Source organism: Rhineura floridana, chromosome 11 (assembly GCF_030035675.1).
Source record: "Rhineura floridana isolate rRhiFlo1 chromosome 11, rRhiFlo1.hap2, whole genome shotgun sequence".
In the NCBI taxonomy this organism is placed as follows: Eukaryota; Metazoa; Chordata; class Lepidosauria; order Squamata; family Rhineuridae; genus Rhineura; species Rhineura floridana.
The window spans coordinates 29,732,149-29,876,327 of NC_084490.1; the positions used below are offsets into that span (position 1 = coordinate 29,732,149).

The window sequence follows — 144,179 nt, forward strand, 5'->3', positions numbered from 1 at the left end:
CTAGGGGTTACGTACCCTGCCACCTGTGCAGCCATGCATAGCTGCATAGTCCCAAGGAGCCCAGTTGCCCCCCAGCTGGCAGTTGCGGACAAGGAAGGGGCTGGCTTGTGCAGCTGTGGCAACCTGAGCAGGCCCTCAACAGCTGGGGAGGACTAGCCTCAGAGGGAGGCAATGGTAAACCCCCTCTGAATACCGCTTACCATGAACACCCTATTCATAGGGTCGCCATAAATCGGGATTGACTTGAAAGCAGTCCATTTTCAGTGTATGCAGCAATGGGCTGCTTCTAAGAATGGTGATGATGATGTTAACCTTTTTATAGTTTACCCTTCACCATATGGTCCCAGGGTAGAAATGTATCATATAAAAATAATGAAATAAAGAACATTATAAAATTTCACCATCATGACACAGAACAGCCGATAAAAATGATCTGAGTAGTTCAGAACCCCTCCCCAAAACCAGGGTAAAAAGGTGCATATTCAATTACTGATGAAAAATTAAGTATGTTGGTGCTCAGTGCACCAAAAAGCCACCACACGAAAGAGCCACCCATGTGCCACTGCCCCTCCAACCACTGTAGGTGGCAATACCAGCAAGGCCTTTCCTGCAGACCTTAACTCACAAGTAATTTGATATGGAAAGATATATCATTTTAGATAGTTGCTGCCAAGTCATATATGGCCATATGTCAGCTTCAGCAGCTTGAATTAGGCTTAGATGTGGATTGGCAACCAGTGCCATCCATTAACACTGGTGTTATATAAGTTTGACCAGCAGTGTCTATCAGCACTCTAGCCAATAAATTCTGCAGTAGTTGCAGCTTCTGGACCATCTTCAAAGGCAACCCCTTGTACAGTCCATTGCAGTAGTCCAGCCTAGAGGTTATCAGAGCATGGGTCACTGTAGCAAGGCTTTCCCTATCCAAGAAAGGCCATAGATGGCAAATCAGCCATAGCTGGGAATAGGCTATGATATGTGAAACCTTTCAGAGGAATACCAAGGTGAACTTGATTCAGGCTCATTCTTCCATTGATGACATATTCACTTCTTCATACTTGCAGTGGCAACTAGTGCACATTATAACTGGTGGGGCTGCTAGGAGGTCATGAGGACATGACTAATGAGTGGTCATGGGTGTGGCGAAGTTGTTCTGGTTTTCTCCCCATCCTACTCCCTTGCAAAGCTACTGTGGACACTTAAGATTGCAATTTTACAAGCATACAGAAAAGTGCCTTACTTGGTTCAGAAGGGGTCCCTGCTATCATAATTTCTGGTGTGGTTTCATGCCAAGTAAGGTGTAAATTACTCAAAAGTAAGCTCCGCTGAATTCCTCTCCTCCACCTTATCAGAAAAGATGATTCCTCTCCTCCAGTTTATTCACTGCTACATTTTTTTTCAGGCTATGGAACAGCTGTCTTAAAGGGGTTGTTACTGTTGCCAAATTTGGGATAAACTTTGCTAGGTATGTCACCATTCCTAGAAATCTTTGAAGATCAGCTTTGTTACTTGGGCTGGGCATTTCAGTGATGGCCTCTATTTTAGATGAATCAGGTTTTAGTCCTTCTTCGGTCAAGATGTGTCCTAGATATTTTATTTCAGTCATGGCAAATTTGAATTTCACTTTGTTCAGTTTCAGATTCCTCTCTCGGCACCTGTCCAGAACTCTCTTCAGTCTCTCATCATGTTCCTGTTTGGTCTTCCCCCAAACCAGGATATCATCTATGTAACATGTGACCCCATCAATACCCTCAAATGTCTGTTGGATCATCCTCTGATAGACCTCAGGAGCTGAAGAGATACCAAATGGCATTCTTGCAAATCGGTACCTGCCAAAAGGTGTATTAAATGTGCATAGCCTGGAACTGTTGTCATCTAGCTGAATTTGCCAGAATCCACTACTGGCATCAAGAACCGTAAACAATTCTGCTTCTGCTAGCTTACTGGTAATTTCTTACAAGGCAATTGAAAATGTTCTCTTTAAATTGCTCTGTTCATATCTCTTGGATCTAAACATATTCTTATCTGGTCCCAGCCAGGCTTGTCTACAACCACAATTGAATTCACCCACTCTGTAGGTTCTTTTACCTTAATTATGACTTACAATTGCTCCATATGAGTCAGTTCCTTTTGGACTTTATCCCTTAGTGCCACTGGAACCTTCTGAGGTGCATGAATTACAGGTGAAACCTGTGGGTTAATTTTGATGGTGTATTTCTCTGGTAAGCAACCTAAGCCTTCAAATACATCTTTGTATTCAACTGCAACATCCCATTGATCTACTGGAGCTCTTTTCATTAAATTAACTCTTTGCACCAAATTTAAATTAGTCACAGCCTGGAGACCGAGTACAGCTTGTGCATCAAAGTCTACTATGTGAAATTCCAACTCAGCTCTTTGATCTTTATATTTGCAATCCAGGTTACATTTACCAGACACATGTAGTCTTTCTCCAGAGTAGGTTATTAATCTGGCATTTGAATGCTGAAGTGGTTCAGCTTGCAAGGCTTTGTATGTTTTTAAAGACATTGCATTAGCCTGTGCTCCTGTGTCAATCTTAAAGGTCACATACTTGTGATCATTTATGAGAAGATCCACACACCGTTCATCTTCCAGAGCTGTAGAATTCAATGTGCCAATGAAGAAATCATGAGCATTTTTAGTTGTATCTGCTACTGAGAACATTCATCTGTGTTGAAGTTTTCTATAGTTTTACACATTTTAGCAAAATGATTAAGTTTGCCACATCTTCTGCATTCCTTCCCATATGCAGGAGAAGCATTTATGTCATGATGACTGATACCACACTTGCAGCAGGCCTTTGCTGCTACTACAGGCCTCTGTGGCATTTCCTTTGCTTGGGGGCTGGTAGTAGTGCCAGGGCTCCATTTGCTCTGAGGCTGGCTTACTTTTGGCTTTTCAAAGGTACTTTTGCCCTGTAAGGCATCCATTTGTTTTTCTGTTGCCCCAAAATCTTTCATCGGTTTTGCAGTCACTTCTTCTGCCCTGCATATATTCACTGCACACTCAAGGGTTAAATCACTCTCTCTCAGTAACTTGGCTCTCAATCTGTCTTTCTGAATGCCACACACTATGCGATCCTTAATAAGAGAATCACATAGCTCCCCAAATTCACAGGTCTGAGCCAAAAGCTTCAAATCAGTCACATATTGGTCTATACTTTCTCCTTCATTCTGTTTTCTAGTGAAGAACCTGTGCCTTTCATAAGTAACATTTCTTCTGGGCACACAATATGCTTCAAATTTATTCATCAAAACTTGCATTTTCTTTGAGAACTCTCGGGTGGATGCCATCCGGGCCCGGTGATTTCTCAGTTTGTATATTGTCCATTAAGCTTAGAACTTCCTCTCTCGTTACCACTATTTGTCTCAGTTCCTCAGAATCCCTTCCTGCAAATGTTAGTTCAGGTTCAGGCATCTGCCCTATATCTTCCACTGTGAAGACAGATGCAAAGAATTCATTTAGCTTCTCTGCAATCTCCTTATCGTTCTTTAGTACACCTTTGACTCCCTTATCATCCAAGGGTCCAATCGCCTCCCTAGATGGTCTCCTACTTTGAATGTATTTATAGAATTTTTTGTTGTTGGCTTTTATGTTCTTAGCAATGTGCTCCTCAAATTCTTTTTTAGCATCCCTTATTGTCTTCTTGCATTTCTTTTGCCAGAGTTTGTGTTCTTTTTTATTTTCTTCATTCGGACAAGACTTCCATTTTTTGAAGGAAGACTTTTTGCCTCTAAGAGCTTCCTTGACTTTGCTCGTTAACCATGCTGGCATCTTCTTGGCCCTGGCGGTACCTTTTCTGATCTGCGGTATGCACTCCAGTTGAGCTTCTAATATAGTGTTTTTAAACAACTTCCAAGCATTTTCGAGTGATGTGACCCTCTGGACTTTGTTTTTCAGCTTTCTTTTTACCAATCCCCTCATTTTTGTGAAGTTTCCTCTTTTGAAGTCAAATGTGACCGTGTTGGATTTTCTTGGCAATTGGCCATTTACATGTATGTTTAATTTAATAGCACTGTGGTCACTGCTCCCAATCGGTTCAACAACACTTACATCTCGCACCAGGTCCCGGTCCCCACTGAGGATTAAGTCCAGGGTTGCCGTCCCTCTGGTCGGTTCCATGACCAACTGGTCTAGGGAATAGTCATTTAGAATATCTAGAAACTTTGCTTCTTTGTCATGACTGGAACACATATGCGGCCAGTCTATGTCTGGGTAGCTGAAGTCACCCATTACTACCATGTTTCCTAGTTTGGATGCTTCCTCAATTTCATATCTCATCTCAAGGTCTCCTTGAGCATTTTGATCAGGGGGACGATAGATCGTTCCCAGTATTAAGTCCCTCCTGGGGCATGGTATCACCACCCACAACGATTCTGTGGAGGAGTCTGCCTCTTTTGGGGTTTCGAGCTTGCTGGATTCAATGCCTTCTTTCACGTATAGAGCGACTCCGCCACCAATACGTCCTTCCCTGTCCTTCCGATATAGTTTATATCCAGGGATAACCGTATCCCACTGGTTTTCTCCATTCCACCAGGTCTCGGTTATGCTCACTATATCAATGCTCTTCTCTAAGACCAAGCACTCCAGTTCTCCCATCTCGGTTCGCGGGCTCCTAGCATTAGCGTACAGGCACTTGTAAGCAGTGTCTCTCTTCAAGTGTCTTTGGCACTTGTGGTTAGGCCTGTGGTAATTTTGGTCTTCTGAATTTATATCCTGTGCCCCTGCTCTCACAATGCCTACTTCTAGGCCTACCCCTTTTAAAATTTCATCATTTCTTTGGTTTTTATCCCAGGGGGGAAGTTTATTCCGAACCGGACCTTTCTCAGCTCCTGTCGGGTTTCCCCCCTCAGTCAGTTTAAAAGCTGCTCTGCCACCTTTTTAATTTTAAGTGCCAGCAGTCTGGTTCCATTCTGGTTCAAGTGGAGCCTGTCCCTTTTGTACAGGCCCGGCTTGTCCCAAAATGTTCCCCAGTGCCTAACAAATCCAAACCCTTCCACCCGACACCATCGTCTCATCCATGCATTGAGACTGCGAAGCTGGGCCTGTCTGGCTGATCCTGCGCGTGGAACTGGTAGCATTTCAGAGAAAGCCACCTTGGAGGTCCTGGCTTTCAGCATCCTACCTAGCAACCTAAATTTTGCTTCCAGGACCTCACGGCTGCATTTCCCCATGTCGTTGGTGCCAACGTGCACCACGACCACTGACTCCTTCCCAGCACTGTCTACCAAACTATCTAAACGATGGGCGATATCCGCAACCTTCGCATCAGGCAGGCAAAACACCTTGCGGTCTACACGCCCATCACACACCCCACTGTCTATGTTCCTAATGATCGAATCACCCACTACAAGGATCCCTCCACCCCCTGGAGATATATCCTCGGCACGAGAGGATAGCTGCTCATCCCCCAAGGAATGGGTCCCTTCTAAGGGATCATTTCCCTCTTCCTCAGCTGGATGCTCTCCTTCCCCAAGACCATCGTTCTCCATGATAGCAGGAGAGCTATCATCGTTGGAGTGGGACACAGCTATAACGTCCCTGAAGGCCTCCTCCACACACGTCTCTGCCTCTCTCAGCTTTTCCAGGTCCGCCACCTTGGCCTCAAGGAAATGAAGTCGTTCCCGGAGAGCCAGGAGCTCATTACACCGAGAGCACACCCACGACTTCTATCCAACCGGCAGATAGTCGTACATGCTGCAGGCGGTGCAAAACACTGGAAAGCCCCCACACCCCTGCTGGCTTCTTACCTGCATAATTTTTGTTTAAGGTTTATTATGTCAATGGGTTGGAGACTGCGGTTTAGTTGAGGTCAGGGAACAGACGGGCAGAGTGGGTGGCCCTGGCCTCCTTGCCCTGCTGCCGAACTCGCTCTGCTGCTTAACTCGCCTTGACGCTTCGTCAGCTGGGGCTCCCTCTAGCTCGTGGAGCAGCAAAGTTCTCATCAACCTGGCTATTAGCCATGCTGGCTGGGACTGATGGGTGATGCAGTCCAATAACATCTAAGGGCCATGGATTCTCCACACCTGTCCTACGGCTTCACCTGAAGGCCTAATTTTTTGAGATATTTTCTTATTCAGTGTCATACTAAGCCCAGGTGTTATTCCTGACATTAAGGAACATTTAAGAGATGACAACTAACATGTTTTCTGCTGCTGCTGTCTGTGAGCAGAATACTTTGGGGAGGTAATTATGAACCCTCTAATTATCTCAAATTATGTCAATCCTTTCTTGCCAAATACAGCATGGCATGAAAAAAAAAGTATATCATGCCATAAGCAACCAAATAAAGTTATCCTATAATAATCCTGTGTCTTTCAGGGCTTGGGATAACAGTCTATGGAGAAGTAGAGCTGCTGGGCATTTTAAAGGATATAAAGTATCACCATTGACCAACAGAGTCGGGAGACATTGAGACTGGGTTATTCTAAGTGGGCTAACATTGTATACTAATGGATGTGATTAGAACAGTGGATTTTGTTTCAGCAGAACAGTTACAATGTTGTTTTTGTTTCTGTGATATTGCATTTGACATTTCTTCCTCAAATTGAGAGCAAGGCATTCCCTATTACTTGCAGGATGAGAGATCCCCTCCAGATCCCACATGAGTATTATCAGCAAGGTGACCTCATCATTGGTGGTATCTCTTCTCAGTTCTTCTCCTTTTTTAACACTATAACCTTTGATCAACACCCCAGTGCAATGTTTGTTGAGGAGCCTGTGTAAGGAACTTCTTTACATATTTCCCATCAAATGTTATGGGACAAACTGTAATAATCCTATGGGTAGATTTAAAAAATGACATTTATTAACATCTAATTATTTCATTGGGCTGACGCTGAATGTGTTTAACATTGGCTATCACCATATTTTTCTTTTCTTACTTATTGATAAAGTTATTATAATTCCAAAGAGCAGATAAAAAATATGTTCAGAAAGAAGTCTCTTTGATATGAACAAGACATGCTTTCCAGACCCTTTGGGGATTGATAATAAAAATAGTGTATAAACATGCTTGCATAGGACTTGTTCCTTCTTCATTTTCATTTTTTCCTCTTCTTTTCAGATTTGTCCACTGCTCTGCCATACCACATTTCTCTATGATTTTCCTTATATCAGTAATATGGTTTTCATAATACCAGGCTTATTTTAGCTTAAGTTATTCTTTGCCTGCTGCACCCCATTCCTCTCCTTTTTGTCTTTTGATCCAGATACTGTAATCTCTCTCTCTCTCTCTCTCCTAATAGCATTGCTTAATGAAATAACATTATTAATATTATTACATTTTTATTCATCATTTTCTACAGAAAAAAGTCAGAAAGCAACTGACTGGAAGTTAAAAATATGAAGATACCTTAGAATATGGGTATTTTTTATAAGTCCTTCTTTCACCATCTCTTCCTATATTCCTAATTTTAAATACCTGCATGGTGATTTTATTGATAAAGAGCTATAGTGGCAGTCCACCAGAACATTATAACAAAGAATCATGTAGTACCTTAGTGTGTAACATATTTATTATTACATATTCCTTTGTGGACTATGGCAGCCTTTCCCAACCTTTGGGCCCCCAGATATTGCTGGACAACAGTTCCATAATTCCTAAACATTGGCAATGCTGGCTGGGGCTGATAGTAGTTATAGTCCAGAAACATGTGGGGACTCAAAGGATGGGAAAGGCTGGACTACAGTCTATGTCATCAGATGCAAATTTTGGGCAAAAACAGCAATATCTTCTGGCACCTAAAATATGAACAAATTTATTCTGGCAGAATTTTTTTTGGACTCCAGTTCACTTCTGATGCATGAAATATTATCCTGAATTGCAGTTATATGTACTGTATACATTGTGGTTTAAAAGAACATCAAGTAATTCATGAGGTCTACAATATTTCATAATATTGAAGTAATATAGCTTATGCTTTGATTACAGTGTAGTGACAAAAAACTATCAGCATGTCCTGGCCATGGTATTTGCAATGAAGGAAATCAATGAGAATCCCAGGATCTTACCAAATGTTTCATTGGGATTTCATATCTATGACAGCTACCTCAGTGAAAGGATGACTTATCAGACCACCCTGAACCTTCTGTTTAGCTTGAAAGTGATTGTCCCCAACTACAAGTGTGAGACACAGAAGAACCTAATAGCTGCCATTGGGGGACTTGACTCTGAAACCTCCCTTTACATGGCCACCATCTTAAGTATCTACAAAATTCCTCAGGTAGCATATGCATATGAGGCATATGACTTTCCCCCCAGAAATTGCACAAAAATACTTTAGGGAAAAGGGGGGTGTATCTGTTGTGGTCTATCCTACTGAGGAAGAAACAGAAACCACGAGTAGAGGGGGTGGGGATAGGGGGAACCCACAAATGTTTTCCCAACCCATACATTGTAAAATGCGAAGTCTGGTGTCATCATATCATGTTTTGTAAAAGCACTGATTAACATGGACAACCAGATCCAGATCCTAGAACAAATGAGAAAAAAGGGCTAAGAGAATTTTTAAAAAAATATTTATATGCCAGACCATCTCTGATAGCACACTTAATCTGGTTTCAATATTGTGTTTGCTTTTGTTTAGGTCTCTTATTACTTATTTGGTCCTCCAAGTGCTAAAACCCAGTTCCCTTTGATATACCGAATTGTCCCCAATGAACAGTATCAGTACCATGGAATTGTCCAACTACTAGCACATTTCCAATGGACATGGGTTGGGATTGTCACACTGAATGATGCTAAAGGAGAGAATTTTCTGCAGAACTTGATACCAATGCTCACAAAGAGTGGCATATGTACTGCATTCATTGACAGGATGACATTCCGTACAGATTTCACTGAATTAACTGATGAGTTCCAAAGGATAGGGGATGTGCTTTGCTTTATTCAAAACAGCAAAGTGAAAGCACTTATTGTATATGCAGAGACACGGCCCTCATTGGATTTGATATTGTTGCTGCATGAAGCAGAAACTGAAGACATGACAGAGACATCTCTAGGCAGATTGTGGATTATGACAGCTGAATGGGACTTCCCAGCAGTACAGTATCAAAGGACTTGGGACATAAAAGTCTTCCAGGGAGCTTTGTCCTTTGCAGTTCACTCCACTGAGGTGCAGGAATTCCAAAATTTCCTTCTGACTTTAAATCCTCACTCTCCAAGAGGGGACAATTTCATAAGAGACTTCTGGGAGCAAGCTTTTGACTGCTTGATTTCATATTCCAATGTGGATGAAGAGAGCAGTGGAATCTGCACTGGGAAGGAAAAGCTGGAGAGCCTTTCGGGACCATTTTTTGAAATGAGCATGACTCCCCAAAGCTATAGTATTTACAATGCTGTCTATGTCATAGCACATGCTTTAGATGCCATGTACTCATTGAATTCCAAGCATGGAACAGTGACAGCACTTCCAAACCCTCAACCATGGCAGGTACTATCTCATGAACCAAAGCATCTTGACAGTCATGAGTAGAAAATGTATTGTAGCATTATGTTCAGCTTTGTGACAACTGACCATATATACTGTATACTTGCAGATATAATGTCATGCCTATTTTTTCTTTTCTCAGAAATCCATGCATTCCCCTTCTTGTCAAGTAGCTGGAAAATCTCTATGCTTATCTTAATCTAGCAAGAGTTTTCCTCGTTCTGGCAACTGGGAGTGCTTACAGATTGTGAGATCCACACAACATCATTGGCATCAAAATGCCACCCTGTATCTTCCCTCCTCCACTGAATCTGGATTTACCCTTTCTGGGGAAAATCCAAAAAGTTAAAAAAACAAAAATATAAAACTTATGCCAGTAACCTGTTTGTTATATCTTAATGGCCCTTTTACAAATTAAGTCTCTTTGATTGCAGCTTCATTTTTTTCTTAAGGAGAATCTCCTTTAACAACAATGCTGGGGGCCAGGTGTCTTTGAATGAGAAAGGTGAATTAGAAAGTGGATTTGATATTATAAACTGGGTTACTTTCCCAAATAAATCTTTCTCAAGGGTGAAAGTGGGAAGAATGGAGCCATGGGCTTTATCAGGAGAGGAGTTTAGCATTTATGAGATCATCACATGGCACAGCGTGTTTAACGAGGTGGGTTTGGCTCTGGCATTGCACATATTGATTCAATCAGAAATTAACAATTCATTTAAAGTACATCAAAAAGTGAGCACAAAGCTTACCATTAGGTCAGTTAAAATATTCAGTGCCTTCACAACCCAAAGTAGCTTCCAAGCTAATGGCATAGGCCCATAGCAAGCTGCCCCTCACCTTTTACACCTCAACAGGCTAGAAAGGCCCTTCAGATTTCTTTTGGCAGCAGCTACCTTATGAAAGCTCCTGGGGCTGGAAAGTGGAGCAAGTCAAACTGAAAGAGCCATCCCCAGGTAGCAAACCGAGAGTTTCTCATGACGGTGGGTGGTGAGTGGGAGAGAGGAATAAACTGTCCCTCTCCACAGTCCCTAAGGCCTAAATATGCACACCCATTCTCTCTCATTTCTTAAATTGTGCATGAAGCAGTGCCCCACCAATTTCAGTCTGTCCTCAGCCAGCCCCACCTGCCTGCCTTCTTACTTGCACCCAGTCCAGGGGGTGGTACTGACTGCCAGCTTCCTCCTCCGTAGCCTCAGTGTTGCTTTTATAAGACATAGAAACTGCCTGATACTGAGTCAGATTGTTGTCCATCTAGCTCAGTGTTGTCTACATGCTGTTGTGGATTGAACCTGGAACCTCCCGTGACTCACCAAGGGAAGAGGGTGGGGACAAAACTAGAATTAGTTGGCTCTGCCTGTTGCTGGCTCTGGCTCCATCTACTACCCTACCAGCCTCCATGGGGTCAAGCCACCATGGCAACTGTCATATATTTTAAGCTATTCACTTTTTACAAGAAATGGATGGACATAGCATCATGTTAGGAACATAGGAAGCTGTTTTATCCCAAGTCAGGAACAAAGAGGGAGGAAAGCACCAAGTAGTAGTCGAAACAAAAGGAGACCAGTTCTGGTGCTATGTAGATGATTTATTATATGCTCTGTGTGTTTTGGAGAATATATCTCCTTCCTCAGGAGCTGTGGAGCTGTGTGTTTTCTTCACTCTGCAGAATTACCAGTCAGAACAATAAAACATATAAAAATCCTTTGCCAAAGCCCTCCCCAAACACAGTTATCAGGGCATATTCTCCAAAATGCTTTGAACATGTATCATCATCATCATCAATCTTTATTTACAGTCAACTGACCACAAATATAAAGCATAATACTGGGAGTTATAAAATAAGACTACATAGTAACACAGGGTACAACAGGCAACAAACTGGGTTATATAAACAACTCAAATTATTTGATTACCGTTGACAATCATACAGGGTCTAGTCCGGATGGCCAAGTTCAGGAATTTTGCCACTTGCTCAGTAATTGCCTTACCTGAACCCTCAAGTAAAACATCAAAAGGGACTCAAAAGAATGGCCTGGAAAAGACTGCATAAGGTATATTAGGTCTTTTCTGGCCCTTTCATAATAGCTACAATTAAACAGGATGTGTGAAATAGACTCTACTTCGTCATTATCACAGGGGCAGCACCTGTTGTTTCTTGGAGCTTTTTTATATCTGACATCCAAAAGTTTAGAAGGTAGAACATTAAACTGAGCCAAAGAGAAAGCCCTCCTATACTTGGGAATAAATAACCAGCTTAGGTAGGGCATCCTGTCTTTTCGAAAGAAACCTGATAGACCCAGTGACTGGGGAGAACAAGGACCCTGTGCGGTTGCAGAGAGCTCTTGATTATCGATATCCACTAGCCTCTGTTTGACAATCCCTTTGGCACTTGCAAAATCCATAGAGAGCAGATCAGAAGGAGAGAGGCCTACTGCGGTAACTTTTTTCATCACTGTCTTTGACCAAGATGACCCTGTGGAATCTCTCATTGCCTGGGATGTGAGGGAGCTGTGAGTAAGTACCAAACAGCAGCGAAGCCAGAAATGAATAGCATAAGTCCAGGCTAAGCATTTTAGGGAACTGAGGCCAGCCTCTAGATTAAGGGTGTCTCCAGAGACACACCCTGGGACACCAAAGATGGACCTGAGGAAAAAGGCCTGAATTCCTTCAAGTGAACCCTTAGAATATGGAAACCAAATTGGTGCCCCAAAAATAATCAGAGTTACTATGTTAGTTTTAAAGACACGGATGGCCGCTGGCAGAAATTTCCCACCCTTTCTAAGAAAAAAGCAGGTCAATGCACCCATGTTTTTCTCAGCTTTGGCCCTAACAAATTTTTCCTGGGTTCTCCAGCTTGCTGCTTCGTGGAACCAAATACCCAAGCATTTATAGGAATCAGCCTGTTCAATTCTATCATTTCCCATAGACCAAGAATACCTGACCTTTCTCTTAGAAAATACCAGTACTTTGGATTTAGAGTAATTAATTGTGAGAAGATCTTTTTCACAATACTCCACAAAGCCACTCAGTAGTCTCTTGAGGCCCAGCCGAGTTTGAGAAATTAAAACCGCATCATCCACATACAGCAGAATAGATACCTTTGTATGCCCGATCTTGGGTGGATGAGATTGTATCATCTCCAACACAGATGGAAGATCAGCCAAATATAGATTGAATAAAGTGGGAACAAGGACACACCCTTGTCTAACACCACTTGAGGAGATAATCTCTTTAGAAAAGTGACCTCGATTGCTACAGCATAGCTGAGCAGATGTGTTGTAATACAATGCGCGGATCAGGAACAGTAGCCTTTTCTCAATAGAGTGCTGTTCTAATTTGCGCTTTGAGCATGTAATAAATCATCTACGTAGGATCAGAGATTGTCTCCTTTTGTTTCAACTTATACCGACCATTGGTCCATCCATCTCAGCACTATCTGCACTGACTAGCAGTGGCTCTCTGGGATTTCAGGCAGGAGTCTTTCTCAACCCTACCTGGAGATGCTGGGGATTGAACCTGGGACCTTCTGCATGCAATCCCTGGCATTTCTACCACTGTGCTCTGCCATTGAGCTGTGATTCTTCCCTTACTTCTTATGTTCCACTGCCATTGTGAGCGGCTTTTGAATACCAGTTGCTGGGAATCACAAATGGAAAGAGTGCTGTTGCACTCAGGTCCTGCTTGCAGATTTCCGATGGTCATCTGGTTGGTACCTGTTGGAATAGAATTCTGGACTAGATGGGCCTTTGATCTGATCAAGCATTGCTCTTACATTCTTATACCCTAGAAAGTATGAAAGTATTCTTCATACAAAATGCTCCCTCTTTTCTGATGCCATTGGTTTCTATGTGAATCATCCCCTGGGAAGAACATTTAGTAAGCATTGACTAAGGCTTTCCTCCTTTGCATTTGTGAACAGACAGCACCTTCTTCATTGTGCAGTGACAAGTGCCAACCAGGTTTTGTTAGAAAAAGGAAGGAAGGAGAGCCGTTCTGTTGCTACAGTTGTCACCCATGTCCAGAAGGGAAGATTTCTAATGAAAAAGGTAGGTGTCTATCACACTGTCATATTACAATGAGCATTGTAATAATTACTTTATCTCTAGTGGCTCAGCTGTGTGGATTTAGAGGTGAAAGTTCACAATAGAGCATTATATAAGGATAAACCTTATATAAGGATGGAAATATTATGTGTCCAGAATCACACGTAAGAACTACTTGATTAGACACTGAAGCCATATTCATGCATTATGAATTCATGGAGGGGTGCAGAGTTATCCTTGCTTATAATCACTATAAATGTACCTTAACATCTGCCTAGGGCCTTTTGTAGTTGTGCATATGTGTGCAATCATATTAACAGGGCATAGGAGTGCCCCTTTAGTTAAGGCAAAAGAAAAATAAATGTTAAATCAGTATAAGCCTCTACATTCCAAAGCTTATGAAAATGACACCTGTTGAGCTAATAACTTGAAATAGTGAATACACAATCTACAAGACGAGGTCTGCAAACGTGCCAAATTTCAAACTGATCTGCTAAAAATTGCCATAGGTACAGCAGGTTATGAAGTGCTTAAAACTGATACACTAACCTTTTATTTTTACTCTGATTTGCATATATTTCTTTCCAATGTTGGTGAAAACTACTGATTTGCGTTATTCAGGCTTGTTCAGGAAGACATGCTTTCATTGGTGTGGTGATGTGATGAAGGTCTGAGTGGCAGTTCAAAAGTCATTAAGGGTTTCCAGCCCCTTTAAAGCCCATCACAGCAACTACTGAGGCTTGAAAGGGTGAGGCCAACTACACACCCTCTTGGTCCCTGTCCTTCATGGTTGGTAAAATCTAATAGGAAGGGATTGACTGGATGAGTACAGGGAGTGGTTAATGTCTCACTTCAGAAAGGTGTTATGCACACTGCCTTAAAAGAGGGTGGTGGTTCAGTCCTTCTTGAAGAGGCCTTCCCTTCATCCAGAGGTTTTAGAAAAATACTGCTCAGTCTCTAATATTCTCTTCTTGGGCAAGGCATTTGAGAGAGTGGTGGACAGCCAGCTCTAGGTCTGCCTAGAGGAAGCAGATTATCTAGATCCATTCCATTCTGATTTTAGGTCCAGTTTTGGCACTGAAAGAGACTTGGTCATTATTGGTAAAGAGATAGGGGAAATGAGACACTGTTGGTTCTCCTTGACTTCTCAGTTGTTTTCAACAGCATTGATGATGGTGTATTTCTAGAAATATACAGGAAGCTGGAAGCAATGTATTACAGTGGTTCTGCTTCTACCTTCAGAGTCAGGACCAGAATGTAGTACTAGGAGACTGTTACTCAGCTACATGACTTTTGGTGGGGTCTTGCCCGGTTCCATTCTGCCTCTTATGCTATTTAACTTCTAGATTAAAAATTTGGGAGCTATCTTTCAAAGATTTGGTGCACATAGGGCGGGGATACCCCACTACCACCACCAAGCATGGGTCAACTCACAGGAAGATTCCTTTAGCAAGATAGTTCACAAGGCAATATAGGAACAAGACATCTCTTCTGCTCCCAGGTACCCCATCCTCCCTATCAGGATTTGGTCCTGAAAAAAGCAAGGAAAAGTATGGGTGTAAGGAGGGCAAGTTGTAGGCATACACATTTTGTGATGTTACACAAAATCATTACTGAACATCACTGGATACTTCTCTTAAGACATATATCATCACTACCTTCCAAATTCCCAGCTTTGTGGAGCTTGAGTAAATGTGAGATAGCCTTATCTCTGGTCTTAAACCAGCAGGATGTATCTTTAATTATATGAGGCCATGAATCTTGCTTGTCCAGAATTCCAAAGAGGTCAGTCAGCCTTATATGCATTTATTTGTGAGACAGAGGTGTCATTTTTCTTTCCCCCCAGAAATGGACTATTGTATCAAATGCCCAGAAGATCAGTATACAAATGAAGACCAAAATGGATGCCTTCCCAAGACCTTAAACTTTCTAGCTTATGGTGAATCTTTGAGCATCATTTTCACTTTTATGGCATTTTCATTTTCTATGATATCAGCCTTGGTGCTAGGGATATTTATTAAATATCACAACACTCCTATTGTCAAAGCCAACAATCGTGACCTCACCTTTACTCTGCTCATTGCCCTCCTGCTCTGCTTCCTATGCTCCTTGTTATTCATCGGTCAGCCTCAGGCAATGACCTGCCTCCTACGGCAAATTGCTTTTGGCATCATCTTCTCTGTGGCTGTTTCTTCTGTGTTGGCAAAAACCATCACTGTGGTTTTGGCATTCATGACCACACAGCCAGGATCCAGGATAAAGAACTGGGTGGGGAAAAGACTAGCAGCTTCTATTGTTCTCTCATGTTCCCTTATTCAAGCTTTTATTTGTACAGTTTGGCTCTGTACTGCTCCTGCATTCCCAGATTTGGACATGAACTCATTGCCTGAAGAAATTGTGGTTGAATGTAACGAAGGATCTGTCCTTATGTTTTACTGTGTTCTGGGGTACAGGGGATTTCTGGCTGTAGTCAGCTTTGTTGTGGCTTTCTTTGCTAGGAGCTTGCCCAGCACTTTTAACGAAGCCAAGTTCATCACTTTCAGTATGTTGGTGTTTTGCAGCGTGTGGGTCTCTTTTGTCCCCACTTACCTGAGTACAAAGGGAAAATACATGGTGGCTGTGGAGATCTTCTCCATCTTGACCTCTAGTGCTGGTTTATTGGGTTGTATATTTTCTCCTAAATGTTATATAATTGTCCTCAGGCCTGAGCTAAACAGCAAGAAGCACCTAACACAGAGAAATATATGAGTCAAAAACCTGAATACTGCTCTTCATTGCTCTTGTCTTCAAGATATGTGTTGATTGTTGGAAATAAAATGCTGAAGGAGATGAGTCCATGTGGGAAACTTACTCACTTGGCTGATGCCTGCAGAATGCAGGTTTTGTCTCTATCACCCATTAGCTGGTGGGTTGTAAAGCTGAAACTTCAGGCACTTTAAATCACCCACAGGGATCTCTGCAAGCCCTGCTTGGTGCTGTGAAGTCCCAACTTCAGAATTTCAAAGCATTCAATCACCTGGTGCCATTGTGATATCAGGTGCCTGACAGGTAGGTGCCCTTGCCCACCTGTCAAATTTGGCTTACAAGGCTAGGATCTGATAAGGATCTGGCCCCCAGAGCTAAAAAGGCCCCCACTCATGCTATACAGAGTGGTCACAATAAAAAGCTCTAAACTGTGTTTGGTCAAATTTGGTTTTTGCCATCTATATTCCAGCAATCTCTCTCATTGCTTCATTGCCTCTAATTCCCATTAAACCCCATAAACCCCTATCAAAGACCTGACTGGGTTCTATTCAGTGGAAGAGGGAGGTGATCTCTGTAACCCTCAAATATATTTGAAAAGATACAGTGTTTCTAAGTGTTTCTTTGGATTGATGTAGAACAGAGGTAGGGAAATGGAACCAGCCAGAAGGCTGGATCCAGAAGTTGCCAGCCCTCTGTGGGGCATTTTGACAGGTGGGTGAAGCTGCTCACCTGTCAGTAACCTGACATCATATGATCTGAAGCCATGGAATGTTCAAGTGAATGTTCAAGCTGAGGCATCAAAGTAATATTATTCCTTTGCATCCCCAGGTCTTTCTTTGCAACCACAACAATCCTTTGCATTCCCAGCTTGAATTCAAGCCAGGAATGCATAGGAAGAAGCAGGAGTGCACTGTAAAGGAACTCCTAATTCTTTCTTTGCAACCAAAATTTGTCATGTTACATTATGGTTTATTTCTATTCTGTCTTTTGACCAAAAAGGCCCCCAAGGCACCTCACAAAGAATACACACAAATACAACAAGATGTAAGAAATGAATAATACAACTTAGAAAAATTTAAGACAACAAAATCTAAACATTTTAAAAAGCAATAACAACTAAAAGCCAAATACATTCATCTTCTTGGTAAAGGGCAGGCCTCAGAAAGAAAGAGCAGAGGTGAGGGGGAAAGGCAGGTGGAAAAGCTTGCCCCTCAATGGTCCCAGCACAGTCTCACTCCTGCAGTACAGTAGGGCCCCACTCATACGGCAAGTTAGGTTCCAGACCCCCGCCGAAAAACGAAAACCGCTGAAAAATGGATCAGCTGTAGCATGGGGTCTGGAACCTAACCCACTGATTGTGCCAGAGGAGGAGAAGATCAGCTGTAGAGTGCTACAGCTGATCTTCCCCTTCTGCAGTACGATCAAATTGAGAGCGGGAGGATCACGCCAGAAGAGGAGGAGATCAGCTGTAGCACTCTACAGCTGATCTCCCCCTCCTCCAGCGAGAAGCGGGCCCTTACTGTAGTACCTTTCAGTCAGCAGTTCTTCCTCATAAGGGTCCAGGCGGAGGAGTGTGGCAAGGCAGGTAGAAAATCTTTCCTCTTGTTGATTCCACCACTAAGGGGCATTTTAGAATAATTTATCTCATTTTAGAGCTTTAAATCCAACAGTGATTTTTAAAAAGGTAGACTATATATACATATACCAGAATACATGTGTTAGTGAATTATGCACATTATCTCATCTTATTTCATTTCTTTTTCCTTTCACATACAGTGGGGGTGAGGTGTACAGAAAAGGGAGGACAGCAACATGAAGACATAGTGAGCCATGTGGGGCACAGAAGGGAGTGAAAAAAATACACAGACAAATATGAGAAAAACAATATAGCTGGTGCTGGATTGGCATTTTCATTTACAAAAAAAAAAAAGTTAATCCCTCTTTTGAACTTGCCTCAGGTAACTCCCCTGCCCCTCTATAGGCTGAGTTTTAAGTTTTCCCCTGTTCCTTTACTCAACTTTCCCACCTTCTGTTCTCTTTCTTCCAAATGGTCGCACAAACAGCTGATGGCAACTACTGAAACAGCAAGCAAAGCTTTTCAAAAGGACTGTCCCTGGGTAGCAAACTGTTCATGCTCATGGTCATGTGGACAGACAAGTGAGTAAGACCTACACATGGACAGAACACAGCTTTTTCCAGGGAACACTTGCATGTAGACACCATGTGTAGACTCTTTCTCACAAGTAGCTGAACATAGGTATAGATGACTTGTAACCAGGGACAACATAATGTGTAAACACGCCAGGAATCACCTGTACTGTGTAGATTAAGCCACCAGTAGGAAACAATGGAATACCAATATTATTAGTAGTATTAGAAAGTTTTGAAATACAGATTATCTATGGATTGCACTGTGGGGGTTCTTCCACAGCAACATATATCATCAGTGACGCAATGACAGTGGTGACTAAGAAAGATGCTTGCAGTATAGGCCAATGCTGTCAAAGAGTGGCATCTGTACTGCATACATTGACAGGATGTATAGGCCAAAGTTGTGTTGCATCTACACAGAATCCTTCTCTCTAACATGAAAGGATGATATAATCCATGAATCAGAAGTTTGGATATACAAAATCCTCATAAAAATCCCTTGGAGAGAGTTCACACTACAAGAAGAAGTTCCTGACTACATATTTTACAAGCAGCCCAGTGTACAACACTGTACACAATTACAACTCTATGCATGGGAACAGAAGGAAGACATTAGTAGTACTGCCATTTCTATTCCAGACATGGCCAGCACCTCTGTGTCCGGGACAGGGAATCTGTGGCCATCCAGTTGTTACTGAACTACACCTCTCACAATCCCTGACCATTGCTTGTACTGGCAGGGGCTAATGGGAGTTGGAGTCCAATAGCATATGAAGGGTCATATGTTCCCTACCCCTGTTCTATGGTTTCATCCCAAGGCCTGTCTATTCTGGATGTATTTTCCTGCTCATGTTTCAATAAGGAAAGAGATTAGATGCCACCTAATAAACATGTTACTTCAGCTACTCTTCTGCCTTTAAGCAGAAGGCCTTGGGGATGCAGTTGTGCACCCTGTAATTATCTCAAATTATGGTGATCTACTTTCTTGCCAAAGACAACATGGATTTTCAGTGACTACTCTCATAATAAGCAACCAAAATGAAAATACATATAAAACCTATCTGTGCCTTTCAGAGCTCTGGGGGACAGACTGTGTACAAGCAGAGCAGCTGAGAGTTGAATGATCATCAGAGTCAGGAGACGTTGAGACTGAAATGTGTCAAATGGTCTGACATTGGATAATAATGGATTAGATTGGAACAGTGCGTTTTGCTCCAGTAGAAAAGGATTCATCGTTATGGTTGCAATGCTGTTTTTGTTGCTGTTGCTACTGATATTGCGGTTGGTGTTTCATCCCCTACATGAGTGCAGGACACACCCCATTACTTGCAGGATGAGTGATCCCCTCAAGATCCCACATGAGTATTATCAACCAGGTGACCTTATCATTGGTGGTATCTCTTCTCAGTTTTTGACATTTTCTGACACTATAGACTTCCATCAACATCCCAGTGCTGTGTTTATTGAAGACCCCCTGTAAGAACTTCTTGTCTCATAAAATGTTTGCAGTTTATAATAATCCCATAGATGAAGGATGAGGAAAAAGTTTCAGCCCAAACACCACACTCCCTTAGGAGACATCTTCTGGAGGGCACATGCCCATGGTGGGTGAGGCCAGAACCAACTAGGTACAGGGGCCTTGTCAGAACTAAAAGTGGGTGGATCAATGGGTGTAACTCTTGCCTTTGTAGAGTAGGCTACTTTCCAGTCACACAAAAGTCAAAAGATTTCTACACATGCACTTTCCACAGAATCTCTCCATGCTCACACAGGAAAACAAAAATATCATCCAAAGTTCAAGGACACATTCTAGCTTGGCAGATACAGAATAGGACTGGAGAGGGTGTGGCGAGGGGAGAGGGAGTGATTTAGAGTAAGTCCTAGAATCATGTCAGATGAATCAGTTTCTGCCACAGCACAGTTCTGTATGGTTTGCACAACCCATTTGATTTTATCTTCAGTTATTCTCTACCTCCTGCCATGCACCCTTCTCCTTTCTGCCTTGTTCCCCCTCAGTCACTGTAGTTTATTTATCTATATTTAGCAAGATGTATGCTAACTACATGCTATAGATGTATAGCTCTATCAAATCACACAAACTTATTGTACTTTACATTTCTGGTATTTTCTATAAGTCTTTCCTTTACTATTTCTTTCACTATCTTAAGCATATTCCTGATTTTAAAATACCTACATTGTGATTTTGTTATAAATATAGCTAGTGCGAGAGCGTTTTGAATCCTGATTTCACAGTGATTGTGTTTCAACAATGCTTTGACAATATGCTGGTCAAGATGGTAAAATTTATAACAGAACTACCTATCATCATGTTGTATCCTGGCAAATTATGGACAGTTCAGGCATCCACTATGTCACTGGGATATGATAAGGGGGGTTATTGTATATACAATGTAAATGTGAGTTGGATTATTTTAATTATAAATTCTGGAACTGAAGAATAGGTAATCAGCACCATCGCTCCCTGTTTTCCTACTGTATATAGCAATGTCATTTTTCACAGACAAAATTTACACAATTGTCCATTATGCAAGACAACTTTGCAGTACTAGATTTTTCTATTGAAGCACACGCTTGGTGTTGTTCTTTGGTGCCCCCAGAATCTTCATCATTCAAATATGTTTTTATTTTTTATTATACTCAAGGGTATGCTTTTTTAATTGAGACAATTAAATTAAACATTTTCAACAATTCAAGTAGATGTACGTATTTCATACAGTCATGGTATATTCAGATAAAATATTTCATCTACAAAGAAGAAATGTTAATTGAAAAAATTATGTTTAGAACTTTTGCAATACAAAAACTACATATACATATGTAGAAGAGGACAAGGGAAAATAAAGAAAAAAACAAAATAAAATTAGGAGCAGTGGTATTAAAAAAGTTAATTCCATAAAATAAATATTTTCTTGATTGAAAGTAAAGAGATTCTCACACCCTTAAGTGTTTCTTCACACAGTTCCAAGTGATTATCCTGGTTACAAACAGAAATCTTATAGAAATACATTATGTAATAAAGGCATATGATATAACAGAGGTAACATAATTGTATCCAACACTTTCAAAAACTCCTCAGGAAATTAACTGAAAAAGCTAAAAGAATAACTGTAATGAAAGTTCATAGTTTAAACGAAGTTTTGAGAGAGAATTATACTTTTCCATAGATTACTGGAAAGGTAGGTATAACAATATTGTTTTTTAGAATATAAACATACATTGGATTTGAATGTTGAATGCAGAACTGATCGAAGTTTGCTTGGCCACACAATTCTGCCTTTGTTTATTATCAACAGCTCTCCAGATATATGAACAATATCTAATAATTAAGAATAGTATCAACCCATCGCTTTCTTTCCATAAAGTTTGCTTACATTCATTAAAATGTAAGCAGCTCACCGTAGTCAGAAATTAAAACCACCCCATCGATTTTTGTTTCAGCTCTCTTTGGTTTTGAAGTTATGTATGCTTTGATTTGAAAGGTGTATGTAGCTAGGATAATGTCATGCCACAAAGGAGATGCCTCTTCAAGTACATGTAATATGGCCTATGTTTTGATTACAGTGTAGTAACAAAAAACTACCAGCATGTTCTGGCTTTCATGTTTGCAGTGAAGGAGATCAATGAGAATCCCAGGATCTTACCAAATGTTACATTGGGATTCCACATCTATGATAGCTACTTCAATGAAAAGATGACTTATCAGACCACCCTGAATATTCTGTTTAGCCTGAATGGGATTGTCCCCAACTATAAATGTGATAGACAGAAGAATCTGATAGCTGCCATTGGGGGACTTGACTCTGAAACCTCCATTTACATGGCCACCCTCTTAAGTATGTACAAGATTCCTCAGGTAGGATATACATGTAAGGCATATGGATTTATAATGAATTTCTACTCCCTATACATAGGATGAGGCAATTTGTCCCACTCTACGGAGGATGAAGTCTCAAATGTAGCCTCTTTCTGTCAGTCAGCATTCAGCTGGCATTCACCTTTATAAGAGCTGGTCCTATACCTCTTTGTTCAGTCCTTCATAACACCCATGTACCCTGAGTAGTGTGGAATTAGCCAGTCACCATTTGGGAGCTGAATATGATTTGTATGGGTGCCCTTCAATTGGCTACTGGGGCATACTCCACACTGGCTTTTAAGTGGAATCTTGTGGGTTGAGTATTTATGATTGGGTAATGGCTTCTAATCTCACTAATGGCATTACATATGGGCATGAATGTAAGTTAGCCTAGGTAAGCACGCTGAGGCAATCTTGGGTGAGGGGCATTTTATCAATCATTTTTCACTGCCATTTGGCTTCAGAGGGTTGCTTGCTGTGATGCTCTTGGGTTTTGGGGAGTGCATCTAGCTAAATGGACAGTATGAGTGGTATGCTATTAGATGTCATGCACTCTCTGGCAAACAAAGGCCCACATCACTCAATTTAATGATGATAAATGCCGACCCAGGGAATTTTCCCCCAATGTGGGAGATATTTCCATCCTTTGTTTCCAGAAGGTTCACATGTCTATACTTTGGCAGTTTATATGTTATTGCTGCATATCCCCAAGTTATAATTCATACATTATAACATTTCACTGCATTTACCTCTTGAGTCTTAATTCTGAGGTGAGCAGGCGATTCTACAAAGAAAAGGGGAGTAAAATATGTTTACATTACACTATATCTGAAAGTACACATTCTCTAACCCACTTTCAACAATACATTTGCTGTTGTTTAGGTCTCTTCTTACTTATTTGGTCCTTCTCTGGGTTCTAAAACCCAATTTCCTTTCATCTATCGAGTGGTCCCCAATGAAGAAAATCAGTATATTGGAATTGTGCAACTACTTCTGCATTTCCAATGGACATGGGCTGGGATTGTCACATTGGCTGATGATAAAGGAGAGAATTTTGTGCAAACCTTGATACCAAAGCTTTCCCAGAATGGCATCTGTTTGGCTTTTACAGACAGAATGCCATCAATGACAGATCTCTCTGTTTTACTTGGTGGGTTCCAAAGCACATGGGAAAGTCTCCACCTTGTTAAAGACAGCAAAGCAAAGACACTTATTGTGTATGCGGAAACACTTTCCATGCTGAGTTTGATATTCTTGCTATACAATGTAGAAACTGATGGTATGGCAAAGACACCTCTAGGCAGAGTGTGGATTATGACAGCTGAATGGGACTTTCCAGCAGTACAGTATCAAAGGACTTGGGACATAAAAGTCTTCCAGGGAGCTTTGTCCTTTGCAGTTCACTCCACTGAAGTGTGGGAATTCCATAATTTCCTTCAGACCTTAAAACCAGACTCATTTAGTGGAGACAATATCTTTAATATCTTCTGGGAGCAAGCTTTTGACTGTATATTTTTAGATTCCTCTGTAGTAAGAGAGAGCAATATAACCTGCTCTGGGAAGGAAAAACTGGAGAGCCTTTCTGGACCATTTTTTGAGATGAGCATGACTCCTCAAAGCTACAGTATTTACAATGCTGTCTATGTCATAGCACATGCTTTAGATGCAACATTCTCATTGAATCCCAAGTACAGAGCAGCGACAGCACTTCCAAACCCTCAACCATGGCAGGTACTAATTCATTACTAAAGCATCTCTATGGTCATGAAAAAAAATGCATAATACCGTTCTGTTTCAATAGTGTGACAAGTGACAACATGGCCCATAATATTGTAACAGTCCAGCTCTAGGTCAGGGTTAGGACTGGGCAGCTAAATAAATATGGGCTCTACTTTATCCATGTATTCCACTTCTTGTGACTTTGGCATTTAAGCCATGGAAGGGAAGGAAGGGAAAATCTGTGTTTCTGAGGGAAAGTGGGAGAAGGTAGAAGGAGAGAATGCAGAATTAAATGTTGGCTCCCGACTTAGAAACAATGGATTGTCAACATCAAGAATTATGCACGAGATTTAAGTGACAGCACAGGGGCAAGAAAAACCTAATTTAGGAGACTATGATAAAAGAAAGTGGAAGGTCTGCTCAGCTTCCATAAGTAGGATGTCTTGGCATCTGAAAATAAGCAAATGAGCATTTGTTCTTGAATATTACAGAAGTCTCCCTTTTAGGAGCACACACTAAAGGTGAATGGAACCTGCAAAAGAGGAAGGGAAACAAAGAAGCCTGTCTTCATTTTCAATAAGAGAAGAGCATCTGTGCATTAAAAAATTAATATAATACCTGAAATTGTTTAGGAGGAAGGGTTAATAGGTTCTTGTTTTTTGTTTTTCAAGTCCTTTGGAATCCAGAGAGTCCATTGTATGCTTGTTTTTTTGGAAAATCATAAATAAATCAAATTGACAGCAGCTTCTAGTGATGCAAAAAGTGACTGGTCAAAGAGTCATGCACATGTACTGAGTATGCAAGTTTATTTATATTGTCCATTTATATCCTAGCTTTCTTCCATCATGGAATCTAAGTAAGCTTATATCACATCAGTTTACATGATTGTATCACATTGAGGCCCAAACTAGATACATGCCTAATTAGCTTCAGGTCTCTGGCTGCATCATGGACCCTTAAACTATGTACTTGGTACCCAAGTAGTTTTAAGCCCCAAATAAAAGAACTTACTTTTGAATTTAGTCTGCATAGTTTGGGCCAATATTATCTCATTTGCCACCATCTCATTTTTTATATAATATAGTTAACAAATAAATTTTGATGAAGGATGGAAAATATCTGTGTCTTTGTCCATTCCATAATTTTGTAACAACTGCTTTTACCTCTTTAATTGTAGCTTCACCCTTTCTTGCGGAGAATCTCTTTTAACAACAGTGTTGGGGACCAAGTGTCTTTGGATGAGAAAGGTGAATTAGAAAGTGGATTTGATATTATAAACTGGGTTACTTTCCCAAATAGATCTTTCTCGAGGGTAAAAGTAGGAAAGATGGATCCATGGACAGGCAGAGATTTCACAGTTAATGAGGAGATCATCACATGGCACAGTGTGTTTAATCAGGTAGGGTATGACTGTTGCTTCTAAGTATAATAAATCAATGATAAGTATTCCAATATCAGTCCTAGTTTTATTTAATTATTTAACACATTTATGTCCACCATTTAAGTCTTCAAGGCTGCTTACCTATATATTTGGATATACATACACAAAATTTCAGTGATAAAGAAAACAATCACCCTCCCTCACAGTTCATCACACAGAAAGCTTTCCATCTATAAATCCCTTTTATCATACAGAGTGAATCTACATGGAGAAATCAGAACCCCAGCAGCCAACACTGTGCGTAGGATAGTTTATACATATTTTAATGTATTTTTCTACATAGTAGCACACAATAGACATCCATTTTTTAGCCATCAACCAATATTTACAAATAAATTACAATTGCTGCATGTTCCTTTTCAAAGTTAATAAATTTTCAGAGGGGTAGGTCTGCAGCATTCACAGCATTTGTGGCACCTTAAAGACAAAGTTAATGACATTCCTAATGGGCCATCCTGAAGCTATCTATGGCTTCCAGCTAAAAATGTCTACTCAGAAGAAAGTCCTATTGACTTCAGTGCAACTTGCTCCCAGTAAATGCAGTTAAGATTGCAGCACTGGGTGACCTTGGGCCAGCCACTGCCTCTCAGCTTCAGAGGAAGGCAATGGTAAACTATCTTTGAATACCGCTCACTATGAAAACCCCATTCATAGGGTCGCCATAAGTCAGAATCGACTTGGAGGCAGTACATTTACAGTTTATAAACATGCCAAGTTTATAAACTTGCCAAATTGGGTGTTAGAACAAATTAAACCAGAACTGTCACTAGAAGCTAAAATGATGAAATTGAGGTTATCATACTTTGGACACATAATCCGAAGACATGATTCACTAGAAAAATAATGTTAGGAAAAACAGAAGGGAGTAGAAAAAGAGGAAGGCCAAACAAGAGATGATTGATTCCATAAAGGAAACCACAGACCTGAACTTGCAAGATCTGAACAGGGTGGTTCATGACAGATGCTCTTGGAGGTCACTGATTCATAGGGTCGCCATAAGTCATAATCGACTTGAAGGCACATAACAACAATAACAAACTTGCCATTCTGTCTTGTTTGCTTCAGTCAAGCATCAGGAAGGGACAGTTTTACCATCCTGTTGATATTTTTCTCTTTGTGTCATGGATTGTATGAATTCCTATGGGCATATTAAACATTTTACAGGCTCATTCCTTTGCTCACTTAACATGTAAGTCCTTTATTGCAAGATCATATTTCACAGATGCATATTTAACACAGAAAATGGTTATGTGCTTGTGCCTGTTGAACCATCACACTCAATCTAATTTATGTTTTAAATGTTGTAGTAAACATGACTTTGTGTTTGAACCTTGAAATTAGATTTTGTGTGAATGCTTTCCTGCCATGTGAAAAGAATAATAAAGAATTATGTTTTTTTTTTAAAAAATAACAGTATAGAACAAATGAGGTTTTGTAAGAACAATAAGTTATAAGTCAACAAAACTTCATGGGGGAAAAAGGACAGGAATTTCAATTTTAATTTTAGATTTAAAATAAAGGTTTAGCGTATGGCAGATCAAGCAGCAGCCGTCAAATCCAGATGGTCCTTTCCACTTTGACAAAGAGGTGCTAACTTTAACAGGAAAAAAAATCCACAGGTGACAAAAGATATCACTTATTTCCGTGTGAAAAGAACAATAATGAGTGATGCATTACATTAGTTTTTAAAATTCACAGTAGGAAGCAGACTAGGGCTGAAATTCTAACCCCACTTACCTGGGAGTAAACCTCATTTAATTCAGTGGGTCTTAGTTCTAAAATAAACAAGGTTAGGCTTGCAATCTTAATGCATAGAGGCTGCCTCTGGCAACAAACAACACAAAACACGAAAAGCAAAGAGGTACTTCAACATGTAAATACATGTATATATAATGTACACATGTTTTTAAAGATTTATTTTGTTTTATTTACTTATTGCTTTCATATATTTATTTTTATTTATTTATTATTTGATTTATATTCTGCCCTTCCAGCAGGAGCCCGGGGAGGCAAACAAAAGCACTAAAATACTTTAAAACATCATAAAAACAGACATTAAAATACATTAAAACAAAACAACTTTATATACCATATCATACAAAGTCAGTCTCTAACAGGTTTACAAAATAATAAATACAATATGTATCTATATCAAACAATGAAACTGGAAAACTACAATGTAATAAAAAAACTACAATACAATTCACATCACACAATAAAATCCCCCAGAAGCAAAATTATAGCAGCACATGTTCAAAATAACAGTTAGGGATCCCTTCCCTCTTCACCCTCACTTTGCCAAGACACATCCTGACTCAGAGTATAAAACGTTCATCCTGCTAACACAACACATCACATCCAAATTCTGTCTTATCTCTACACAAGTCACACAATGGTTACTACTTATCCAGTATCATTCATCCCATTATACATTTCCATGCTTCCTTAAACACATCAGACTGATTACTTCACTTACATAATCAAACTACTATCAACCACACCTTCCACTCTACTAAAATGCATGGTAATATCAGGAAACAATGAAATCATTCTCTGACAGAACTGTATAAATACAAATTGCCACTCATCAATCACCTAGATGTACTGATCCCCAAAACAATTTGGCTTTCACCCAGTTCAGGAAAACTAAGACTAAAACCATTTATAACAACAGTCTGCTATAATAGGGCTTGATGAGAAGATGGAGGGAATCCACTTGACAGTCTATTTCAACAGATGCAGCTGATATCCCTTGTAAATGTAGCACCAGAGGAGTGAATCACTTCTCTTTGTTGAATATGCATTACACGAGTAGTTCTCATGTCCCAAAGGATGAATATGTATTGCATGAAAATTTTTCTCTCTCATGTGATTGGTTTCTATTGGAATCAAACATAGAGAAGGTCATGCATTTTTCTTCCTCCTTTGCATTTACGGATAGATGGCACCCTCTTCAGTGTGCAATGACAAATGCCGTCCGGGGTCTGTTAGAAAAAAGAAGGAAGGGGAGCCGTTCTGTTGCTATGACTGTGACCCATGTCCAGAAGGGAAGATTTCTAAGAAAAAAGGCAAGTGTCTACCATATTGTCATATTAAAGCATTATTAAAACTTCCTGCTTGTCTCCAGTGTCATTTAAGTTTGCAGGGGTGTTGACCAGAGAGTTCACAATATAGGCATATTAATCCTTGTATTTTCAATGATGGGTATTATATAGGCCTAACCATTACTATTGGAATAAACCATATTCAAAGTGAAGCCATGGAGAAGGGGAGGAATTCATGGAGAAGGGGAGACTGGCATCACACATGCTGTTCTTCTCCCACTCGCTATGAATTCATCTTAACATCTTCTTATAACCCGTTTAATTTTATTAACTTTATTTATTTGAGCTTATATACAACTTTTGTCATGAGTGACCTCAAATGGATTTACATACAAATAAATAAGTTGCGTCATTGCAAATTACAAATAAAAATTATAACATAATTAAATAGCAGATGTCAATATCATCATATAACCATAGTATAAACAATTATACAGCCACGAGAGTGGCTATATACTATAGTCAGTAGGGATTTTTCGCGTTCTACCATGTTAAATGATATCAATAATAAAAGCACCAAATCAATGCTCCAAAACAATCTAACCATAACCACCAAGAGGGTGGGAAATTACCTTCAAACACTGAACTCCCAACAAAACCATGGCCATTCATGGCTCCAGAATGCAGGTGTACAACTGTAAACATGTAAGACTTTTTCTGTGGGACTGTAAACCTTTCTTTTCCAGGAATACCAAGAGTCCAGAGAGGCCCTTATGCACTCGTTTATTGACTGAGGGTCATTATGCCTTTTTCTTTTCCAGATATGGACAATTGTATAAAATGCCCAGATGATAAGTATCCAAATGGAGACCAAGATGGATGCCTTCCCAAGGCTTTAAACTTTCTAGCTTATGGTGAAGCTTTGAGCATCAGTTTAGTGGTTATGGCATTTTCATTTTCTGTGATCTCAGCTTTGGTGCTGTGGACATTCATTAAATATCACAACACTCCAATTGTCAAAGCCAACAATCGTGGCCTCACCTTTACTCTGCTCATTGCCCTCCTGCTCTGCTTCCTCTGCTCCTTGCTATTCATTGGTCAGCCTCAGGCAGTGACCTGCCTCCTACGGCAAACCGCTTTTGGCATCATCTTCTCTGTGGCTGTTTCTTCTGTGTTGGCAAAAACCATCACTGTGGTTTTGGCATTCATGGCCACACTACCAGGATCCAGGATCAGGAACTGGGTGGGGAAAAGACTGGCAATGTCTATTGTTCTCTCCTGTTCCCTCATTCAAGTTTTTATTTGTATTGTGTGGCTTTGTACTGCTCCTCCATTCCCAGATTTGGACATGGACTCATTGGCTGAAGAAATTGTGGTTGAATGTAATGAAGGGTCTGTTGCTATGTTTTATTCTGTTCTTGTTTACATGGGATTTCTGGCTGTAGTCAGCTTTGTTGTGGCTTTCTTTGCTAGGAGCTTGCCCAGTGCTTTTAATGAAGCCAAATTCATCACTTTCAGCATGTTGGTCTTTTGCAGTGTTTGGCTGTCTTTTGTTCCAACCTATCTGAGCACCAAAGGAAAATACATGGTGTCTGTGGAGATCTTCTCCATCTTGGCCTCTAGTGCTGGGTTACTGGGTTGCATCTTTGCCCCCAAATGTTATATAATTTTACTGAGACCTGAGCTAAACAGCAGGGAACACTTAACAAGGAGAAATAAGTAAGAAACTTGTTTTTCACTGCTCTTATATTTAATATATTATTTGACTGGTGGAAATAAAATGGCCAAAGACAAGTGTCTTCATCTGCCTGAAAGTGGTAAGTCATGGGTCTCACGTGTGACTCCAGTTCTTTGTTCTGCTGTTCAGAAAATGGCCTAAAGGTATATAATACAGCACTGCTGGCAAGGTGAAACAGCTCTGGTGGCAGATGGCAGACTACCTAAGATTATGTAAGCAAATCTGAACTATCTGCAGAAACAGTGGGGAATGTGTTTAATAAATTATAATATATAATTTCCCCTTCAATATTCTTCAATATATGTCACCCCTTATATATTGCTGTGGACTGTTATATTAGTCTGCATACTGTGAAGATGGTATTATGTAGCTGTAACCTTGAGTGAACAAATGTATGATTGGTTCTTTGTGTAAAATTTAATACTTTTTAACAGAAATGAATAAAAGTAAATAGAATTTTAACTATCTATTTGAAGCTGGACCAGAATTAGATAATAATTCAGCTAGAATATTTGATATTCCCCCAGGGCATCTTTAATATTGATTTAAATATAATATCAAAATTTAGATGTCCAACTCCCCCCCACACACACACACACATTCTTTACATTTGAATTGGCAGATAGCTCAAGACAAGTATTAAGAAGAGTATGGGCTGATGTATTGCTAGGGGTGAATTAGTTCAAAAATCTGTACCCTGATTTCTGTCTTTTTATTTTTTTTTAATTCTTGTACTTTCAAAAAGAAAGGAAGAAAAAGAATGAGGGAAAGAGTGAAAAAGAAAAGAGAAGAAATGATTATAAGTTAACATAATAATAGTATACAATATTAATGAGGAAGAATCATATGGAGAAATGTTATGTATCACTTTTTCATTCCAGTATTGAACAATGCCCCTCACTCAGCAAATCTATCTTGATTAATTTCATTAACCACTTTCCTTTTATGTGTCAACCATGTCAGTAACACTGTCTCCCATTTTTTCTCAGTCAATCTGTAATAGTTGGAGAGTTTTTATTTTTTTTCTTGTTGAGCTATACATAGTTAGTCAATGATCAGAAGGCTTGTCACTAATTGAAGATCAACACTTCTAACTTCTGATTGTAGCTTACAAAGAACAATTGTTTATGAGTTTCTAGATAATGCAGAGCTTGGAAGATTACTTTTAAAAGTAATAAATTACAGTTACAATTACTTGGCCCAAAAAGTAGTAATTAACGTTACAATTATAATTGCTCTGAAAGTAACTGATTACTTCACTTTTTCTCAAAAGTAATCACTACAATTACATTTCAGTTACTTTTTTAAAAACTACAAGGTGCTGGCCTTGGCTGCTGCACATCTAAGAAGCCTAAAACAATATTAAAAATAAACACACACACACAGGGGGTAGTAGAATAAAAAAAATTATCCATAAGATTAACATAATGGCATAACAGAATCTCACATCCCCCCAGCAATGAAGATACCCCAACTCTTGAAATCAAATTTTACACTTGAAATGCTTTTATAATATGTTTCTGTTATGTCTCAAAAGAACAAGATGCTCAAAGAGCATGTCAGACAAGGAATGTCTTTTTACAGTCATTACGTTGCCACCAGTACTGAACAGGCGTTCTACTGCGGCGCTTGAAGGCATGCCTGTGTTGTGCTGCAAAAAACACCGCAGCACACGTGGAAAGCCATGGAGTGATGACACTTCCCTGCTGGGAGACCTCAGGTACCTCACCAGTTCCTCCTCAGCAGTGTCCACTGCTGACTTCTTGCCCTGGGGCAGAAAGTTAAAGAAGTCATCTTCTAAGTCATCTCCTTCCTGGTCTTTATCTGAAGACTGATCACTGTCCTCATTAAGTACACCCATCTTTATTTCAGCTTTCAACAAGGCTTCCATTGTGTATCTAAGAAAGAGAGAGGATATGTTAACACATATATGTTAGGAAACCATCATCTGCTCTTCATTTCCTGATGTTTGTCATGTCCCCTGGTTTAGGGTCCAGCCTGAGCCTGTGGATGATGACATGGAAGGTAGGAAGGTGACCAAGTCACCACACTCATGGGGCAGCACAGCAGACCCTTAAGGATTACCTGCAGCAACCCAAGGTTGTGATGAGGAGCCCCAGGAAGAAAAGGCCCAGCCCCTGCCTACCACCTTAGCCCTCTGATGCCTCCCTTGAGACAACATTTCCCTTGGAGTAATCCACCCAAAGGGCTTCCCTAATGTTCTTACTTGTTGGTATGGGTGGCGGCCTGACACGATTCCAGCCAATCTAGTTTGAAGCGAGGGTGTAGGGAGGCTGCCAGAAGAAGCCTCTTGTCCTCCCAGATAGCTGCAAACCACTTTCTTAGGGCTTCGCGCACACCTCTCAGCAGCTGAAAACAGTATGTGTACCTCTCAGGTTTGTTTTCCAGTCCTTCTAACTTGCGGTCCAGATTGCAGAGCGTTGGTAGCAAATACCCCATGAACATGCCGTTCTCCCGTTGCAGGATATCTAGGGACTGGGCTAGTGGCTCCATAATCTCTGTGTATTCCTATACCACTTCAATCTCAGCAGCTGTGATCCTGGACAAGGAGCAGCGGTCCATTATGGCATGCATTTTTAGTGGCACAGTTGACAGGAGCTCATGTAGTTGCTTCAATGCATCAAAGGTGGAATTCCACCTGGTCTTATTCGGTACCTTCAGATACACACCACATTGCGCACGGATATACTCAGCAATCTGGGCTGATTGGTTCTGCTTGGACCACAACTTGCTGCACTTTCCCATCAAGGAACGAAACTGTTTCTTGAAAGGACCAAGAAGACTACTTTTGGAGGAGTCAGAAAGCATGGCCTCTATGTCTTGTGTTGCCACAAGGTTGAGGGTGTGGCTAGCACATCTCTGGTGTGGTGGTAAAACAAAATCCTCTCCTGAGTCTGCAGCTTCTTCCTCTGCCTCAGGTCCTGTGTCCAGGATCTCACAGATAGGCACAAACTCCACCTCAGCCTCCTCCTCCTCCTGGTTATCACCATCATCGTCACTGGTGCCTGCAGCTTCCACTGGTTCTTTGGCCATGAAAACTCTGAATGCTTTCACAAAGTTGGAGCCATTGTCTGTAGTAGTGCACATAACTTTGTTGTGGATCCTGTACTGCACATGTACATCATGCAGTGCTTTTGAAAGGACATCGTATGTATGGCGCCCCTTCAGATGCTTACAAGCCAAGGCCCCGACCTCACGTTTCAGGGTAGTTGGGTTGATCCAGTGGGCTGTTACCCCAAAGGAACTCTTCTTGCCATTGGTCCAACAATCTGCAGTGGTTGCTATATATGCCACAGCACCCATTCGGTTTGCAAGAGTTTCTCTCATGTGGCATGCTCTCTTCTCAATTCTGTCTCTCAGAGTCTTGGCACATATGATGGTGAGATCTTTGGGGAGTCCAGTGCGAACCAGATTAATGAATGATGGTTTGTCCACAGTCTGAAGTGGTAATGTCTCCTCTACAATGAAATCAATGATTCTCCTGTCGAGATTGCTCTGGGTGACAGGCTCCCTGCCAGATCCCCACCTCTCAAGGGTTGTCTGCTGCTGCTTCAGCATTTTGGGAGGAGGGGTGTCATGCATTGGTTCAGGAAGGCCACGTCTCCTTGCCTTTATTGCTTCTTCAATTGCTCTTAGCTTCTCAGGGTGTGCCCTCTGAGGAAGAAGAACAAAGCATGAATCCAAGAAAAAATGGAAGAGGAACTTCACAATTTAAACATAAATAGACAATGGACACTCTTTGAGGACCAGCATGACAAAGGCTTACCTCAAAATGTTTCTTCACATTGGATGAGGAGGAAACAGCTGATCTCAGATTTTTGATCCTTGGAAGGCAGTAATTGCATCGTACAACAACATTTTCCCCACTCTGGCTCACAAATGTACAAGCTTTCTCAAAGCCAAACCATGGTACTTGCTGTTCTGCAGATGTGGCTGTGGGCAACTGGCACTGCTTCATGCCCTCCTCCTCCTCATGCACAGGGCCTCCTTTCTGAACCTCACTTTCTAGTTTTGCCTCCTCAGGATCAACAAGCTGTGACTCAAGTGGCCACACTAACTGACTGCTGCTCTCAGTAGCAAAACCTGCAACAGGCGTCTCTGTAATAAACAAGAGATAATGCTCCTATATGGGTGAACTTCAGCTGTGATGTGCCCCCATCTCTTCCCCATGCTGCAAGATGCCCCAGTCAGAGTGGAAGTAAGCAGGTTGATAGCACAATTAAAAGAGATCCTATTTGCATCATTTTTGCTCACTGAATAACCCTGCCTGGGCCAGTCTAACCTACTATCTCACAGGGTTGTTGTGAGAACAAAATGAGACTGGGGTTCAAATCCCCACATAGCCATGAAGCTCACTGGGTGACCTTGGGCCAGTCACTGCCTCTCAGCCTCATGAAAACCCTATTCATAGGGTCACCATAAGTTGGAATCAACTTGAAGGCGGTACATATATTTTTTATTTTGAATATGATGATTATGATAATAAATATGCAGCATTTCAAATTAATTCTGTATGAGAAGCATTCCATGCCAAGCTTGGAAAACCAAGGATGAGGTATAAAATGTAGACAAAAATACTTTTGACAAAATGCCGTTTATCTTTTATATCTATATCTATAATTAGCAATACAGCTGAATGATGTACGTAAAGTATTTTTTCTTTTCCTTTTCTTTTTTATTAATATTTTAGTACTACTGCTAAAGTTCTGATGAAAGAATAAAGCATTCATTAGCCAAATTCAAATGATTAGAACACATCACATAAATTCCACTGAAGTTGGAGTTTTTGCCATAGAAAATGAAAAAAACATATAACCTATGATAGCCCAATAGACAATCAGAACTAATATAAAACCCTATTGCTTCTCATTTGCAAATCTTGCAAGATCTAAGGTAACTCTAGATCGTGTGAGTTCAGGTGATGCATGTTATGTACATTTGTATAGATATTAGCAGAGATTGTCAACAGTCTATCTCTCTCTGGGACTGGGAATCTCTCTCTTTCTCACAGAACATGAGTTTGAGAGCTGGGGGACTGAGAGGAGGAGCTGCAAGGACCCTACTTCTCACCTCATCTCTGCCAAGAACAAAAAAATCAGCCTTAAGCCATTTATTATACGCTAATGATTTTTTACTTTTATTATTATTATTATTATTACTGAGACAGTTTTTGTCCCACATACAATTCAGTCTTGTGATTAAACAGGACAAAAATACAAATAAAAAGAAAGATGAAGTTCAAATAAATATACAATAAAAAGCTAGCCAGCATTTTAAAAGGCAGGAGTGCTCTGTCTGGATAAATACAGCACACAGGTATGCATAGGAACAAGAGGGAGAGTTCAAAAAGGGGGGGAAGGAAGAGAAGTAGGCCGAAGTTTCAGAAGTGCCTTGTGATTGATGGAGGGGGTGGCAGCAAAGCAAGGAGAGGCAGTGGGAGGGGCAGAAGGGGCCACGGGGGTCGCACACACACACACACACACACACAAATCATCGTCACTCACCTCCACAGCTCTTCGCCATTCTGCTGCTGCCTTCTCCTTCGTTGTCCTTGCCCTAGCTTTTTCCTCTGGCGTCCATTTTGTCCTCTCAGATGCTAGCAGGCCCTGCCCATTCACCTCTTCCCTCGTGCCTCCTAACACAGATCACAAGGGAAGAGACAGTCTGCGCAGAGGTCCAATCAGTGTGAGGCACATGTCTTGTGTTAACCAATCACAGCCAGGAGCTGACTTCCCCTTGTTCCCGCCCCCAAGTAACGTCCAACCTAACGTGGAAACGTTAAAGTTGCAGCTGAAAAGTAGGGAAATTACTAGTTGTTCCGTTACTTGCCAAATGTAATGGAATTACCCACTTGTTATTTAAAATTGTAACTAATTACAAGTAACTCGTTAAAAATAACGAGTTACTTCCAAGCTCTGAGATAATGTATACCCTGTATTACATACTGCTGTCCAATTTTTTTATTCTAATACAAGTCCAAATAACATGCATGTAATCTGCTTACTCTTCTCACATATCTAGCAAAATATATATTTGTTGTGTTATATTTTACTTTATTTCTGTGAAGTGAGGAACCACATATAAATAATTTTCCTTCAAATCCTTTAAATCCCGCTCCTTTAAAGCTGATGGTATAATTTCAAACAACCAGTTCCATTCCATTTGTTGCATTATTAAATTATGTTTCATTAAATCCTTTCCCCATTTTCTTCTATAAGCTGGTTGCAATAGTTCCCTCTTTAATTTAGATAAAATTAGGTATATTTTTGAAATTGATATCCCTTCCCATTTGTAGTAGAAGTTTCTCAAATGGGGTATTTTGACATGGTACACCATACATTAACAATTGCTCCACAATGTGGAAATTCGTATTGGGGAAATAATGAAAAAATTGTCATGATAAATTCAGCACTATTGTTGCGTGTACAAAAGATTATATATATCCTTTTTTAATCTAGATCCCAAAGAAAAGCAAATCTTCCCATAATAAAGAATTGATTGTTGTATTTGAATTCTGGTAAGTTGTTTAGTTAGTGCTGACATTAAAGGAGATAAACCTGGAGCCAGTTTTTGTGAACAGTTGTGCCAAAGTTTAAATATTGCCTTTTTTTGATATAAGATATGCCGGATCATCTGTGATTTTCTTAGGTTTAAACCAGAGTAATTTCCATAGTCTCTTATATAATTCTGGTTCAGCCTTTAATTAAATATTTCCACTATTCCAAAATCACTCAGTTACCAATTTTATAGCTTTGTAATATCTTACGACATTTGCTATTTCCAGTCCTCTGTAGGTCATTTTTTGATATAAATTTTAAAGGTTCTGTTTGCTTTGTTCAACCAAACAACCCCCCCCCATAACTATTGAAGTTTAGAGTTTCAATTTCCAATGGAGGTATGCGAAGTATAAACGTTTGGGAGGGCAACCATAGAGACTGCTGAAATTTTCCCCAGGCAAGACAGCTGATATTTTCCTCATTTTCTTAAGTCATTCTCAACCTCTGTCATTATTCTTTTATAGTTGTTTTTTTATTTTTTTGAAGATTAGGATGCAAACAGTGTTACTCTTCCATTGCATGCCTATGTGATTTAAATAGTCCTCTGTATGTTCTTTTGTCAAATCAATCCCTCTCTGACTTGGTTGTGTTGATATTGTACCCTGAGGCTTCACTCTATATTTTCAATAATTTCAGGCTATGTTAAATCAATGCTATATCACTGATTTAAACTCTTATATCACTGATTGAAAGCACTGTTTTAAACACATACCTAATGCCTGATATCTGCTTATTGTTCTAAGATGAGCTAATGGTTCAAAAAAAGTGCGACTAGCAGAGGACATAATGGACATTTTTATGAGTATCTCACTCCAGTTCTATGTATGTGAATAACTAATTATTTACAAATACCTTAGGTTTGAAGTAGAATAAATCTAACCAGGTATTAAACATACCTCCCAGATTCATTTCTTATAAAACCCTAGCTAGAAATATCCATTCTGTAAAAAGCCTTTTCTCTGTTCAGAAAGAGAAATATTGCTTGTTGCAGCTTGTGGCTAAATTTTATGCAATTAATTTTTTGACATTATATTGTAATTTCCTTTTTTTATAAATCCTGTTCAGTCCTGTTTGACATACATGGAGATTACATTATTTCATAATTTTGCTATTATAAATGTCTACATCTTTGCATCTTGGTTTAGTAATGATGTTTGTCTGTGGTGTTGCTGAATCCTTGTCTAGTTTTAATATTACTGCTATTGATGCTTCTGACTGATGTCGGTGACTGCTTTAAACACAGTGATTCATTTATCATTCTTGTATAATGTGGTACTATTTTATCTGTAAATGTCTTTCAATATCTACAGCCAGTGTGGCGTATATCTAGTCAGCTCATTAAGGGCTGGAGCTTTGTTATTTCTCAGATTCTTTACGGTATCTTCTATCTCTTCTGTTATAGATGCTTCCAAAGATATTAAATCCTGTTCTGTTACTTTAGGCATGAAAATAATTGAGAAAACTCTTGTCATTTTGCTCTTTGGATGATCAAAAACCTGTACTCTGTTTTTCTGAAAGCTTTCTTCCTCTGCAAAAGACTTTTTAGAATTTCTTTCTCATTTTGGTGGGTGAGGGGTTGAGCTTATATGATCATTATGAGATGGCTAAATGTTGTGTGTGTGGTTTTCTCTAATCATTTCTTCAATGCCTTGCAACATCATTGGCTGCCTCTCCTTCCTTATCTGAAAAAGCCCAATGGGAGATGCTGTCTCAACACATCTGCCCAACCTTTAATTGAAGCATGAGAAGCCAGGGAAGATGGCTACCATATACCTGAGATGGGGCTCAATTAAAGAGAAGTTCTTCCTTTTATATTTTCTTTAAAAATCCTGCATTAATCTCTTTAAAAGTAAAAAAGACATCATCAGCAACAAAAACCCTTCACTAAAAATAAAATAACCAGGAACAGCTGCCAGGAATATGAAAGGCAGACTCCCTGCCTTCCTCAATGTACAAAGAAGCACAGCCAAATACTTTATAGGTGTCTCAGGAAGTACAGGCACCCATGAAGGCTGCAGAATGATGAGCATTATAGAATGAAAGATTATCCTCCCAGTTCCAGCTGTGACTCAGATTGTGATCTGTGCTTGCTAAAATATCATGTTGACATAGTACTCTTGTCTGTTGACAGGGAACTTATAAGTGTATACAATAGCTGTATGCAGCAGGAAAGGAGCTGTTTGTGTATATGTATTTATAATTAATCTACATACAATTGCTAGTATGTGACCTAATCAACAGCTTGTAGCCTAATACACCCATGGTGACAGCGGTGACTAAGAATACTGGACGGATGGGAGCTATGCTGCATCTTCACAGAAGCCATCACATTGTAATATAATGCAGAAGGATGATATAATTCATAAATTATAAGTCTGGACATATGAAATCCCTTGTGTAATTCACACTGCCAGAATAATTTTCTGAGTTTATATTACAAGCTGCCCAGTGTAGAGCACAGTACATGGCCATCTGTCTGGGTATGGAAGCAAAAGGAAGACATGATTAGTACTGCTGTTTCTTCTCATACATTCTTCCATGGCAATAATGGGGAAGCTGTGGGCCTCCCATCATCCTTGACCACTGGCCATATTGGTTAGGGATAACTGGAACTGGAGTCTAACAACATCTGGAGAATTGCAAGGTTCCCATCCCTGCTCCATGGATTCATCCCTAATCCTAATTCCTCTGGGTGTCTTTTCTTGCTCACAATAAACTCAGGTGTTACTCCTGGCTCACTTAGAAAAAAAGATGTGAGATTACACTTAATAAATATGTTTTCTTCAGCTGTTCTATTCCCTGTGAGCAGAGTGCCTTGGGGAGCTATTGCTAAACCCTGTAATTATCTAGAATTATGTGATCTTTTTTGCCCAAGACAACACAGATTTACAGTGACCACTCTCACAATAAGCAATCAAGATGAAAACACACATAAAACATCCCTGTGTTTTTCAGAGTTTGGGGAGACAGACTGGACAAGTAGTGCTGTTGGGAGTTTTACATGCCATAAAGTAACATCATTGACCTGCAGAATAAGAAGATTATGTGACTGGTTGCTCTAAATGGGCTGACATTGTATACTAATGAATTAGATTGGAACAGTGGGTTTTGTTCCAGCAGATCATCCTTACTGTTGCAATGCTGATATTGCTGCTGTGGTTACAGATAGTATGGATGGTGTTTCTTCCCCTGACTGATTGCAAGGCATTCCCTATTACTTGCAACATGATTGATCCCCTCCAGATCCCACATGAGTATTATCATCAAGGTGACCTCATCATTGGCAGTACCTTTTCTCAGTTCTTCTCCTTTTTTGACACTATAGACTTCCAACAACACCCCAGTGCTATGTTTATTGCAAATCCAGTGTAAGAATCTTCTTGTGTCCCATAAAAGGTAGATAATAAGAAGGACTGGTTTATATTAGTCAAGATTAGTCATATTCAGATTAGATCAATTGAAATCAATGGATTTAAGAAACACAAGTCCATTTGTTTCAGTGAGTATACTGGGAGTATGATCAATCTTTTGTCAGATCTATAGTCCACCAATTTCTCTGTCACTCTGTCTAACCTCATTGTCAGTTATTCTGTGTCTCTTGTTATGTATTCTTCTTTTTCTGTTTTTTTTTGTTAAAGGTATATTTCAAGACATTTTTGAATTACATAAAATTATTGTGTGTTCTCTCCATTTCTGGTATTTTCCACACACTCTTCTTTCATGAGTCCTTTCACTATGTTATGTGTATTCCCAATTTTAAATGAACATAAAATATGAACATAAACCAAGCATATTTTTAACCGGAAGAAGAACTCATTTAACGTTACTTTGACATAATTCTGCCTTCTCAAAAGGTAAACAAACACTATCCTGTTTTTTTGTGAATAGAGATCCAAATGGACAGTTTTTAATTATGAATAGTGGCAACCTCTGTCTCTCCCTATTCCATCATTAAAAAGTCTACTTCTTTTCAATAGAGAACCACAGTATCTCACAGTAATTCATCTATGTTTGTCTAAATTCATTATTTTATGTCTAAACTTATTATTTCAAACCAGTGTGAGCATTGACTCTAAAGGTGTATACCATACTATGTAGCTTTGATGATGTACAGTGAACCATTTTAAAAAAACAACCTAGGTATCTGTGTAAGAACAATGTGTACTTAGAAAGTAGTTCATGATATTTAGAATATTCATGTAATGTGACCCATGGTTTGATTACAGTGTAGTGACAAAATATTACCAGCATGTTCTGGCTTTGGTGTTTGCAGTGAAAGAGATTAATGATAATCCTAGAATTTTACCAAATGTTACGTTGGGATTCCACATCTATGATAGCTACTTCAATGAAAAGATGACTTATCAGACTACCTTGAACATTCTCTTTCATATGAAAAGGACTGTCCCCAACTACAAGTGTGACACACAGAAGAATCTGATTGCTGCCATTGGGGGACTTAACTCTGAAACCTCCCTTTCCATGGCCACCATTTTAAGCATTTACAAGATTCCTCAGGTATGTATGTGAGGCATGCGGGGTTTGAAAATGGAAAATGCGTGGGGGATATATTCATTCTAGCATATCCTGCAAAATTATAAGAGAAAAACACAAGTTGAAAATAGATTCCTCAATTTAGCTCCATTGGGCTTGCTTGAATGATTCTGTAGTGCTAACCTGAAAAGGATTAGAATCAGATTGAAATAAATTAGAAAGATTTGTTTAAATCAAAGCAGGTAACTGATGAAAATAATCATACCCAGCAATGACTAAAAGGAAAAAAAAAATCTGAAGTATAAGACAATACATTAGGCATATAAAGATAGCAATAATTTACACAATAATAATTTACCAATAAACCACATATATTATGAATCCCTGACTTGCATCCTCCTAAAATTTCCACCAGTCCAAACATGTTAAAGGCTTACTAAATTCCTTGCTATATAACCATTCAACCTAAAGATTAAGGAGAGGGGAATTCTAGCTACCAATCCAAGCAGAGATCCAATGAACAGATTCTCATGGGCTCAGGGTGAAATTTGAGGAAGATGAATCCAGTCTTCAATGTATAGGATTCAGAATTGTCCAATGGAAAAATAGAGGGTAAATGTTTAAAATTGGAATAGTGTCATCTAAACCTCACACGGGAATAAATAGAAAATAAAATTAAAATCAAATAAATTTTAAAATAAAATCAGAACTGTTCATGAACCAGGAATCCTGCTTCACTTGACTTAAAGAAAATGGCCAATAACAGCTTCAAAGGAGGAACATCTTCAGAGAAAGAAATCCCTTATCTCATAAAAAGACAAAAAGGCAAACTGGGCTCCCAAAGTTCCTAAATGTGTCAATACAGAAAGAAATGGGGTGAAGTCTCCACTGACACCCCATATTTTCTGCCTTCTGTTTCTTCATTTTCTCTCACCCAACTTTTGTGCACTAACATTTAGTTAGGGAGATCCTTTATACTGATTCAGACCATTGCTCTCTATATTGATATTGTCTATACTTACTAGTGATGGTTCCCCAGGATTCCAGACATTTGTAGTCCTGCCTAGAGTTGCTAGGATTGAGATGCATGGGAGAAACACCTGCAGAAGCAAATTTGCATTGTTTAAGGAGTATGAACTGTTCCCAAGTCCTATCTCAGTACAGGGAGACTAGCCATCTTAATTGATTTTAAATAATGTATTTTTACACAGTTCTAATCTACCTTGTCAACAAACAAACAAACAAACAAACAAACAAACAAACAAACAAACAAACATACAAACAGTCTCCCCATTGCTGCTAGTCATAAGGAGTAAAAAATCCTGTGTCTTCTTCAGTGGGTGCATTGTCATAGCTCAATAAAAGTCTTGTCAGTATTTCTGCTTCTCAAATCCCAGAATCCTGGCAGAGACATTCCTGCCCATGAGAAATACACTGAGGCCTGCTTGAGATATGATTCAGACTTGGTTATCCAATGTTTGTTTCCATTCCACTCCGTAGATCTTTGGCAATAATTTTCACCATCCAGAGATTCAGTCCCAAAATGAAGTGAGTGACACAAGTGGGGAATCATATCTTCAGCAATGCAAGATGGAGAATCTGATATTAGTAGCCATCATATTTTGGAACAGTGTGAAGTACTGAGGACATACAAGTTCCAAATCCTAGATGAAATGAAAGAAAGGGATGAGAGGAGGACAAAATAAATATTTCTTCACCATACCCTCTCCGAACGTACATATAACCTCTGCTCTAGTTTCAGCAGTACATTTTTTCTTTCTTGTAGGTTTCCTATTTCTTATTTAGTCCTTCTCGGAGTACTAAAACCGAGTTCTGCTTCATGTACCGAGTGGTCCCTAATGAAGAGAATCAGTACGTTGGTATTGTCCAATTACTTCTGCATTTCCAGTGGACGTGGGTTGGGATCATCACATCAGATGATGATAAAGGAGAGAATTTTGTGGAGACCTTGATTCCAAAGCTTTCCCAGAATGGCATCTGTTTGGCTTTCACTGACAGAATGCCATCCGTGACAGACTTCTCTAAATTGCTTGATGGATACCATAGGACAAGGGACAGGGGTGGCCTTGTTAACAACAGTAAAGCAAAAGCAGTAATTGTGTATGCAGAAACTGCATCTGTACTTCGTTTGGTGTTCTTTCTGTACTTAGTACAAACAGTATATATGGCAGAGACATCTCTAAGCAGAGTGTGGATCATGTCAGCTGAATGGGAGTTCCCAGCACTTCAGTTTCACAGGAATTGGAGTATAGAAGTCTTTCAGGGAGCCTTGTCTTTTGCTGTTCACACCAATGAAATAGAGGGATTTCAAAATATCCTTCAGTCCTTAAATCCTTATTCACAAAATGGAGACAGCTTTATCAGGGATTTCTGGCAGCAGGCTTTTGACTGTTTAGTTTCAGATTCCCATGTGCCTGTAGAGAGTGATGAAACTTGCACTGGGAAGGAAATGCTGGAGAGCCTTCCTGGACCATTTTTTGAAATGAGCATGATTTCCCAAAGCTACAGTATATACAATGCTGTCTATGTCATAGCCCATGCTTTACATACCATGTATTCATTGAATCTGAAGCACACAGCAGTCATAGCACTTCGAAACCCACAACCGTGGCAGGTACTAACTCATTAACCAAAGCATCTTGAGAATAAAATGTATAATACTGTTATGTTCAAATACGGTATGTGACCCCAGCACTATATAACCAGCTTTAATTTCTTAACTCTGTTTCTAAGAAGATATTTATAGCACAGGAATCCATGCATTCCACTTCTTTTCAAGCAGTTGGAATGCTCCACAAATCCAGATGTTTCCTAGTTCTGAAAATCAGGGTGTTGTGGCATCTTAGACACCTTATGTTTTTGGGAGCCAGGTGCCAGCAGGGTCTCTATGTCTTCAGCATTGTACAAGCTTCTAATCTGTTTCTTTGTCCTTTGCTTCTGAATGGAGCCAATGACAGTGAAAGGAGGTGAGTCAAGCACTGAGAAGATTGGCTGTTAAGGACATGTCTTATTGTGGGAGAAGGTGATCTCAGCAAAAAGCTGGGAAAGGGAAGATGTGTGGTTTTGTTCCAGCCCACGTACAGGAGTAGGAGAGGAGGAGGAAAAGAGAGAAAAGTATGCTTGTGAGGGGATCCGCGTGCATGTGTGTGTGTGTGCATGTGTGTGTGTGTGCGTGCACGCATGTGTGATGGTGATTTGGCTGCCCAAATGCAGTTGCTCTGAATGTTAGTATGGCAGCCAAGAAAGGAAACTCAGCAAAGGGTTCCTTAACTTACTACATGATGATGATGATGATGATGATGATGAAAAACTGTCTGAATGGGCTAAAAACTCTCTTTTTCTAACATATTAGATATGTGTGGAAGGAGGGGGTGACATAGACAGATAAGAGAAGGGGCTAAAAAATCGTTGCCTATCTTCTAGAAGGTGGTAAAGTTCAAAAGATTACAAATTCCCATGCAAAATGAGTGCCTGGTCTTCTTAGAGAGAGTGGATTCCTTCATTTATCAAAATCAGGATTTGTCTTAACCCAGGAGCAAAAAAGGCCCCAGAGAAAGGGGAGGGAAGCCTATGTAATCAGTAGTTTTTAAAAGGTTTGTGTTTTTATTTATTGCTGTGGGGCTTTCTGAGTCAGATATGCCGACCCCAGTGAGTGTCAATTGCAAGTAAGCCTTTATTAGTTTCTACTTCAGAAAGCCAAGACAAGTTGTGGAAAATGAGAATTCTGTAACTGCAGAAGAGACAGTTGGGTAGCAGCAGGAGACAAATGTGTAGACGCTGAATTCAGTAATCCAAGCAATATATTTTACAGTGAGAAAGGACAGTCAAGTGGTGACAGTAATGGAGAAGGAGAAAGCAGTATTCAAGCCTGGCCAAATTATTCTGTATGTTAGAAGGTTGTATAATCTTAGAAGGGGGGTGGATGTGAGGGGGCTTGGCTGTGGCTATCATGAAGGGACCCTGCATTTCTGAATTTGTTAGTACCCTACAGCTGAAGATTGAGTGGATCCTCTTCTTTTTTTTATCACAATATCCTAAAATATATTCTCCTGCTCCATGTTGCCAATTGGATCTGATGCAGACATAATGCTCAATGCTGGCAATCTACTGTTTGTAAGTCGGAAGTAGTTATTAATTTATTTTTTTAATAGAATCTGCATATTGCATCACTGGTGAAAAAACTTTAAGCAGTTTGTGTGTGTGTGTATATATATATATATATATATAATATATATATAAATTAACAAATGTCAGAAGCTAGAGAGCAAGTTGGCCTACAAAATTCAAATAAAATAAAAATGAGCAGTTAAAATACAAATTACACAATAAAATTGCATGTTAAAATACATGTTAACTTTGTATGTCTGGGTTAAACCCTGTAATCTCCCTCTTTCCATCTCAAAGGAAAAAAAATCCTTTGCCCAAAATTCTCTTAGACATGGGTTAGTTTTGTGCTTGCGTAGTAACAACTAATCATGGGTCCCCTATAAACGGGCCAACAGTAAAACCAGTTAATACTTTTTGCATAAATCTAAAGTAAAGTAGAGAGAGAACTTGGCTGTGAATTCCTGACCATTTGTTATAGAATTCTTTGGGCATTCTTATTTGTTATAGAATTTCTTTTCAGTGCCAATTCAAGACTTTCCCCTTCTCCCATGCATTTTAGCATGTGTTTTAAAATTGTTTTAAAATTTTTAAATTGTTTTTAAATTGTTTTTTTAAAAAATGTGTTTTTAAATTTGTATATTTGTTTTTAATGTTTTTAATTGCTGTAAACTGCCCAGAGAGCTTCGGCTATGGGGTGGTATATAAATGCAATAAATAAATAAATAAATAATAGAATGCTAAAGAAGGGGGGAAACACCCTTCTACTCTTTTTGTAAACTGCTTAAAGGTCTTATTACAATCAAATTAATTTTGTCACGTAAACAGTTAAATAAATAAATAAAATACTAGCAGCTACACATGACAATTTGGTTACCTCCTGACCTTGACTTTCCAAAGAAGAGGCAAAGGAATCTATCTCAAGAACAGAAGAGCACATAGCCATGTATTCTTGTTTACTTACTTATTTAGCCCATTTATATCCTCTTGTCTTTCTACAGTCATGGAACTCACATAAGCTTAAAGGGTTGTCAAGGTACTGTTTCATCCAGGCACCAAATATGCCTGCTTGACTTTAGCATCATGCGCCCTTAGACAATTTGACACTGAGATGGTTTTAGGGCCCAATTCAAAGAACTGATTTTTGGCTTTTAATAGATTTATTGTTTGGACAGAGATAATCAGGCTATATTGCAAAGCACAGAGTCAGGCTCTGAACTGAATCTTCCGGTTGGTGCATACCCTTAATTGCAATTATTGTTTTATATGGTTGTTAAGTTGCCTAGTAGAACCTGATGGATGGAAAGGTACACTATAGATATTTTATTTGATCCAAATAATAAACAAAAAACTCGAGTGATGAAGTAAATGCAACTTTATTGTTTCGTCCATCAATTTTTAAAAACTGATTTTACCTCTTTGTAGCTTCATCCTTTCTTGAGGAGAATCTCTTTTAACAACAGTGCTGGGGACCAAGTGTCTTTGAATGAGAAAGGAGAATTAGAAAGTGGTTTTGATATTATAAACTGGGTTACTTTCCCAAATAGATCTTTCTTAAGGGTGAAAGTAGGAAAGATGGATCCATGGGCAGGCAGAGAGATCATCATTAATGAGGAGATGATCACATGGCACAGTGTGTTTAAGCAGGTACATTATGACTTTTGGTTTTAGGTACAAAAATCAGTGAGGGGTATTCTAGTATCAATGTGGGATTTATTTTAATTGTTTGATTTATGTCCAGTCATACAGGTATTTAATGTGATTTACCACTATATTTGGATATAGTTTCTCACATGCTTGGAAGGTTCAGGCATACATATGTAATACTTCTAGTGTTAAAACATATGAACAACATCCCTCAAGCTGTTCCAACAGAAGGTTTTCTCTCTGTACATCCCTTTTACAATATAGGGTGACTCTCTATGGAGTGCAGAGCACCAGCAGTCAACACCATGCATAGGAAATATTGTGAACTATTGGTATATAATGAAGCAATATTTTGTTTTGCCCTTGTTGTAAAAGGGAAAATGTCACCCTCCAGTGAGAACCCTGTTGCCCCAAAGGTTGACTTCTCATGGATTTTTGGGAAAATAGCATCTTCTCACAGAGAGAGAGAGAGAGAGAGAGAGAGAGAGATCCATTGACTTGCAAAGAGGCAATGGTGGTAGTAAAAACAAACATGAAATATATCCATGTGAAAACCAAATGTTTTTCAATATTCCTTCCTCATATCACTGTTTCTGGAGTACCCTGGAAAATAATTCATAGTGATTGAAACTGAACTTGTTCATGAAAAAGAAGATATCTCCATCTCATTTCTTCATCCTTTCCAAACTCAAGTTGAGTTTGTTCCACTAGTCAGTTTAGTTTCAATTTTAAAAATAAAAACAAAAAACAATTACAATTGCTTTAAAAACTAGGCAATTTTTGGCAGCTGAGTTCACAGAGTAACTTGATATATTAGGGAGTTCATGATCTAACTGAAGACAACTTTGACTTGGGCATCTGAAAACTTCACATGACTCACCCCTATTCACCTTGTAATTTGGAAAGTGCAGACCCGATGCCCATCCTTAAGATGTACTAACCTTTCCTTCCATGCATTTATGAATAGATGCCACCTTCTTCCATGTGTAATATCCTGTGTCAACCAGGTTATGTTAGAAAAAAGAAGGAGGGGGAGCCATTCTGTTGCTATGACTGTGACCCATGTCCAGAAGGGAAGGTTTCTAATCCAAAAGGCAGGTATCTACCACACTGTCATATTCAAATGAGTGTTGTAATAATTTCCTCCTCATTTCTAGTGACATAGTTAAGTTTGTTTGCATTTATATGATAAAGTTCAGAATGTAAATTTTGTATGTAAGGACAGGTATTTATTAAACTTAACACCACAGACTATAATGAACTATTTCATTGGACCCTTTATTCATTTAGAGGTGGAGAATTGGAGAGTGACATCACACATGCTGTCACTTTCCCAATCTCTATGAATTGAACTTAACTATCTACGATATACATTTATATAACTGTACATGTGTAACACTCTTTCTGTGGCATTGTGAACCTTGCTTTTTCAGTAATACAAAGAGTTCAGACAGGCCTCAAAGGAGTATCTTCATTGACTAAGGGGTCACCATCCCTTTCTCTTTTCTTTTCCAGAAATGGACAATTGTATTAAATGCCCAGAAGATCAGTATCCAAATGGAAGGCAAAGCGGATGCCTTCCCAAGGCTTTAAACTTTCTAGCTTATGGTGAAGCTTTGAGCATCAGTTTAGTGGTTATGGCATTTTCATTTTCTGTGATCTCAGCTTTGGTGCTGTGGACATTCATTAGATATCAGAACACTCCAATTGTCAAAGCCAACAATCGTGGCCTCACCTTTACTCTGCTCATTGCCCTCCTGCTCTGCTTCCTCTGCTCCTTGCTATTCATTGGTCAGCCTCAGGCAGTGACCTGCCTCCTACGGCAAACCGCTTTTGGCATCATCTTCTCTGTGGCTGTTTCTTCTGTGTTGGCAAAAACCATCACTGTGGTTTTGGCATTCATGGCCCCACAACCAGGATCCAGGATCAGGAACTGGGTGGGGAAAAGACTGGAAATGTCTATTGTTCTCTCCTGTTCCCTCATTCAAGTTTTTATTTGTATTGTGTGGCTTTGTACTGCTCCTCCATTCCCAGATTTGGACATGGACTCATTGGCTGAAGAAATTGTGGTTGAATGTAATGAAGGGTCTGTTGCTATGTTTTATTCTGTTCTTGTTTACATGGGATTTCTGGCTGTAGTCAGCTTTGTTGTGGCTTTCTTTGCTAGGAGCTTGCCCAGTGCTTTTAATGAAGCCAAATTCATCACTTTCAGCATGTTGGTCTTTTGCAGTGTTTGGCTGTCTTTTGTTCCAACCTATCTGAGCACCAAAGGAAAATACATGGTGTCTGTGGAGATCTTCTCCATCTTGGCCTCTAGTGCTGGGTTACTGGGTTGCATCTTTGCCCCCAAATGTTATATAATTTTACTGAGACCTGAGCTAAACTGTAAGGGATACTTGAAAAAGAGAAATAAGTAATAAAATTGTACATTGTTTTTCACTGCTCTTATATTTAATATGTTATCTGATTTGTGGAAATAAAATGGCTGAAAGCATGTGTCTTCATTTGTCCAAAATTTTAAGTGGTCAGACATGGGTCTCATGCACAAAATTAGCTTGGTGTGATGGTAGTTCTTTGTTTCAGTGCCCATAAAATGTTCTGTTCCCTGTCAGCAGAGTGCATTGGGGAGCCAATTCTGAACCCTGTAATTATCTAAAATTATGAGATCCTCTTTTCTTCCAAAGACAACATGGATTTTCAGTGACCACTCCAAGAATAAGCAACTGAGATAAAAATAGATATAAAATGTATTTGTGTTTTTCAGAGCTCAGGGTGATGGACTGGGCCAGCAGTGCTGCTGGGAGTTTCACATGCCAAAAAGTACCACCACTAAATAACAAAGTCAGAAGATGATGTGACTGGTTGGTCTAAATGGGCTGACATTCTATACTAATAAATTAAATTGGAAGACTGGGTTTTGTTTCAGCAGAAAACAATTCAGCCTTATGGTTACAATGCTGATATTGCTGCTGTAGCTGCTGATCGTATAGTTAGTGTTTCTTCCTCTAACTTATGGCAAGGCATTCACTATTATTTGCAACTTGAGTGATCCCCTCCGGATCCCACATGAGTATTATCAACAAGGTGACCTCATCATTGGCAGTATATTTCCAGTTCTTCTCATTTTCCAACACTATATACTTCCATGAATAACCCAGTGCTATGTTTATTGCAGATCCTTGGTGAGAAAATTCTTGTTTCTCATAAAATTTATGAGAAAAATTTATGGGCAGTTTATAACAATTTCATAGACAGATAATAGAAAAATTTGATTATTTTTCAAGATTGGACATATTCCAGTTAGACCTATGGAGATAAATGGATTCAAGAAACATGCCCATTAATTTCAGTGGGTCTACTCAGAGTATAACTAATCTTTGTCAGATGTACAGTCCACCAGTTTTTCTGCCACTCTCCATTTTGCTGTAGTTTTTATGTCATTTCCATCTGATCTTATTTCCAGTTATTCTCTGTCTCCATTTATGCACTCCTTTCTGTTCCAGGTATATTTCAAGACTTTATTGAATCACATAAAATGACTGTATGCTCTCTCCTTTTCTGCTATTTCCCAGAATAGCATGTGTCACTATCCCAATTTTAAATAAGAACAGAAAATGGAAAATGGAAATTGACTGCCTTCAAGTTGTTTCTGATTTACAGCTACATTATGAATAGGGTTTTCATGGTAAGTGGTATTCAGAGGTGGTTTACCGTTGCCTTCCTCTGAAGAACATAAAACAAACACATTTTTAAGAATGGAGGCAGAATTGAGTTAATGTGGCTTTGATACAATTCTGCTTTCACAAAGTAGACAAACAATATCCTGATAACTGTGGATTCAGATCCAGAAAAATGCACAATTTATAATACATATAACAGTGGCAACCCCTGTCTCTCCCTCTTCCACAATTAAAAAGTTTCTTTCCTTTCATTAGAGAACCACAGTATCTAACAGTTCTGAGAGATAACTGAAACCATCCCATCTATTTTTGTTTAAATATTTATTTATTTACTTATTTATTACACTTGTATACCGCCCCATAGCCGAAGCTCTCTGGGTGGTTTACAACAATTAAAAACATTAAAAACAAATATACAAATTTAAAAACACATTTCAAAAACAATTTAAAAACACATGCTAATATGCCTGGGAGAAGAAGAAAATCTTGACCTGGCGCTAAAACGATGACAGTGTTGGTGCCAGGCGTACCTTGTCAGGGAGATCATTCCATAATTTGGGGGCCACCACTGAGAAGGCCCTCTCCCTTGTTGCCGGCCTCTGAACTTCACTCCAAGCAGGCATCCGGAGGAGCACCTTTGATGTTGAGTGTAGTGTATGGGTGGGTTCATGTCGGGAGAGGCATTCCATCAGGTATTATAGTCCCAAGCTGTATAAGGCTTTATAGGTTAAAACCTGCACCTTGAATCGAGCTCAGAAACATACAGGCAACCAATGCAAGTGGGCCAGAATCGGTTTTATATGTTTGAACCAGAGCTTGGAAAAGTTACTTTTTTGAACTACAACTCCCATCAGCCCCAGCCAGCATGGCCACTAGATTGGGCTGATGGGAGTTGTAGTTCAAAAAAGTAACTTTTCCAAGCTCTGGTTTGAACTGTCTGGTCCCTGTTACCAATCGGACCTCTGCATTTTGCTCAAGCTGCAGTTTCCGAACCATCTTCAAAGGCAGCCCCACGTACAGTGCATTGCAGTAATCTAACTTTACCAGAGCATGGACAACTGAAGCCAGGTTATCCCTGTCCAGAGAGGGGCATAGCTGGGTCACCAACCGAAGTTGGTAGAAGGCACTCCGTGTCACTGAGGCTACCTGATCCTCAAGTGACAGAGATGGTTCTAGGAGAGCTCCCAGGCTACAAACTTGCTCCTTCAGGGTAACTGCAACCCCATCCAGGACATCCTGGATCTGGTCAGAAGAACCACCCACTAGCAGCATCTCACTCAGTTTATTAGCCCTCATCCAGTCCATTGTTACAGCCAGGCACTGGTTCAGCACATTGACAGTCTCACCTCAAGAAGATGAAAAGGAGAAATAGATCTGTGTGTCATCAGCATACTGATGGCAATGCACTCCAAAGCTCTGGATGACCGCACCCAACAGTTTCATGTAGATGTTGAACAGCATGAGGAACAGAACTGACCCCTGCAGAACCCCATACTGGAGAGTCCAGGGTGCCAAGCAATGTTCCCCAAGCACCACCTTCTGGAGCCAACCCGCTAAGTAGGAGCGGAACCACCACCATGCAGTCCCTCCCACTCCCAACTCAGCCAGTCTTCCCAGAAGGATACCATAGTCAATGGCATAGAAAGCCACTGAGAGATCAAGGAGAATCAATAGAGTCACACTCCCTCTGCCTCTCTCCCGACAAAGGTCATCATTCAGGGTGACCAAGGCTGTTTCTCTGCCAAAACCAGGCCTGAAACCCAACTGATATGGATCCAATACTTCATAGTTTCAAAGCAGTGTGTGTATTGATTCTAAAGCTGTATGTTGCACTATGTAGTTTTGAGGATGTACAGAGTACCATGCCAAAAATCAGATGTCTGTGTAAGAAGAATGTGAACTTAGAAAGTAGTTAGTGACATCTAGCATCTAGAATACTCACTTGATGCTATGCTTTGATTACAGTGTAATGACCAAATACTACCAGCATGTTCTGGCCTTTGGTGTTTGCAGTGAATGAGATTAATGAAAATCCTAGGAGCTTACCAAATATTACAATGGGATTCCACAACTATGATAGCTATTTCAATGAAAAGATGACTTATCAGACTACCTTGAACCTTCTCATTCAAGTGAGAAAGATTGTCCCCAACTATAAGTGTGACATACAGAAGAATCTGATAGCTGCCGTTGGAGGACTCGAATCTGAAACCTCCATTTCCATGGCCACCATCTTAAGAATCTACAAGATTCCTCAGGTGGGATATGTATGTGATGTATGTGGCATTTTGTAGCAATAGTACAAAGAAAAAGTACTTGAGAAAAAGGGGACAGACATTTGTTGTGGAGCATCCTACCTAAGTCAAAAGCCAAAAAGAACTGCTATGCCAGGTCCTAGGTCTTAGGGTAGCTCTAAGTGTGGCATGCTGGGTTCACATGCTAAGTTTTCTCTGCACTTTTTGCTTTTACCACTTGGGAGCATGTTCTTTTCTCTACAGCTTGAAAATCATCTTGGATTGAATGTAACTAAGCTCCCACTCAGTTCCCATGGAAGTCAATATGACTTAAGTCATTACTTTGTTGTTATATGCCTTCAAGTTAATTACGACTTATAACGACCCTATGAATCTTTTTGGATGTATTCATAGGGTTTTCATGGTAAGAGGTATTCAGAGGTGGTTTACCATTGCCTTCCTCTAAGCCTACGGCACCCGGTGTTCCCAGGCGGTCTCCCATCCAAGTACTAATCAGGCCTGACCCTGCTTAGCTTCCAAGATCAGATGAGATCTGGTGTGTTCAGGGTAGTATGACTGTAGAAGCCATTACTAACTTGTCTGAATTCACAGAGCTTTATGTAGGAAAACAATCTTATTTTGTTGCACTGGTCTTAGTGATATAAACTAAGCTGCAGGGCATAATCTCTTTGACTATTTGGTGGCTCATCTTTTGAAGGCAGAACAGCTTACAATTAGCAATTGCAGTTCCAGAGACACACTCTTTAGCAGATTTCTTTTCTGACTGACTTCTGTGGTTGTCAGGGTTCTGAGTGTTATTAGGAGACTCTATTTTCCTGGCAGAGCTCCAATGGCCAGAGCTGGCCACTGGAGTAACAGTCAGTCCCCTTTTTACATAGAATTCTGAGAATTGGAGCCCTGTGAGGAGAATAAAGGTCTCCCAACACCTCTCAGCACCCTTCACAAATGACACTTCCCAAGAAGTGTCCCCCAAGGCTTTGGGGGAAGCCACAACTGTGTAAAGTAGAAAAATGTCTGGTGTACATGTGGTCCTAGCCAACCAAGGAAAATTGCGACCCTGTCAATTCCCCACTCAGCCATGAAGCTTACTGGATGACCTCAAGCCAGTCACTGCTTCTCATCCTAACCTACATCGCAAGGTTATTTTGAGGATAAAATATGGAGCAGGAGAACTATGCCTGGCACTTTGAAATTCTTGCAAAAAAAGCTGAGACATAAATGTAATCAATCAACCAAATATATTTTCAAATCCCTCCAGTCACTTTCAATCCTTCAGATAGTCACACACTAACTCTGAACTGTCATTTACCAACTGATCCTCTCTGCCTGATTCTTAGCATTCCATTCCCCTTCCCCTCCACCTAAAATGTTCATACTGAGCAAGCGTGTGGGACACCCTTATGAAAAACCATTGGCTAACTGTGGACATGAAAATGCCCTTTTAATAAAGACTAAAACATGCTGCATAATTCATGGAACATGCTAGAATACATGGAACAACAATTTCTTGAAAGACACAGTCAGGGCCGGCCTGCCCTGGGCTCACAGCGCCATAGGCCAACCCTCTCATACAGGCTGCATGGGACTAATAAGCCTGCCTGCACATCCCACCTACCTCTCCTGTCCCTGTGAATGACATGCATGTTGTGTGCACATGCCTGCCATCAACCAAGATGGTGGTGAGGGTGTCAGCCCCTTAGGGAAGCCCCCGTCACCATCTTAGTTGATGGCAGGCATGCGCACACAGCACACACATCATTTACAGGGACAGGAGAGGTAGGTGGGACATGTATGCAGGCTTATTGAAGCCCGCACTGACTATATTAGGGAGGTGGGGGTGCCTGGGAGCTCCCTCTCTGTGGCAGTGTCAGGAGCCGATGCTTCTGTGGATCGTAGTATGGGAGCACTAGCCTCCTACTCTAAGGAGGGGCATTTCATGGGTCCCTCTGGGCCACAGGGGCCCTCAGCCAGGGCCCAACTTGGCCACCCTCTGGCACTAGCCCTGGACACATTACAAACGAGAAATGTTTTTCCCAAACCATCTCAGCAAAGTGTATGTAAGCAAAAACACAATACTGATCAACTTGCTATTGTCTCTGGTCAAATGTTTAATTCATTCAAAAGAATCCATTCCTTTTCCTCGTAATTTTCGTATGATCCTTACCTCTCCTACTGTGCCAAGTTTCATATCAATCTGTTGAACTATTTTTCTAATTATTAGCCATAGAGTGTATCTCCCAACCTGATTATAATACTGGAATGTGGTCCTGCTGATTCACTCGTTAGGACCACAACTGTGGCCTTATAATAGTCATATTGTAGACAAATAACTAAAAACAAATAGGCAATCTGTTTTTTTGAAAGTGCATTGGGAGATCAAATAATTCATGTGTAAAGTGCCATGTTTAATTCCAGGCATCTCTGTTAGAAAGGCCTCAAGGGCAGGGGCTGAGAAGGACCTTTACTGAAAGTCTTGAAGAGCCACTGTCAGCCACAGTAGACAGAATCAAATGTTCCATGAATGATATAACATCTCTCTTTCTTGTTTGTTTCTGTCTTTGAGGTCAGAGGTCATTAAGAAGAAAGCTATCACTTCTTGATCCACAGGCATCAACTATGTATCTGACCCACTTTAAGTAGCATAATACTAGAAGCAAGCTGTGATCAGTGAAATTGTGTAGTATAGTAGGGTGTCTCTGTCACCAGCATAGTTCGGCAGCACAGCCTGAGAAACAAAATATTGAATTTCATTTCACTCACATGTCTATTTCAGAGCAATACAAGACCTTGGGTTGAATCCAGAGGATGTTTGTCATGCTTTAGAATAACTGAAATCTGTGGGACTTGAGTTGGTCATGACACTGTCTTGTCCCATTGTTTCCAATTGTACTTCAATGTGACCAACTTCCTCTGGACAAATTCAACAGATATTTAATTTAATTTGTCTAAATATACGTTTCTACTTTGTACAAGATGGAAAAAAGTACAGGAGTGGTAGTGTGAAAAATGGGAGTTGTCTCACATGCAATACATGCGTCACTTATTGACATTTAATAAAATATTATACATCCTATAACATTTTCTTTTGAGAGTATCAGAACTGGGCATATTATCAAGAGGATAAATGAAAAATGGGACGTGAGCTTAAGTAGAAGTTTAGATAAAGTGAAGAATGTCCAACTTCTGGAGCTACTTAGTACTTCTTATTGCGTTCTGCAGATTTGAAAATATTTTGCAATATTTCCTGTTGAATGAACAGTAAGTTGGCACTATCAAGCTTTATATCCCATATCTTCTGAGGCATGGTTGTGTGAGGCAATTGTGTCACAACTGAGAGCAAATTGGGAGGTGATAAGTTATTCATGTGGTAATTATTATTAGTTTAAGACAGCAATTCCATCCACACATGCTTGGGATAAAATGGTCAGAGAGCTGCTATGATTCATACACTAGAAAACAAAATATAATCATTATACGGAAGCCTTATGTGATCTTATGTGATCAGTAGTTAAGAATATTTTATGGGCCACAAGAAAGTTGCATAAAATTAGATTGAAATGTATAGCTAACAATCCAAAACACTATGAACTATATGACACAGGGGAAATGTAGTTCAAACTTAGACAAAAATTAAATTGCTGTATTATATATGCATTTCTCTATATTGTGAATACATTATTAGGATTTGAAAGAGCTTTGCTTTCCAATATGGTTTTGAAGGTTGAGAGAGGAGGGAGGAGAACAATGAGCTGAAACATTAAGCCATGATATTACCAAAGCACAGAACAGTTCTGTTTTATTTGTTTGTTGCTACACATCAAATGTTTGACTTTTCCAGTTTACTCAGCTTTCTGGAAAAAATAACCCATGTTTATCTGGATCCTGCTTTCAAAGAAGGCCTTTTGCCATTCATCCATGGATGGTATCCCGACGTTGGACACTGAATTGAAGATATAAGCCAACATCATCCGCAAGAGGGAAGTAATCATTACCATGATGTGCAGGAAGGTCAATCCTGCTGGGTTCAGGGGTGTGAGAAAGTTCCCTGCAGGGCTTCCCTTCAAAGACATTTGCACTGAAACTGTTCCCAAAAGAAAAAGAGAAACCTTTGTTTTAGCAGTGTCTTGCTGCTTGTGAGGTGATTTGAAGTCCCAACGTCAGGACTTCAAAGGGCCAAACCATCTGTTGTCACAAGCAGCTTGGTATCACCATCAACAATGATTCCATGGAGGAATCTGCCCCTTTTGAGATGTTCAGTTTGTTAGACTCCATACCCTCTTTGACATACAGAGCAACACCACATTCAGTATATCTTTTCCTGTTCTTCCTATACAGTCTATATTCAGAGTTAACTGTGTCCCACATCAGGTGTGCCAGGTGTTGGTGGATTGTTTCCTGATTGGTAGTGAAAAGGCTAAATGTTGGGTTTTTTAATCCTGGCTCCACCATGATTCCTTGCTGTCTGGGGTTTATTTATTCATTTAAGATATTTATATACTACTTAGTTTTCAGAATTTTAAGATGCACATGCTTGGCTTTGAGGTTGCTTGGAAGTGGTATGGAGGGCCTAGTCTCTGGCCTGTGCTGCCTTATCACCCAGTTGTCAGTTTGGTGTGGAATTTCTTCAAGTTTTGGATAGCAAGTTGCATATAGTACATACATAGAAAAATGGTTGGAAAGAGGTCTATAATAAATAGGGGCTCTCTTCTTTTGGTCACTAGAAGCACTATCTAACCTCTCTTTTCACATCCAAGATTTGACCAGCATTGTCCGTATAGGATTAACCTTTCATCTACAATCACTGGGAAGAAAAATGGCAACATGTCAAAGTGCCAACTTTTTAAAACCATATGTGACTTAGTTTACTTGTTCAGTGAATTCATGCGCGTGCACTATGCATATAGTTTCTATGTCTAATGTCCACTATTTCCTTTAAAACTAGCTATTTTCAATGAATGCCCACTGAATACTGAAAAAACATGGGCATTTCTAAAATATTACCCTGGAAAATTTCTCAACCCTTATTGAAACTCTTTACTCTTTTCCTCAAATTTTCTCATCCTTCATCTGCATGTGCAGCAAAATGAAGTGGGGATTTGGTACTTGATTCAAGAGGGATAGAATGGACTGAAGGTGGGAAATCACAATCTTGAATGCTTCTCAAATGGGAAGAAAAACCCAACTGCCTGCAAGCAGAAATATAGCAAATCAGGAAACAGAATGGACTAGAATCTCCCTCCATGACATGCAGAGATATGGAGAGGGACAGCTCGATGGGAGATTTAAAGAAATTGCATATGTAAGTAATGAAGGCCAATGGGTTACCACTGAGGCTGACATCATCATTACAAATTATCATTGGCTTGTACTGTGGGGATCCTGCACAGTTACAAATAACATTAACAGTCATGCAGTTACAGTAGTGACTAAGAGTACTGGGAGAATAATTGCAGTGCAGCCATGCTGCATCTTCACAGAAGCCATATGGAATGAAATCCATAAATTATAAGGTTGGATATATGAAATCCTCATGAAATCCTTCATATAATTCATACTGTCACAAGTAAGTTCTGAATTTATATTACAAGCTGACCAGTGTAGAACACAATGCACAACCATCAGCATAGGCATGGAAGCAGAATGAAAACATGATTAGGATTGCTATTTCTGCTTCTATGTCAAGCATGTCCACTGCCTGTGGCCTCCCAGCCTGTGACCTTCCAAATGTTATTGGACCATAACTCCCATCATTCTTGACCATTGGCCATATTGGCTGGAGAAAATAGTGATTGGAGTCCAACAACATCTGGAGGGTTGCAAGTTTCCCATTCCTACTCTTCGGATTCATCCCCAGGTTTAGTTCTTCTGGATGTCTTTTCTTGCTCAGCGTCACAATCAGCTCAGGTGTTGCTCCTGATTCAATAAACGATGTGAGGTTACACCTGATGATTCAGCTGTTCTGTTCCCTGTGAGCAGAGTGCCTTTGGGGAGCTAATTGTGAACCCTGTAATTATCTAGAATTATGGTGATACTTTTTTTTGCCAAAGACAACATGGATGTTGACTGACCACTCTCACAATAAGCAATCAAGATGAAAATAGACATAAAGTGTCCCTGTGTTTTTCAGAGCTTGGGGCTACAGACTAGACAAACAGTGCTGCTGGGAGTTTTATGGGCCATAAAGTATCACCATTGACTAGCAAAAGATGATGTGACTGGTTGGTCTAAATGGGCTGACATTGTACACAGATGATTTATAGTGGAACAGTGACTTTTGTTTCAGCAGAAAAGAATTATGGTTGCAATGCTGATTTTGTTGCTGTGGCTATTAATAGTATGGTTGGTGTTTCTTCCCCTAACAGATTGTATGGAACTCCCCGATACTTGCAATATGAGTGATCCCCTCTGGATCCCACATGAGTATTATCAACAAGGCGACCTCATCATTGGCAGTATCTTTTCTCAGTTCTTCTCTTTTTTTGACACTATAGACTTCCATCAACACCCCAGTGCAATGTTTATTGAAGATCCCCTGTAAGAGATTTCTTGTTTCCCATAAATGGTTTATGGGCAGTTTATAATAATCTCATAGGCAGCTATTAGAAAGATTGGATGATATCAAAGATTGGTCATCTTCAGATTAGACCCATTGAAATCAATGGATTTAAGAAATGTAAGTCCATTAATTTCAGTGGGTCTACTCAGAGTATGATCAATATTTGACAGACCTACAGTGCACCAATTTTTCTGCCAGCTGCCATTTTTCTGTAGCTTTTATAATATCCATCTGGTCTTATTTCCAGCTATTATCTGTCTCCTGTCATACACTCCTCTCCTTTTCTTACTTTTTTTGTTCCAGGTATAGTTCAAGACTGCATTAAATCACACAAAATTATTGTGTGTTGTCTATTTATGGTATTTTCCAAAAGCCCTTCTTAAATTATTCATTTTATTATTTTGCATAAATTTCCAGTTATCCTGTTTATTGCGAACAGGGATCCAGGAATATGAATAGTTTATAATACCTTTGAACAATGGCAACCCCTATCTCTCCATGTTCCATAATTAAATATTGTGCTTTCTTTCATTAGAGAACCACAGTATCTCACAGTATTCAGAGACCATTGAAACCACCACTGCTATTTTTGTTTAAATGTTTGATGGTTTTGAAGTGGTGTTTGCATTTAATCTAAAGGTGTATGTAGCTTTGATGATGTATATAGTGCTATGTCAAAAATCAAATGTCTATGAAAGAACAATGGGGGATTAGCAAGTGCTTCGTGAAGTCTAGAATATTCATGTGATGTGACCTATGCTTGGATTACAGTGCAGTGACAAAACACTACCAGCATGTCCTGGCTTTGGTGTTTGCAGTGAAGGAGATAAATGAGAATCCTGGGATTTTACCAAATGTTACATTGGGATTCCACATCTATGACAGCTACTTCAATGAAAAGATGACTTATCAGACTACCTTGAACATTCTCTTTCATATGAATAGGATTGTCCCCAACTACAAGTGTGACACACAGAAGAATCTGATAGCTGCCATTGGGGGACTTGACTCTGAAACCTCCCTTTACATGGCCACCATTTTAAGCATTTACAAGATACCTCAGGTATGTATGTAGGGTATGTAGGGTTTGCAAAAAGAAAACAGTTGGGATGTATTCATTGTGGCATCTCCCAGATAATTATAATTGGGAAGCACAGATTGAATTTAGCTCCATTGAGCTTGGTCCAGTGATTATGTAGTGTTAATCTGAAAAGGACTAGAGAGATGAAAAATAAAATAAATTAGAAAGATTTATCAAAGATGGATTAAAGTAGGCAATTGATGAAATAATCATATCCAGATATAACTGACATATAAGAATAATCTAAAGCATAAACCTATTGAAAAGAGAGTTAAGAATAGCAATAACAATTCTACCAACAAACCATATATATTACTAAGCCCTGACTTGAATCCTACTAAAACTTCCACTGGTCCAGACTTGCTGAAGGCTTTCTAAATTCCCAGCTATTCAACCTAAAGATTAAGGAGAGGGGAATTATAGCTACCAATCCAAGCAGGGACCTAATGAACAGGTTCCTTTGGACTCATGGGGAAACATGAGGAAGATGAATCCAGGATCCAAGGTATAGGATCCAGAGCAGTCCAAATGAAAAATTAGTTCAGCTAAAAATAGAGGGGAAATGTTTAAAATTGGAATAGTAACGTTCTCACACAGGAATAAATAGAAAATAAAATTAATTTTTTTAAAGGATTTCATGGGAAATCAAAACAGAATCTGTTCAAAACCATTCATGAGCCAAGTATCCAGGTTCAAAAAAGGCTGACAGAGAAAATGGTCAAGAACAGCTTCAAAGAAGGAAGATTTCCATGAGAAAATGATTTCTTTCTTTGGATAAGATAAAGATCCAAACTGGATTCCTTACGTTCCCAGAACAAAGAAAATTCTGCTTCGAAAACAAATGTGACATTAAGCAAAGAAATGAGGAGCAGTCTCCACTAATCCACTAGATGTTCTGTGTTCTGGTTCTTCCTTTTCTCTCACACAACTTTGTTGTGCTAACATTCATTTAGGGAGATGTCTTACATTGAATCAGACCATTGGTCCATCCACCTTAGTCATTACACTTACTGGCAATGACTTTCCAGGATTTCAGATAAGGAACATTCTTAATCCCACCTGGAGTTGCTAGGGATGGCCAGACATGGGAGAACACCTGCAGAAACAGTTTTTCATTGTAAGGGGCTTGACATGTTTTCAAGTCCTATCTGGGTATACGGAGACAAACTGCTTTAACTGATTTTAATATTGTGTTTTTACATGGTTGTAATTTTCCTTGGGACCTTATGGTGAAGGGTAGTCATGAAAGCCAATAAATAAATAAATAAAATTCCCATTGCTGCTAATCACAGGGAGTAACAAATATTCTATCTTCTTCACATGGGTTTATTTTCTTTGCTCAAAAAGGTCTTGTCATTTCTGCTTCTCAAATCCCAGAATCCAGGCAGATACATTTCTGCCTTTGAGAAATACATTAGGGCCTGCTTAAGAAAAAAGCCAGTTTTGTGTCCAATGTTTGCTTCCCTTCCATTCCATTGTTCTGGGACAATCATTTTCTCCCTCTATAGACTGATTCCCAAATTGAATTGAGTAACGCAAGTGGGGGATAGGAGCTTCAACAATGCAAGCTGGAGAATCTTCTACTAATAACCATCATACTTCGGAACAGTGTGAATTAATGTGGACAAACCAATTTCAAATCCTAGAAGCAATGAGAGAAATGGATGAAAGTAGGACAAAATAAATATTTCTCCACTACAACCTCTCTGAATGTACCCTTAATTTCTGGTCTGCTTTCAGCAATACGACTTTTTCTTTCTTTCTTTCTTTCTTTCTTTCTTTCTTTCTTTCTTTCTTTCTTTCTTTCTTTCTTTCTTTCTTTCTTTCTTTCTTTCTTTCTTTCTTTCTTTCTTTCTTTCTTTCTTTCTTTCTTTCTTTCATTCATTCATTCATTCATTCATTCATTTTCATTCATTTATTGTAGGTTTCTTATTTCTCATTTGGTCCTTCTTGGAGTGCTAAAACCGAGTTCTGTTTCCTATACCAAGTGGTCCCTAATGAAGAGAATCAGTACTTTGGAATTGTCCAATTACTTCTGCATTTCCAGTGGACGTGGTTTGGGATCATCACATCAGATGATGATAAAGGAGAGAATTTTGTGGAGACCTTGATTCCAAAACTTTCCCAGAATGGCATCTGTTTGGCTTTTATTGACAGAATGCCATCCATGACAGAATTCTCTAAATTGCTTGATGGGTACCAAAGGACAGGGGATATGGGTGGCCTTGTTAACAACAGTAAAGCAAAAGCAGTTGTTGTGTATGCAGAAACTGTATCTGTAGTTCATTTGGTATTCTTGCTGTACCAAATGCAAACAGTAAATATGGTAGAGACATCTCTAAGCAGAGTGTGGATCATGTCAGCTGAATGGGACTTCCCAGCATTTCAGTATCAGAGGAAATGGAGTATAGAAGTCTTTCAGGGAGCCTTGTCTTTTGCTGTTCATACCAATGAGATAGAGGGATTTCAAAATTTCCTTCAGTCCTTAAATCCCTACTCACTGAGCAGAGACAGCTTTATCAGGGAGTTCTGGCAGCAGGCCTTTGACTGCTTGGTTTCATATTCCCATGTGGCTGAAGAGAGTGATGAAATTTGCACTGGGAAGGAAAAACTGGAGAGCCTTCCTGGACCATTTTTTGAAATGAGCATGATTTCCCAAAGCTACAGTATATACAATGCTGTCTATGTTGTAGCCCATGCTTTACATGCCATGTACTCATTGAATCTAAAGCACAGAGCAGTGACAGCACTTCCGAACCCACAACCATGGCAGGTATTATCTCATTAACCAAAGCATCTTGAGAATAAAATACATAATACTATTATTTTAAAATAAGGTGTGTGACCACAGCACTGTATACCCAGCTTTAACTTCTCAGCTCTGTTTCTCAGAAGACATTCATAGCACTGGAACCCATGCATTCCACTTCTTCTCAGACAGTTGGGAATGCTCCATATAGCTGTATCATAGAAGAGTAGAGTTGGAAGGGGCCTATGAGGCCATTGAGTCCAAACTCCTGGTCTTTCCCAGTTCTGAGCATTTTCTTTTATCACAATATCCTAAAATGTGTTCTCCTGCCTGCCTGCTGTCAGTTGAATCTGGTGCAGACAATGCCTGATCCTGGCAATCCACTGTTTTAAGTACGACATTTATTTGTTTGTTTAATAGAATGTGTGCACTGCTTCACTGAAAAAAAACCCACTTAAGTGGTTGCATAAAATATACGAAAAACAATAAAATTATTAATAAAATCAGACGTTAAAAAAACTTGGCCTAAAACATTCACATAAACTAAAAACGAGCAGTTAAAATATACATTACAAAACAAAGTTACATACTGAATACATGTCAGCTTTACATGTCTGGGTTAAACCTCTCTTTTTCCATCTCAAAGATAAAGTCTCCTTCTTGACCCAGTTTTCTCGTAGATATGGCTTAGGTTTGTGCTTGTATAGAAACAGCTAACCATGGGCAAGCAATGAAACTTTTGCATAAATCTGAAGCAAGATTGAAGGAGAACATGGAGAACATATGTATGAATCCCTCACCATTTGTTATGGGATGCAAACTCTTCCATTTTTGTAAACCGCTTAGAGGTTTTATTAAATCAAATTAATTTTTGTTAAATAAATAAATAAATAAATTAGCTGCCACTATAGGCTGATTGGGTTGCCTCGTGGCCTTGACTTTCCAAAGAAGAGGCAAAATAATCTATTTTAAGAGCAGAAGAGCACATAGCCATTGTTTATCCCATTTACATCCTCCTGCTTTTCTGCCATTCATGGAACTCACATAAGCTTACAAGGATTATCAGGTAGCCTCCCATCCAGAAATTGAATATGCCTGCTTGTCTTTACCAAAGCATCTGCATCATATGCCCTTAGACCATATGGCATCCAGATGGTTTTGGGGCTCAAGTAAAATAAATGATTTTGCTTTTCAATTGGTTCGATCACTTGCACACAGATTATCAGGCTATATTGCAAAGCATTGAGTCAGGTTCTGAACTTAATCTTCTGGTCAGCACATACCATTGATTTTAACTATTGTTTTATATTGCTGTTAAATTGTCTTGCAGAACCTGATGGAGGGAAAAATGGAATGTAAATATTTTATATGAATATAATGATAAATAAAAAAAGTGCTAGAGTAAAAATATGTTTTTGTTATCCCATTTTTTTAAAAAAGCTGGTTTTTTACCTCTTCAATTTTAGCTTCATTCCTTTTTGAGGAGAATCTCGTTCAACAACAGTGCTGAGGACCAAGTGTCTTTGAATGAGAAAGGAGAATTAGAAAGTGGATTTGATATTATAAACTGGGTTACTTTCCCAAATAGATCTTTCTTAAGGGTGAAAGTAGGAAGGATGGATCCACCAGCCAGCAGAGAGTTCACCATTAATGAGGAGATCATCACATGGCACAGTGTGTTTAACCAGGTAAGGTATGGCTTTTGGTTTTAGGTACAAAACATCAGTGATGAGTATGCTAGTATTAATCAGAGATTTATTTATCCAGTCATTTATTTTTTAAAGGCAGGTTACAAATATATTTGAATATCATTCCTCACACTCAGATTGTTCAGTCTTGCATATGTAAAATTTGCACTGTAAGAACATATCAACTCCTTCTCTCACATTTCTTTCAACAGAAAGATTTCTCTCTATACATCCCTTTTACAATATATGGTGAATCTCTTATGCAGAGTGCAGAGCAGTTTCTGTAAATCTATTTTACAATATAGGTTGACTCATCATATTTTTTTTTTATTAGACGTTTATACCACCCGACTAGCAATAGCTCTCTGGGCGGTGAACACAGAGAATACAATAAAATACACAATATAATACAATAAGAACATATAAAATAAGAACAATCTAAAATCAGTACAACAGATATGAAAATCAGGTTAACAAATTAAAATGCTTTAGAAAAGAGGAAGGTTTTAACCTGGCGCCGAAAGGATAACAATGTTGGCGCCAGGCGCACCTCCTCAGGGAGACTGTTCCACAGTTCGGGGGCCACCACTGAGAAGGCCCTAGATCTTGTCACCACCCTCCGGGCCTCTCTATGAGTCGGAACCCGGAGGAGGGCCTTCGTAGCAGAACGTAGTGTACGGGTCGGTTCGTATCGGGAGAGGCGTTCCAACAGGTATCATGGTCCCATGCCGTATAAGGCTTCATAGGTTAATACCAACACTTTGAATCTGGCCCGGAAGCATATTGGTAGCCAGTGCAAATGAGCCAGAGCAGGTGTTATGTGCTCGGACCGCTTGGTCCTTGTTAACAATCTGGCAGCCGCATTTTGCACTAGCTGTAGCTTCCGAACTGTCTTCAAAGGCAGCCCTACGTAGAGCACATTGCAGTAATCCAAATGCAAGGTTACCAGAGCATGTACAACTGATGTGAGGTCCTCCTTACTCAGGGACGTAGCTGGGCTACTAACCGAAGTTGGTAGAATGCATTCCGTGCCACCGAGGCTACTTGAGCCTCAAGTGAAAGGGAAGAGTCTAGAACAACTCCCAAGCTACGAACCCACTCCTTTAGGGGGAGTGTAACCCCATCCAGGATATGGTGTGAATCCACCATCTGATCAGAGAAACCATCCACCAACAACATCTCAGTCTTGTCAGGATTGAGCCTCAGTTTGTTAGCTCTCATCCAGTCCATTGTCGCGGCCAGGCAACGGTTCAGCACATCGACAGCCTCACCTGAAGAGGATGAAAAGGAGAAGTAGAGCTGCGTGTTATCAGCATACTGATGACAACGCACTCCAAAGCTCCTGATGACCGCACCCAACGGCTTCATGTAGATGTTAAAAAGCATGGGAGACAGAACCGACCCCTGTGGAACTCCACATTGGAGAGCCCACGGTGTCGAGCAATGTTCCCCAAGCACTACCTTCTGGAGACGGCCGGCCAAGTAGGAGCGGAGCCACTGCCAAGCAGTACCTCCAACTCCCAACTCTGTGAGCCTCTCCAGAAGGATACCATGGTCGATGGTATCGAAAGCCGCTGAGAGGTCAAGGAGAATCAACAGAGTTACACTCCCTCTGTCCCTCTCCCGACATAGGTCATCATACAGGGCGATCAAGGCCGTCTCAGTGCCAAAACCAGGCCTAAAACCCGATTGAAATGGATCTAGATAATCAGTTTCATCCAATGGCCTAATACAGTATATACTGAAGCAATATTTTGGAAAATGTTCTGTGTTCTTTGAAATCACTGCTTTGTAGCCCTGTGAAATGATGTGGGGACTGATAGCTGGAACTGATTGTTTGCCCATTCGTCCTAGGAATCACACTTCTTCTTTCGGTCAAAGTGGACCTGATGTTAAATAAGTAAATAATCCTAAAAGCACTGAGCAATGTCAGGACTGAAGGAAATGAGGGAGAGTGTGTATATTTTCGGATTATATAACTTTTGATAGTGTATTCTGTCCTGTTAAACTGATATATCATATAATATCATACAAAGTTATGCAGCTATATTTACATTAATCACATTCACAGAATGTCATCTTTATTTTCTCCAATCATCAAATGTTACATGTTTCCTTTCCACAAGGAATAGATGGAGGTAACATCTGGGTGCACTTTTCATTCCACAGGAAGTATGAACATATTTTGCATATACAAAATGTTCCCTTTTTATTGCCATTGAATCATCTATTGAGAAGGGCATGTACTTAGAATTTCCACCCTTGGGTTTATACATAGATGCCTCCCTCTTCAGTATGTAATGACAACTGCCAACCAGGCTACTTTAGAAAAAAGAAGGAGGGGGAACCATTTTGTTGCTATGATTGTGACCCATGTCCAGAAGGGAAGATTTCTAACCCCAAAGGTAGGTGTGTATCACAGTGCCATATTAAAATGAGCTATGATTCTTTCCTCCTCAAATTCAGTTCCCCAAATAAGTTTGTGGTGGGTTTAGACCAGAGGGAAGGAGAGTGGGATCTCACGTGCTGGACTTGCTCCCAGTCTGTTTGAATTCAGCTTAAAATCTGCTCTGGTCCTATATATGTATAACTCTATATGTGTAAAGCTGTTTCTGTGGGAATGTGAACATTGATTTTCCAGAATTATTGACAAAGGAGGACAAAGAGCCTCCTATGTACAAGTTTCAAATAGAAAAGTCTTATCTTGCTTTTATTCCACCCCAGGAATGGACAAGTGTATCGAATGCCCAGAAGATCAGTATCCGAATGAAGACCAAGATGGATGCCTTCCCAAGGCTTTAAACTTTCTGCATTATGGTGAAGTTCTGAGCCTCAGTTTAGCTTTTATGGCATTTTTATTTTCTGTGATCTCATCTTTGGTGCTGGGGACATTCATTAAATATCACAACACTCCAATTGTCAAAGCCAACAATCGTGGCCTCACCTTTACTCTGCTCATTGCCCTCCTGCTCTGCTTCCTCTGCTCCTTGCTATTCATTGGTCAGCCTCAGGCAGTGACCTGCCTCCTACAGCAAACCGCTTTTGGCATCATCTTCTCTGTGGCTGTTTCTTCTGTGTTGGCAAAAACCATCACTGTGGTTTTGGCATTCATGGCCACACAACCAGGATCCAGGATCAGGAACTGGATGGGGAAAAGACTGGAAATGTCTATTGTTCTCTCCTGTTCCCTCATTCAAGTTTTTATTTGTATTGTGTGGCTTTGTACTGCTCCTCCATTCCAAGATTTGGACATGGACTCATTGGCTGAAGAAATTGTGGTTGAATGTAATGAAGGGTCTGTTGCTATGTTTTACTGTGTTCTGGGGTACATGGGATTCCTGGGTCTAGTCAGCTTTGTTGTGGCTTTCTTTGCTAGGACATTGCCCAACACTTTCAATGAAGCCAAGTTCATCACATTCAGCATGTTGGTGTTTTGTAGTGTGTGGGTCTCCCTTGTCCCAACGTACCTGAGCACAAAGGGCAAATACATGGTAGCTGTGGAAATCTTCTCCATTTTGGCCTCTAGTGCCAGTTTATTGGGTTGTATTTTTGCCCCCAAATGTTACATTATTATCCTGAAGCCTGAACTGAACAGTAAGGAGAACCTAACAAGAAGAATGGGGTAGAGGTCAGTACATTCCTTCTGAAACTAGGTGGGAGGTCCTCTTAGGTTGTTTGCAATTCTCAGGATGTGAGGGGCTTCTTTCCTTGAACATAGAAAATAGATAATGAGAGGCTTTAGGCACTCACTGATAGACTTTGGTTTGTCCCCAACATCAAAGTGAAGAAAGGAGCAAGAGCTAGCATAGATACTTACTCAGATAACTGGGGGTGTTAACAGATTTTGAGTCCTTTCTCTTACTCTTTTCTGTATTGCTGGTTGTATTATGATGCTCCTTTAATAGCTTTGATTTTCTGCCCATATTTTATTTTTATATTTAACAGTTTCATTTTTCTTCTGCTCAAAAGGGAGTTAAGGTGCACATATAAGGTACAAAATGAAGTGGAAATTTAATGCACATGTGTTGTAAAACCAGCAGAAAATCACTAATAGAATTCTGCGTATAGTAATAACTCAATGCCGATACAAAATGAAATACAAAATGCAAAGTACAGCCAAACAAGGGACATTAATCATGAGTAATTAATCTTTGAATATGTTTTTTATCTTCTGCCCTTTATAGTGTATGCCTATTAAATCAGAAGACCACTTGTCAAAATGCATTTGGAGAAATTATTTGCTTTCCTCCCTGTGGTTTTGTTTATGGGTACTGAAGTTGGTACCAATTCAATGTGTCCCAGAGCAGGAAAGTATTTTGAGTTTACGATTAGGCTGATCTCAGGTACTTGCACCTGATGACAGGTAAAGGAGATGCTACAACCTCAGCGAGCTGGCACTGGCAGATACCACCAATATAGTTTGAAGGAAGGTTAGTTTGGACTCATTACTTCTGTCAAACCTGTTATCCTCCAATCCATTCCCACCTGCACTATACTACTTTTCATATCACTGTACATCTCACAAGCTGGATTGGTGAACTTGGTTAGTATTGGAAACTTCCAATTGTGAACCCATATTTCTTCCACCTCAAATACTCCATAGTCACCCATCTAATCTGCACCTTCTTCTGCTTCTTATAGCCAGGAGGTGGGGGAGCTCAAGACTGATAAGGAGAGCTTGATGCAAGAGGCAGAACAACCAAATTCCATGTAAAAATCAATTTAAATGGGTCCCTCCTCCACACCCAAATTGTTGATACTCAAAACAGAAAGCTATTAGAATGATGGTTGCCACCTAATCCACCAGAACATTCCTAAGCATCCTGCTTAAGAGAGACAAAACCTGAAAAAGAGCATGATTTAATGATTCTTATTGTACTTCTAGTGTATACCATTGCATTGTATTTCTTCTTAGATGGCAGTTTATAAATACCAAAATAAATAAAGGAACTGAGCACATGAAATTGTGGCCATCACTGTTTTCCATAACTTAACTATGCACTTTGTGAAGATGCACTTTCTTTTATCTGTCTTGAATAGAATCATAGAATCTTAGAATAGTAGAGTTGGAAGGGGCTTATAAGGCCATCAAGTCCAAACCCCTGCTCAATGCAGGAATCCAAATCAAAGCATTCTTGACAGATGGCTGTCCAGCTGCCTCTTGAATGCCTCCAGTGTCAGAGAGCCCACTACCTCTCTAGGCAATTAGTTCCAGTTAGGAATTCTTTCCTGATGTCCAGACAAAATCTGGCTTCCTGCACCTTGAGCCCATTATTCCGTGTCCTGCACTCTGGGACCATCGAGAAGAGATCCCGGCCCTCTTCTATGTGACAACCTTTCATGTACTTGAAGAGTGTTATCATATCTCCCCTCAGTCTTCTCTTCTCCAGGCTAAACATGCCCAGTTCTTTCAGTCTCTCTTCATAGGGCTTTGTTTCCAGTCCCCTGATCATCCTTGTTTCCTTTCTCTGAACCTGTTCCAGTTTGTCTGCATCCTTCTTGAAGTGCGGAGACCAGAACTGGATGCAGGATTCAAGATGAGGCCTAACCAGTGCTGAATAGAGGGGAACTAATGCTTCACATGATTTGGAAACTATACTTCTGTTAATGCAGCCTAAAATAGCATTTGCCTTTTTTGCAGTGACATCTCACTGTTGGCTCATATTCAGCTTGTGATCAATGACAATTCCAAGTTCCTTCTCACATGTTGTATTGCTGAGCAAAGTATTCCCCATCTTATAACTGTGCATTTGGTTTCTTTTTCCTAAGTGTAGAACTTTGCATTTATCCCTGTTGAATTGCATTCTGAATGTTGAATCTTTCAACATTCAGATTCATTGGATGTTCACAGGTTCTAGTGTTATGAAAGAGGGAGAAAAAAGGGAGAAAAACTTATCTCTATCCACTTTCTCCATGCCATGCATATTTTAATACAATTCTATCATGTTACCACTTGCTTGCTTTTTCTCCAAACTAAAAAAACTCAAATGCTGCATCCTTTCCTCATAGGAGAGTCACTCCATCCCCTTGATCATCTTGGTTGTTCCCTTTTTAAAACCCTTTTCTAACTCTACAATATCCTTTTTGAGGCAAGACAACCACAACTGTACACAGTATTCCAAATGTCATTGCACCATAGATTTGTAAAATGGCATTATGATATTAGCAGTTTTATTGTCAATACCTTTCTTAATGATACCTAGCATGGAATTTGCCTTTTTCACAGCTGCTGTACATTGGGTAGACATCATCAAGCTAACTGCCCTGTAATTTTCAGGATCCTTCCTGAATCCCCTTTTAAATATTAATGTTACATTGGCAATTTTCCAGTCCTCCTGTATGGAGACAGATCTGAAGGACAAGTTGCATCTGTTAGAAGATCAGCTATCTCACATTTGGGTTCTTTGAGAATTCTCAGATAGATGACATCTGGACCTGGCGATTTGTCAGTTTTTATTTTGTTTATTAAGCCTAGACCTTCATCTATCATCACAACTATCTCCCTCAGTTCCTCAGACTCCTTTCCTGCAAAAGTTAGTTCAGGCACAGGAATCTGCCCCATATCCTCCTCTGTGAGGAGAGATGCAAAGAAATTTTAGCTTCTCCGCAATCTCCTTATCCTGCTTTAGCAAACCTTTGATTTCCTTGTCGTTCAAGGGTCCAACTGCCTTCCTATATAGTCTTCTGCACTGAATGTATTTACAGAATGTCTTGTGATTGCTTTGTATGTTTTTAGCAATGTGCTCCTCAATTCTTTTTTAACAGCCCTTATTTTCTTCTTGCATTTCTTTTGCCAGACTTTGTGTTCCTTTTTATTTTCCTCATTTGGACAAGACTTCTGTTTCTTGAAGGAAACCATCTTGCTTCTAATAGCTTCTTTGACTCTGCTCATTAACCACACTGGCATCATCTTGGCCCTGCTGGTACCTTTCCTGATCTACGGTATATTCTCCAGTTGAGCTTCTTAATATTGTGTTTTTAAACAACTCCCAAGCATTTTGGGAGTGACTTTGTCTTTGAACTTTCTTTTTACCAAGTGCTATTGGAAGGAATGATAATAACATTTCTACAGCAACAGAGTGGGACAGTTAACAGGAGTTCAAATAATTTACATGTGTAAAGTGTGGTGTTTATTTCCTGTCATCTCTGTTTAATGACTTCTAGGATAAAAAATGGCTCTGGCGTTCATTGTGGGGATTCCTCCACAGCCACACATATGATTAACCATAACATAGTGACAGTGGTGACTAATAATGGTGGAAGGATGCTTCCTTCCAGAGCTATGCTGCAGGCCAGAGCTATGCTGTGTCTACACAGTAGCCTTCACTGGATAATGTGGAATTATGATATATCTATGAATGATAAGGCTGGATATATGAAATCCTTATGAAATCCCTCACAGTTTCTGAATGTATATTACAAGCAGCCACGTGCAGAACATAGTACACAGTTCAAACCTGGAGCAGGGAGAGAGAAGGTATTAGTAGCACTACCAGTTCTATCCCAAGCATGCAAACATTCTCTATGACAGGAGTAGGGAACCTGTGGCCCTACAAATATCATTTGACCAAAACTCCCATCATCTCTGACCATAGACCATGCTGGCTGGGATTGCTGGGATTTTGAATCCAACAATATGTAGAGGGCCATAGATACCCATTCCTGTTCTTTGGCTTCATCCGACAGTCAAACTCTTCTGGATATATTTTCTTACTCGATACCATATGAGCCCAGGTATCACTCCTGACCCAGCAAAAGTTTTGCGATGACAGCTGATAAACATGTTTTTCTCATCTGTCTAATTCCATATAATCAGAATGCTCTGGAGATGCAGTTGTGAACCCTGTAATTATCTCAAACTATCTTGCCAAAGATGACACAGATTTCCAGTAAGCACTCTCACAATAAACAATCAAAATGAATGTACAAAACATGCCTGCCCCTTTCAGAATGCAGGGTGACAGATTGTGAAGAAGCAGGATTGTTAGGAGTATCACATGCTAGGAAGTATAACCAACAGACCAGCAGAGTCAGGAGATGCTGACACTGGCCTAACCTGAGAAGCCTGATATTGGATCAAGAAATTGAACTGGATCAGTGGATTTTGCTTTGGGAGGAAAAGGATTCACCCTTAGAGCTGCAATGTTGCTTTTGTTGCTGTGGCTTCTAGTATTATGGTTGGTTTATCGCCCCCTGACTGAGTGTGGGACACACCCTGTTACTTGCAGCATGACTGAACCCCTTCAGATCCCACATGAGTATTATCAAATTGGTGACCTAATCATTGGTGCTATCTCTTCTCAGTTCTTCTCCTTTTTTGACACTATGTCCTTTAATCAACACCCCAATGCCATGTTTATTGCAGACCCTGTGTAAGGAATTTGTTTCCTGTAAAATATTTATGGACAGGTTAAAATAATCCCTTTGATAGATAATAAGATGCTTCTTGTGGTCACGGTCTATTGTATATTTTCTTCCCTTATATGATTTTTCAGTGTTTTTACCTCCCAGTGTTTGGTAATTTCCTTTCTTTTTAATTACCCTTTTATGCTTTATTTTCTTAACATGGAAGAACCCATTTTTGCTACTTTTGGTTATTTTTTTGGTTTTATGCCTATTTTATTAATGTGAAATAAAGTTTTGAAAAGGATAATAGATGCAATGATATGGTTTTGCTCCTCATTATAAGCATATTGATATTCCTCAATACATATAATAAATAATGTTTAATAGCAAAATAATGTTTACATGATTCTTTTTGGGATTTACCAAAAATGTATGTACACCTCTTCTGCAGGAATATAGCTCCCTATATCAGCTTTCCAACACCATTAGATGTGCGGATGATACAGTATAAGACCTCTTTGTAGTTGCACCTCTTCTGTGGAGTTCCCACCCACTGGAAGTTCATGTGGCATCATAAAATATGCAGGGAAGGCCCTTCATGTTGTTCTGCTGGTGGGTGTTGCCCACTGTGCTGTGATCCTGCATAAGGCCTTCTCTGTAGTGACATCTCTTTTTTCACCACAAATATAGAAAACCTTTGCCCCACTTATTTTGGAAAGAGCTCCAGAAATATGCACAATCTGTGATAATTATGAACAGTGGCAACATCAGTCTCTCTTTTGTTCCATAATTTAAAGGGTTGCTTTCTTCCTTCATAGAAACAAAACAGCTCATTATTGTCAGAGATAATGAGAATCCCCATCTGTTTTTGCCTCAGTTCTTCATGGTTTTGAAGTTGTGCATGCATTAATTTGAAAGATGTATGTAGCTATAATGGTGTACTGGGTGTCATGCCCAAAACAGATGCCTGTGCAAGAGCAGTATGGACTTGGGAAGTAGTTCATGAGGTCTAGAATACTGATGTCATATGATTTATATTCTGATTGCAGTGTAGTGACAAAAAACTATCAGCATGTCCTGGTCTTGGCATTTGCAATGAAGGAAATCAGTGAGAATCCCAGGATCTTACCAAATGTTACATTGGGATTCTATATACTTGACAGCTACTTTAATGAAAAGATGACTTATCAGACCACACTGAGCCTTCTCTTTAGCTTGAAAAGGATTGTCCCCAACTATAAGTGTGACAGGCAGAAGAATCTGATAGCTGCCATTGGGGCACTTGACTCTGAAACATCCCTTTACATGGCCACCATCTTAAGTATCTACAAGATTCCTCAGGTAGGATATACATGTGACTTTTTATAGAAATTCTACAAAGAAAAAGTGCTTGAGAAAAATGTAGTGAGATGTTGCTTGTGATGTATGCTGCCCAATCAGAAACTGAAAGCCCAAGTAGATAGAGTGGGCAGGGAACCCCCTGCATCACAAAATGTAAGAGATCCATCATATCATGTTCTGGAATAGCACCAAGAAATTTGGACAAACTAGTTCCAAATCCTAGAAGAAATGAGAGAAAGGGACAAAGACAGGTCAAATAAAATATTATACTACACCCTATCGGACAGCGTAGAATTTCTTTCAAGAATATATTTGCTTTCATTAGATCTCTTATTACTTATTTGGTCCTGCTCCGAGTGCTAAAACCCAGTTCCCTTTCATCTACCGAGTGGTCCCCCATGAAGTGAATCAGTACATTGGAGTTGTGCAACTACTTCTGCATTTCCAGTGGACGTGGGTTGGGATTATTACATTGGATGATGATCAAGGAGATCATTTTCTGCAGACTTTGATGACAAAACTTTCCCAGAATGGCATCTGCTTGGCCTTCACTGACAGAATACCATCTCTAACAGACTTCTCTGAGTTATCTGATGTGTACCTAGACACTGGGCATATGCTCTGCCTTCTTAAAGACAGAAAAGCAAAAGTACTGATTGTATATGCGGAAACTCTGTCCATATTGGGTTTGGTAATCTTGCTGCACCATTTAGACAAAAAACACATGGCAGAGATCTCTCAAGGCAGAGTGTGGATTATGACAGCCCAGTGGGACTTCTCAGCAGTACAATTTCAGAGGAACTGGGGTATAGAAGTCTTTCAGGGAGCCTTGTCTTTTGCAGTTCATGCAAATAAGGTAGAATCATTCAAAAAATTCCTTCAGGCTTTAAATCCTCACTCACTGAGTGGAGACAGTTTTATCAGAGACTTCTGGGAGCAGGCTTTTGACTGTTTATTTTCAGATTTTCATGTAGCTGGAGAGAGTGATGGAACCTGCACTGGAAAAGAAAAGCTGGAGAGCCTTCCTGGACCATTTTTTGAAATGAGCATGACTCCCCAAAGCTATAGTATTTACAATGCTGTCTATGTCATAGCACATGCTTTAGATGCCATGTACTCGTTGAATCCCAAGTATGGAGCAGTGACAGCACTTCCAAACCCTCAACCATGGCAGGTACTATCTCATTAACCAAAGCATCTTGACAGTCATGAATAGAAAATGCATCATAACATTATGATCAAAAATTGTGACAACTGACCACATGTTGCCCATAATGAACACTTCCAGTCCTATATTCTCAGCTACTTACTCTGCCAGTTATAGTAGTCCGTGTGTTCCTCTTCTTGTCAAGGGCTTGTGAAAATGGGATCTTTGTTCATTTTCACATGGACAACATTCTCCTGCTTCTGGAAATCAAATGGATCCTCACCTTTCTTTGATCACAAGTTGTGACCTCCTTTAGAAAAGGTCCTGCTCCCTCTCACTTGGATCTCCCCCCACATAACTATTCCCCTTTCTATCTCAGTTATGATTTACTGTTCTGTCTACATGTTTAACACTAATCAAGAGTCTCCTCCTATTCCTACTCACCTATCCAGAATAATACACTAAAATCAGCACAAACAATAGAACTGATCACCAACCCTAACTTAAAACACAAAGAAGGTTTACAGAAAACATGCATCCCCATCATTTTTTCTGGAATGTAAAGTAATGAGCAAGTGCCCTTTCAGTAGCGGGTACTACAGTCAGATGGGGCTTGGAGGACTGCTTTGCCTTGCTTTCTGAAAGAGAAGGAGAGGGGGAAAAGGAAGAGAACAAGTGCATCTTCATTCTCAGCAGCAGAAACTGAAGAACGTTTTTAAAGGAAAAACGGTCATGTACTGTATCTTCAGGGTCAGTGAAGTGACCACCTCAGGCTGATACTGGGAGGTCAGTGGCAGCAGCCCTCTTGTTTCTCTTAAGCCCCCTGGACATCCCCCTCTCCTGGAGAACAGACCTGTATATGCTGCACAGACATGTATATAGGTATGCCTGCAGCCTCAGTTGGGGGATGCTACCCTATCACCCATCAGCTTCCTGTCCAGTCTACTTCTGAATGTGGAATGGGGGGATATCAACATGTCCTTTGCTTAAGGCAGCAAAATGTCTTGGGCTGGCCCTCTGCATCTCCCAATCTGACCGGAGTATTTAATACTGAAAAGTGATTAATGACTGATTCATGCTAATATATTGAATTTCCTATTTGGTGGTTGGTTTCTGGGCCCAATTCTAAGAGTTGGCTCTGACTTGGAAAAATTTGTACAGTCTGGAACCATGATGCCTAAAAAACTACCTTCTCCGATAGCCACACACTGTGCCATCCCGCCCCCCACTAGCACCATCTGCTACTGTATGTCCCCACCAAAATCATATGAAATCCACTGAGTGACTTCACAAAACTAGGGAACTCTCTTCTGAGGCAGAATGGGTTTGGTTACCTCCTTCACTTCTGTGGTTCAGATGACAATTTAAAATGCTGATGCTTCTGAGGGCATTTGGGATAACTGAAAATTAGTGTTTGCCTTGGAGACTCCTGTTGCATGACTACCCAAATCTATAGTATTTACAATGCTGTCTATGTTATAGCATATACTTTACATGGCTTTTATTCATTGAATTCCAAGCACAGAGGGATGACAGCACGTCCAACACCACAGCCATGGCAGGTATTACCTCATAACCAAAGCATCTACACAGTCATGAAAAGAACACAAACCTCTGTGTGTGACTACAAATACAGAATATTGTACTCTGCTAGTTCTAATTTCTCAGCTACAATTCTCATCTACATATAGTAGAAAAATCAGCTTGTTCCTCTTCCTGTCATGCAGTTGGAAAAGTAGCAAAAACCTTTGTTCATTCTTGCATGGCCAAACATTAATGACGCCTCGCTTGCTGCGCAGCTGACAAGGGGGGCGAAGCTGCTGCCTCCATCTTTCAATGGGGCAATGTCACGCGTCGTGACTATTACGCACGTGTGATGTGCAGCATGGAGGGGCAGAGCTTATGGGTCTATTTAAGCCCAGCCGCCCCTCTTACCTTTAAATCCTGAAGGTTAAAATAGTTTCTCCTGCCCCACACTGTCAGTTGGATGTGGTGCACATGTAATGTTTGATGGCAGTAAGGATGTGCTAGAATTTAGCCTAATTCGGATTTGGTATGAATTTTCAATTAATTTATTCTTTACCACTGCAGACTGGATTTTTACCTAGCAATTTTCCACAGCTATTTTCAAAACACAGGTTTTTATTAAAAAATCCACCTCTAAAATGTCAAGATTAAGAATGATAATTTTATCAATATTTCCTTTCACTTATCAATATTTCCTTTCAAAACCTCAATATTTCCTTTAGAAATATTGATATTTCCTTTAAAATTAATGTTGATATTAAAATCAATATTTTTTGCAATGGAAAAAACCCAGGATCAATAAAAGAAGTGGCTAGTGGACAAGGAATGAACTCAAATCAACACCAGCCTGTGAGGTCAACTGAATGCTTTCGAACCAAACTGGCCAACTGATCACATCCCTAGATGATAGAAATCCATTGTTTTAAGATTTCAATGAATTTGCCTGTAATTTGACAGACTTTTCCAATCTGGAGAGACTACTATGCCTGCAAATTTCATCTAATCCAATCAAAAGAGAGAGAAAAAGTTATATCCCAATAGTGAATGGAGGACAGCGGAGGAAAGCAGACTTAGATTTGAATCAAGAAGCCTCCAAATTGTGTCAAGGAAAATTGGGCTGTTTTGTAAATTTGGGTCTAAATGTAATCTTGTGGCTGCTGCACAGCCCTAGTTTCATTTATTGTTTCTATACAGACGTTAAGCTCCCTTGCCTATCCTGGTGAATTAAAGGTTATAGATAAATATTTTATATAACACAGATAATAAACAAACGTAGAAAATACTGAAAAAATATTTATATACTGCCCTGTCCAGAATTTTATACATGCTGCTTTTACCTCTTTGATTGTAGCTTCATCATTTCTTGTGGAGAATCTCTTTTAACAACAGTGCTGGGGACCAGGTGTCCTTGGATGAGAAAGGTGAATTGGAAAGTGGTTTTGATATTATAAACTGGATTACTTTCCCAAACAGATCTTTCACAAGGCTGAAAGTAGGAAGGATGGATCCATGGGCTTTCCCAGGCAGAGAGTTCAGTATTAATGAGGAGATCATCACATGGCACACTGTATTTAACCAGGTACATTCCAGCTGTTGTTTCTAGATACAAAATATCAGTGATGAGCATTCAAGTGTCAATCAGTTTTTATTTATTTGTAAGATTTATATCCACCATTTAGTTTTTCAAGGCAGTTTATGAATATATTTGAATAAAGTTGTTCACTATCTTAGCAGTTACGGACTTTACTGTGTAAAAATTCAGTATTAAAACAAAGGAACACCCTCTCTCACAGTTTCTCCCACAGGAACTATCCATAAATCCATTGCACCATATATGTTGCATATCCTTGGACAGTGCTGAACCCAAACTGTCAATGTGCTTCCATAGGAACTACGCTGAAGTATTTTGGAATATATTCTGTCCTCTTCATAGTCATTTTTATAGATCAGTTAAATTATGTAGGCCTTCAAAGGGGTAATAAATTAATTTTTAACTCTTTCCTTCTAAGAGCCATCCTTCCCACATGAGAAGTTTCTTTGAGCCAAATTGATGTTAATTTCACGAAAGCAATTTGCATGCACTTTTTATTTTGTAACAAAGTAAATATTGGTGTCCTGAGCTTTGTCACAGAGTAGGGAAACTGAGTCTATTTAATGCTTCCTTTTCTGTTCAGTCCTATTTTTTCCATTTATCTGCACTATTTAGAAAAACTGCATGAAAGCTCACATTTAATTACATACATTTATTTAATGACTTTTTTGTCAAAAGACAATTCTAAATGTATATTATCTCAACGTACTGAGATATAAACTGTTGTTGTTTGGAGCAACGCACACCAAAATGTTCAAGAAGTGTAGATGTCTAAGTTGTGATTCACTCTGCAGTTTCAGGAGGTGTGGATGTCCACAGGAGGGGAAAGGGTTATATTCTCTGTCCTAGAGCCTTGCTGCCTCAATGTTGCTTATGCTCTCTAATGCCTGCTATTTACATTTGTTAAAATGTGCACATCAATTGCCTTTGGATCATTAAAATAGTTATATCTAGAGGGACCAATGGTTTGACAGGAATAAAAACATGTGTACATCATTGCTTACATGCCCTTTTTTTCTTTGCAAGGGAAGGAGATTGGGGAGAACCAGAATTAGCTGGCTTTGTCTAGCATTAGCTGCACATATTGTGACCCCTGTTTTCTGCTTCCCTGCCTTCTGCCCCATCAATTCAAATGTGTGTCAGGATTCTACTGGTGTTTATGTGAATCGTCAATTTAAATGAGTATTTTTTAAAGCATGAACTAAGCTTTTTCTGCCTTGCATTGGTGGATAGATCCCGCCCTTTTCCATCTGTAATGACAAGTGCCTTCCAGGTTCTGTTATGAAAATGAAGGAGGGGGAGCCATTCTGTTGCTATGACTGTGACCCATGTCCAAAAGGAAAGATTTCTAATAAAAAAGGTAAGTATCTACTAGGAGGTTGCACGTGCCATGTGATTCATTTTAGATGTGTATCTATCTGTCTATTTGATCCCAGTCATGTTTTGGGTACATAACAGTTTAATTAAAAATGAAACTCTTTCACACCATTCACTATTAAAGGGAATCTATAAGCAGGTGTTTTCCTCTTTTTCACAGAAGTCTATGGAATTTGCAGGATAGTCCCTGCAGAGTTAATTAAGCCTGCCAAATTATGTATGTTCTGAAAATCACATTGTTAAGCTTATTGGCACTGGTTTTTTCTAAATTCTTTTTTGCTTCTTCATCTTTGGGAAGCACATGTATATGATGATATACGTATATTATGTACATATACACTCTAGGTTTCCTAAAGTAACCAGCACAAAAAATGCATGTAATCATATGAAAACAGCTAAAAAATTATGCTGTAGAAATAAAGTACCACATGGGGCTTGACTTTTATCTGCATTATATTTATAATATAATGTTTTTGCATATACTTTTGCATATAATTAGTCTGGCTTTTAAAAAAATCCTGGCAATGCACAGACAGCTCAGAATCACCACATTCTATGTATAAAGTATTATACATAGGATTCCTCCTCCATATGTAATTGTAATCCAAACAGAAAGCATTTGAAGGATGGTCTCTGCCTAGTCCACCAGAACTCCTTCTCACGAGAAGCAAAACTTGCAAAAGAGCCTGATTGTATGAATCCATGCTGCTGTTTTTATCATATTTCTAGTGTTCAGTGCTGCAATATTTTTCTTTTGAGTTGGCATTTTATAAATACCCTTCTAAACAAAGAAACAAAAAAGCACAGCACCTGAGTACATGAAGCAAACACATTATTTCCATGAATTTCCTTCCTACAAAACACTGTGATTGGAAAGTAATGGAAAATCTTCCCTTCTGAATGAAAGCAAGATGTAATGGAGTTTTTCCATCTCACCTCCCCCTTTCCACACATTGAACACTAGCACTGTAAGTTTCATTTCTGGAAAACTCCACCCATATGGTTAGAGATTCATAGTCTTCTATAGCAAAACATGATAATACATACACTTTGTGCAGAGCTTTTTATGTCAAAGTCATGAGCACACAAGGCATTCTGGGTGCACCCTAATCCATGCCATTGTACCTTGTAGGAGCTTCACTTTGCTCTGTTGAGGTACAAATCCCTCACAGATCACCCCCACTCTGCCTGTGATTCAGGGTACTTACAGACCAGATTCACACCCTTAGGGTCTATCATACTGTAGTGTCACATTTTAAATAAGAATTACTATAATTTCTTCCCCTTCTACACCGGCTTAGTTACATTTTTGTGGGTTTAGAGAAGAATGTTTAGTGTTAGTAATCATCATTTTAAATAATATTTTATAGGCCTAACACCACATATTGTAATGAACTATATTATTGGACACCAATGTCCTATTAAATTGTGAATACACTGGGTGAGAGAGTTGTATTGCACATACTGTTCCTTGTTGTGAATGAATTCAGTTAAATGTTACCCTAGGCTTACATATGTGCAATTGTACATGTGTAGGGCTCTTTCCATAGATTGTGCACATTGCTTTTCTGGGATGCCTGAGAATACCCAGAGTCTCCTATGAATTTATCTGAGAGACAAAGTTGTATTCATGTCTTTCTCCCCAGAAATGAACAACTGTATCAAATGTCCAGATGATCAGTATCCAAATGAAGACCAGGATGGATGCATTCCCAAGGCATTAAACTTTCTGCATTATGATGAACCATTGAGCATCGGTTTAGCTTCCATAGCACTTTTGTTTTCTGTAATCACAACTTTGGTCCTAGGGATATTCATTAAATACCACAACACTCCCATCATCAAAGCCAACAACCGTGGTCTCACTTACACTCTGCTCATTTCTCTCCTGCTCTCCTTCCTCTGCTCCTTGCTATTCATGGGCCAGCCTGAGAAAGCAACCTGTCTTCTACAACAAATACCATTTGGCATCATCTTCTCCGTGGCTGTTTCTTCTGTGCTGGCAAAAACCATCACTGTGGTTTTGGCATTCATGGCCACACAGCCAGGATCCAGGATAAGGAAATGGGTGGGGAAAAGACTAGCAACCTTTATTGTTCTCTCCTGTTCGCTTATTCAAACATCTATTTGTACTGTGTGGCTTTGCATTGCTCCTCCATTTCCAGATTTGGACATGGACTCATTAGCTGAAGAAGTTGTGGTTGAATGTAATGAAGGGTCTGTCCCTATGTTTTACTGTGTTCTGGGGTACATGGGATTTCTGGCTGTAGTCAGCTTTGTTGTGGCTTTCTTTGCTAGGACATTGCCCAGCACTTTTAACGAGGCCAAGTTCATCACTTTCAGCATGTTGGTGTTTTGCAGTGTGTGGGTCTCTTTTGTCCCAATGTACTTGAGCACAAAGGGAAAATACATGGTGGCTGTGGAGATCTTCTCTATTTTAGCCTCTAGTGCCGGTTTATTGGGTTGCATCTTTGCCCCTAAATGTTATGTAATTGTCCTGAGGCCTGAGCTGAACACTAAAGAGCATTTAACAAGGAGAAAATTGTAAAATTCAACAGAGTGTCCCACAATGATGCTCTCTGTTGGGAACATTATAGCTGTGATTCTGTTAGATGAACAGTTTGATAATTATGATGGGGAAATGATACACTTTTTATGTTTTTCAACTTTATTTTTTGATATGGTGGCATTGGATTGTATTATCATCTGTAAGTGAAATAAAAAGAAGGTGAAGTTGAGATGAACAACAACAATGAATGAATAAGGTGGAGGAATGAGACAGCAATCTGTATGACAGAAGTCGCAACAAACAAAGATGTATTATATTGAATCAGATCATTGGTCCATTTAGCTCAGTTTTGTCTGCACCGATTTGCAGTGGTTCTCCAGAGTTCCAGACAGGTAATCTTTCCTAAACCTAGCTGGAGACGTTGGGGATTAAACCAGGGAAGTGGATGTTCGCCAATGATTATAGTGAAAAGTTAAAAATTGCAGGGACAATCATATACATACAGAACTGCACTCAATGCAATTTTTATAGAACTCTAAATATATTTTTAGAAGAATGCCCAACATCTAAGAGTTTCCACAAAGCAGTCTTGATTTCTTTGTTTCTCATGCTGTAGATGAATGGATTCAAAATGGGAGGAATTACTATATATATCACAGCAAAAACTATATCCAGATCAGAAGAAGCAATAGTGGGAGGCCTTGCATAGGTAAAGGATGCACTTAAGAGAAACACAGAGAAGACAGTGAGGTGGGGAAGGCAAGTGGAGAGAGCTTTTTTCTGACCATGCACCGAAGGAATTCTGAGCACTGAAGAAAAGATATGTATGTATGTTATGATGATGAAAATGAAGCATCCTATTCCCATAATGCAGCCTAGCAGAAGAATTCAAATTCAACCAAGTAAAAGTCTGAGCAGGAAAGTTTCAGTAATGTTGGGAGTTCACAGAAGTACTGATTGACAACGTTAGAACAGAAGGTGTTTGCGAAGGTGCTACAAGTGTGTAACATGGCATAAGGCAGACTAGTAAGCAACACAATTGCTGCCATCTGAATACAGGCTCCTTTATGCATAATAGTCTCATATTGTAATGGACTGCAGATGGCGACATAGCGATCGTGTGCCATTACTGTTAGAAGGGAAAGATCTGATGTTGCAAAGAAGGCGTAGAAGAAAACTTGAGCCACACACCCAGAATATGAAATTGACCTGCTGTTCATAATGGAATTGGCCATAGATTTGGGTATGATGACAGAAACAGAGCCAATGTCCACCATGGCCAGGTTTGCTAGGAAAAAGTACATAGGTTTATGAAGGTGATGGTCAAAGGCTATTGCAACAATGATGAGAAGATTCCCAGTTGTGATTGTCAGGTACAATGTTAGGAACAGAAAAAAGTGCAAGATCTGTAGTTCTCGTCGTTCTGAGAATTCCCACAGCAGAAACATAGACATGGAAGTAAGATTGCTCATTTTGCCTTCAGTAGTTACATGCTTTCTGTCGAAGGAAAAAGCAAAGAAGTGTTATTCTACCAATATTTGTTAACCAGTTAATTAAAACAGGTTTCCTAAAATTTCACTATAAAATTGACCAGATATTTCTTTGTTAAACCAGTAATGGAAAAACAATTGTTTTTTTCAGTTTGCGTTTTAGCCAAAGGCCATTGCAAGCACAACAAATACCACAAGATACAATAAGAGAATAATAAAACATCCACCATGCAACCTATAATGTGCCTAGCGAATGAGAATAAAACATTTAAAAGTTTCAGGGATTCTGTTTCTGAGTGTAAGCTACTCTTAGCTTCTTAGCTGCCAAGGCGAAGTTAGCTATGGAGATAGTCACGTGTTTGACTTTGTCACTTAAAAGCTCTACTACCAGTTCCTTGGGGCATTTGACCTGGGGGGAATAAATAAATTGGACCAGGAATTTCTGGCTGGGATCGATGTACAATGGACAGTATAACAAGTAATGAATGATGTCCTCCGGGATATTACACCCAAAAATACATCTCCATTCTTCAAAGGGAATTCCTGTGTACCTCCCTTCCAGGTAGGCCGATGGCATCAATTGGAACCTAAGTTCTGAAAATGCTTTACGGAGAGAGGGGTGCGTGAGGATCTCAAGGTACGATGATCTAACGTGATTAGGCTTGAGTTGGGGATACCAGATGGAGAAAGGGTCTATTAGGATGTCCACCCAATCTTTCCTCGCTGCATGATTACAAACCCAATTCCTAAGGGCTTGGGAGCTGAGGCTCAGTAGCTCGCCCATAGGGAGGTTGTATTGCTCCAGCAGTACCTGGTTAGTACAGGCCCACCCCCACTTCGATAGCTGCTCAGACCAGCAAAGTTTAGTAAGGGAATTATCATCCATTTGGTATATTCTCCTCCAATATCTAAGGTGAGCTAGATCTATTCTAGCTGCTAAGGAGGGTAGCCCAAGTTCCGCTCTAAGATGCGCAGCGGGGGTTCCCGATGGGAACCCTAGGATTCATCTCATAAACTTGTTTTGTAAAGTTTCTAATTTTTGCTTAGCTGCAGCCCCCCAAAGTTCGGCCCCCTAAAGTATGGAGGCGACTGTTTTAGCAACAAACATCTTGAGCAATGGGGGGACCATTTGCCCCCCTCTAGCGTAAAAAAATATTTCCAGTTGAACTGAAGATCTCGCACCTGCCAATTTGGTGGCCTTAATGTGGGAGTTCCATGAGGAATTCTCACTGAGGCAGATACCCAGGTATTTGAACAGATGGACTTGGTCCAGCGTGTGGCCTTCAATTGACCAACTGGAAGCGGCCTTCTTATTGCCAAAGATCAAGATCTTGGTTTTGGTATAATTAATTGTCAGGAGATGCTCCTTGCAGTAAATGCCCAGGTGAGTGAGTATCCTTTTGAGGCCGATTTTATTTAAAGAAAGTAAGGCCAGGTCATCGGCATATAACAATAGGGGGGTCTTACGAGAGCCTATTGAAGGAGGGAAGAAGGATGGGGAAGCCATAGCGGGAATGATGTCATTTATAAAAACATTAAATAAAAAAGGGGCCAGAATGCATCCCTGCTTCACTCCTTTCCGAACCCGAATAACCCGGGAAAGAGTGCCCTGCAGGCCTAAGCGCACTTGTAGCGTGTTTCCCTGGTGAAGGGCTCGAATAAGGTAAAGCAATCTTCTATCTATGTTGGTCTGGGCCAACTTCTGCCAAAGTAGATCTCTGTCTATAAGATCGAAGGCGGAGGTGAAATCTATGAAGGCCACATACAAACATTTGTTGGGGCCTTTCGTGGTTTTCTGTATTAGATGTTGCAACACGAATACCTGGTCGATCGTGCTCCTGCCTCTTCTGAACCCTGCTTGCTCCTCGTGGAGAATACGGTTGCTGGTCTCCCAATCGAGGAGCTTATTAAGAAGGAACCTCCCATAGAGCTTGGAAGTAATGTCTAGGAGGCTGATTGGCCTATAATTTTGGGGGTCTGAAACATTGCCCTTCTTATAAATAGGGACGATTATGCTGGAGCACCAGCCTGAAGGCATTTGTCCGGTAGCGTTTATGTACGTGAATAGAGAGGCCAAAACAGGCGCCCACCAGTTTGCATTGGAAAGGAAAACCTTGGGGGGGATCATGCCCTCCCCCGGGGCTTTACCAGATTTGAGCTTGGTAATCAAGTCCAGAATTACCGAGGGCAACACCGGTGGCCAGGGTGGGGAGTTGAGAATATCTTCCGACGGTGCCTGAGAAGAGTTTTCATTGGGTCCAAAGATGTTGGAAAAGTGAGAGACAATTGTTATTGGGGATGATGCCAAAATAGTCAGTTTGTAAGCTGAACCTGGTGTATTCATTATGATGTCCCCATCTTTAGCAGGGACACATTTGCCTCACCCCCTCTGTTGTTTAAGAGACTTGAGTTGGTTTCTCCCAGAGGTTTGGGGTTAGCAAACCGTATGGGCAGGAGTGCCCAAAGGGAGGGGGAGACCCAACCCAGTATTTAGGGCTGCTCTGCCCCCTCTTCTCTCTCCTTTTGCAGGTGCAGGCCCCTCTTCTTCCCTCTACACTGGTGGTGTTGGGTGATCATTGGTTCTGGAGCTGAGTTGGAATTTTGGGGGAGCCCCTGATTGGTACTTGGAACTCTGCTTTCACCTACTTCACACTGTAGGGGCACATTTTGTTTCAATCAATCAATCAATCAATCAATCAATCATTTCTTATGGTCAAAGATCAGCACTATCAAATATTAAAACAATAAAACATATCAATATTATACAGAAAAAGAAACAAACAGCTGCAACATAAGATAATATGGCACTAATGGTGTTGGGTAAATACACCAATGGGCAAAAAGCCCCAGATAGTTAGCTTTTATTATTGTTTTCCATCATCACTGTCCTACAGGTAACAGCTGATGCACAAAATCTTGCCACATTCACTGTGACCTGCGGGACCCTATTTGAGAGTAAATATTCTAAATAAGACCTCCCTGGGATATTTTGAAGAATTGGGGTGATGAGTTCAAATCGGAAGTTCCGATAAAAAGGACAATATAACAGCACATGAGTAACGGCTTCCACATCTCCCATATCACAAGGACATAAGCGCTCTTGTACTGGCACCTTGTTAAATCTGCCTTCTAGAAGCGAAGAAGGTAAAAAATTGAGCCTAGCAAGCGTGAAAGCTTTTCTATACTTGGGAACTGACAAATTTGTCATATAATTTGTTGTTATAAACATTCGCAAATAATCTCCATAGTTAAAGTGCGGCCAGGCTCAAATGATTTTGTAGATCAATTTCCATGATTCGCTGGGAGATAGCAATCTTAGCTTTGGCCTAATGCCATAATAGTGGCAGTAGAAAAACCCAAATACAGCAATTGCACAGACAATTCTCTTTTCCATCTAGATTGAAAAGGATCTATCAGAGTCAAAGGAGCTAAACCCACTGGAAAAAGCATCAGCTTTAGCCAGGAGTTTATCTTATATATCAGTGCATGTGCCTCTACAGAGATTTAGCTCATTTCCAGCCACAAAATTATATTTGGGACACATGGTGGGGTTCCTAATATTGCTTTTATAAATTTAGTTTGTACAACCTAAAAGGGGGCAAAATCATCAAAAACACATAGCTGGGAGCCATACAACATCTGGGCTATAACCTTAGCAACAAAAACCTGGATGGCTGCAGGGATATATTGACCACCTTTGGTGTAAAAGAAAGATCAGAGTGCCTTTGTGCTTCTCTGGGCATTCGCAATGGCATTTTTTTGTTTGAGCTTTCCATGAGCCTGTTGAATGAAAGGTTACACCTAGATATCTATAGATAATAATCTGCTCAATTTGATAGTCATTAATTTGCCATCAATACTTGGTCCTTCTATTAAAAACTAGAACCTTAGACTTGTCATAGTTAATTGTCAGTCATTTTTCTTTACAATATGAGGCTAAGGCACTTAAAAGATGTCTCAGACTGATGCTTGACAAAGATAGAAGTACCACATCATCTGCATAGAGAAGGACTGACAAGGGTCTGTTTGCTAACTTGGGAGAATGTGAATTTACCTTTGCTAAGGATTTGATCAAAGAATTAATATAGAAGTTAAACAGAGTGGGAGCCAAAATCCATCCCTGTTTAACTCCATTAAAAGTGGGAATAGGTCCTGTTAAATGACTGACATGATCACATTTAACCCTCAAGCATGTGTTTTCATAAAGGCTACACATTAATATAAGGAGTTTCCTGTCAATGTTTGTGGCCTCAAATTTTTCCCATAGTCTATCTCTTGAAATTGAATCAAACACCGATTTAAAATCACTGAAAGATGCATGAAGCCCCTCCTTCGTTGATGAAGCATACTTTTCAGCAAGATGTTGAAGAACAAGTCTTTGATCAACTGTGGATCATCTCGTCCTAAAACCAGCCTGCTCGTCTTCGAGTATATTTTCCTGCTCTAACCAGTTTAATAGTTTCTCATGCAAATGAGAAGCATATAGCTTGCTGATTATACTTAGCAAGCTAATCAGTCTGTAATTTGCAGGATCTGAATGTTTTCCTTTTTCGTACATTGGAACAATAATGGCCAGCCCCCAATCCTCTGGAATGCATGCTGTGTGATCGATGCATGTAAATAATGATGCTAGGACAGGAGCCCACCACTCTATATTTGTCTTAAGGAGTTCTGATGGAATATTATCACTCCCAGGTGCTTTGCCAACTTTCCATTTAGAAATAAGGTTTCCGACTTCACTGGAGGTGACCAGCGGCCACTCGGGGAAAGTATTTATATTTGTCTTTGATGTCCGATGACAACTGCCCTGCTCCATAGATAGCGCTAAAATATAATTCCCAGGAGTTCACAGGAATATGGCTGTCCATGTTAACTGTTGTTTTCGGGCAGCCCCTTGAGACCACTGTCCAAAAAGTTGCAGAATCGTTTGCTCTTGTTGATTTGATTAAGCTTTGCCATGTCTCCTTTGTGGCCTGCTTCTTTTTTGCTTTAATTAAAGCCTTATATCTCCTTTTTAACTGAAACCATTCAGGAGGTAATGCTGGCAGATTTTGATCCCTATATAACTGGTATTTTTCGGTTAGGGATTTTTTCATGGAAATACATTCACAATCAAACCAGGGTTTGGATCTACTAAACTTTAGTCTTACTGAGGTGTTAGCTTTCAAACAATTTTGTAGAGAGGAAATCAGTTCTTGAAACAAGATTAGAACTGCTCTCGGGGAATCTGCTGTTGACATAGCTTCATGATGGCATAGACTATCTTCCGAGTACAACAACTCTGTTAAAATGTGCCCTATCTTATTTGACCACTTGACACGTGTAGCTCTTATCTCTGCCTCAGAGTTTAGCAACAATTCATAATCTGTGTAAATGTTTTGAGATCCTGGTTTCAAGGATAAAACCATGAGTAAGTGCTCGCTCTCAATACCTTGCAACAAGACACTAAATTTAATACATCATATGAAATGATGAAATAATCAATTGTAGAGGCTCCCAGCCCTGAGAGAAATGTAAATTCACCTTTGCTGTCACCTTCTACACTCCTATTCAGAATTGCTAGAGCCAGTCTATTAACCATTTGCATTAGATGAAGGCCAGCATAGTTACAGCCCTTGTCTTTGGACTGTCTAATGGGAACCATATGGGTCTCCTAGTGGTTGGGCAGACATTCGTGGAAGTGGAATAAAGTGCATGATCGTTCTGTCCTATTCTGGCATTTAGATCACCTGCCACTATCACAAAGGATTCTGGATACAAAGCGGTTAATTTGGTAATGTACTCTTCTAATCTGGACCAATTTTCCTTGATCTGTTGTTTATATTGCTGCAAGGGCAGGTAAATATTTATTATCAATTTGCTGATCGACCCATACTTGATAACCAAGGAGGTTGCAAGGTGAATTAACGGGGCTGGTATACAAGTGACCACTTGAATGGTGGTGGATATCAGCACCCCATGACCTCCCTTAGTGTGACCTCCTCTAGAACTGGGGTCTGCATCAAGACAGTATGCAGCAAAGCCATTTAAAACCAGGCCCTCCTTTGCACACATTTCTTGAAGCAATGTAATATCATGCATAATTATAAAGTCCAAGAAGATAGAGTCAGTGACTTTACGCTGCCAGCCTGCAATGTTCCAGGACAGTAATGTCAGATGGTTCCTGGGCTGCTGTGATTTTTATCGCTCCAGGCCTGCCATGTGCTATTGGGGATTTTTATGGGTCTTGAGACTTTCTACAATTTGGTCTTTGTTCATATATCCCTCCCTTTGTGGGCACTGCCCACCCATATTTTCTGAGGAATAGTCCTCCTTTCTCTGTTGTTTGATATTTTTTTATGGGGGGCATCTCAATGTTTCCAAATTCTTCCACTAGGTATTCAATTGTTTCAAAACTAGAGCTCAGCTTAATGACATTTGAATTTACCCGGGGTGCTTGATTTACTAAGCATCCAACAGGGTTAGTTGACTTCTCCAGTGAGCCATGTTCCTCCTCCTCTAGGTATCTCATTTCAAGCCAAGTGGTAGGTTTGTTATTCTGAGTATTTGTGGTTGGTATTGTAATTATTAAGTCATTCCTAATGGGACTATCCTTTGGTGGTAGATTGAATTCTGCAGTAACTTGAAAACGCAAGGTGCATCTCTGTACTCCTATCGGCCCTAGGTCAGCTTCTTCACTCCTTTTCGGGTTTTCAAGCAGTTGTGCTAAATCACCATGTTCCCATACTTTATTTGGGCAGCCTTTTGTCATCGGCTGGTCCACCAAAAGTGATTTTAAAAGGTCTAGTCTCAGCATGATTTCATCTTGGGCCTCTAGAGGCAATGCACAAAAGGAGTCCAATAACATTTTTCTTCATTAACAAATTATTTCTCCTCAAAGAGCCTTGTTGCATGAACCCAAGCATATTTGCACCTGTCGTGCTCACCAGTGTACAGGGCTTCATTATTGTTAGATGTTTCAGTAAAGGTATCAAAATCGATTAGATTTTTGGGTTGACCAGTCTCTGCATCTGAGGTGGTTTCTCAGCTTATTTTACAGTATGTAACCAGAGCCTGGGGGGAAGCTAGGTTCTCAAAAAAATCTTGAAATTGGGATATTGCTCTCAATGAAGGCATCTCTAGAAGCAAGAACAACACTGACTAAACTCTGTTCTCTAAAGGTAGCCACTGCCTGTGTATGAGTGTAGTTATAAAATAGGTACAAAACATGTACTATATCGGTTAAAGATAATAGGCCCAGGAGAACTGTCTCCAGGATTTCCAAAAGAAGGGATTTACATTTGATTTGGTTTATTTGGTCATTTTGGCATTAGTGCAGGCAGGTAAGGAAAAGTATATTTAACAGCAACATGTTTGTGGTTTATGGGGCACTCTGGACTCATCACCCACAGCCTTGGGATGCCCTTGGGACATGGTGTGCACACCTTAGTGAACACTGGACAGTGGGACCCGGTTGCACATATTGGATTCAGATACCCAGGGCCCACTTAGCAATGAGGGAGAAATTTTTTCCTAGTAATTGGCTTAGGAGACAATAATGTGGTTGTTTACATATCCAGTACGTGGAGGGATGCTTGTCTCATAGACATTCATTTAATTTCACCTGCCTGCACTTATCTTATGGCTTCTTATTGCAAATTTTCCATTTGTTATATTTAAATAAATATAACCTTTCCCCACTTATATTATATATCAAGTCTTCTTTCAGGGTGTGCTGGCAAGTATAAAATGTATCACACAACTTAAATCCAAGCCATTAGTGTTTTAAACCCATATGATGGTAGGGACCAAATATCTGAAAGACAATCTCCATATCTACCAACTTTCGCAGATGTTAAGATCTGCAAAGAGGGCTCTTTTGGTAGTTCCACTACCCTCAGAATTGTGGTAAATGGTGGCCCAGGAGAGTGCTTTCTTTGTGGTTGCTCCTGAATGATAGAACTTCCTCCTCAAAGAGGTGTATCTAGAATCTTCATTGTACAGCTTTCATCATATGCTGAAGATGTACTTATTTTCCCTGACCTTTAACAGTTCAGGTATTTTATTTTGTGGCAACCTCCTATTTTGCTGAATGTATACTGTTTTGTTCAATTTTGAACAGTTATATAAGTATTATCACTGTAATAGTTTTGGTTTTATGATATATTCTATTGTGACCTGCTCTGGAACTGTCGGAAGTTTCACTTCAGTCAGTGCATTGTCTCTCTATGCGCTCTGAATCTATTGACCATTAGGGGCAATAGATATGGTTAGTTAGTTGAAACGGCCCCTGCTTTAATTCTCTCCTTGTAATTTTCTTCAAGTTTAAGCATGCCTCTGATTGGTTAGACTGATATTCTCGGGGCTATCATCACTTGCAGTTCCTCCTCCTTCTTCCTACAATACCTTTTGAATTCAGCTAGTGTCGATTATTAGCATTTCCTATCCCCATGTGCTTTCTTAATAAAATGAGTTTATTTTGTTTAAGATAAACACCACTCTCTTTCATTTTCTTTTACATCTCCAATGAACTCTGCTTCATAAAGCAACTCTCTTCAGGAACCTTATGTTGAAATACAAGTAAGAAATCTTATAAATAAATGGATGTTAATACTTTTGAATACAAAATGAGATTTATTATGACTTGATTTATATATTTTTATTCTTGCATAGTCTGTATGGTTAGGTGGATATTTACTGAATGAATAAATTGTTAATTATGGTCATAGACCAAAAAGGGAATGATTTTTTTTGGTAAACTTACACTAACAAGTGCCTTAGGAAGATTGCTCCCATTCATGCCACTTGGAGATCAGTTTCAAATAGAAACTGCAGCTGTGCAGCTCTAACAGGGAGGAAAAGAGGTGAATTCCTTGTCCCACCCCTTGTGGTCTAGCTGAGGCCCCAAATTCCTTTGCAATTTTTTAAAAAAATAACCATGATGTTAAACACATGTATAATTTGGCACTCAGGTATCAATTAACTAAGAGAATGTTGCCCTGGGAATTTCTGAAAACGTTTTGGATTTCTGCTAACAGGCTTGAAGATACTAACTAATCCTTCCAACATTGTTCTGACATTGGAATATTTGTGACTGTTCACCCACAGCCAGCTCCCAGCTCTCCAATCATTTGCCATCCTGGCCCTTGTGCATGCAAAGCATATGCTGTACCACTGAGGTACAGCCCTTTGCTGTGTCTGTCTTGCCTAGCAGTGTCTATTCCAGTCTTCCCCCACCTGATGCTGACCATGTGTTAAAGATTGCAACTCCCATCCTCCCTGACAATTGGCCATGCTGACTTGGGCTGATGGCAGTGGGCATCTAAAACATGTTGAGGGTACCACCTTGGGAAAGCCTGATCTATTCTGACTAGCATTAGGTCTCCAATTTTCAAATTACTGACCTGCTATCTAATCAGTCCAGTGACTGAAACTGGGATATATGACATTCTGTGCCTGATTATGGATCATCCCAATTTTTCAACTCTGAGTCACTCAGAGATCCAGCATAGGGTAGATATGCATTTATGAATAAGGTGAAAATTTAAGGCAAGAAAGCATTTCACATGCTGGAAATGTTTTCTTTTTGGCAGTCCCTTACAGTTGTTAGGAGACCTTTATTCCCTTCACACATATACAGTTCCCAGAATTCTGGGGTAAAGGACTGTCAGTTACAGCTCTATGAGGAGACCAGGGCTTTCCTAACAGCCCTCAGCACACTTCACAAACTGACCTTCCCAAGATACTTGGGAGGAAGTCATGAGTGTTTAAAGTGGAATAATAGTGGGCTAAATGTTTGGTGTGAATGTGGCCTATGCCTCTAAGAATTAAGTAAGTGATACTAATCCAGGATTGATTTGTCTTCCCATGGAATGCAAGCTGGAGATAGTACAGCCAGGCCACCCTGCAGATCATTGATTACATACATTTATGCTGAAAGCATGAGTTCGCATGACACTACCCTTTCCTTTTCATGACCTAGGGAGGGAAAAGGTTGAAAATTTTCCTCTTAATGCAAGAAGAGCTGTGATCTGACATCACTTCATTCTTCCATCATCACACACACATTCTGTGCAATTGAATGAACAGTAAATTACAAGGCATCTGTGGGATACAACAATGCCCTGGCTCATAGTATAACATGTATTTATTATATACATTTTTACCATATCAGGTGGTTGCTGTTCATTTTTAGGTCAAACAGTGAAATAATAGCTGTCTAAGCATTTTGAAGTTTTGAGTATACTGTATATGAGACAACTTAAAAATAGATAGGTGACAGGAAAAGAAAGAATTGACGAACACCGCTGGATTACAACTGAATCATAGGAAACCTAACCCAACCTTTTAAAAGATTTTGAAATACCTTTAATTGTAAGATTCCATTTTCCCTTCAGCTTCTTAAGAGTTGTGTTGATGATGTGTGAGTCCCCTCAGCTAAGCACTTTCAGTCTTCCTGTGGCTCAGTGTGTGTAGATGATTTGACCACACTAACCTTTTAGAGACAACATGTGTAGCAACAATACTGAGCATATTTTACATCATTAAATAGTATCAGCATAGTGAGAATTATTTAAGTCTGCTTTGGCTTTGGGGATCTTACTCCCAAGAGTTCAACTTGATCAGAAAACACAATTGCAACTCCTCAACTCCATGTTGCCTTGTTGCTCCTTATACTTTTGTAGGAAAAACAAACAAATACCTGATACTTGCAAGACATGTCTCTCAAAACATGAAAAGCAATCACATTCGTGGGTGCAATCTATGTCTACCAGTATGCCAGGTTTCTTTAGCTATATCCAACAACAGGTGGCAAATGATTTAGTACTGAGGAACCACAATGAGTGTGGTGGGAGGTTATGTGAGATAATGGGTTACAGAACAAGATTTGAAATTTGATTCAGAAGGGCCATTTCAATAGCTAGGTAATGGGGCCCTTTGACTGCCCTCACAACATTTGAATAAAATGCTAGGATTCTAAATGGAGATGGATGGAGTAACCCCCGTTCTCTGGCAAATCAGACTGGTTTGAAAATTATCCATGAAAACCAGAATTGATTTCTGTATGCCAGCTAGATATCAAGAGAGTAATCTAGATGTGTCTTGATGCTCCAGAACATCCTTCATCTTAGCATCAGCTGTGCATCAGAATTTAGAGGACTGATACATGTTATTACTTATCAGTACATATATTGACCAGTCTCCATTGTCCTTACAACCTCCAGAGAGTTGGGGAGGAGCCAATCTTACCAACATCGGGAGGATGTTAAGACTGGTTCCAGGTTTGAAGCAGGTCCTGTTAAACTACCATCCAATGGAACCCTGGTGTGGGCCTACACCCTCCCAGCTGGATTGTGGTCTATAAGCCACCCACTATTTTATTCTCAGTTCGGCATTTGTACTCACACCTTGTGTGACAAAACAGGGATAAGCTGTCAAGAGACAGGCATCTTTTTAATAGGATAAATGTTTATTGTTTAGTTTTATATATGACTTGATTTTATGTACCCCTCTTAGAAATGTCTTAAATAAATAAATAAATAATGTCAGATGCCGCCACCATCTTGGTACACCTGATTTCATATGGTATCAGGTGAGTGAGAGGTGACTGTGGCCAACCAGAAACAGCCATGCAGTCAATTTGGCTGGTGACTCGAGTTTCACCCTAAGGCCAGAGATTTCCCTACCATGCTTTAAAATAGCAGCCCTATTTTCACTGAGGAAAATAAAATCATCATCATCATCATAATGACATTTATAGTCAATAACACAATAACAAGTTTGTTATTTGATAATATTAGGGAAGTGGACAAGGCACAAAGTTGAAGAACAAATCATGTAATATATAAAGATGATCACAATAAAACAATAAGATCATTACAGTGTTAGAACCACATATGAAAAACCATAATGAAAAACTTACATCATTATCAACAAATATAACTGAATTTACTAAATGTCTGGAGAAGGCCAATAAACTGAAGCTAAATCTGGGCAAGATGCATGCTCTGTGGATAGTGATTCTTGGGATGGGGAGAATGGTCTTCAACTATTGTTGGAAAATGTTGAAAGGAGGAGGTACACAGATTGAAGGTGATCTTTGATCCAACATTTTCACTTGGTAGCATGAAGTGTAGTTGGCTCATTTATCAGCTGTAGACATTTCTGGATAGAGATAGGTTTTCAGAGAAAATCAGTTTGTGACTTACAATGCAGGCTAATGAGAAGTTTGAATGAGCAGACTGCTTACAACAGTATAACCACCTCAAAGAGCAGAACATTAGGCATGAGTGTATATACACAAGCAATCAGAAATAGGATACTGGTGAAATCACTTAAGTATATTCCTTTTTGCTGAATGACAACCACCTGGGGGTGGAAAACAAGTAAGGGACCATGGATATTTTCTGTATTTCATAGTAGAGGAAGAAATTCATGGTGTTCAAATTCAATATCCATAATATCCCTCTCCTCAGTAAAACATCATTGTTCCCTCCACATACTTTTTCTAAGACCCAAAATTTTAGTTTGGCAATCGAGTGTTGGCAGTTATTGAAATGCTCCACTAAGGGGGCTCCTGACCTCTTGTTCCTAATATTGCTCAGGTGTTCTCCTATGCATTCTACTACTTTGATTTTTGCAAAAATTGTTTCTATCGCTACCCAACACACACACATTATGGCGCCACCACACTAAATCATTTGCCAACTGTAGTTGGATGTAACTAAAGAAATGTGACATAATTCTAGATATAGATTTCACCTACAAGTATGATTGTTTTTCTTATATTGAGCTATACATTGCAAAAGTTAGCTATTTATGTTTCCCATTAAAGTATAAGAAGCAACACAACAACATGGAGTTGAGTTTCAAAATGATTTCCAATCATCTCTGTGGACTTTTGGGAGCAAAGTCCCCAAAGGCAAAACAGACTTAAATAGCTCTCCTTATGCTGTCCCTGAATGCTAATGCAAAATATAATCACTATCGTCATTATAAATGCAATATTTTAAAGATAATCAGCTAAGCATCCTGTGGCAAGTGTCGCAGGAAGAAAGAAAGTGCTTGGCTGAGGGGACTCACGCATCATCATCATTCCCTAATGAAGCTGAGGGGGAAACACAATCTTACAATCAGAGGTATTTCAAAATGTTTTGAAGGGGTTTGGTAAGGTTTCCTATGATTTAGCTGCAGTCTAGAAGTGTTTTTTCTTCTTTTCATCATCTATTTTCATGTGGTCTCATAAATACTTTAAAAATTCAAAAAGCTGAGGCATCTATCTTCATGTTATTTGACTGAAAAAGGTACAATGGCTACCTTGTATGGCAAAAATGTTCCAAAGAAATATAGCAAATAAATATTATAGTTTAAGCCAAGGCACTATTGTGTCCTATTGATGGCCTGCAATTTTCTGTACATTGAATTGCACTGTACTTGTGTGATTCAATGGAAGAATGAACTGAAGTCAGATCATAGCTCCTCTTCCATTAACAGGAAAATTTGCAACCTCTATTTTTTTTCTATGTTAGTGAAAGGAAAGAGTGATGCCATGTGAATTCATGCTTTCAACATTCGCCCGTGTAGTCAGTGATCTACAGACTTACTAGGCTGCACTACCTCTGTGTTGCATTCCTTTGAAACATATATCTACCCTGGATCAGCATCACCCATGGATATATGCATTGGCATTAGCAGCAACCCTTCTGACCTGTGAAATCAGGTGATTTTGTGTTGTAATAATACATAAAGAGAGCTATTAACTTGTAAGTCTATATTCAAAATACTTGGTTGTATTAGAGTTTGACCTGATTCATATATACATGTGTACTCCATACTGCAGCTCTGAGTGAGAACTGAAATGAAATACGGGCAGGACCCATACTTTAGGGGCACAGCATATGCTTTGAGTGCTGTGGATCATAATTTCAATACATGCCATCTCCAGTTAAAAAAAAAAAAGATTCGGTAGCAGGTCAGTAATGTCAAAGATCTTTGCCAGAGATGATGGAGACCTAATGCTTGTCAGAGTAGGCCAGCCTCCCCTCTACTGATGCCCTCCAAATGTTTTGGACCCCAACTTCCATAGCCTCAGTTGACCCCAGTCAGCATGGCCTGTGGTCAGGGATGATGGAAGTTATAGTCCATATCATTGTGAGGACACCACAAATTCTTCAAAAAGTCCCAGACCAACATTGTCTTCTTCAGCTGATACCAAATTGTCAAGCTACATGTGTTTAACATCATGCTTATCTTTGAAAAAAAATCAAAAGTAGTTGGGGGTCCCAATTATCTATCTATCTATCTATCTATCTATCTATCTATCTATCTATCTATCTATCTATCTATCTATCTATCTATCTATCTATCTATCTATCTATCTATCTATCTATCTATCATTTTTACCCATCCTTTACCATAAGGTTCCGTACAACAATAGAAGAGACAATTATAAAAACAAATAAAACCATTATAATTATAAAACACAAAATAAATGAAGGGGGGAAATTCAATTCAGTCCACATTTAAAGGTGAAACTGTCAAATTCACACTTTCTGAGACAATTTGAGAACAAACATCACAGCCATACTTCAAAATTTACACTTATCAAATTTTGTGATGAAGTTCTCCAGCCAAACAATGTTTATAAAAATGTAGATATTGGGGTAGTATGCATAAAAATGAATATCCTAGTGAAATCAACATTCAAAAATGCATTATATTATAAAAAAGATTCCTGCAAAAATAGAAGAAATTATCACTAAAACGCTGAAAAGATTTCATGAGATTTTTTTTAGAAAAACCCACAAATTGCTGCAAACATGAGGAGAACTTACTCTAAGACAGGGAAAATGACAAAATGAGACATCCAAAACTGATTGATCCTTTCATCCCTACATATAATTGTTCAAAACAAAACAGAAGAGTATAAATTCAGCAAAAGATTTGGGTCCCACAAAATAAAGTACTTTAATTGTCAAAGGTCAGGATTAAGTGGTGCATTTTCAGCATATGGTGAAAGCCATACAGTGATGATACTAGATGCTCCTTTCCTGGGCTGCCATTCCCCACACTTTTGAGAATGACAGAACTATCAAGAGAGCCCACTTTGCAAGTCTTAACACCAGGGAAAATGGTCTAGGTGGAGATGGTCTTTCAGATACTTGAGGCCAAAGGAGGTTGGGGCTTTATACATGTTTGTTGGACTTAAGTCAGTGCTCATTATGTGTTTGATAATAATGAATAAACTGGTTTTAATGTAGAACTTAGCCATTTTGACATCTTCACCAATCACAATGTTTGTCCATGACTTCTTTAACAAAATAATAGCTGGTATATTTAATAGTGAAATTTGAGAAAACCTGCTTAAATCATGCCATTCCCAGCCTTGAGTTTAGGGGTGAATTTACCCCACCTGTGTGAGGAGAGAAAACTGCCAAGGTCTACTCTTGAAGGGAGGGCATGAGGGATTCCCCACATGGCTTCTTTGGAGCCAGTAGGTTTGAGGGAGCAAGCCTGCTATGCAAAGAATGCCCCTCCCCTGACCACATTATCTTCACCTCTTTCAGCATCCTATCCTCCCACCATTTGAGCAGTGTGGATCTTGCCTGTTTCCTCTGGGGCTGAGTAGAGATTTTGGGGGTCTTTTCTGTTTGGCTGTTGGAGACATTCTTTTTTGCCTACTGGTGGGTTGGATTTATTCTGGCTGTTGCTAGGTTGCGTGAACAGGTAAGTGGATTATAATACGACCAGGACCCTGAGACATGATGGATGAAGGGTGCATTAGTACATCACCAGACTCCTTCTATTGCAAACAAGCATGGGGGGGGGCAGTTTGGTTTTCTGCTCTTGGGACCTGGGATTTACCAGTTATGGAACGCTGAACAGCAGAGGTGGTTGGCACAGGTCAACTCACCCCCTCACACACACAATTTCCATTTTTGCCTGCCATCACTCCTGTGTGGGTGATACAGTTCCTCTGGGGTGGTTTGGATCTCAGATGCAGGCAGATTTCTTCTTCTTATATTTAATTAATATAACAGTTCACTAAATACTTAACTATTAAAACTAAAGTCTGGGTGTGGGGTAAACTGGTTAATCAATATTGTTACTTTAACACTTCTGGGCATCTTTCTTCTACAGAAAGTATGCAAGTACTGAAGAAAAAATGAACAACATTACTTCCATGTCCACGTTTCTACTGCGGGAATTCTCAGAACTACAGGAACTACGAATCTTATACCTTTTTCTTTTCCTAACATTGTACTTGACAACCATGATAGGGAATCTTCTCATCATTGTTGCAGTAGCCCTTGACCATCACCTTCATACACCAATGTACTTTTTCCTAACAAATTTGGCAATGATGGATATTGGCTCTGTTTCTGTCATCATACCCAAATCCCTAGCAAATTCCATGATGAAGAGTAGGTCAATTTCTTACTGTGGGTGTGTGGCTCAAGTGTTCTTTTACCTCTTCTTTGCAACCTCAGGTGTTGCCATTTTAACAGTAATGGCACATGATCGCTATGTCGCCATCTGCAACCCACTCCAATATGAAAGAATTATGCACAAAGGAGCATGCCTTCAGATGGCAGCAGTTGTGTTGATTATTAGTCTTCTTTATTCCATGTTACACACTAGTAGCACCTTTGCAAACACCTTCTGTTCTAATGCTGTCAATCAGTTCTTCTGTGAAATCCCAACATTACTGAAGCTCTCATGCTCTGACTTTTACTTAGGTGAAGTTGGGCTTCTTCTGCTAGGCTGCATTATAGGACTGGGTTGCTTTATTTACATCACCATAACATACTTGCAGATCTTTTCTACAGTGCTCAGAATTCCTTCTCTCCATGGTCAGAAAAAAGCCCTCTCCACTTGCCTTCCCCACCTCATTGTTGTCTCTGTGTTTCTCCTAAGTGCAGCCTTTGCCTATGCAAGGCCTCCCACTGAATCTTCTTCTGAGCTGGATATAGCTTTTGCTGTGATATATACTCTAATTCCACCCATGCTGAATCCATTCATCTACAGCATGAGGAACAAAGACATTAAGACTGCTTTGTGGAAACTCTTAGATGTTGGGCATTCTCCTAAGACTATGTTTAGAGGTCTATAAAAACGGGATTGTCTGCTCTTCTGCATGTGAATTTTTGCTCCTGCAATTTTTAATCTTGCATTGTAACCATTACTAGAGAATCTGCTTTGCATGCAGGTCACAGGTTCAATCTGCATCTTCTCCAAGTAGGGGTAGGAAGGATTCCATGTCTGAAACCCTTGACAGCCACTGCCAGTCAGTGCAGACAATACTGAACTAAATGTACCAATGGTACCAATGGTCTGAATGAGATTGTTCTCTCATTCCTCCACCTTATTTTTCATGTCTTTCACTGTTGTTTGCTCATCCTCACCCTTTTTGGTGACTGCCCCTAGGCTATGGAATTCCCTCCCTAGGGAGGTGAGAATGACCTCCTCTGTGCAGTCCTTCCATCGGCAGGTAAAGACTTTTTTCTTTCAACAGGCTTTTGGACCTGCAGGTTCTAAGGACAGGGCTTGAAGTGGGTGCTGTACTGTCATTGTCTTAACTGTATAGCTATTTGAACTGAGTTTGTAGTATTTTAAATGTTGTTTAAATGGTTTTAATATTTTAATAGTTTAATCATATTTTAATGCAGTTTTTGTATGTTCTTAATTATGTGTATTTGCTTTTATCTGGAAGCCGCCTTGAGTTCCAGTTGGAAAAAGGTGGGGTATAAATAAAGATAAAGATAATAATAATAATAATAATAATTTTACAACCATTTATTTCACTTACAACTAATGTGAATATAGCACAATCCAATGCTACCATATCCACAAGTATTCTTTCTAAAGCCTTTAATAAGAAAAATATTGTTAAATACCATAAAAATGTATTATTTCCCCATAATAATTAATCATATTATACTCTTCATTTAACAGCTATAATGTTATAGCTATAATGTTCCTGATAGAGCATATCGTGGAACATCTTATATGCTATCATTCAACAATAATATGTTTTATTTTTGCATAAACATATGATCTTGTCATTTTCCTGCTGATAATATTCATTAGTACAGCCATATAAATCAATGGTGGTGAATTTTGTTTGGCTTGAGAGCTGCGTTCACTATTGGTCAATCCTCTAAGGTGGGCATGCCAGTGGTGGGCATGGCCAAAGCAAATCTGGGCATTGACAAAGTCAACACTGGCTCTTCTCACACTTGGTTCCCATCTGTACTCTTCTTTTAAAGCACCATCATACCACTTGAAACAGCCATGGCTTCCCCCAAAGCATCTTGGAAAGTGTTGCATGTTAAGGATGCAGAGAGTTGTTATGAAACTCCCTATTCTCCTCACAAAGCTACAGTTCCCAGAGCTCCCTAGGAAGATTTATCATTAAACCGCTCTGAGAATTGTAGCTATGTGAGGGGAATAGGGGTCTCCTAAGAATTCTCTGCACCCCTAACAGGATTCTTTGGAGAAAGCTGCGGCTGTTTATGTGGTACGATACTGCTTGTAATGTAATGTATAGTGCAGATGGATCCTTACACATTTATACACATAGCATATTCATTAAACATTCAGCACACATAAACATACACATACATTCAGACAGACATGCACATACTCACTACAAAAAGGGATACACCACAAAACCACACACTAACTCCCACACAGGAAGACTGATATACAGTTCCCCTCCTGTGCTGATTTGCAAAGGAGTGAGGATGGGGAGTTCGCCCATCACAGCGCTGTACTGAGAAATCTTTTCATTCCGGTGCTGCGATCAAAAGGAACATTCTGTGCAAGGCAACTCTTCTGCCTCTTGTGCTGCTATTGCCAGGATGTAGAGGAGCCCAGCAAAGAGGAAGGAACTCTCCTTGCTTCTGGAGCATTTGACCATCTGCTAGCAAGGGCAGAGTGCAAGAGGCAGGCAGCCCTGCTCTGATGCAGGAAGGCTCATACAGTTGCCATTTCATCTCAGGACAGCCCTGAACCCCCCCCCCCCGAGGAACCCTTGTTTGGTTCAGAATTTGAAATTTGCCTGAATCCTCCTCCTCCTCCGCCTCACTATTATTACTATTACTTAAATTTATATCCCAGCTTTCCTTCCAAAGGGAGCCCAGGGCAGCAAAGAGCAAATGATAGAACACCTTCACTAATCCACAGAGAAATCTAACTCACTTTGTTGGATTCAGTAGTGTAGTCGCAAATGTAGAAGTGCAGGGTCCCTTCATAACAGTCACATCACACACACCCAGACCCCTCACAGCCCCCTTCCAAGATTATTTTATTTATTGAATTTATATCCTGCCCTTACTCCAGAAGAAACCCAGGGTGGCAATACAATAAAATGGTATTTTGTTCAATAAAATGAAGGTTTCATTCTCTGTGACTGATAAGTGAGTTTCTTGGACGCTGAGAATCCCTGGGGTCCTAAAGACCTGCTGTTTCCCCTCCCCTGCACAAGCTAGTGGCTTCTGTCTCTTTGTAATCTCCATTTGAGATCAGGTACTTCTCATACATTATTTTCTGCAGCTTCTACTACACAGTAAGTGTGGGTGGATGTCAAAAAATCCATATCTACTCAGAGAAGCAAGTCTCTTTGTGCTTAGTGGGGCTTACTCCCAGGTAAGTGATATCAGGATTATAGCGTAGGCTTTCCTGTGAGGAAGGGGCAGAAAAGGGTTCATGGTGAAAGGGCCCCTTGTACACACCAACCTGGGAGTAAGTACACTTGAAAACAATTGGGGCTTATGCATGCATCTAAACACACAATAATCATGCCAGATTGGTTGTAGCCACACTCTCGAACAACCTCCCCTTCTGAAAACTCCTCCCTGGGTCAAAGGAAAGGCGTCATTCGCTGGCAGACAACACCATCTTCAGCATGCGGGGACCCATCCACTATTCCATACTTCCCTTCATAACTTTTTTTTTAAAAGCAAGCCCCAATCACTCCCCAAAAGCTTGCTGCTGGCTGGCAGCCTGAGCTTGCCGTAATCACAAGAAAGTAAATACCTGGGGTTGGCTGTCCACCCTCATCTCTATGTAAACTTCTATCTCGGGCCCTTGTGATTCTCTCTTCCTCACAGCAACAAATGGCAGGAACCAATTTGAGGTGTGCTGGGCACTTGGGAATTGCACAACTTGATCGGATGCAGGGACTCCAAGAGGAGGACAGGAGGGGGCCGCCTGCAAAAAAAGTAATAGGAATGTGTCCTGAGGCATCCTGTTGCAAAAACACACCTGGTTGGATTACTCTAATATGCTCTAAAAGATGCTATCTTTAAAGATAATCTAGAAACTCTAGTTAGTACAGAATATTATAATCTGTTTTCTATACCATCCTTCACTTTATGATGTACAGAAATTAAACAAGTACAAACTTAATAAAACTATGCAAAATGAAAATTACAACATAAGAAGGCAGCGATATAGAACAACGGGAAAAGCTCATCAAATGCATCAAACTATTCTAAACCACTCCAAAAGCCTGGCAGAAGAAATGTGTCTTGTAATTTAAAAATAATTGAGAGGCACGATTAACCTCACCAGGGAGGGAGTTCCATATATGTAGAGCCAACACTGAAAAGGCCCTTTGCTGGGTCCCTGCATCTCGTATCTCATCCCCTGAAGGGACCATTAGGAAGACTTCATTTATTGATCTAAGGGGATAGGCAGATCAATACGGAAGAAGGCACACATTGGAGTACTTGGATCCCAACTCATTTAGGGTTTTTACAATGAAAGTAAATCCCTTGAACTGGGCCGATAAGAAAATTGGCAACTTGTGCTGATGTTTCAAAGGAGGGGTTGTGTGGGTGCAATCTTATCTTCTAGGCACAACTCTTACTGTCATATTCTGCACTACTTGTAACCTCTGGCTCATCTTCAAGGGCAGCCCCAAACAGCGCAGGTAAATAGCCTAAGCTGGAGGTGTGGGTGACAGTAGCCAAACTATCCCTGTCTATTAAAGGCTATAGTTGGTGCACGAGCTGAAGCCAGGCATAGGCACTCCTAGACACTGAGTCTATCTGATTCTCAAGTGACTGTGGACCTGCTCCTTCAGGGTGAGTGGAACCCCATCCAGAATAGGCTGTGTAACCAACTGCCAGACTAAAGGGTTATCCACCCACAATACCTCCTTCTTATCTCAATTTAGTATCAATTTATTGGCCTGGCCCACATCTAACCTCCAGATTCCAGTTCAAGACATGCACCTCTCCTGATACCAATAGAACAGAGATAAAAAGGTGGGTGTCATCTCTCCAAATCCGCTGGTGACTGTTCACAATAGCTTCATATACTGTAGCTGTTAAAGAGCTTATGGCAGAAAGAGTAGTGGGGGAGGGGTTAAAACATTCAGAACGTATTACACCAATTCAGTATTGGTTTCCTGGCTGTCTAGTTAGTTCTGGGCCCACAGTAAAATGCTGACTTTGGCCTTCAAAACCTGGTTTGGGACCAGGTTATCTGAAGGACCAACAGGACCTGTATGAGAAACAGAGATCCTGCTCTCTGGCCTGTCAATAAGAGATACCAGCTTGACAGATACCAGGGACAGGACTTTTTTGGCAGTAGCTCTGCACTGATGGAATTTTACCACCACCACTACCTCCAAGATCACACGAGTCCCCCAGGAGACGGCTTCATCTCTGGAGGTTTATTTTTTAAAAACTTTTGCTATTTCTCTCTTCTTTTTATTAATTGCTGATGCAATTTATTCATTGCTAATGCTTTTCTAGTTGCTATTGTATGAATTGCTACTGATCAACACAGGGGTCCTGAAGTGGCAACATGAGTTAGCTCCTTCTAAACTGTGGAGTGATCCAGAATGCATTACAAGATGTAACCTGCCTTTATTTGTTATTTACTAACTTTCATAACAAAAACAGAGGAAGCAATAATTGGAGCGTGTGTGGGAAGGGAGTTCTGTTTCTGATCAGCTGTGTTAGACTAAAGGGAGCAATTTGCCAAAAAAAAACCCCACAAAGGAGATACCAATTAACCTCCTTTCTACACATGCCACCTTTTAAAAACCAGTTTGGAAGTACTGTTGCTGCACAATATTCTGTCAAGTGCCAAAAGAATGTGGAAGACTCTCAGATAACTCAAGGAATGTGGGATGAAGCATGACCTGAAGCAGCTACATAAAAAAATGTCACTTACCCATATTGAAATCCAACTGTTTTTAATGGGGCTGGGTAAGTTTTCTTTTGTTTTCTTTTTAATAGTGAGTTTAATTCTGTCCATGGTGTGAAATCTATGACTTTCTTTTCATCATTCCCTGTCTTTCTACCTACATCTCTGTCTGACAGTTACTCTTATACTAGATATTCCCTTAGAAATGTCTCAGACACTGAAAGTGGAAGAAAACAAGCACTTTACATTACTTGCAATGCAGCAACAATAGTACATTTTCCAATCTGCCAAGCTTTGGGAGACAGTTGGGAGAAGTTGGCTAGGCAAGACAACCAGGCAGCAACATGACTTCCACCATCAATAGGATAGGAATGTCTTGGGATAAATGGTTGGGGGGGGGGTGATTCCTGCATTCTTCAGCTTCTGCTTCCGGAAACTGTGGCCTCACACTGCCTAATGATAGGGCGGGCCCTATGGTGGATTAAGGGAGTTGTGCATTGGCATGAACTGTAACACTTTGGCAAATATTGCATAGAAATAAAATTCTAAAGGGACAAGCTATAACAGAGAACCTGCATACAAGGTGGTGGGCCATGTTGCTTCTTGATAATTGTTTATGTGAGTTGTTTATGTGAGTGTTGCATGCAAATATGTACTGCCACACTTGTTTATGGGAAGCAGCATGGCCCACTGGCTCATATGTTACTTTTGTTATATGGCAGCCATAACTGGCATTTTGAGTATATAGAGCAGGGCTATGACAGCTGGCATGCAAAAATCACTTCATGCTGCAATCATCATGAAATGATAAACAAAGATGTAAACTCATGCTAATGTGTCAAGATGCCAAAGCAAGACTTTTGTCCATGGATGCTCAGAGCATGATGAATCACTTAATCCCAAAGGGGACAGTATACAAAAATGCATGTCCTCTTATTGTCATTTCAATTATTTTGAATCCATATTGTGTGTGCATGGCTCTATCATGTGATAAAATCTTGTTTGTGCTTGTGCTGTTTTTGTTTTTATTTTTACTGAAAACTCCTCTTTCCAGCTGTCCCTGAAAACCTGGGCTACCTTAGCTGCTGCCAGCCAGCCAACCAAGGGGGTTGTAGAATTGTATTGCTAGAAGGCACCACCTATTTGTAGTCTCTCTTCACTTAGGAAGTGGAACTCTGCAGTTAGTGAATCAGAGGTAAAAATGGACAGGACACATAGCGCTGGCAGCACACATTCTCTGCCTGTAGGAGATTCCAATTTTTATTTCTGGTGCTTCCAGTAAAAATAATATAAAAATAAAATAGTAGCAGGGGATGCAGAACATCTCTGGCAAAGGTGCTGGAGAGTTAATGCTAGGCAGACTAGACAATGCTGGGCTGGATTTTCAAACCATCTATTTAAGAAAAGCTCCTGTGGTCCTATGAACTGTCTCCACCTTGAGCAGTACAGTGTTTGAGCTGATACAGAAACTATTGGCTGATTTGTGGCTATGACATACAAAGAGTGACTGAATATTAGTGCTGACGGGGAATTAACATAAAAGGAGGCGAAGAGCCCTAGAAACTGTTGTTTGTTAAAGGAGCTGAGAGTTCTTTGGAGACCCTTCACAAACAACAGTATCCAGGATTCTTTGTGGGGGAGAAGCCATGACTCTTAAGGATGAATACTTTTGCTTTAAATGTATGGTGTAGATTGGGCCATTTGCTATTCTGTGGCCCATATTCTTTGCTATCCTGTCTTTTTTGCTTGTTTGTTTCTGCCCTCAGTCACCCCTCCATCCCTCCCTCTGTTAATATACAGGCTGAAATTGTACTTTGCTTGTTGTTGTTTTGCAGGATTCTGATTCAATAGAATTGATCATGATCAGTAATAATAAAAACAAACTGGAACTGCTACGAGCAGTGAGTGATTGTGTGTAAGAGATTTCTGTAAGCAATTCATCTCTTTGACTGACATCCAACTTCAGTTTTATGCACCACAGGATCCATTCCAAGGGAGGTCAATCTGTTGGTCCTGAATCTCTTCTTCCTGAAGAGTCTTCGGCAGCATTGGAAAGGGGTTTTTTTGGGGGGTGGGAAGCAAGAGGCAGTAAGGGGGGGATCCTGCTTCAGGAAGATGCCTGATGGTTTAGATGGGTAGTGGTTTAGTTCCCCCCGCACTACTTTTCAGTTACTTAGGGCTCAAATTCCATGGTTCAGAAAGTGGGCATATCATTAATTGACAATTTTTATTTTTTAATTTGCATCATTGCCCAGTGGCATTGCAGTCCCTCTTTCACAATTAGGACAACGGGGAGTTACTCTGCATTATCCACACAAAAGGCCCATAACAGAGGTTAGTGTAAAAGGCTTTGAATGTTGCAAGGGCACCCAGTGAAGAATGAGGATTCCCGCCCCTTCCTTAGAAGTCCCCTTGGAACAATGTTTTGCTTTCACCTTCTTAGCCGCTACCATTAATTGGGTCACTGAGTAGAGACAGGAAGACTACTGGACTAAGCCATGTCCCCCTTTAAGCCCCTTACGCTGTTCCACACCCCTGTCATAAGTGTTGTGTATGTAGACATTTCGTATCTCTCCCTGACATACGCAGGTCCAGCTGAACGCTAGAAAGTCTATATGTGTGCTTTGTAAGCATGTAGGTTATCATCCTATTCCGTTACCCTGAATACTTGAGGGACTCAAGTGGGTGGTGACCTTCTATGCACATAGACTACACCCTCAGCTCTTTCCCTGACATTAGTGCATTCAGTGGGACATCAGAAAGGAAGCCTACATGCACACAATTAGGGGTACATATAGGCTTACTTTTCTGACATTGTTAAATTAAACTGGTTTCAGCATTAACACTTTCTGTTTTAATGTTGTCAGTCAGTTCTCCTCTGAAGTCCCAACATTACTGAAGCTCTCCTGTTCTGTATTTTACTTAGCTGAAGTTGGAGTTCTTGTGATAAGCTCTAGTATAGGACTGGGATGTTTTTATTTAATTTTTATTTTTGCCCCATGACAGTTTCAGAAAAAGAATATCTGGCAGATCTGATTGTTAAATTAAACTGGTGAATCAGTATTTCGACATTAACAGTTGTTATCTTCTTCCTTGTACAGGTGGCAGATGAATTAGTACTGTGAACAAAATGCACAATCAAACCTCCATGCCTACATTTCTGCTCATGGGATTTTCAGAAATCCGCGAACTACAGATCTTACACTTCTTTGTGTTCCTAGCATTGTACTTGACAGCAATAATAGGAAACCTTCTCCTTGTTCTTGCAATTGCCCTCAGTCACCATCTTCACACTCCAATGTACTTCTTTCTGATTAATTTGGCCATGATGGACATTGGAATAATTTCAGTTATAGTACCAAAATCAATGGCTATTTCCCTCCTAAATAGCAGGTGGATTTCTTATTTTGGATGTGTTACTCAAGTTTTCCTTTATTTCTTATTTGGAACATCAGATTTTCTCCTTCTAACCATAATGGCACATGATCGCTATGTCGCTATTTGCAACCCACTCCAGTATGAGACCATTATGCACAAAGGGGCCTGTGTTCAGATGGTAGCCATTGTGTGGGTGACTAGTCTTCTTTATGCCATATTACACACTTGTGGCACCTTCGCAAACACCTTCTGTTCTATTGCTGTCAAACAGTTCTTCTGTGAAGTCCCAACCTTACTGAAGATCTCCTGCACGGACCTTTACTTAGTTGAAGTTGGGTTTCTTGTGATAAGCTGTAGTATAGCAGTGGGGTGTTTTATTTTTATCGTCATAACATACATGCAAATATTTTCTACAGTACTCAAAATTCCTTCTGTTCATGGTCAGAAAAAAGCCCTCTCCACTTGCCTTCCCCACCTCACTGTTGTCTCTGTGCTTACGTTCACTGGATTCTTTACCTATTTAAGACCTCCCACTTATGCTTCTTCTGATCTTGACGTGGCTTTTGCAGTGATATATACCATCATTCCTCCCACATTGAATCCATTCATCTACAGCATGCGAAACAAAGAGATTAAAACTGCTTTGTGGAAACTGTTTGATCATTCCTCTAAATCTTTCTCCAGGGTTGTTTTTTAAGAGTGGGATTGTATGCGGACGGTTGTCCTGCAGTTTTTACCTTAGTTTATTGAAATAAACATTTCAGCATTCGCAAAACATCATTTTTATATCATAAATGGATCTCTGTCTCCTCTAAATTATATCCAGGGTCATTGTTTTCTTGTGTATCTCAGCTTCTTGGCTACGTACAGCTTATCATTCTTTAAGGCCGGTTCCACAAGGTAATATCTAATATAAGCAGATAATGCATGTACATTAAATTTTTAATTTTTTCAATAGGGTGTAGACTGGGATAATTTCTGTCACAATGGTAATGCAACTACTAACAGCCTTCCTCCTAATATCTTTAATCTTAATATTGTGGGGGTCTCCTAACACAATCACAACTGGTACATAGATTCATTGCGGACCCAGCAACTGCCCCACACAACTCACACAGCAGTCATGCAGGGCTGGTTCTAAAGGGTGGCCAGATGGGGCGCTGGCCTGAGGTCCCGGAGCTACAGGGGTCCCTGAGGGGCCCTCCACTCCCCTTCCACAATCTCTGGCACCAACCATGGACCACAGGGCAGGAGCTTCCGCCTGCCCGCCATTCCTTGCACCACCTACCTGTCTCCTGCCTTTGAGCATTGCCCTTAATGAAGATGGTGGCCGTGGCTTCCCTAAGGTACTGAAGCCGCTATCCATCTTGGAGCAATATCACATACTAAACTCTTACAGACATAGTTTGGCATGAACAGTAACACTTCTGACTTATGAAATACATCAGTTGTGTTGTGACAATCCATACAGTTAACCGTTTAAATGTAGTGGTCTACATTTGAAATACTTGGTTGCCTTATATATTGACCTTATTCATGAATGCATGTATAATCTATGGTGCATCTCTGAGTGATTCAGAGTTGAAAAATGGGAAGAATCCATACCCCAAGAGCAGAGCTTATCCTTTGCATGTTCTAGATCCAAAATCTTAGTTGCATCGGGACCCTTTGGGAGTGCTGCAGATGTGAGGATGATGCCACAGAACTCTCTTGGCTTCTCCTTCATCATGTCCCCGCATCCCCCATTTTTGGGATTTCTGCCAGCTAATACTAGCTGTCTGTCTGCTTGGCTGGCCTTCCCTGGCCAACTCCCAGCTGAGCCGGCAGGGTCCTGGTGGCATTGTAGCTCAGCTGGGATGAGGGGCTTCTGCTAGCAGACCTCAGTGGAGCCTGCCAGCACCAAGAGCTTTTCAGCTCAGCCGGGAGTCCCCCACATCCAACTCTCCCAAAGCCCAGTGCAAATACAAGTTGGATTGCACCCCAAATCTTTTACATAGTCCAAATTTGTGTGGTACCACACTGATAAATCTCTAAGCATTCCATTCACATGTATTAAAATCATTATGGAATAGTGACATGTGAAGTGATATTCCCAGACACATTTTGTCTCTCAATTTATACCAGATTGTCAGTACAACATAAACAGATGGAACTTTAGTAGCGATTTGAATCCAATTACCTTCTTTGAACCATAACATTGTCTTTGAGTGTCCCTTTAATATATTATTTTCTGCTTGTGTAACCTAATCCATGTCACACCATTTTCATGTCTACTAGTCTTGTAGCATGATAATAATTTTCTAGATCGGGGACTCCCATTCCTCCCTGTTGTACTTTTTTATGATGGACTTGCTGCCGCACCTGGAGGCTTCTTTCCCAAATAAAATCCATAATAAACCTACACCATGTTTGAAAGATATGTGGTGAAACTCGTAATGTTATTATACACCACGAGAGAAATAAAGGCCTGGTGTGGATTTGGCCAGGGACAGCTTTGGTTTAAATTTGGGTGGGAGGCTACATGCGCCTGCTGTAGAATAAAAAGGTGGGTGAAACCCTGAAAAAGAATGATACTGTTCATAATGTTTTCCTTTTGGAAAGGAAAGGGGCTTCACACCTGCAATTCTCCTCCCCTCCCCCTCCTGCCTGCTCCCATCCCCCTCCTCCCCTCTGCCCTTCCTCCTCTCTTTCCTCCTCCTCCCCCTCCCCATCTCCCCATGGTCAGTTTCACCTATCCTAATCATAATTGCAGGGAAACATATCCCACTGAACTCAATAAACATGTAAATGATCAAACCTGTCCTTCTCCTCCCCATCCCCCTCCTTCCCTCTGCCCTTCCTCCCCTCCCTCCTCCTCCCCCCATCCCCTGTGGTCAGTTTCACCTATCCTAAGCATGATTGCAGGGGAGTAAATCCCACTGAAATCAAAAGGCATGCATTTGATCAATCCATTGTCAGCAAACTTGCACAGGATTCTATTTCCTACCTCCCGGATTAAAAAGCAGAGAAATTCACTAATAGGCAAAAAACCTTGAGGTGTAAGAACGTACCTACAGCCAACAGATATTTCTATCAACCTTTTAAAAGCAGGGAGATTGGGCAGCTAGAGTGAATGCACCAGGGGAGCAGGAGACCTGACCTTTCTACAGTGGTAGAAAATAAAAATGTATTAGTGTATTGTCATTCATGCAGACATTACAAATGACCAAAGTACAAATGCAATATAATGCATCTATAGATTTAGCTTCAGTTTATGGGCCTCCACCAGCCATTTAGCAAATCCAGTGATATTTGTTGGTATTGATGTAAGTTTTTCATTATGGTTTTTCATATGCGGTCCTAATACTGCAATGGTCATGCCAGAAGGTGCCTGTTTAGACGATTAGGTGGCCCAGATTATAAGCTTTCATTTAAGTGACAGAAACCAAGATATGAAGTTCCTATGCCTTAGCAGTGTGTGAAAACATCCTCCTTCACGATCTGTTGGCATCCACTATCTATTTTTGCTAATTAAGAGCTTCTCTTACCTTATCTGTGTCCCTAATGAACGAAACGTCCCAGACTTAGATGCTATTGCATTCTGCATATGCCAAGTGAGAAAGCATGGCTGGACCCAGCTGGCTGGGATGAGGGGCTTTGAGACTGGAGCTTGGGAGAGGGGAATGGAACATGTCATCCTAAACTGCCTCTGTACACGGAGATGTCTTGGGGAATTATTTTCCAATAAAGGGGGTACCTAAAAACAAGCCAATTGTAAAATAAAACAATAAAACTTAATAAAACTATGCAAAATGAAAATTACAACATGAAAAGGCAGCGATATAGAACAATGGGAAAAGCTTATCAAATTCATCAAACTATTCTAAACCACTCCAAAAGCCTGGCAGAAGAAATGTGTCTTGTAATTTAAAAATAATTGAGAGGCACGATTAACCTCACCAGGGAGGGAATTCCATATATGAAGAGCCAGCACTGAAAAGGCCCTTTGCTGGGTCCCTGCATCTCGTATCTCATCCCCTGAAGGGACCATTAGGAAGACTTCATTTATTGATCTAAGGTGATAGGCAGATCAATACGGAAGAAGGCACACATTGAAATACTTGGACCCCAACTCATTTAGGGTTTTTACAATGAAAGTAAATCCCTTGAACTGGGCCGATAAGAAAATTGGCAACTTGTGCAGATGTTTCAAAGGAGGGGTTGTGTGGGTGCAATCTTATTTTCTAGGCACAACTCTTACTGTCTTATTCTACACTACTTGTAACCTCTGGCTCATCTTCAAGGGCAGCCCCAAACAGCGCAGGTAAATAGCCTAAGCTGGAGGTGTGGGTGACAGTAGCCAAACTATCCCTGTCCATTAAAGGCTATAGTTGGTGCACGAGCTGAAGCCAAGCATAGGCACTCCTAGACACTGAGTCTATCTGATTCTCAAGTGACTGTGGACCTGCTCCTTCAGGGTGAGTGGAACCCCGTCCAGAATAGGCTGTGTAACCAACTGCCAGACTAAAGGGTTATCACCCACAATACCTCCTCCTTATCTCAATTTAGTATCAATTTACTGGCCTGGCCTACATCTAACCTCCAGATTCCAGTTCAAGACATGCACCTCTCCTGATACCTATAGAGCAGAGATATAAAGCTGGGTGTCATCTCTCCAAATCCGCTGGTGACTGTTCACAATAGCTTCATATACTGTAGCTGTTAAAGAGCTTATGGCAGAAAGAGTAGTGGGGGAGGGGTTAAAACATTCAGAACGTATTACACCAATTCAGTATTGGTTTCCTGGCTGTCTAGTTAGTTCTGGGCCCACAGTAAAATGCTGACTTTGGCCTTCAAAACCTGGTTTGGGACCAGGTTATCTGAAGGACCAACAGGACCTGTATGAGAAACAGAGATCCTGCTCTCTGGCCTGTCAATAAGAGATACCAGCTTGACAGATACCAGGGACAGGACTTTTTTGGCAGTAGCTCTGCACTGATGGAATTTTACCACCACCACTACCTCCAAGATCACACGAGTCCCCCAGGAGACGGCTTCATCTCTGGAAGTTTATTTTTTAAAACTTTTGCTATTTCTCTCTTCTTTTTATTAATTGCTGATGCAATTTATTCATTGATTGTGCTTTTCTAGTTGCTATTGTATGAATTGCTACTGATCAACACAGGGGTCCACAAGGGGCAACATGAGTTAGCTCCGTCTAAACTGTGGAGTGATCCAGAATGCATTACAAGATGTAACCTGCCTTTATTTGTTATTTACTAACTTTCATAACAAAAACAGAGGAAGCAATAATTGGAGCGTGTGTGGGAAGGGAGTTCTGTTTCTGATCAGCTGTGTTAGACTAAAGGGAGCAATTTGCCAAAAAAAAACCCCACAAAGGAGATACCAATTAACCTCCTTTCTACACATGCCACCTTTTAAAAACCAGTTTGGAAGTACTGTTGCTGCACAATATTCTGTCAAGTGCCAAAAGAATGTGGAAGACTCTCAGATAACTCAAGGAATGTGGGATGAAGCATGACCTGAAGCAGCTACATAAAAAAATGTCACTTACCCATATTGAAATCCAACTGTTTTTAATGGGGCTGGGTAAGTTTTCTTTTGTTTTCTTTTTAATAGTGAGTTTAATTCTGTCCATGGTGTGAAATCTATGACTTTCTTTTCATCATTCCCTGTCTTTCTACCTACATCTCTGTCTGACAGTTACTCTTATACTAGATATTCCCTTAGAAATGTCTCAGACACTGAAAGTGGAAGAAAACAAGCACTTTGCATTACTTGCAATGCAGCAACAATAGTACATTTTCCAATCTGCCAAGCTTTGGGAGACAGTTGGGAGAAGTTGGCTAGGCAAGACAACCAGGCAGCAACATGACTTCCACCATCAATAGGATAGGAATGTCTTGGGATAAATGGTTGGGGGGGGGTGATTCCTGCATTCTTCAGCTTCTGCTTCCGGAAACTGTGGCCTCACACTGCCTAATGATAGGGCGGGCCCTATGGTGGATTAAGGGAGTTGTGCATTGGCATGAACTGTAACACTTTGGCAAATATTGCATAGAAATAAAATTCTAAAGGGACAAGCTATAACAGAGAACCTGCATACAAGGTGGTGGGCCATGTTGCTTCTTGATAATTGTTTATGTGAGTTGTTTATGTGAGTGTTGCATGCAAATATGTACTGCCACACTTGTTTATGGGAAGCAGCATGGCCCACTGGCTCATATGTTACTTTTGTTATATGGCAGCCATAACTGGCATTTTGAGTATATAGAGCAGGGCTATGACAGCTGGCATGCAAAAATCACTTCATGCTGCAATCATCATGAAATGATAAACAAAGATGTAAACTCATGCTAATGTGTCAAGATGCCAAAGCAAGACTTTTGTCCATGGATGCTCAGAGCATGATGAATCACTTAATCCCAAAGGGGACAGTATACAAAAATGCATGTCCTCTTATTGTCATTTCAATTATTTTGAATCCATATTGTGTGTGCATGGCTCTATCATGTGATAAAATCTTGTTTGTGCTTGTGCTGTTTTTGTTTTTATTTTTACTGAAAACTCCTCTTTCCAGCTGTCCCTGAAAACCTGGGCTACCTTAGCTGCTGCCAGCCAGCCAACCAAGGGGGTTGTAGAATTGTATTGCTAGAAGGCACCACCTATTTGTAGTCTCTCTTCACTTAGGAAGTGGAACTCTGCAGTTAGTGAATCAGAGGTAAAAATGGACAGGACACATAGCGCTGGCAGCACACATTCTCTGCCTGTAGGAGATTCCAATTTTTATTTCTGGTGCTTCCAGTAAAAATAATATAAAAATAAAATAGTAGCAGGGGATGCAGAACATCTCTGGCAAAGGTGCTGGAGAGTTAATGCTAGGCAGACTAGACAATGCTGGGCTGGATTTTCAAACCATCTATTTAAGAAAAGCTCCTATGGTCCTATGAACTGTCTCCACCTTGAGCAGTACAGTGTTTGAGCTGATACAGAAACTATTGGCTGATTTGTGGCTATGACATACAAAGAGTGACTGAATATTAGTGCTGACGGGGAATTAACATAAAAGGAGGCGAAGAGCCCTAGAAACTGTTGTTTGTTAAAGGAGCTGAGAGTTCTTTGGAGACCCTTCACAAACAACAGTATCCAGGATTCTTTGTGGGGGAGAAGCCATGACTCTTAAGGATGAATACTTTTGCTTTAAATGTATGGTGTAGATTGGGCCATTTGCTATTCTGTGGCCCATATTCTTTGCTATCCTGTCTTTTTTGCTTGTTTGTTTCTTCCCTCAGTCACCCCTCCATCCCTCCCTCTGTTAATATACAGGCTGAAATTGTACTTTGCTTGTTGTTGTTTTGCAGGATTCTGATTCAATAGAATTGATCATGATCAGTAATAATAAAAACAAACTGGAACTGCTACGAGCAGTGAGTGATTGTGTGTAAGAGATTTCTGTAAGCAATTCATCTCTTTGACTGACATCCAACTTCAGTTTTATGCACCACAGGATCCATTCCAAGGGAGGTCAATCTGTTGGTCCTGAATCTCTTCTTCCTGAAGAGTCTTCGGCAGCATTGGAAAGGGGTTTTTTTGGGGGGTGGGAAGCAAGAGGCAGTAAGGGGGGGATCCTGCTTCAGGAAGATGCCTGATGGTTTAGATGGGTAGTGGTTTAGTTCCCCCCGCACTACTTTTCAGTTACTTAGGGCTCAAATTCCATGGTTCAGAAAGTGGGCATATCATTAATTGACAATTTTTATTTTTTAATTTGCATCATTGCCCAGTGGCATTGCAGTCCCTCTTTCACAATTAGGACAACGGGGAGTTACTCTGCATTATCCACACAAAAGGCCCATAACAGAGGTTAGTGTAAAAGGCTTTGAATGTTGCAAGGGCACCCAGTGAAGAATGAGGATTCCCGCCCCTTCCTTAGAAGTCCCCTTGGAACAATGTTTTGCTTTCACCTTCTTAGCCGCTACCATTAATTGGGTCACTGAGTAGAGACAGGAAGACTACTGGACTAAGCCATGTCCCCCTTTAAGCCCCTTACGCTGTTCCACACCCCTGTCATAAGTGTTGTGTATGTAGACATTTCGTATCTCTCCCTGACATACGCAGGTCCAGCTGAACGCTAGAAAGTCTATATGTGTGCTTTGTAAGCATGTAGGTTATCATCCTATTCCGTTACCCTGAATACTTGAGGGACTCAAGTGGGTGGTGACCTTCTATGCACATAGACTACACCCTCAGCTCTTTCCCTGACATTAGTGCATTCAGTGGGACATCAGAAAGGAAGCCTACATGCACACAATTAGGGGTACATATAGGCTTACTTTTCTGACATTGTTAAATTAAACTGGTTTCAGCATTAACACTTTCTGTTTTAATGTTGTCAGTCAGTTCTCCTCTGAAGTCCCAACATTACTGAAGCTCTCCTGTTCTGTATTTTACTTAGCTGAAGTTGGAGTTCTTGTGATAAGCTCTAGTATAGGACTGGGATGTTTTTATTTAATTTTTATTTTTGCCCCATGACAGTTTCAGAAAAAGAATATCTGGCAGATCTGATTGTTAAATTAAACTGGTGAATCAGTATTTCGACATTAACAGTTGTTATCTTCTTCCTTGTACAGGTGGCAGATGAATTAGTACTGTGAACAAAATGCACAATCAAACCTCCATGCCTACATTTCTGCTCATGGGATTTTCAGAAATCCGCGAACTACAGATCTTACACTTCTTTGTGTTCCTAGCATTGTACTTGACAGCAATAATAGGAAACCTTCTCCTTGTTCTTGCAATTGCCCTCAGTCACCATCTTCACACTCCAATGTACTTCTTTCTGATTAATTTGGCCATGATGGACATTGGAATAATTTCAGTTATAGTACCAAAATCAATGGCTATTTCCCTCCTAAATAGCAGGTGGATTTCTTATTTTGGATGTGTTACTCAAGTTTTCCTTTATTTCTTATTTGGAACATCAGATTTTCTCCTTCTAACCATAATGGCACATGATCGCTATGTCGCTATTTGCAACCCACTCCAGTATGAGACCATTATGCACAAAGGGGCCTGTGTTCAGATGGTAGCCATTGTGTGGGTGACTAGTCTTCTTTATGCCATATTACACACTTGTGGCACCTTCGCAAACACCTTCTGTTCTATTGCTGTCAAACAGTTCTTCTGTGAAGTCCCAACCTTACTGAAGATCTCCTGCACGGACCTTTACTTAGTTGAAGTTGGGTTTCTTGTGATAAGCTGTAGTATAGCAGTGGGGTGTTTTATTTTTATCGTCATAACATACATGCAAATATTTTCTACAGTACTCAAAATTCCTTCTGTTCATGGTCAGAAAAAAGCCCTCTCCACTTGCCTTCCCCACCTCACTGTTGTCTCTGTGCTTACGTTCACTGGATTCTTTACCTATTTAAGACCTCCCACTTATGCTTCTTCTGATCTTGACGTGGCTTTTGCAGTGATATATACCATCATTCCTCCCACATTGAATCCATTCATCTACAGCATGCGAAACAAAGAGATTAAAACTGCTTTGTGGAAACTGTTTGATCATTCCTCTAAATCTTTCTCCAGGGTTGTTTTTTAAGAGTGGGATTGTATGCGGACGGTTGTCCTGCAGTTTTTACCTTAGTTTATTGAAATAAACATTTCAGCATTCGCAAAACATCATTTTTATATCATAAATGGATCTCTGTCTCCTCTAAATTATATCCAGGGTCATTGTTTTCTTGTGTATCTCAGCTTCTTGGCTACGTACAGCTTATCATTCTTTAAGGCCGGTTCCACAAGGTAATATCTAATATAAGCAGATAATGCATGTACATTAAATTTTTAATTTTTTCAATAGGGTGTAGACTGGGATAATTTCTGTCACAATGGTAATGCAACTACTAACAGCCTTCCTCCTAATATCTTTAATCTTAATATTGTGGGGGTCTCCTAACACAATCACAACTGGTACATAGATTCATTGCGGACCCAGCAACTGCCCCACACAACTCACACAGCAGTCATGCAGGGCTGGTTCTAAAGGGTGGCCAGATGGGGCGCTGGCCTGAGGTCCCGGAGCTACAGGGGTCCCTGAGGGGCCCTCCACTCCCCTTCCACAATCTCTGGCACCAACCATGGACCACAGGGCAGGAGCTTCCGCCTGCCCGCCATTCCTTGCACCACCTACCTGTCTCCTGCCTTTGAGCATTGCCCTTAATGAAGATGGTGGCCGTGGCTTCCCTAAGGTACTGAAGCCGCTATCCATCTTGGAGCAATATCACATACTAAACTCTTACAGACATAGTTTGGCATGAACAGTAACACTTCTGACTTATGAAATACATCAGTTGTGTTGTGACAATCCATACAGTTAACCGTTTAAATGTAGTGGTCTACATTTGAAATACTTGGTTGCCTTATATATTGACCTTATTCATGAATGCATGTATAATCTATGGTGCATCTCTGAGTGATTCAGAGTTGAAAAATGGGAAGAATCCATACCCCAAGAGCAGAGCTTATCCTTTGCATGTTCTAGATCCAAAATCTTAGTTGCATCGGGACCCTTTGGGAGTGCTGCAGATGTGAGGATGATGCCACAGAACTCTCTTGGCTTCTCCTTCATCATGTCCCCGCATCCCCCATTTTTGGGATTTCTGCCAGCTAATACTAGCTGTCTGTCTGCTTGGCTGGCCTTCCCTGGCCAACTCCCAGCTGAGCCGGCAGGGTCCTGGTGGCATTGTAGCTCAGCTGGGATGAGGGGCTTCTGCTAGCAGACCTCAGTGGAGCCTGCCAGCACCAAGAGCTTTTCAGCTCAGCCGGGAGTCCCCCACATCCAACTCTCCCAAAGCCCAGTGCAAATACAAGTTGGATTGCACCCCAAATCTTTTACATAGTCCAAATTTGTGTGGTACCACACTGATAAATCTCTAAGCATTCCATTCACATGTATTAAAATCATTATGGAATAGTGACATGTGAAGTGATATTCCCAGACACATTTTGTCTCTCAATTTATACCAGATTGTCAGTACAACATAAACAGATGGAACTTTAGTAGCGATTTGAATCCAATTACCTTCTTTGAACCATAACATTGTCTTTGAGTGTCCCTTTAATATATTATTTTCTGCTTGTGTAACCTAATCCATGTCACACCATTTTCATGTCTACTAGTCTTGTAGCATGATAATAATTTTCTAGATCGGGGACTCCCATTCCTCCCTGTTGTACTTTTTTATGATGGACTTGCTGCCGCACCTGGAGGCTTCTTTCCCAAATAAAATCCATAATAAACCTACACCATGTTTGAAAGATATGTGGTGAAACTCGTAATGTTATTATACACCACGAGAGAAATAAAGGCCTGGTGTGGATTTGGCCAGGGACAGCTTTGGTTTAAATTTGGGTGGGAGGCTACATGCGCCTGCTGTAGAATAAAAAGGTGGGTGAAACCCTGAAAAAGAATGATACTGTTCATAATGTTTTCCTTTTGGAAAGGAAAGGGGCTTCACACCTGCAATTCTCCTCCCCTCCCCCTCCTGCCTGCTCCCATCCCCCTCCTCCCCTCTGCCCTTCCTCCTCTCTTTCCTCCTCCTCCCCCTCCCCATCTCCCCATGGTCAGTTTCACCTATCCTAATCATAATTGCAGGGAAACATATCCCACTGAACTCAATAAACATGTAAATGATCAAACCTGTCCTTCTCCTCCCCATCCCCCTCCTTCCCTCTGCCCTTCCTCCCCTCCCTCCTCCTCCCCCCATCCCCTGTGGTCAGTTTCACCTATCCTAAGCATGATTGCAGGGGAGTAAATCCCACTGAAATCAAAAGGCATGCATTTGATCAATCCATTGTCAGCAAACTTGCACAGGATTCTATTTCCTACCTCCCGGATTAAAAAGCAGAGAAATTCACTAATAGGCAAAAAACCTTGAGGTGTAAGAACGTACCTACAGCCAACAGATATTTCTATCAACCTTTTAAAAGCAGGGAGATTGGGCAGCTAGAGTGAATGCACCAGGGGAGCAGGAGACCTGACCTTTCTACAGTGGTAGAAAATAAAAATGTATTAGTGTATTGTCATTCATGCAGACATTACAAATGACCAAAGTACAAATGCAATATAATGCATCTATAGATTTAGCTTCAGTTTATGGGCCTCCACCAGCCATTTAGCAAATCCAGTGATATTTGTTGGTATTGATGTAAGTTTTTCATTATGGTTTTTCATATGCGGTCCTAATACTGCAATGGTCATGCCAGAAGGTGCCTGTTTAGACGATTAGGTGGCCCAGATTATAAGCTTTCATTTAAGTGACAGAAACCAAGATATGAAGTTCCTATGCCTTAGCAGTGTGTGAAAACATCCTCCTTCACGATCTGTTGGCATCCACTATCTATTTTTGCTAATTAAGAGCTTCTCTTACCTTATCTGTGTCCCTAATGAACGAAACGTCCCAGACTTAGATGCTATTGCATTCTGCATATGCCAAGTGAGAAAGCATGGCTGGACCCAGCTGGCTGGGATGAGGGGCTTTGAGACTGGAGCTTGGGAGAGGGGAATGGAACATGTCATCCTAAACTGCCTCTGTACACGGAGATGTCTTGGGGAATTATTTTCCAATAAAGGGGGTACCTAAAAACAAGCCAATTGTAAAATAAAACAATAAAACTTAATAAAACTATGCAAAATGAAAATTACAACATGAAAAGGCAGCGATATAGAACAATGGGAAAAGCTTATCAAATTCATCAAACTATTCTAAACCACTCCAAAAGCCTGGCAGAAGAAATGTGTCTTGTAATTTAAAAATAATTGAGAGGCACGATTAACCTCACCAGGGAGGGAATTCCATATATGAAGAGCCAGCACTGAAAAGGCCCTTTGCTGGGTCCCTGCATCTCGTATCTCATCCCCTGAAGGGACCATTAGGAAGACTTCATTTATTGATCTAAGGTGATAGGCAGATCAATACGGAAGAAGGCACACATTGAAATACTTGGACCCCAACTCATTTAGGGTTTTTACAATGAAAGTAAATCCCTTGAACTGGGCCGATAAGAAAATTGGTAACTTGTGCAGATGTTTCAAAGGAGGGGTTGTGTGGGTGCAATCTTATTTTCTAGGCACAACTCTTACTGTCTTATTCTACACTACTTGTAACCTCTGGCTCATCTTCAAGGGCAGCCCCAAACAGCGCAGGTAAATAGCCTAAGCTGGAGGTGTGGGTGACAGTAGCCAAACTATCCCTGTCCATTAAAGGCTATAGTTGGTGCACGAGCTGAAGCCAAGCATAGGCACTCCTAGACACTGAGTCTATCTGATTCTCAAGTGACTGTGGACCTGCTCCTTCAGGGTGAGTGGAACCCCGTCCAGAATAGGCTGTGTAACCAACTGCCAGACTAAAGGGTTATCACCCACAATACCTCCTCCTTATCTCAATTTAGTATCAATTTACTGGCCTGGCCTACATCTAACCTCCAGATTCCAGTTCAAGACATGCACCTCTCCTGATACCTATAGAGCAGAGATATAAAGCTGGGTGTCATCTCTCCAAATCCGCTGGTGACTGTTCACAATAGCTTCATATACTGTAGCTGTTAAAGAGCTTATGGCAGAAAGAGTAGTGGGGGAGGGGTTAAAACATTCAGAACGTATTACACCAATTCAGTATTGGTTTCCTGGCTGTCTAGTTAGTTCTGGGCCCACAGTAAAATGCTGACTTTGGCCTTCAAAACCTGGTTTGGGACCAGGTTATCTGAAGGACCAACAGGACCTGTATGAGAAACAGAGATCCTGCTCTCTGGCCTGTCAATAAGAGATACCAGCTTGACAGATACCAGGGACAGGACTTTTTTGGCAGTAGCTCTGCACTGATGGAATTTTACCACCACCACTACCTCCAAGATCACACGAGTCCCCCAGGAGACGGCTTCATCTCTGGAAGTTTATTTTTTAAAACTTTTGCTATTTCTCTCTTCTTTTTATTAATTGCTGATGCAATTTATTCATTGATTGTGCTTTTCTAGTTGCTATTGTATGAATTGCTACTGATCAACACAGGGGTCCACAAGGGGCAACATGAGTTAGCTCCGTCTAAACTGTGGAGTGATCCAGAATGCATTACAAGATGTAACCTGCCTTTATTTGTTATTTACTAACTTTCATAACAAAAACAGTGGAAGCAATAATTGGAGCGTGTGTGGGAAGGGAGTTCTGTTTCTGATCAGCTGTGTTAGACTAAAGGGAGCAATTTGCCAAAAAAATACCCACAAAGGAGATACCAATTAACCTCCTTTCTACACATGCCACCTTTTAAAAACCAGTTTGGAAGTAGTGTTGCTGCACAATATTCTGTCAAGTGCCAAAAGAATGTGGAAGACTCTCAGATAACTCAAGGAATGTGGGATGAAGCATGACCTGAAGCAGCTACATAAAAAAATGTCACTTACCCATATTGAAATCCAACTGTTTTTAATGGGGCTGGGTAAGTTTTCTTTTGTTTTCTTTTTAATAGTGAGTTTAATTCTGTCCATGGTGTGAAATCTATGACTTTCTTTTCATCGTTCCCTGTCTTTCTACCTACATCTCTGTCTGACAGTTACTCTTATACTAGATATTCCCTTAGAAATGTCTCAGACACTGAAAGTGGAAGAAAACAAGCACTTTGCATTACTTGCAATGCAGCAACAATAGTACATTTTCCAATCTGCCAAGCTTTGGGAGACGGTTGGGAGAAGTTGGCTAGGCAAGACAACCAGGCAGCAACATGACTTCCACCATCAATAGGATAGGAATGAATTGGGAGAAATGGTTGGGGGGGGTGATTCCTGCATTCTTCAGCTTCTGCTTCCGGAAACTGTGGCCTCACTCTGCCTAATGATGGGGCGGGCCCTGTGGTGGATTAAGGGAGTTGTGCATTGGCATGAACTGTAACATTTTGGCAAATATTGCATAGAGGTAAAATTCTAAAGGGACAAGCTACAACACAGAACCTGCATACAAGGTGGTGGGCCATGTTGCTTCTTGATAATTGTTTATGTGAGTTGTTTATGTGAGTGTTGCATGCAAATATGTACTGCCACACTTGTTTATGGGAAGCAGCATGGCCCACTGGCTCGTATGTTACTTTTGTTATATGGCAGCCATAACTGGCATTTTGAGTATATAGAGCAGGGCTATGACAGCTGGCATGCAAAAATCACTTCATGCTGCAATCATCATGAAATGATAAACAAAGATGTAAACTCATGCTAATGTGTCAAGATGCAAAGCAAGGCTTTTGTCCATGGATGCTCAGAGCATGATGAATCATTTAACCCCAAAGGGGACAGTATACAAAAATGCATGTCCTCTTATTGTCATTTCAATTATTTTGAATCCATATTGTGTGTGCATGGCTCTATCATGTGATAAAATCTTGTTTGTGCTTGTGCTGTTTTTGTTTTTATTTTTACTGAAAACTCCTCTTTCCAGCTGTCCCTGAAAACCTGGGCTACCTTAGCTGCTGCCAGCCAGCCAACCAAGGGGGTTGTAGAATTGTATTGCTAGAAGGCACCACCTATTTGTAGTCTCTCTTCACTTAGGAAGTGGAACTCTGCAGTTAGTGAATCAGAGGTAAAAATGGACAGGACACATAGCGCTGGCAGCACACATTCTCTGCCTGTAGGAGATTCCAATTTTTATTTCTGGTGCTTCCAGTAAAAATAATATAAAAATAAAATAGTAGCAGGGGATGCAGAACATCTCTGGCAAAGGTGCTGGAGAGTTAATGCTAGGCAGACTAGACAATGCTGGGCTGGATTTTCAAACCATCTATTTAAGGAAAGCTCCTATGGTCCTATGAACTGTCTCCACCTTGAGCAGTACAGTGTTTGAGCTGATACAGAAACTATTGGCTGATTTGTGGCTATGACATACAAAGAGTGACTGAATATTAGTGCTGACGGGAATTAACATAAAAGGAGGCGAAGAGCCCTAGAAACTGTTGTTTGTTAAAGGAGCTGAGAGTTCTTTGGAGACCCTTCACAAACAACAGTATCCAGGATTCTTTGTGGGGGAGAAGCCATGACTCTTAAGGATGAATACTTTTGCTTTAAATGTATGGTGTAGATTGGGCCATTTGCTATTCTGTGGCCCATATTCTTTGCTATCCTGTCTTTTTTGCTTGTTTGTTTCTTCCCTCAGTCACCCCTCCACCCCTCCCTCTGTTAATATACAGGCTGAAATTGTACTTTGCTTGTTGTTGTTGTTTTGCAGGATTCTGATTCAATAGAATTGATCATGATCAGTAATAATAAAAACAAACTGGAACTGCGACGAGCAGTGAGTGATTGTGTGTAAGAGATTTCTGTAAGCAATTCGTCTCTTTGACTGACATCCAACTTCAGTTTTATGCACCACAGGATCCATTCCAAGGGAGGTCAATCTGTTGGTCCTGAATCTCTTCTTCCCGAAGAGTCTTCGGCAGCATTGGAAAGGGGTTTTTTGGGGGGTGGGAAGCAAGAGGCAATAAGGGGGGGATCCTGCTTCAGGAAGATGCCTGATGGTTTAGATGGGTAGTGGTTTAGTTCCCCCCGCACTTCTTTTCAGTTACTTAGGGCTCAAATTCCATGGTTCAGAAAGTGGGCATATCATTAATTGACAATTTTTATTTTTTAATTTGCATCATTGCCCAGTGGCATTGCAGTCCCTCTTTCACAATTAGGACAACGGGGAGTTACTCTGCATTATCCACACAAAAGGCCCATAACAGAGGTTAGTGTAAAAGGCTTTGAATGTTGCAAGGGCACCCAGTGAAGAATGAGGATTCCCGCCCCTTCCTTAGAAGTCCCCTTGGAACAATGTTTTGCTTTCACCTTCTTAGCCGCTACCATTAATTGGGTCACTGAGTAGAGACAGGAAGACTACTGGACTAAGCCATGTCCCCCTTTAAGCCCCTTACGCTGTTCCACACCCCTGTCATAAGTGTTGTGTATGTAGACATTTCGTATCTCTCCCTGACATACGCAGGTCCAGCTGAACGCTAGAAAGTCTATATGTGTGCTTTGTAAGCATGTAGGTTATCATCCTATTCCGTTACCCTGAATACTTGAGGGACTCAAGTGGGTGGTGACCTTCTATGCACATAGACTACACCCTCAGCTCTTTCCCTGACATTAGTGCATTCAGTGGGACATCAGAAAGGAAGCCTACATGCACACAATTAGGGGTACATATAGGCTTACTTTTCTGACATTGTTAAATTAAACTGGTTTCAGCATTAACACTTTCTGTTTTAATGTTGTCAGTCAGTTCTCCTCTGAAGTCCCAACATTACTGAAGCTCTCCTGTTCTGTATTTTACTTAGCTGAAGTTGGAGTTCTTGTGATAAGCTCTAGTATAGGACTGGGATGTTTTTATTTAATTTTTATTTTTGCCCCATGACAGTTTCAGAAAAAGAATATCTGGCAGATCTGATTGTTAAATTAAACTGGTGAATCAGTATTTCGACATTAACAGTTGTTATCTTCTTCCTTGTACAGGTGGCAGATGAATTAGTACTGTGAACAAAATGCACAATCAAACCTCCATGCCTACATTTCTGCTCATGGGATTTTCAGAAATCCGCGAACTACAGATCTTACACTTCTTTGTGTTCCTAGCATTGTACTTGACAGCAATAATAGGAAACCTTCTCCTTGTTCTTGCAATTGCCCTCAGTCACCATCTTCACACTCCAATGTACTTCTTTCTGATTAATTTGGCCATGATGGACATTGGAATAATTTCAGTTATAGTACCAAAATCAATGGCTATTTCCCTCCTAAATAGCAGGTGGATTTCTTATTTTGGATGTGTTACTCAAGTTTTCCTTTATTTCTTATTTGGAACATCAGATTTTCTCCTTCTAACCATAATGGCACATGATCGCTATGTCGCTATTTGCAACCCACTCCAGTATGAGACCATTATGCACAAAGGGGCCTGTGTTCAGATGGTAGCCATTGTGTGGGTGACTAGTCTTCTTTATGCCATATTACACACTTGTGGCACCTTCGCAAACACCTTCTGTTCTATTGCTGTCAAACAGTTCTTCTGTGAAGTCCCAACCTTACTGAAGATCTCCTGCACGGACCTTTACTTAGTTGAAGTTGGGTTTCTTGTGATAAGCTGTAGTATAGCAGTGGGGTGTTTTATTTTTATCGTCATAACATACATGCAAATATTTTCTACAGTACTCAAAATTCCTTCTGTTCATGGTCAGAAAAAAGCCCTCTCCACTTGCCTTCCCCACCTCACTGTTGTCTCTGTGTTTATGTGCACTGGATTCTTTGCCTATTTAAGACCTCCCACTTATGCTTCTTCTGATCTTGACGTGGCTTTTGCAGTGATATATACCATCATTCCTCCCACATTGAATCCATTCATCTACAGCATGCGAAACAAAGAGATTAAAACTGCTTTGTGGAAACTGTTTGATCATTCCTCTAAATCTTTCTCCAGGGTTGTTTTTTAAGAGTGGGATTGTATGCGGACGGTTGTCCTGCAGTTTTTACCTTAGTTTATTGAAATAAACATTTCAGCATTCGCAAAACATCATTTTTATATCATAAATGGATCTCTGTCTCCTCTAAATTATATCCAGGGTCATTGTTTTCTTGTGTATCTCAGTTTCTTGGCTACGTACAGCTTATCATTCTTTAAGGCCGGTTCCACAAGGTAATATCTAATATAAGCAGATAATGCATGTACATTAAATTTTTAATTTTTTCAATAGGGTGTAGACTGGGATAATTTCTGTCACAATGGTAATGCAACTACTAACAGCCTTCCTCCTAATATCTTTAATCTTAATATTGTGGGGGTCTCCTAACACAATCACAACTGGTACATAGATTCATTGCGGACCCAGCAACTGCCCCACACAACTCACACAGCAGTCATGCAGGGCTGGTTCTAAAGGGTGGCCAGATGGGGCGCTGGCCTGAGGCCCCGGAGCTATAAGGGTCGCTGAGGGGCCCTCCACTCCCCTTCCACAATCTCTGGCACCAACCATGGACCACAGGGCAGGAGCTTCCGCCTGCCTGCCATTCCTTGCACCACCTACCTGTCTCCCGCCTTTGAGCATTGCCCTTAATGAAGATGGTGGCCATGGCTTCCCTAAGGTACTGAAGCCGCTATCCATCTTGGAGCAATATCACATACTAAACTCTTACAGACATAGTTTGGCATGAACAGTAACACTTCTGACTTATGAAATACATCAGTTGTGTTGTGACAATCCATACAGTTAACCGTTTAAATGTAGTGGTCTACATTTGAAATACTTGGTTGCCTTATATATTGACCTTATTCATGAATGCATGTATAATCTATGGTGCATCTCTGAGTGATTCAGAGTTGAAAAATGGGAAGAATCCATACCCCAAGAGCAGAGCTTATCCTTTGCATGTTCTAGATCCAAAATCTTAGTTGCATCGGGACCCTTTGGGAGTGCTGCAGATGTGAGGATGATGCCACAGAACTCTCTTGGCTTCTCCTTCATCATGTCCCCGCATCCCCCATTTTTGGGATTTCTGCCAGCTAATACTAGCTGTCTGTCTGCTTGGCTGGCCTTCCCTGGCCAACTCCCAGCTGAGCCGGCAGGGTCCTGGTGGCATTGTAGCTCAGCTGGGATGAGGGGCTTCTGCTAGCAGACCTCAGTGGAGCCTGCCAGCACCAAGAGCTTTTCAGCTCAGCCGGGAGTCCCCCACATCCAACTCTCCCAAAGCCCAGTGTAAATACAAGTTGGATTGCACCCCAAATCTTTTACATAATCCAAATTTGTGTGGTACCACACTGATAAATCTCTAAGCATTCCATTCACATGTATTAAAATCATTATGGAATAGTGACATGTGAAGTGATATTCCCAGACACATTTTGTCTCTCAATTTATACCAGATTGTCAGTACAACATAAACAGATGGAACTTTAGTAGTGATTTGAATCCAATTACCTTCTTTGAACCATAACATTGTCTTTGAGTGTCCCTTTAATATATTATTTTCTGCTTGTGTAACCTAATCCATGTCACACCATTTTCATGTCTACTAGTCTTGTAGCATGATAATAATTTTCTAGATCGGGGACTCCCATTCCTCCCTGTTGTACTTTTTTATGATGGACTTGCTGCCGCACCTGGAGGCTTCTTTCCCAAATAAAATCCATAATAAACCTACACCATGTTTGAAAGATATGTGGTGAAACTCGTAATGTTATTATACACCACGAGAGAAATAAAGGCCTGGTGTGGATTTGGCCAGGGACAGCTTTGGTTTAAATTTGGGTGGGAGGCTACATGCGCCTGCTGTAGAATAAAAAGGTGGGTGAAACCCTGAAAAAGAATGATACTGTTCATAATGTTTTCCTTTTGGAAAGGAAAGGGGCTTCACACCTGCAATTCTCCTCCCCTCCCCCTCCTGCCTGCTCCCATCCCCCTCCTCCCCTCTGCCCTTCCTCCTCTCTTTCCTCCTCCTCCCCCTCCCCATCTCCCCATGGTCAGTTTCACCTATCCTAATCATAATTGCAGGGAAACATATCCCACTGAACTCAATAAACATGTAAATAATCAAACTGTCCTCCTCCCCTCCCCCTCCTGCCTGCTCCCATCCCCCTCCTCCTTCCCTCTGCCCTTCCTCCTCCTCCTCCCCCCCCATTCCCTGTGGCCAGTTTCACCTATCCTAAGCATGATTGCAGGGGAGTAAATCCCACTGGACTCAAAAGGTATGCATTTGATCAATCCATTGTCAGCAAACTTGGACAGGATCCCATTTTTTACTTCCCAGATTAAATAGCAGAGAAATACACTAATAGACAAGAAATCTTGTGGTGTAAGAATGTACCTATAGCCAACAGATATTTCTATCAACCTTTAAAAAGCAGGGAATTTGGGCAGCTAGAGTGAATGCACCAGTGGAGCAGGAGACCTGACCTTTCTACAGTGGTAGAAAATAAAAATGTATTAGTGTATTGTCATTCATGCAGACATTACAAATGACCAAAGTACAAATGCAATATAATTCATCTATAGATTTAGCTTCAGTTTATGGGCCTCCACCAGCCATTTAGCAAATCCAGTGATATTTGTTGATATTGATGTAAGTTTTTCATTATGGTTTTTCCTTTGCAGTTGAGGGGCGAAATAAAACACAGAGACATCAGCTTGGGTTGAACAAGGGCCACTTTATTAAATTACAGCAAACAGAAAATCCAATTTAAAGTGACCTGCAGAGGGAAACCTAGGTGCGGGAACTGACTTTAAGCAAGTAGCTTGCCATACAGCTCTCGGGCGACCAGCCCCTGCTGGGGCAAGGGCAAGCCCATGTGCTTACCCCTTACCCCGGCCACACCTTGTAGGTGAGTAGGGGGGCCTTCCTACATCATCCCCACCTGGGGCCGGATAACCCTTGTGTAGATGATATAAGTTGGCCCCAGAGGCAGCCCATATCCTGTCCTCGAGCCGGAAAAGCCCTGAGAGACAGGCCTCCGAAACCGCCAATCACCTCCAAAGGTGCCTAAGGGGGCCACCTAGCTGTCCTTACGTATTTCCCCTCCCGCACCTTTCCGCACCAGTGTTACAGTGAGCTGCCCAGTAGGGCAGTAACCTTTAAATATGTCAAATTAGCTGAATAGGGAAAACCACCTATTGATCACAACGCCCCCTAACCTGATCCCCTCCCACTTCCATAGTGTGGAGCAGGCAAAAAACTTGCCCGCCAACGAGAGTGGGCAGGATAAAAATTCCTACTCGGCCCCGAAGCGACCCCTAGGCACACCATAAAATAGGGAGGGCAGGGTGGGTGTCATGCTGCAAAGAGGAAGGTAGGAGGGGTGGCTGGACTTAAATAGTTGCAGAAGCCCTGCCCCTCCATGCTGCATGTCATGCGTGCGTAATAAGGCACGACACGTGACTTTGCCCCATACTAAGATGGAGGTGGCAGCTTTGCCCCCATCTGCAACCATGCCCCGCTTGTCAGCTGCGCGGCGAGCGGGGCGTCTTTTGCAGTTGAGGGGCGAAATAAAACACAGAGACATCAGCTTGGGTTGAACAAGGGCCACTTTATTAAATTACAGCAAACAAAAAACCCAATTTAAAGTGACCTGCAGAGGGAAACCTAGGTGCGGGAACTGACTTTAAGCAAGTAGCTTGCCATACAGCTCTCGGGCGACCAGTCCCTGCTGGGGCAAGGGCAAGCCCATGTGCTTACCGCTTACCCCGGCCTCACCTTGTAGGTGAGTAGGGGGGCCTTCCTACATCATTCCCACCCGGGGACGGATAACCCTTGGGTAGATGAGATAAGTTGGCCCCAGAGGCAGCCCATATCCTGTCCTCGAGCTGGAAAAGCCCTGACAGACAGGCCTCCAAAACCGCCAATTACCTCCAAAGGTGCCTAAGGGGATCACCTAGCTGTCCTTACCTATTTCCCCTCCTGCACCTTCCCACCACAAAAGGGGGACAAATCTCTATTTAGTCCCCCTTTACCCCACTGCCGAGAGGCACCTCTCGCAGACACCTCTGCAGGTCCCCCAAATATGTCATTACCTGCATCTTACAGGTGAACGTCATCGGCCCTGTATAGTTCACTCTTCCAATGCTGAACGTGGGGATGCAGAATGACTAACCCCCATGCCCAAGAAGAGCCAACCGAATCAGCTGGTTAGCCTTCCTTCGCTAAACCCTGCATGTGAGCATGTCCAACCACAGCAGACGTACCGAAGGCTATCGTTGCCTTGCCAATTGCATGTCACACATGCCTGCCAACTGAGGGCCTTGCCCTGAGTAACTGAGGCCGTCGTAGCCTCTCCGCTGCATGTCACACATGCTTGCCAACTGAGGGTCTTGTCCTGAGTAACTGAGGCCGCCGTAGCCTCTCCGCAGCATGTCACACATGCCTGCCAACTGAGGGTCTTGCCCTGAGTAACCGAGGCCGTCGTAGCCTCTCTGCTGCATGTCACACATGCTTGGCAACTGAGGGTCTTGTCCTGAGTAACTGAGGCCGGTGCAGCCTCTCTGCTGCATGTCACACATGCTTGCCAACTGAGGGTCTTGTCCTTAAGTAACTGAGGCCGGCACAGCCTCTCCGCTGCATGTCACACATGCTTGCCAACTGAGGGTCTTGCCCTGAGTAACCGAAGCCATCGTAGCCTCTCCGCTGCATGTCACACATGCTTGCCAACTGAGGGTCTTGCCCTGAGTAACTGAGGCCGGTGCAGCCTCTCCGCTGCATGTCACACATGCTTGCCAACTGAGGGACTTGGCTTTAAGTAACTGAGGCCGTCGCAGCCTCTCCGCTGCATGTCACACATGCCTGCCAGCTGAGGGTCTTGCCCTGAGTAACCGAGGCCGTCGTAGCCTCTCCGCTGCATGTCACACATGCTTGCCAACTGAGGGTCTTGCCCTGAGTAACTGAGGCCGGTGCAGCCTCTCCGCTGCATGTCACACATGCTTGCCAACTGAGGGTCTTGTCCTTAAGTAACTGAGGCCGGCGCAGCCTCTCCGCTGCATGTCACACATGCTTGCCAACTGAGGGTCTTGCCCTGAGTAACCGAGGCCGTCGTAGCCTCTCCGCTGCATGTCACACATGCTTGCCAACTGAGGGTCTTGCCCTGAGTAACCGAAGCCATTGTAGCCTCTCCGCTGCATGTCACACATGCTTGCCAACTGAGGGTCTTGCCCTGAGTAACTGAGGCCGGTGCAGCCTCTCCGCTGCATGTCACACATGCTTGCCAACTGAGGGTCTTGCCCTTAAGTAACTGAGGCCGGTGCAGCCTCTCCGCTGCATGTCACACATGCTTGTCAACTGAGGGTCTTGCCCTTAAGTAACTGAGGCCGGTGCAGCCTCTCCGCTGCATGTCACACATGCTTGCCAACTGAAGGTCTTGCCCTGAGTAACTGAGGCCAGCCCAGCTTCTCTGCTGCATGTCACACATGCTTGCCAACTGAGGGTCTTGTCCTGAGTAACTGAGGCCGGTGCAGCCTCTCCGCTGCATGTCACACATGCTTGCCAACTGAAGGTCTTGCCCTGAGTAACTGAGGCCATCGTAGCCTCTCCGCTGCATGTCACACATGCTTGCCAACTGAGGGTCTTGTCCTGAGTAACTGAGGCCGGTGCAGCCTCTCTGCTGCATGTCACACATGCTTGCCAACTGAGGGTCTTGCCCTGAGTAACCGAGGCCATCGTAGCCTCTCCGCTGCATGTCACACATGCTTGCCAACTGAGGGTCTTGTCCTGAGTAACTGAGGCCGGTGCAGCCTCTCCGCTGCATGTCACACATGCTTGCCAACTGAGGGTCTTGTCCTGAGTAACTGAGGCCGGTGCAGCCTCTCCGCTGCATGTCACACATGCTTGCCAACTGAGGGTCTTGCCCTGAGTAACCGAGGCCGTCGTAGCCTCTCCGCTGCATGTCACACATGCTTGCCAACTGAGGGTCTTGCCCTGAGTAACCGAAGCCATTGTAGCCTCTCCGCTGCATGTCACACATGCTTGCCAACTGAGGGTCTTGCCCTGAGTAACTGAGGCCGGTGCAGCCTCTCCGCTGCATGTCACACATGCTTGCCAACTGAGGGTCTTGCCCTTAAGTAACTGAGGCCGGTGCAGCCTCTCCGCTGCATGTCACACATGCTTGTCAACTGAGGGTCTTGCCCTTAAGTAACTGAGGCCGGTGCAGCCTCTCCGCTGCATGTCACACATGCTTGCCAACTGAAGGTCTTGCCCTGAGTAACTGAGGCCAGCCCAGCTTCTCTGCTGCATGTCACACATGCTTGCCAACTGAGGGTCTTGTCCTGAGTAACTGAGGCCGGTGCAGCCTCTCCGCTGCATGTCACACATGCTTGCCAACTGAAGGTCTTGCCCTGAGTAACTGAGGCCATCGTAGCCTCTCCGCTGCATGTCACACATGCTTGCCAACTGAGGGTCTTGTCCTGAGTAACTGAGGCCGGTGCAGCCTCTCTGCTGCATGTCACACATGCTTGCCAACTGAGGGTCTTGCCCTGAGTAACCGAGGCCATCGTAGCCTCTCCGCTGCATGTCACACATGCTTGCCAACTGAGGGTCTTGTCCTGAGTAACTGAGGCCGGTGCAGCCTCTCCGCTGCATGTCACACATGCTTGCCAACTGAGGGTCTTGTCCTGAGTAACTGAGGCCGGTGCAGCCTCTCCGCTGCATGTCACACATGCTTGCCAACTGAAGGTCTTGCCCTGAGTAACTGAGGCCATCGTAGCCTCTCCGCTGCATGTCACACATGCTTGCCAACTGAGGGTCTTGTCCTGAGTAACTGAGGCCGGTGCAGCCTCTCTGCTGCATGTCACACATGCTTGCCAACTGAGGGTCTTGCCCTGAGTAACCAAGGCCATCGTAGCCTCTCCGCTGCATGTCACACATGCTTGCCAACTGAGGGTCTTGTCCTGAGTAACTGAGGCCGGTGCAGCCTCTCCGCTGCATGTCACACATGCTTGCCAACTGAAGGTCTTGCCCTGAGTAACCGAGGCCATCGTAGCCTCTCCGCTGCATGTCACACATGCTTGCCAACTGAGGGTCTTGTCCTGAGTAACTGAGGCCGGTGCAGCCTCTCCGCTGCATGTCACACATGCTTGCCAACTGAGGGTCTTGTCCTGAGTAACTGAGGCCGGTGCAGCCTCTCCGCTGCATGTCACACATGCTTGCCAACTGAAGGTCTTGCCCTGAGTAACTGAGGCCGGCCCAGCTTCTCTGCTGCATGTCACACATGCTTGCCAACTGAGGGTCTTGCCCTGAGTAACCGAGGCCGTCGTAGCCTCTCCGCTGCATGTCACACATGCTTGCCAACTGAGGGTCTTGCCCTGAGTAACTGAGGCCGGTGCAGCCTCTCCACTGCATGTCATCCATGCTTGCCAACTGAGGGTTGAAAGGAAGGTAGGAGGGGCGGCTGGACTTAAATAGTCGCAGAAGCCGAGCCCCTGCATGCTGCACATCGTGCGTCCGTAATAAGGCATGACGCGTGACTTTGCCTCATACTAAGATGGAGGTGGCAGCTTCGCCCCCATCTGCAACCATGCCCCGCTTGTCAGCTGCGCGGTGAGCAGCGGGGTGTCTTATGTGGTTCTAATACTGCAATGGTCATGCCAGAAGGTGCCTGTTTAGACGATTAGGTGGCCCAGATTCTCAGCTTTCATTTAAGTTACAGAAACCAAGATCTGGAGTTCCTATGCCTTAGCAGTGTGTGAAAACATCCTCCCTCATGATCTGTTGGCATCCACTATATATTTTTGCCAATTAAGAGCTTCTCTTACCTTATTTGTGTCCTAATGAACAAAACCTCCCAGACTTAGATGCTATTGCATTCTGCATAGGCCTAGTGAGAAAGCATGGCCGGACCCGACTGGCTGGGATGAGGGGACGTGAGACTGGAGCTTGGGAGAGGGGAATGGAACACATCATCCTAAACTGCCTCAGTACACTGAGATGTCTTGGGGAATTATTTTGTAGTAAAGGGGGTACCTAAAAACAAGTCATATGTAAAATAAAACAATAAAATTATCAACCTGTTAAAAAGCTCTCTCTCTCTTGAGAGCTAATCCCTGTTTTGTCACACAAGGAGAGAGCACAAATGCAGAATTGAGAGAATATCAAAATTGTGTGTGGCTCATAGACTGCAATCCAGCTGGGAGAGTGTAGGCCCACACCAGGGTAAGTAGTCCCACTGGATGGTGCTTTGACAAGACCTGCTTCAAACCTGAAACCAGTCTTAACGTCCTCCATATGTTGGTAAGATTGAATCTTCCCAAATTCTCTGGAGATAATGTGGTACTGTTCCATGTACGTGCAAAGTAGTGATTCAGGCTTGCAGGCCTCTTAATAGTGGTGCACAGCTAATGCTAAAATTAAGGATATGCTGGACTATCAAGGTATTGCATCAGGATTACAATCTGGATATTCAGATGGCATCTAAAAATCAAGTTGAGTATTCATTGATAATTCCCAACCAAAACTGATTGGCCAGGAAAGGGGGTGTTACTCCATCCATCTCCATTTATAAGCCTAGCATTTCATTCAAATGCTGTGATGTCAATCAAAGCACTTCCTTACCGAGTTAGTGAAATGGCCCTTCTGAATTAAATTTCAAATTTCATGCTCTATCCCATTATTTCACATAACTCTCCCACTACACACATTCTGGTATCTCAGCAATAAATATTTGCTTGTACTTGAATATAGCTAAGGAAACCTGACATACTGGTAGACATAGATTTTCACCACAGCTGTGATTGTTTTTCATATTTTGAGACACATATTGCAAGTATTAGCTGTTTGGTTATGTTTGCTTCAAAATTATAAGAAGCAAAACAGCAACATGGGGTTGAGGAGTTTCAACAATGTTTTCTGATCAGGTGTGCTGAACTCTTGGGAGTAAGATTCCCAAAGCCAAAGCAGATCTAAAGAATTCTCCCTGTGCTGACACTATATGCTGATGAAAATATGCTCAGTATTGTTGCTGCATATATAGTCTTTAAAAGGTTAGTGTAGTTAAATAATCAGCTGCACATACTGTGGCAAGTGCCACAGAATGATCAAAAGAGCTGGCTGAGGGAACTCACACATCATCAACACATTCTACCCCAAAGAAGCTCAATGGGAAACAGAATCTTACAATTAAAGGTATTTCAAAATGTTTTAAGAGGGTTGGGTAAGGTTTCCTATGATGCAGTTGCAATCTACAGGTGTTTGCCATTTTTTCCCCCTGTGTATTTTTAAGTGGTCTCAAATACAGTATAATCAAAGCTTCAAAATGCTTAGGCAGCTGTTGTTACACTATTTGACGGAAAAATTAAACCACCACCACCTGGTATGGTACAAATGAATATAGTAAATAAATATTATACTATAAGCTAGTGCACTGTCGTATCTCACAGATGCCTTGTAATTTACTGTTCATTCAATTGTACAGTATGTGTGTGTGATGATGGAAGAATGAAGTGATGTCAGATCACAGCTCTTCTTGCATTAACAGAAAATTTGCAACTTTCCCCTCCCAGGTCATGAGAAAAAAAGGGTGATCTCATGCAACCTCTTGCTTTCAGCATGAATGCGTGTAATCAGTGATCTGCAGGGTTAACTGGCTGTACCGGATCTAGTTTGCATTCCATGGAAACACAAATCAATCCTGGATCAGTATCATGCACGTATTAGAGACATAGGCCACATTCACACCATACATTTATTCCACTTTAGACAGTCATGACTTTTCCCCAAGTATCCTGGGAAGTGTAGTTTGCAAAGGCTGCTGAGAGCAATTAGAAGACCGCTCTTCTCCTCACAGAGCTGCAATTGACCAAGTGGCATAACAGTCAGACATTTACCCCAGAGAACTGTAGGAATTATACATGTGTGAAGGGAATAAGGGTCTCCTAACAACTCTAAACAGCCTCCACAAACTATACTTCTCATGAGTCTTTGAGGAAAGCTATGACTGTTTAAGGTGGAATAAGAGTAGAATAAATGTATGGTGTGAATGTGTTATACTTTGGCATGAACAGTAACATTTCCAGCTTGTAAACTGCTTTTTTGCGTTAGATTTCCACCTAATTCATAAATGCATATCTACTCTATCCTGGATCTCTGAGTGAGTCAGAGTTGAAAAATTGGGAGGATCCATAATATAGGGGCAGAGTATATGCTTTCCATGTCATATATCCCAATTTCTATCACTGGACTGATTTGATAGCAGGGCAGTAATGTGAAAGATCATTGTCCGAGATGGTGGAGACCTAATATTAGTCAGAATAGTCCAGGCTTCCCCAAGCTAGTACCCTCCAGGTGTTTTAGATTCCAACTGCCACCAGTCCAAGTCAGCATGACCAATGGTCAGGAATGATGGGAGTTGTAGTCCTTAACATGTGATCAGCGCCAGCTTGGAGAAGACTGTAAAAGACACCAATGGGCAAGATGGACTATGAGTCAAAAGTCACTCTGACCCTTTTTAAGGGTATTGCTTAAAAATATGCATCCCTATCCTCATGTCAGAACAATGTTGCAAAGATTAGTTTAGTATCTAGAAGGCCAACGTTCTCTTAGTCCATTGATTCCTGAGTGCCACACTACACATGTGTTTAAAATGATAATTTTAAAAAAAATTACAAAGGAGTTGGGGGTCCCAATTAGACCACAAGGGGTGGTACATGGAATATATCTCTTTTCCTCCCTGTTAGAGCTGCACAGCTGCAGTTTCTATATGAAATAGGCATGAATAGTTCTTTTTCTAAGGCACATAAAATAAAGGAAATAGTTTAAAAGTTCTTGGACTGGTACATGTTACCATAAGTTTACAAATTGGTCTATGACTGTAATTAAGAATTCATTCACACCATTGTTCATTCATTATGCCCTACAGTGTGAAGTAGGTGAAAGCAGAAAGTTCCAAGTGCCAGTAAGGGGCTCCCCCAAAATTGCAACTCAGCTCCAGAACCAATGAACACACAATACCTACAGTGTAGAGGGAGGAAGGGGGGGCTGCAGTGGCAGAAGGAGGGAGAAGAGGGGGCAGAACAGCTCTAAATACTGGATTTGCTCTCTCCCTCCCTCTGGATATGCCTGCTCATATGGTCTACTGACCCCAAATCCCTGGGAGAAACCAACTCAAGTCTCTTGAAAGGCAGAGGAGGTGAGACAAACATGTCCCTGCTAAAGATAAGAATATAACAAAAACACCAGATTCAGCTTACAAACTGATTATTTTGGCATCATCCCCAGTAACAATTGTTTCTCCATTACTGGTTTAGCAAAGGAATATCTGGTCAATTTTATAGTGACATTTTAGGAAGCCTGTTTAAATTAACTGGTTAATAAATATCTTTGCTTTTTCCTTCTACAGAAGGCATGCAAGTACTGAAGACAAAATGAGCAATCTTACTTCCGTGTCCATATTTCTGTTGCAGGAATTCTCAGAAGTACGAGAACTACAGATCTTGCACTTCTTTCTGTTCCTAACATCATACCTCACAATCATGAGTGGGAATCTTCTAATCATTGTTGCAATAGCCGTTGACCATCACCTTCATAAACCAATGTATTTTTTCCTAGCAACCTTGGCCTTCATGGATATTGGCTCCGTTTCTGCCATCATACCAAAATCTATGGCCAATTCCATCATGAACAGCAGGTCAATTTCATACTCTGGGTGTGTGGCTCAAGTTTTCTTCTACTTCTTCTTTGCAACATCAGATTTTTCCCTTCTAACTGTAATGGCACATGATCGCTATGTTGCCATTTGCAGTCCATTACAATATGAGACTATTATGCACAAAGGAGCTTGTATTCAGATGGCAGCCATTGTGTTCTTTACTAGTCTTCTTTATGCCATATTACACACTTGTGGCACCTTTGCAATAACCTTCTGTTCTAATGCTGTTGATCAGTTCTTCTGTGAAGCCCCAACGTTAATGAAACTTTCCTGCTCTAACTTTTACTTAGTTGAAGTTGGGTTCATTCTGCTAGGCTATATTATGGGGGTAGGATGCTTCATTTTCATCATCATAACCTATGTCCAAATCATTTCTACAGTGCTCAGAATTCCTTCAGTGCACGGTCAGAAAAAGGCTCTTTCCACTTGCCTTCCCCACCTCACTGTCGTCTCTGTATTTCTGTTAAGTGCATCCTTTGCCTATGCAAGGCCTCCCACTACTGCTTCTTCTGATGTGGATATTGTTTTTGCTGTGATATATATAGTAATTCCTCCCTTGTTGAATCCATTCATCTACAGCATGAGAAACAAAGAAATCAAGACTGCTTTGTGGAAACTCTTAGATGTTGGGCATTCTCCTAAAAGTACATTTAGAGTTCTATAAAAATGGGATTGTCTGCTCTTCTGCATGTGGATGGTTGGCCCTGCAATTTTTAACCTTGCATTGTAACTATTAACAGAGAATCTGCTTTGCATGCAGGACAAAAGTTCAATTCCCTGCATCTTCTGATAGAGCTAGGAAAGATTCCATGTCTGAAACTTTTGACAGCCCCTGACAGTCAGTGTTACGAATACTGAGCTAAATGTAGCAGTGGTGTGAATGAATATATGGCACCTTCCTATGTTCCTGTATTCCTAACTCTGTCACACGGATTGTCCTCTTATTTCTCCACTTTATTCTTCATGCCTTTCATTGTTGTTTACTCATCCTCACCCTCTTTTGAAAATTGTTTATTTCACTTATAATTGATGCAAATATAGTATAATCAAATGCCACATATAAAAAATCCCTTGAAAAGCCTTTAGAAAGAAAAATAATGTTGAGTACCATAAAAAGGGTATCAGTTTTCCACAATAATTATCAATAATATTATACTGTTCATTGAACAGAATCTCAGCTATGATGTTCCTGATAGAGCATATCATTGTGGGATATCTTATATGTTATCATTCAACAATGATATGTTTTATTTTTGGATAAACATGATTTTGTCGTTCCTTCTAATAATTTTCATTAGTACAACCATATAAATCAGTGGTGGCAAATTTTTGTTTTCCTGGGAGCTGCATTCACTATGGATTAACTCCCCCAGGGTGTCATGCCAGTGGTGGGCATGGCCAAAGCAAATCTGGGCATTGACAAAGTCAACACTGTCTCTTCTCACACTTGTGTCCCATCTGCACTCTTCTTTTAAAGCACTATCATACCACTTTAAACAGCCCTGACTTGTTAGGAGACCCCCTATTCCCCTCACAAAGCTACAGTTCCCAGAGCTCTCTCAGAAGAAGGATTTATTATTAACCACTCTGGGAATGATAGCTCTGTGCGGGGAATTCTCTGCACTCCTAACAAACTATATTTCCAGAAATTCCTCCAAAGATTTCCTCCAAGCTATGACTGCTATGCGGTATAATACTGCTTTTAATATAATGTATAATGTAGATGTGGCCTTACTCTTTTATAATGGGGAGAAACCAAGATGCTAGAAAAATATGTTTTATTCGTGATCCAAACCCGATGCGTTTCAGCCTAGTATATTTAGGCTTTCATCAGGGGAGTAAAGGCTGATGTACAATATCTTCCAATGAGCACAACTGCTTTCACCAATACAAACGCCTCCTTTGTGTATCCTTTGTGTGTATCACCATGAAAATTGAGAGGGTTGTTAAGCAAGTGTTTGCCACCACACCAAAGAAGACTCGTGACACAGTTATGGAATAATGTTATATTTATTTAAAATATAACAATTATATTAAATCCAATTGCAGCCAATTACCAAATTGAAGCAACTTTGGGCAGGTGAGGATATCTATCTGAGAGGGATTTATCCCTCCTGTTTACTGGGCATGTCAGTCTCTTCAGACCATGACTCCCTAGCAAAGTATGTGGGTAAACTTATCCCTCCTTGCCAGTGGAGTCAATCACGTGTTTCCAACCTCCGCATCCCGGCCCCGCTGTACAGGCATTCACCCTGATGCGCAAGTTGGTTGCACAAGGACACCCCCAAGATCCCCACCAGCCACGCTTGACTGGCAGTTCCCTAGTGAGTGCCCTTTAATACAATGCCTCAGTCACCTATTTTGTACCCCACCTTCCTCACCTGCCTGAATTCCATGGCAGCCGAAGCAAAACAACCCAAATCCACCCATTATGGCCAATTGAATCAAATCCTAGTAGTATGGAGTAGGCAAAACCAAAGGGATGCTGAAATCAGCACCCCCCCAAAAAAATTCCTACTCAGCCCCAACTGGCAACTAGCAAAGCCCATACTGACTAGGGAGGGGTGGGTAGGTGCCGCAAGGCAAAAGAGGCAAGATTCAAGGGAGGAGCTGGCTTATATGCCCTGCTCCTTCCTTACTCTGATTGGCCCAAAGGGCCCATGTGGCACAATTTTGTACCCTTCAGGAATGTTCCTGAGCCTTCTAGCAAGGTGGGGTGGCGGCAAACACGCCCCCGCCTTGGCGGGAACGGCATTCTGAGTTCAGGACTATAAGGACTTTGTAAAGTTTTGTTTTGAGATGAGCTTATGGGAAGCATCAGAATGGCATGGGGGTATTTTCAATGTAACATTGCGGAATGCGAAAAATCCACATTGGCCATAGTATACAGCCACTCTCCTGGCTGTATAATAAATGTCATCCTGGTAAAAAAAGGTCTTTATTATTCTAAATAATAATTCCAAAGTGAATGTTGAGGACTACTATACCCTTGTAGCATATAAGGCTATAGTCAGCGTGAAAAACTATTTCCCATCTTTGTACTGGATATCACCAAGGGACATTGCACACCCCAACAGGATTGTCTGGTTACTCCTGAATTTCAGATGGACATGGAATGGCCTTGTTTCTAGTGATGAAGATGGAGAAAGTTTCATCCAGATCCTCTGCTTGCCCAGAATAGCATGTTACATGTGTACATTTGACTCCGAATATGCATGTATACCCACTGGGAACTCAAAGGCCACCCCGAAGAGTGTAGCAGAACCTTTTGCTGGAATTGTGTGTATAACCTTACCCTTAACCCCAATAAAGCACACAAAAGGTAAAATAAAGATTGGTTTAATTGAAGATGAAACAGGAAAAAAATATAGCATTTACAATTACAATTAATGTGAGGAGACTCTAGCTTAACCCAATCACATATAACATAAATTTAAAGACCATAAGAGAAATCCCTGTTCCTAATTACTTCCAAGATTGAACACATTCACACTAGAGATAGAAGGAAAGCAATAGAGATATGCATAGATATACCTTTCCTGGAGGAAGTCAGGGCACAAGGTCGGGGTAAAGGAGTATATGCTTGGTGAGAGCCAGGCTGTCTCTTTCTCCTCCTGCATATTGCCACATGGCCAAGCATATCATTCTTATCCCTTTCCTTACTTGGTGTCCCAAACTCCATGATGGGTTGATTTTAGGGTGCATTGTGCAGAATGAGGAAGTCATTGGTGCCCAAGCATTTCTGCTAAAACCCATGGAATCATGACCATATATGTATCCCTGAATTACACTAACAAGTAAAATGGGAGGGGGAGTGCCAGCGTGACAAGTGAAGAACAATGGAAAACTTTGAAGTTGCAGATATGTTTTCTGATAAGACTGCTGTCTCCTGAGGAATGTTGCTATAAATTCCTAGTTTGGGGTGATTGATCTCTTTTTCCTTAGAGGTCAAAGGATATCACAACCATTGTCCAGATGGCTCCTTGTTTGTTAGAAGCATCTTTCCTCTAATGATACGGATTCTTTCCATGAGAATCAGGATGTCTGTGCCTTTTGCCTCCTGGCAATAACACATTGCTCAAGACT

At 40.9% G+C, this 144,179-nt stretch overlaps 10 protein-coding genes, 1 non-coding gene and 1 pseudogene across 11 annotated transcripts; 10 read left to right on the forward strand and 2 right to left on the reverse strand.

The window, feature by feature from the left end:
- Positions 1–7,988: 7,988 nt before the first annotated feature.
- LOC133367688 (vomeronasal type-2 receptor 26-like) lies at positions 7,989–16,243 on the forward strand. The gene is made up of 4 exons (XM_061591785.1): positions 7,989–8,246; positions 8,610–9,455; positions 13,372–13,498; positions 15,342–16,243. The coding sequence occupies exons 1-4, from the start codon at positions 7,989–7,991 to the stop codon at positions 16,241–16,243; spliced, it is 2,133 nt and encodes a 710-aa protein (XP_061447769.1).
- Positions 16,244–19,724: 3,481 nt separating this feature from the next.
- On the forward strand, positions 19,725–30,192 carry LOC133367689 (vomeronasal type-2 receptor 26-like). The gene is made up of 6 exons (XM_061591786.1): positions 19,725–19,867; positions 21,974–22,265; positions 23,148–23,996; positions 25,162–25,383; positions 28,367–28,493; positions 29,291–30,192. Exons 1-6 carry the CDS (start codon positions 19,725–19,727, stop codon positions 30,190–30,192), a joined length of 2,535 nt encoding a protein of 844 aa, XP_061447770.1.
- Positions 30,193–30,293: 101 nt separating this feature from the next.
- Positions 30,294–49,468, forward strand: LOC133367690 (vomeronasal type-2 receptor 26-like). Its single transcript, XM_061591787.1, has 7 exons — positions 30,294–30,350; positions 36,687–36,745; positions 41,012–41,303; positions 43,066–43,914; positions 46,830–47,051; positions 48,019–48,145; positions 48,567–49,468. The coding sequence occupies exons 1-7, from the start codon at positions 30,294–30,296 to the stop codon at positions 49,466–49,468; spliced, it is 2,508 nt and encodes an 835-aa protein (XP_061447771.1).
- A 3,251-nt stretch (positions 49,469–52,719) lies between these two features.
- On the forward strand, positions 52,720–68,686 carry LOC133367691 (vomeronasal type-2 receptor 26-like). Its single transcript, XM_061591788.1, has 8 exons — positions 52,720–53,002; positions 59,349–59,520; positions 60,314–60,605; positions 62,548–63,396; positions 64,839–65,046; positions 65,724–65,734; positions 67,339–67,465; positions 67,785–68,686. Exons 1-8 carry the CDS (start codon positions 52,720–52,722, stop codon positions 68,684–68,686), a joined length of 2,844 nt encoding a protein of 947 aa, XP_061447772.1.
- LOC133368098 (5S ribosomal RNA) lies at positions 53,431–53,549 on the reverse strand. The gene has a single exon (XR_009758585.1). It is a non-coding gene; the product is annotated as a 5S ribosomal RNA (ribosomal RNA).
- A 746-nt stretch (positions 68,687–69,432) lies between the features above and the next one.
- LOC133367692 (vomeronasal type-2 receptor 26-like) lies at positions 69,433–82,937 on the forward strand. Its single transcript, XM_061591789.1, has 7 exons — positions 69,433–69,490; positions 72,877–72,949; positions 74,456–74,747; positions 75,073–75,921; positions 78,773–79,000; positions 80,246–80,372; positions 82,036–82,937. The coding sequence occupies exons 1-7, from the start codon at positions 69,433–69,435 to the stop codon at positions 82,935–82,937; spliced, it is 2,529 nt and encodes an 842-aa protein (XP_061447773.1).
- A 486-nt stretch (positions 82,938–83,423) lies between these two features.
- LOC133368072 (olfactory receptor 14I1-like) lies at positions 83,424–84,382 on the reverse strand (annotated as a pseudogene).
- Positions 84,383–100,532: 16,150 nt separating this feature from the next.
- LOC133367693 (olfactory receptor 14I1-like) lies at positions 100,533–101,480 on the forward strand. The gene has a single exon (XM_061591790.1). The coding sequence runs from the start codon at positions 100,533–100,535 to the stop codon at positions 101,478–101,480; it is 948 nt and encodes a 315-aa protein (XP_061447774.1).
- Positions 101,481–109,661: 8,181 nt separating this feature from the next.
- Positions 109,662–110,606, forward strand: LOC133367695 (olfactory receptor 14A16-like). Its single transcript, XM_061591791.1, has one exon. It carries the CDS (start codon positions 109,662–109,664, stop codon positions 110,604–110,606), a length of 945 nt encoding a protein of 314 aa, XP_061447775.1.
- A 7,959-nt stretch (positions 110,607–118,565) lies between these two features.
- LOC133367696 (olfactory receptor 14A16-like) lies at positions 118,566–119,510 on the forward strand. Its single transcript, XM_061591792.1, has one exon. It carries the CDS (start codon positions 118,566–118,568, stop codon positions 119,508–119,510), a length of 945 nt encoding a protein of 314 aa, XP_061447776.1.
- Positions 119,511–127,467: 7,957 nt separating this feature from the next.
- LOC133367697 (olfactory receptor 14A16-like) lies at positions 127,468–128,412 on the forward strand. Its single transcript, XM_061591793.1, has one exon. It carries the CDS (start codon positions 127,468–127,470, stop codon positions 128,410–128,412), a length of 945 nt encoding a protein of 314 aa, XP_061447777.1.
- A 7,523-nt stretch (positions 128,413–135,935) lies between these two features.
- LOC133367698 (olfactory receptor 14A16-like) lies at positions 135,936–140,757 on the forward strand. Its single transcript, XM_061591796.1, has 2 exons — positions 135,936–135,991; positions 139,785–140,757. The coding sequence occupies exons 1-2, from the start codon at positions 135,936–135,938 to the stop codon at positions 140,755–140,757; spliced, it is 1,029 nt and encodes a 342-aa protein (XP_061447780.1).
- Positions 140,758–144,179: the final 3,422 nt, after the last annotated feature.

Bases quoted from the DNA above. Each gene is read 5' to 3' on its own strand.
- LOC133367688 (XM_061591785.1), top strand. From the start codon at position 7,989: ATGGTATTTGCAATGAAGGAAATCAATGAGAATCCCAGGATCTTACCA. The intron at 8,247-8,609 runs GTAGCATATGCA...GCTTTTGTTTAG, and splicing joins GTATCTACAAAATTCCTCAG to GTCTCTTATTACTTATTTGG. The intron at 9,456-13,371 runs GTACTATCTCAT...ATTTGTGAACAG, and splicing joins CAAACCCTCAACCATGGCAG to ACAGCACCTTCTTCATTGTG.
- LOC133367689 (XM_061591786.1), top strand. From the start codon at position 19,725: ATGAGTGATCCCCTCAAGATCCCACATGAGTATTATCAACCAGGTGAC. The intron at 19,868-21,973 runs GTAAGAACTTCT...TTTTGATTACAG, and splicing joins GTGTTTATTGAAGACCCCCT to TGTAGTAACAAAAAACTACC. The intron at 28,494-29,290 runs GCAAGTGTCTAC...TTTCTTTTCCAG, and splicing joins GAAGATTTCTAAGAAAAAAG to ATATGGACAATTGTATAAAA.
- LOC133367690 (XM_061591787.1), top strand. From the start codon at position 30,294: ATGGGTCTCACGTGTGACTCCAGTTCTTTGTTCTGCTGTTCAGAAAAT. The intron at 47,052-48,018 runs GTACATTATGAC...ATTTATGAATAG, and splicing joins GGCACAGTGTGTTTAAGCAG to ATGCCACCTTCTTCCATGTG. The intron at 48,146-48,566 runs GCAGGTATCTAC...TTTCTTTTCCAG, and splicing joins GAAGGTTTCTAATCCAAAAG to AAATGGACAATTGTATTAAA.
- LOC133367691 (XM_061591788.1), top strand. From the start codon at position 52,720: ATGTTCTGGCCTTTGGTGTTTGCAGTGAATGAGATTAATGAAAATCCT. The intron at 60,606-62,547 runs GTATGTATGTAG...CATTTATTGTAG, and splicing joins GCATTTACAAGATACCTCAG to GTTTCTTATTTCTCATTTGG. The intron at 67,466-67,784 runs GTAGGTGTGTAT...ATTCCACCCCAG, and splicing joins GAAGATTTCTAACCCCAAAG to GAATGGACAAGTGTATCGAA.
- LOC133367692 (XM_061591789.1), top strand. From the start codon at position 69,433: ATGCTACAACCTCAGCGAGCTGGCACTGGCAGATACCACCAATATAGT. The intron at 69,491-72,876 runs GTTAGTTTGGAC...CCATATAATCAG, and splicing joins CCAATATAGTTTGAAGGAAG to AATGCTCTGGAGATGCAGTT. The intron at 72,950-74,455 runs GTAAGCACTCTC...TTCTGATTGCAG, and splicing joins AAAGATGACACAGATTTCCA to TGTAGTGACAAAAAACTATC.
- LOC133367693 (XM_061591790.1), top strand. From the start codon at position 100,533: ATGAACAACATTACTTCCATGTCCACGTTTCTACTGCGGGAATTCTCA.
- LOC133367695 (XM_061591791.1), top strand. From the start codon at position 109,662: ATGCACAATCAAACCTCCATGCCTACATTTCTGCTCATGGGATTTTCA.
- LOC133367696 (XM_061591792.1), top strand. From the start codon at position 118,566: ATGCACAATCAAACCTCCATGCCTACATTTCTGCTCATGGGATTTTCA.
- LOC133367697 (XM_061591793.1), top strand. From the start codon at position 127,468: ATGCACAATCAAACCTCCATGCCTACATTTCTGCTCATGGGATTTTCA.
- LOC133367698 (XM_061591796.1), top strand. From the start codon at position 135,936: ATGGAGGTGGCAGCTTCGCCCCCATCTGCAACCATGCCCCGCTTGTCA. The intron at 135,992-139,784 runs GTGAGCAGCGGG...TTCCTTCTACAG, and splicing joins CCCCGCTTGTCAGCTGCGCG to AAGGCATGCAAGTACTGAAG.